The sequence below is a fragment of the Falco biarmicus genome, chromosome 7, assembly GCF_023638135.1.
Source record: "Falco biarmicus isolate bFalBia1 chromosome 7, bFalBia1.pri, whole genome shotgun sequence".
Lineage (NCBI taxonomy): Eukaryota > Metazoa > Chordata > Aves > Falconiformes > Falconidae > Falco > Falco biarmicus.
In genome coordinates, this window is record NC_079294.1 from 63,005,766 (window position 1) to 63,149,944 (window position 144,179).

A 144,179-nucleotide genomic window follows, 5' to 3' on the forward strand; every position below is an offset into this window, starting at 1 on the left:
GATGGCTGGTATTTCCAGCTTATCTAAACATGTAAAGACCGTCTCCCTTTCATATCCTTGCGTTAAATACCTGCCCAGATTTTTCCTATTGATGTTCATGAACCTGCCAAAAGGAAAAAGAAGTACAAAAGGGACGCCTTGCTCGGAAAGGCGAACAGGGAGCATGTGTGTTTTACAGAGATCCAGGTGCAGCTTGAGAACGCACATCTCGGACCATGGGCTTCAGGCATATTCACAGAACCTATGGGCTGAATATGAGCTGCTTTAAAAACTGCTCTGAATTTCCATCATCAGCCACCCACCAGCTGTGTTGCCAACACCTGTGTGTTACAACATGTACCTGCAGCAGACTGTGGTAGTTGGCTTCATATCTTGAGAACGGAGTAGACTCCCTTTATTGAGATTTTCAGTGCTAGAAAGCCAGCAAGTTCCTCTTCTCGTGTCATGAAGCCCCATTTTCTCATACACAAGTCCTGTAGCTGATGCCAGTCAGCTCAGCTCCACAAGGTGATGTACACCCACCAGATGGTCCTAGTACTTCTGCACCAGAATTGCTGGTGGGCACAGGGGTCAGCAAAAACGCTCCGTGCTTTTCCTCAGCTTAACACACTTCCGAACTACAAAAAAGTACAAAAGGCCATTGAACATTTCTGCTCAGCAGCATGAACAGTTGGCCTGTTAACAAGTGCAGATCTCTTGTGGCAGTGGATTAATATAACTTCAGTTCTCCAGAGGGGAAAAAGAAAGCTGCTTCACCATGCCCCGCAAACCAATGTCCTGTGGGTCCTAGGAAACCACAGATACGTTGCCACGAATCCTAGTGCCAGGAGGGACAGTGGGGACTTGGACATTCGCTGGGTGCTGTGCACGCATGCAGTGATGAAGTATACGATCCAGCATAGCAAGCGTAATGTCGTGACACATGAGGTACCACTGGTCATCGACTTCTATTATCACACTGCTTCCCTCTGCCCTTCCTCTGAAAAGTTAGTTCTGAATATATAAGAACAACACATGGCTTCGGTGGGGTGGTTGCCCCCACTGCCAAAGGACGTTCTTGAGGAGAGGCCAGGCTCACGGACTCCCTTCGCTCCACATTCCCCAGACCAGGAGAGCCACTCTAACAGCATCACTTCTCCCATCCCCTTTGGCTGCATTAGCTCTGGCTGCCAGGGGCAGCCTGGGCTCAGCTGGCTATTTGCAGCAGCAGGGATGTGGGACATGCTGTGAGATGGACACCCCGCCGGGCTGCCACTCTGGCTTGTCAGGGTCTCCTCTCGCTCCTGTAACGCTAGTCTGCTTCTCAGCCATTTCTTAGCAGCCTGGGCTAGGAAGTCCATTACATCGACTGTGTCAAGAATGGAATACGGCATCTCTGGCATCCTAGGCTGGGTAAGTTGTGTTTTGCAACACACACTGATGTGCTTTTGTGTGGAAGGGATCTATTTCACATCCAGCAGCCGTCATACAGTATTTTTGATCACCACCTGTAAGCAAATCCAAGCAAAGCTCATTCCAAGGTCAGCTGGGTATTTCTGCAGACTTATCTCCAGCCTTGCAGGCTGCAGAGCAGCCCATCGCACTGGCCATTTAAACCTCTGATAGATCAAACAGAGACAGAACTGACCGGACTGGCAAGAAAGAGATTAGAATCAAACAGCCCCCTCCGTCCCTGCAGCTCTGTGTGGACAGGTGTCCAGGATGTCATTACAGTTGGCAGATGACTTCAACTAATGAGGTCTTTGTCTTCATAACTTTTTTATTTTTTTGCCAACACAGAGCAGTTAGACCATCCTTAGACACACTTGAGCTTGCTCTCAGTGAAGCTGGTTCAGTACATTATTGCGTACCTGCCCCGTAGCGAGGCGGGCAGGGGCTGTGGCAGCAGCTCTCTTGGGTAACCTGAGAGCCCAGAGAATTTGTTTGTGACTGATTAAATAGCCGTGTCATCTGAGAACTTCAGCTAAATCTGTATTTCCTTTTTTATTAACTTCTCCCTCCTCCCACTGTCTGCATGGGTTAGCCGAGAGCAGAGTAACTTATGTGCTTACAGTAACAGACTGGAAAGTTGAGAGGCACCTCATCCAGCAAGATCACTTGACAGAACAGGAGATTAAATGCCTTACATAATAAAAGTCTCAAATATAAAAATCCCCTTGATGTTACACAGATGGACGCAGGATTTGGTGGTGTTTCTCTTCCATGACTATGCCCTTCAGAATCCTTTGCTTTGATTTTCATTCTCTCTCTTTTGCGGTGTGTTTCCAAATGTTGGCATCCATTTTGTCATGTTTGTCAGAAGCCAAGAGCGTTGGTGCATGTATATGTTCAACCCTAAACCACAGCCAAGGGTTTAGTGTTACACGGTGAGAGAATCAAGTTGACATCCCTGAAACTGTCCCCCATTTATTCCCACCAAGTTGGGAATAAAGGTGCCTGCAGCAAACTTTGTCCTGCAAAGCATTAGGCACCTTGGGATGGTGTTAACATTGCTGTTTCTCATTGAAGATAGTGAAATTACACTCTTTACAAACTGGGAACTGTTTATTTGATTGGCTCATGAAATGCTGTTGAAAGCCTGCATGTACACAAACAGACAGGTCTCTCCCTCTATCATGAGTCTGATTTACACACTAATCCAAATATCAATAAAACTATTTGTAGCTCCTTTACGTCTGTGTAATTACTAAAACCACAGACACTCCTGCCACACTATGTATCTGATTCTGAAAGTCAAACCAGGAGGCTCATCCCTCTGTGCCATTGTACGGCCACATCAGGTTACTCCTGTAATCACATTCAATTCCTTTTTCAAGCATCTTTAAAATGAAAAGAGGAACTGAGATATTCTCTCAGCTGCTGTGGCAATCAGAAGAATAAAGCGGACATTGCAGCTTATGCTGAAGCCCCTGGGTAAAGAAATAGTTTTGGGTCAGGAGTTTACAGCTGTGCCTGAAGACATCTTGCTGCGCATATGTAAGGCTACTTTGAAATAATCTGTACTTTAAGAACAGTTTTATAGCTGAGAATTCATGGGCAGAATTTGCCTGCTCATTTACTTTGACTCTATACGCCACCTGATAATTACTTCTGCAAATAATTGTTTAGATATTGAGCCGTTTATCCTTACACAGAATTTAATTGTACAAGATGTGACTGCTAATGATGGAAGAGCAATCCCTTCTAAATATCTGGGCCTCAGCTGATATCTACAGTCTCTGCATGGCAGCAATTTTTTTCATCTCTCATTACCTTCAGATGAATCACGGCAGTCCCCTCTTCTCCGCTACGGCCACAGCATCCTCTCAGCTACCCCCCGCAACCTGCACCGACTGCGTGTCTGGAGAAGAGCCCATGGTGCTCCATGCGCCTCAGACCTCTCAGCACGCTGCTTTCAACACCCATCTCTTCTAGCGCAGGCAGCAAGAACCTGGAAATCCAATGCCCTAAAAGCCTCTGAGAATTTTTCCTAGCAAACATCTAACTACCCACCCTGATGTAATTTATCCTAAGTCTAAAGGAGAGGACAGGAGACAGCTCCAGAAACTTAAAGGACTATGGAGGGTTTAGATGTTTGTGCAATACTGCTTTGCTGTCCATTGGAACAAAGCACTGTGATGATTATTATAAAAGTGAGAATGAAGGTTAGACTAATCACTTTCCCTCATCTATAAAGGGTGTTGGTTGTTTTCAACATTTTATCGTTGAGTATGGCTTGTGTAATACGGCAGGCTGGAGTTTGTGCTGAAAGACTGAATGAAGAAGGGACCTGGTTATGTTTGGCAGGGAAAATACACATGATGTGTCTCGTTACTATGGCTTTGTAGGATCACAGAAGTTAACATCTATTAGGTCATGTATACGGCTTCCCCACACCCTCACACTACTTCTGCTAGTTCAGTTAGTTTCCTGAAATCCATTTGTAGTGTTTTATCAGTTGAACTTTCAGTATCTCAAGCAATGAAATAGCCATCTTTTTTTGCTTGTTTGTTTGGTTTTTTTCCCTCAGAGATTTCTGTGATCTAACACCTCACAGATCTGTGTCTGACTCTCCTGCCTGAAACCCTTTTCTCTAAAAGCCGTGTAGCCATTTGCATGTGATCCACACTCACTAGATGGAGAACAGCACCACTTTATTTGCTTTGCAACCCTTGTTCAGCTCTTGCTTGGCTCTGAGCCCCTCAGGGCTGGTCACGGTAAAGCCATTACCTCTGTGCACGTGCACACCACATGCCTTCCCTGTGCAAATTCTGCCGCAACTCAGCATCAGCTGCTTAGCTCAATGCTTGAAACAAGTACAATGAATTAAAAAATAGGGTAGCAGGAAGTATTATTAGTCCCCAGGGAATTTGCTACCTCCTAAAGCACTGCTTCCTAAAGCTTTTAGAGCAGATCTTGCTGCTGTTGATTTCTTTTGCTCCCGCTCTTGTAAGGAGTCCAGTGTCTTTCCTATCAATTACTTCTTGACCCTGGACTCCCATCCAACCAGCCACCGTCTCGCCTTGCCTTGCTACTTGTTCTAGACAGTCTCTAAACCAGGCTTGCACCTTACATTTGTGCTGCGCTTTCAGCAGAGCTGTTCACAGGTATCCTCAGGGAAAAAAACCTGTTATGAGAAGGTACACCCTCCGGCTGAGGCTGCAGGGGCAGAATGACTGTCACCTCTGGTGCTCCACTGCAAAAGGAGCAACAGCCAGACACATATTAAGATCAGTTTTATGGGTTAGAAGTAACATTTTTAAATTGCGTAAATTATCCGGGTGCCAGCACTGATGGTGTAGCATCAGTTGATTAACATTAGTTCTTCACCCAGTACACCCATGCTGCTCCCTGGTTCAAGCTGGAAAAGGAGTGACTGCAAACCTACAAGTATTCCCAAGGAATAAAAGCATCGATAGTCCCCTCTGGGCTGAATTTTCTGTGGTAGGGGACTGAAGGACCCGACTTTTTATTTGCAGCACAACAGGCTGTCGATAAGCGAGCTACTGATCTCTTGCAGAAATGAGCTGCTTATGTGAAACAACTGAGAAGAAAATACTCACGCTGCTGCACGTGTTCTTTCTATTTAGGGATGGAAAGGAAAGTGATAACCGGGGGCAATTAGCTTCTGGGCTTGGCACCACCTTGCCAGTGGGCTGTGAAGTCATGCTTTCAGTTCTTGAACTGGGCATGAGATTATGCAGGGACGTAGATGGGAAATGAACAGTGACCCACCCATATATTAATAATAGCGATTAATTAACGCTTACATTCAGAACTGCTAGAATAGCTAATCAAAGAAGCCAGCATTGCGGAACAGATGGGTAAACTGAGACAGAAAGTAGTAAACCTCAGCCTCATGTCTGTTCTGGCCCTAAGTGTCCTGCAAGGTTGATGGCAAAATTGAGAACACTCTGATCTGGACTGAATTTTCATCCACATCTAGCAGCTCCTTCATTAGGCAATACTGCTGATTCGGTGCCTGAATCCCAGAGGGCCCGTGGGGAAGGCATCTTCCCCGCACATACACACCCTCTGATGACTGCATTTCCACTTGGAGAGCAGGAAGAGGTGTAACAGCAGCTGGAACAAGCCGAATGCCTTCAGCCAACTTTCATTATGACCGAGACAGACTGGGGCACACCATCTCCATCCCAGTTCACTGTAAGCACTCTGTTCCCCCTGGTACTGGGAGTAATAAGATGATAAAACACAGGCCAAAGAGCAAGTTTGTCTTCATAAATCTAAAAGGCAGATATTGAAAAAATGCCATATTGCTGAAAAATTAACACCCTCTTTCATTTTCTAATGAAAAAGGCCCTCTGTCTCTTAAAAAAAACCAACACATTTTGAGCTATTCTAAAATACATTGAAAGCTTTTTAAAGAAATTCAGTTATTTTAAAAAGAATACTGATGGTGCCCTACTTATTTTTCCACATTGGTGCCTTTTTTAAGAGTAGCAACCGGCATTCATAGTCACCTCTCTGTTTATTTCACTAAAGGCACAGCTCGGCTTCGTTTTCACAGATCCAAGCCATTTAAAACATCAGAGGCACCTCACATATTGCTCCATCACTGGATGCATATGAACGGACCTGAGCTGTGAAACTGCAGCAGGGAAGCGATATTTTTATGTATTTCAATGCCCAGTCCACTTCGTATCTTTTTTATATCATCTTAGTAAACACACAGAAGGTTAAAAGCTTTGACAAGGGTCAGCTCAAAGCAACATTATCCCAGCTGGAAGGGCAGGTGCTGCAGGGAGGGCAGCGTGTTTGGGGCAGGAGAGCAGACCATGCCCTGGTGCAAGGTAGCCACATTTTTGAGGTTACGGTGTCTGAGAGACTCCAGACTTCATTTTGCTTGCCTTCTTATAAAAACTCTTTATATCACATAGTCTTAAAGATATCTGGGTTGGAGTGCAGTAGCCCCTTGGGGCCTGCGTTTACCAGCACGGCTTACTGACGGCTGGTCTGGTGACGATGGTGAGTTTGGAGGCGAGGAAGGGAGGGACGCAGCCGCTTGCATCCCCCCTTTGCAGAGCGCAGAAAGCGTGGCTCTGACCCAACGCTTTGCAACACGCCTGGGGATCCTGGAGCCAAGACATGAGAAGAACCACGGAGAAGAGAGAAAAACATGCTGGAGAGAGGAGCATGCTCCGGAGCGAAGACCACACCAGAGACCTTAGCCCTGGAGTTATTTTTAAAGCATACAGCAGTGGCCTCTACCGGCTCTGATCAGGATGTCAGGTTTGCTTCTTTTTGCCGTTTTTCTCCCTGCCCTGATGGGGCTGCCTGCAGCAATGGCCAGGCTTTGCAGGGCACAGGTGCCTCTTTCCCAAGGGAAAAGCAAGAGCTGGAAAAGGAAGAAGTGATTTTGCAGGATGCGTGACAGCACTCATTGGAACCCCGAAACTGACAGGGCTGGTTTGGCACATCCAAACTGCGTCTGAGGAGGGGTTTGACGAAGCTTGGTCCAAGTTCCTGAATAGTTATCTGAAGTAAACCTGTGATGTGATGCCTTATGAGGCTGAGCAGTCGGGTCTTTTTCTGTGCAGCTTTCCTGATGTCTGTGCCCAGTCTGAGCTCTCCTCCCAGCCTTGCGGCCAGCCTAGGATCAGGCACCACACTGCAAGGCAGGACTACAGGTGGCAGCCCAGCTTCTTCCCTAACGCTCCCCCTCCCCATCCTTGCCAAGGGGGGAGACCCAAGTGGAGCGGAGTACAAGGGCTGCCCTCCTTCCACCAGCACACCTCTGAGTGATGGGGCTCTCGGGAGCTGCCTTTCCCCTTGAAGGACCTCCCAGCCTCACGCCATGTTTCTGCCGGTGCTGCCTGCGGGCAGGAGTGACAGGCCCACACAGGGACTCACAGAGCAGTGGCGTGTGCTTTCCCATACACATCTTCAGTTTCAAGATCCATTTCCACCCAGAATCATAACTCTGAATCACGAGTCCTTCAGCCACTGAATTTCAGATAGCTTCAAGAGCGCTGCTGCTGACCTTCCTGGCTTCTTCCTGCCATCCCCACCGGGAACATCCCACACCGCTCCGTGTTTCAATGAGAGGCACGGGCAGACGAGCGCCATGGTCAGCATCACCCAGCCTGGGTGGGGATGGGGACAGCCCCCAGAGCTCCCAGCTCCCCTTTTAGTGCCTCGGCTGCTCGTTCCACCACCCACCATCGCTGCTGGGACCCTCTCAAGAGCACAGACCAGGCACCTTCCAACAGCAGCTACTCCTTTAAGTCCACGTTACGTTTATATTTATGTGTTTATGATCAACAGCCCAGAGCAGCTGATAAACCTTAATTGCTAGGGCTATAGGCAGACGTGTGGAAGGCTGCCTGCATCTGCTCCCCAGCTGCTCGCTCCTCCCGGCCATCCGAGAGGATATTGGGAACGTGGCTAAAGGCTTGTGGGAGAGCTGCAGCAAGCTGCCCCCCATATTAAGCAGCCTTTAATTTGGCCCTGGCTGGGAGGAAGTGACAAGGACAATGCAGAGATCAGACACTCGAAATTTTTGTGCTCAGTGTGAATATTTTACATGCTTGTCAAGCTGTGCAGTAAACGATGAAGGGCTGTAGCCAGCTGTAATTCAACACAGTGGGATCAATCCAATATGAAGAGCAACAGACTGTATCTTTCCTCCATATGGGCATCTAAACAAACGTTTTATTGATTTAAACATTTCTCATCATTCATGGGAACAATTTATCACCAGGGTCTTCTAAAGCATCCCATCTTGTACTTTAAAGCTGTAGATGGGTTCAAGGATCATACAAGCTTTTTCAACTTAAAATTATTAAAAATTGCAGCAGAACAGGGGATGGCCCCACTCTGAGGACATCTGCATAATTATTGCTCTTAATTACTTGCTTTGCACTGAAGTTGCTTTTAGCACTCGATAGGACAAAAAATTGAAGCAGCTCCAGATCCAAAGAAGTTGCAATTGAAATGAGAGAGCCAGAGCAGAGAATGCATAGGGGTCTGGGGGCTGCGAGCACTGGCGACATCTCTCCACCCCTCTGACTGCTTTGTAAGACTCCAACACGAAGCTTCTTACAGCAAGCATTGCAAAATGGCAGGTGTTTTACATGCAGATCCTGCAACTCCTTATTCTGGAGCACTGATGCATCAATACCATCCACATGGTCTAACCTTGGGACAAAGGCAGGGTTACTTACTGAGCTTAATTCTCTTTTTAGGGAGTCTCAGTCTTCACATTTTTAATTTTAAGGTTATCTCTTGACCCAAAATGTGCTTTACCTTAACTACTGAACCCAGATGTTCTGCTTTGCTGGTCTTTCTGTCAACATAAAGCAATGAAAACCCAGGCTACTTAGAAGTCTATATTCCTTCTGCAGCATCTTCTTAGCTGAGACTATTTTTTTACCCCTTTAAGGGTCTCCTTCAGCTGCTAACAAGTTCTGTTTTCCAAAACATTCAAAACTCTTTCTCCAAATAAAATTGACTTAAAAATTACCGTATTTGAAGTAGATACACTGGTTCATTTTCTTTGTAGATTTGAACCTGTCCCACTCACAAGCTTTTCTTCTTAACAGTGAGGAGTAGAAACTGCTGTTAAAATCAGAAGCTGAGTTGCCTGCTTAATCCCATGATTCCAGAGGTTGGGACTGTAAGAAAGGAAAGCAAATGCTATGAGGCTTGTGATAACATTGCAGGAGTTGGCAACAGCGCTGGCATTTAACCATGGGCGTTGCTGTGAATACTGGCTGCCATTCGGTTTCACGTCTCGGCAGGGGATGGAAAATCCGGCAAAGCGGCAAAGCTTTTTTTTATTTTATTTTATTTTTTTTCTGCCTCGGTTTGTTGTTGCAGGAACAGAAGCGTAAATCACAAGTCCTTGGCACCGGGTGCGATTTTGCACTCCACTAGGTCCTGTGCTAAATTACATTCCATCAGATCGGTTGCTCCCTTGTTCATCAGCCAGCCAGAAACATGAGGCTGTGAAGGGTGTCTGCATGTAGGAGTGTGTGTCTGTGCGTGACTGTGTGTTTGTCTTTGGTCCCACACCCAGCATGGTCAGGGCCAAAACGTACTAGTGAAGTGTTTTAGAAACAGTATGGTAACTTAGATCACTCTACCTCCACTACAATGACAGCAACATGGGGTGATGCAGTAGTGGCCGGCTCGTCCAACCAAGAGTTATAACAGGACGCTGTGTGGTGATGAAAATTGGAGATAGGCAAGTCTGGCCAGACCTGGGACTCTCAGTGCTTTGTAGCTGTGCTGAACCTCATCCGGCCCCAACATAGATGTCCAAAGAGTGACTGCAGTCTAGCTGCTCTCTGGTCCAATCTTAAAAAAAATCACACAATCTTAAAAAGTCACACTGTAAAGGGTCTTAAGGTCTTCCCTGCTATAGTTTGCCACCCCCAGGCAGGGCAAGGTCCCCTTGCCACCACCTGGCAGCATCCATGTGTCATTTCTGTGGCCAGCATCCCCCCAGTCAGGGGCTGGCAGCCCTGGACCTGCAGCTCAGCTCTGTGCAGTGACCAAGCCATTGCTCTGACCCAGCCCCACTTCAATTCTGTTATTCACTGAACCCATTTTGCTACAGTTGTGTCTGAGCTGCGCTTTGGTACCTATTAACATCCAGCCATCAGCCAGAAAAGATGAAGTCTAAAAAGATGCTCTGAGTGTTCTACAGAAGCTAACCCCAAACTAGAAGTCACAGGGGTCCCTGTGCCTGAATCAACTCCATGCAAGGTTTTGAAATAGCCACATTTGTAAGTCAAATGCTGCTAAAGACCTGAAGGCTGAGGAAGGAGCTGAGTGCCCTGCCACCGGAGCTGTGCTGCTTTACCCTCTCAGGACTGGCCCCAAGCAGAGCGGCAGAGGCAGGGTGAGCGGGTGCACAGCAGCGATGCTGGCCTGGAGAGAGCAGCCCCAGCTGCAGACGCTGGCCAAGATGAGCCAGATAACACTGATTAGCCAGCCACTGACGGCTGTTGTTATTATTTTGCTGTTTCTTCAGCTCTGAGAGGCTGATCTCACAGCCCAGCTGTGCCAGGCACTGCACGTACCATGGAGGAGAAGAGGCGTTGCCTGCCCAGGAGCACACGCAGTCACAGCAGAGAGCAGAGCAGGAGCTTTCCCATGGGCAGGAGAGGGGCAGGCACAGGGACACCCAGGTGAGCAGCGAGCAGACCCCTGCACCCACATCCCCACTCCCCCAATTCTCTTTGGGGCAATTTTCAAACAAGAAAGACTTGCCTAGTGCCATCTGAGAGGTTAGGGATGAAGCCCACATGTTCAACATCTCTGGTTGTCCCTGTACTCCTTCAGACACCAGCGGCAGCAATTTTCGGCGGCTTTGGAGTTTAGGTAGTGCAGACACAGCCTGACAGGAGCTCATTCCAAAGTGACATCATTTAGCAACAATTCCTAAGAAATAGGTCCCAACTAGCAGCAAGGAGTTGTGCCTCCAGGCAAACAGATGCTGGTTCAAGGCTGTTATCAGGTAAAGAGTGTGGGTGAAAAACCTTCTCCACAGCTTGTCTGTTGCCATGAGAAGCAGCAAACAAAGCAGGGACAAGGCTGGACTCCAAACAAATGAGGCTGCTGACTGGCTGGCACCAAGTCCCTGCTAGAGACAGTGATGAGATGCTTCCTTCTCATGAGGGCTGGGGCTCTGCAGTATCAAAGAAGCGTCTCAGCTCTTGGCAGGCAGCAGCTCCAGCAAGAACAAGCATCTCCAGATCCAGGGACCCAGCAATCCCAGGAACGTAACTGGTGCTTAGATGCTTACAGAGGGAAAAAAGGTGAAAAGAAGTTGAGTTTACATTTGTTTCACTTCTCTCTTCTCCCCTGCTATACACATGCAGCAGCAGTGGGTCCCCTGGGCACTGCCCATGGCGGGAAGCATCAGCCATCTCTTCTTGTGTCCCCTGTTCCCTTCTGTGGCATGATTTCCACCTCTTGGATCATCCACGCACTGAGTTGCTGCTGGAGTGATCCTGCTGAAGACTGCAGGTCATCCCAGAGGCGTGTGTGTGCCTGAGCAAGCAGATGGATCCTGTTTAGTATTGCCATCTTGGCTGGCTCCAGCTCCGTGCTTGCCTTGGGCTGAAGGGTTGTTAAAAGGCACCAGAGACCTATCTGTGACCTAGTGTGTTGGTCCAACCAAAGGTCATGTTTTCAGAACTCCTTTCCCACCCCTCCACCCCCCCTTAAACAAAAAAGAGAGCAATGAAACCATGTCCAGCATTTGCCCAGAATTGGCTTCTCCAGCTTTTTTGCAGCACCCTCAGGCATCCAAGAATGGGGGGAGGAAAGAACCCAGGAAGATGTTTTACATGTGGATATGACATAGTGCAAGGATTGCTAGCGAACTACAAGGCAGTGATTTCAGGCAGCAGGAGTGGAGCCCCTCTCCTCTTTGCGTAAGGAAGTGCTGTGCTAACAGAGAAACGTCATAGCTGATCGTTTGCAGAGCTAAGAAATTGCGTGCATTGGAAGTAAAACCTTTAGACAGCAAGTACACATCTGGGCAGATGTACACATATGGTGGAGGGAGATGATTAAGGCAGTGGGGGGTAAAAGGGGTGGGTTTGGCACACGATCTGCTTCTCAGACTGTTAGAGAGATGGGGCAGAGACGAGGCTGCAAGCAAGTGCTGGAAAGGAGGCCATGAACTGAATCTGCAGTGCCCCAGCAATCCCACCACACTCATTTTCCTCATTTAGTCTCCAAAACCTTAGGAAAATCCATCTGCTGACATGTCTGGCAGGACACCGAAGGCTCTGCTAGGGTCAGGAGCTCACATCCTTCCGGCTCACTTGCATGCATCCACATGAAAAGTGTGTTGCTTTAAATGTCTCTTGGATCTCTAGTGAAGAAAACTCCCTTCATGGAAGGAAGGGCCGGGTGAGCTTACCTGCATGAGAAGACTGGAAGCCCTGTTTCACTAGGAGGTGATGAGTCCACAGAGTGGGCAGCATAATACCGTCATCAGGGAGGTCGTTAGGGACCCTGGTGCCTCCAGATGAAATGTATTTACATCACATGTGCCAGGTCACACCATGGAGAGCTTCAAGCTGAGTGCGCTGGATTTATGCTGTGCTGTAGCTTCTGGAAGAGCTTGCTTCTGGTCCATACACAGGAGGAAGGAAAGGTTTGAGCTGGGGATCAGATAAGGGCTCACCAAAAGAAGCTCAAAGTCTCCGATTCCTTGGAAGATCTTGTGTTTTACCTACTGATAGAAGATACTGAGTCTCTCTAGTTCAACTGGTACTCGGGTGTCTATCAGCTACCATGTTTAGGTTTCTGCATATTGCTTAACAGTTCAAGCTCTGTGTTTTGCACTAAGCACAAGTGCCTGGTTGTTGTTCTACAGTGGTGCTGCACAGCTATTTTTAGAGAAGCCATCTACATGACGTGGAGCCCTGGTCACCCCGAGTGCTCTCCCAGTGACATTTGACAGTGGACTGTCAGCTTGGGCCAGGAGCCAAAAACCAATGGATGACCCAGAAGCTCAGAGCCAGACAGGGCACTATCTCTAATGTCATTTCAGGCTAACGAGTTGCTGTACATGGCTCAATCTCCAAGAGGACACCCGTGACAAATGGAGACCAGTGAAAAGTGGCATTCCTCAAGGGTTGGTATGGGGACCAGCACCGTTCAACATCTTTCTCAGTGACATGAACACTGGGATTGTGTACACCCTCACCAAGTCTGCCAACACCACCAGGCTGTGTAGCGCAGTCAACACGCTGGAGGGAAGGGATGCCATAGAGGGACTTTGACAGGCTTGAGAAATGGGCCCGTGCAAACCTCAGGAAGTTCAACAAGGCCAAGTGCAAGGTCCTGGGCATGGATTGGGACAATCCCAAGCACAAATACAGGCTGGGTGGACCATGGATTGAGAGCAGTCCTGAGAAGAAACACTTGGGCTGTTGGTTGACAAAATGTCCTGTCCCAGCACTCTCCAAACTAGCCAGCTGCAACAAGGTTTATTTTACCATCTCATACCAACAGACTCTTCATGCCAGTCCCTCTGCTGCCTTCTCCTAGTCTCTCCTCATCCATGGTGCAGTCATGTTCTCACACTCTGTCTTCTCTCTGCTTCTTTCTCCTCTCTCTTCCTCGGCTGTTCCCTCTTCCTTGGCTGCCCAACCCCTTAACAGAACCAGCCACACTTGCACTTTATCTACATCAGCCACCCCCCTGCCCCTGAAGCCAGCCCACAGCTGTATATTATCAATGTTAATTAACCCAGCTTCATTCCTCTACAAAGCCCAACATGACCCAACAACACATGCTTGCAGCCCAGGAAGCCTACCATACCCTAGGCCGCATCAGGAGAAGCGTGGCCAGCAGGGTGAGGGAGGCCATTCTCCCCCTCTGCTTCACTCTTGTGGGACTCCACCTGGAGACCTGCCTTCAGCTCTGGGGTCCTCAACATAGAAAGGACATGGACTTGTTGAAGTAAGTCTAGAGGAGGGCCATGAAGATGAACAGAAGGCTGGAATATGTCTCCTCTGAAGACAGGCTGAGAGAGTTGGGGTTGTGCAGCCTGGAGAAGAGAAGGCTCTAAGGAGACTTTCCAGCACCTAAAGGGGCCGGCAAGAGAGCTGGAGAGGGGCTTCTTACAAAGGCATGTGTGACAGGACAAGGGGGGTGGCGCTGAGCTGAAAGAGGGCAGGTTTAGGTTAAATATTAGGAGGAAATTCTTTTCTGTTATGGTGGTGAGAGCAGCTGTGGGTGCCCCGTCCCTGACAGTGCTCAGTGCCAGGCTGGATGGGGCTGGGAGCAGCCTGGGCCAGCGGGAGGTGTCCCTGCCATGGTGGTGGGTGGAACGAGATGGTCTTTAAGGTTCCTTCTGACCCAAACCATGCTGTGATTCTATGATTTTGTGATATGAAAAACATGGTCTGGAAATCACATGAGAGCCAGCTTTCTCATGGGGTATCCAAGCAGTCCTGTTTCCAGCTGGATAAGACAAAAGCGTCTTTATCACCGTTGAGCAAGCCTGTGTGCCCATCCATACTGAGAAGATCAAACCCTGTGTGTCTTGGCAGTGGTGTTTGTGGTCATATGCTGACCTGTCACACTGTCTGATGAGAGCTTCTGACACTGGTTTTACACGGAGCTGGGGGGGTATAAGCATGAGTCACATAGCCCCCAAACTGTGTGTTTTCTTCATTAGCTCTAATAAAGAGCCATCACGCATTTTACAAAACCAAAAGCTTGTGGATTTCCTTTTTGTTTTACCCTGGGGGCTGGGTGAAAGGAGGAGTCTATCTAATCCCTGCTAATGACATTCCTGTTGCAAGGCGCACATGGACATGCAACTGGCATCCAGCTGGATCCTGAGGAGAGAGGGAACACAGTTTGGGGAATGGTCAGTTAATCATGGGGCTTTGGAGAGCAACAAATGAAGTGTTGCACCTGAGCAGTTCTCTGAAGGACGTGCAGCTAACAGGAATGGCATTTGTGGATATGGATGGTTCCTCATGTTTATTTATATGTAACATTAATAGTAAATGACATTAATATTATACCAAAGGCAGGCTAAAAGTAGGGAAGCAAGTCTCCTCCCTTTTCTTCTTGAAAGTAGCTTATGTGCTGGCCCAGGATTGCAACCGAATACTTGCGTCCCCACCTGCACCAATGAGTCTGGTCCAAACAGGAACGTTGCATTCGAAATACGAGCCAAGCTGAGGCAGGGGCTGACCTCAGCACACACTATACCCCAGAGCTCACCTAGAGGCCTTTGTGAAGGAAAACACAGCTTCTCAGGGGACTGCGATACCTGGATGCTAGGACAGAGCTAATGCAATAGCTATAAAATAAAAAAAAATAAATGTAATGCTTCCAGCACATCACCTAGCTGCTATCTCGGTTTTTTATGCTAAGTGATCTGTCGATTTTGTGGTTTCATTTTATTTTTTTTTCTTTTTACCTTTTTTTCTGGTGGACAGAAGTTATCAGGAGACCTGAATTCCCCGTGCCGTACCACGGATGCCCTGGGCACACAGCAGCATCCTTTGCATCCACATCCATCCCGGCTCACTTGCTGCCACCTGCTAAGGGCAGGTGCCCGCTGTAGCCGCCTGGGCCAGCACCCGCTACTCCTCACTCCAGCCTTGTGGCTTCATATTGATGCTTTTCTCTGCTTTCCTCCACCTCTTCTTCACTTCTGCTCAGGGAAATTTCCCCCTTTCTCTCCCTTTTTATATCTAGTCTCTGTCCAAGTGCAGGCACAACCGGTTCGTGACAAGCCTCGATGGTGTTAGATAATTTCACGAAGTTATAAGCCAGCGGTGCAAATATGTGAAACATTTCTAGGATCATCAGTCATTCCATTTTCATGCACTTTTCAGCTGAATCCTGTGCAAATATCTCCCCATCCCTTTCCCCCTCCAGTTGCATTACTGGAAAGCAGGCTGGCTGTGGTGCTTTCTGCCCAGTGAGGCTTCTGGCTGCTGGGATGCCCAGGATGCAGATGAAGCCCAGTGGCACATTAAAATCATTAAAGTCCTTTCTGATACCGCTTAGAGCAACCTTCTGTTTCGGGTGTGAGTCAAAGACATGATTAAATGGCTAACGTGATTTTTGTTTGAAAATCTCAATGTTCCTTTTTTCCCTTGAAACAGAGAGGCCCCTCTGCTTCCCTCAAGGAAATTGCCCAGAAAGCATAGCTTCAAGAAAAAAGGCTTTTCCAGATGAGTAAGAAGAAATGAAACCTGAACTCCACCTTCCTCTGTCTCTTCGCATCTGGAATTACAGGGTTGTATTTGATTTCTCAGTAATGTAAAATAGCACATTTTCTTACACCCTTAGATGTCCACATCTAACAGAGAGTTCCTGAAAATTGCTCAGGTGAAATAAGTGCTGTAGACAATTTCACGTAGTTACAGAGTAATCATGGAAATATGGAAAGGCTTTTCAAATATAGCATTTATGGGCAATTTACGTTGAAAAATAGCCATAGCGCTGATACCTGGAAAGCCCACTGACAATGCTGATACCTGTTCTGTACAGGGGAGCAGGATGGAACCGTCTATGAAAGCTGTATCACGATGGGTACATAGGAAGGACAGATTTAAGATTAATATTTCTTTAATGTAACATACAGAATAAATATGTTTGTGTGTACATATACACATAGAAGAAGAAATATTAATGATTTAGGATTCACATTCTCAATGTACTTAGTTGTCTAACTCACAGGAAATCTGAATAAAAGATGTGAGTCTGAAGTGACTGTGCTGTACAATGCCTGCTCCTCAGGGGCTGCTGTTTCTCTGAGTTTTCTATGTCCTACTGTTACAGGAATAATCATGACTTTGCAGGGGATGTACGCTGGTTTTAGTCTGTTAGATTTTCCCTTTCATTTCTCATACAATTAATACCTATGTATGCACACAGGGCGAGAGATAGCAGGCAATAACATTAAAGAAATCATGTGGTGAAAAAAGCCACAGAGCGCCATTGCAGTAATTTCTTGCATGTATTATACACTACACATAAATGCACAGTTTCTTGACAATTGAGTTACCACACATAAAAACAATGTCTTTTCTGCTCTCTGCTTTCCACTCAGAGAACTCCCACAAATAATGCTTATTCAATTCCCAGCAGCTTCTGATCTCCTGACTCAGCCCTCCCTGAATAAGTCAGGCATGCACATAACAAAGGACGTTAAATATTAATGCCGAGAATTTTGTCACTGATTGTGCTCTTAACATGTAGGGAACCATTCATCCTTTCCACACAAATAAATTCTGCCTAATGCCTTAGAGCTCTGCAAACTCAAGAGTTAACCTGACAATATATTCCTCTGTTTCAAAAGATGAAAACAGGGAAGCAAGAGATGTGTGAACTGCTCTTTAATGGTTCACTGCACTTGCACTTGGGATTTTAAACCTAGACCAACAGAACCATTAGAAAAAGAGAAAAAAAAATGTTGAAGGTGATCCTGGAGGATGCAGCTGTTAGGTGGGGCTTTGCCTTCAGCAGAGATTTGCATGAGACAGCAACATGCTACGCTTGAGCAGGTGCCGCGCTGTCAGCACAGGTCCTGCCGCCCTCATTAGCCTGGCCTTTGCACCAGGACCTGCCGACGTACCTGCGCTTTTCTGCTTAGGCCTGTCTTACGGAATGGTTTCTGCTGGATTGGAGAAATTTAAGCACTCTCATCCCTTTACGTTCAACCATTTACAGGCAGTGATGCTGCTGATGGATGTCATCTGACATCACAACTCCTGGCCTGTCACAGCACGCAGCAGCAGTACCTTTTAAGAGCAGTGGCTCTTTGGAAAACTGAAGCTTCTGTGCCACAAATAGTTTTCAGATAAGTGCTTACTATAATGCTCATTTTCTGTTTTATTAGTGTGGTACAGCCTCTCCAGCTCACATTTCCAGTTCAAGTAAATTGATATTTCCTCAGCAACTGTAATTTTGCCCTGAAATCTCAGTGTCAGTGGCGTCGTGTGGGTTTTAGGTGGTTTTAGGTGGTTCGGGAGCCCCTTTGGTTCAGAGGACACAAATGTAGGTGGTGTTTTGCAGCCCGTACTCTGCGGAATCGCCTCGCTGAGGCGGCCACGGGGCTGGTGCCCCGGAGCACAGGTTGTGCTGGGATTCCCCGGTCCTCCTCGAGCTGCCGACTGTGCAGCTGTTTGGGTTGCTGCAATAATCAGGAGCTTGTGTCAAGCAGAAAGTGACAGGTTAATTTTAGTAAAAAAAGTATTATTTTGCTTTCATTAAACAGAGCCTTAGTCAGACAAGCTCAGAATTTCAGTGGAAAATATAAAATGCGCTGGGATTTTTTTCCCCCCCATTTCTCCAAGTTTCAGTAACTCATCTCTCCTTTTAACATTTCTGTGCAGCACGTTAGCGATGTGGGTGGCAAGTCGCATGCTGCAAGTATTACAGCATCTTTTTCTGCTCCTGACCAGCCCTGCGTAACGTGCCCCATCCAGCAGGTATGTGTGTGTGTGTACATATCCGCATACCCCAACTGAACCATGGGCATGGAAAGCTTTCACAGATCCAGACCGTGCCTCCAGCATGATTTCACGCTGCAGTGTGTCGAGTGTAAAAGCCTGGCTGCCCCGGTTTGAGCTGGGCACCTCCCCAAAGCAGGCAGCCGCTCGGTCCCCCGATGCAGTGCAGCCCGGCTTCACTCCTTGCTGGATGCTGTGTCCTCCTGATTTGTTTGTCGGTCTTGGCAACGTAATCCCTTTGCAGCAAGACCTGCAGCTCAGAGGACTGACAGCTATTTTATTGATATCCAGATTTTTTCCATATGCTTTTTACCTACGTCTGCCAGCAAACAAGCAGCAATACCAATAATTAGACTTCACTTTTGTACAGCTTTTTTACGTTGTATTCATTATCCGTATTACTAATGCCACTTACTGGGTATAACAGTAAATGCAATCAAACATTGCCTGGGACTCTCCCTTCTATTAATGACGGATTCTGGCTTTCCTAAGTAAAGTTACATTAGCAGAAGTGGTGGAGGGAGGGGGAGGTGAGGGCTGTTTCTAGATTGATGACTGTCACCAGTGGAGAGCAGCAGACACCAGCCTGCTGGCACCGCACGCCTCAGAGAGGTAGCAATGTGCAGCTCCTGTGGCACCACACTGCAGCCCCCAGCCTCAAGCCCTGTCAGCTCAAGGATTTGCTGTGACACCCCTCAGAGTTGTTCAACACCTGCTGGACATTGAAACTGGCTTCTCCTGGCTCCTGTTTGGACAAGGACATCTCTGGGGCCAGGGTGCGGGAGCACGTGCTGTCACACTCCTGTGCATGGGGGCCCGTGTCGCTGCTCGGCTGGGGCTCCCTGTGCAGATCGTGAAAGAGGGCTCAGGGCTGGAGAGGGACATGTGAGAGTGCGTGTGAGTGTCTGTACCCACACACACGTATGAATGCCCATGTGGGGAGGGAACCCTGAAAACCATGCCAGAAAGCCCTGCCCTGAGCATCTGCCCATCTCTCAGCACCCTGTGATGCAGAGTACCTTTGAGGGCAAGCGCCCTGGCGTGTAAGTGATTGCTCTGGCAGAGCCATGAAATATGCATTGTGTGTTTTCAGAGTCATACTTTTCTTCTAATTATCTTCCTCTCATTTGAGAGCCTGCAAGCCATCAGAGCTCCAGCCCCACTTAACTTCTTGCTTTGCTTCAGTTTCCCTTGTGCGCCTTCCCAACAGCGCCTGAGCACTGCTGAAGGAGGGTACTCGGGGCTGCCTGGCTCTGCACCAGCGTGCAAGGGTTCCTGGTGTCCTGTTTGTGCAAGTCCTGATGCTGCAGGCGGGATAAAAGAGGAGAATGGAGTGATTATGGCTGTGGGGCTCTGCTGCACTCACACAGCTGGGCCAGATCTCCCATCCCACCCCCCTGCCCAGGAGGTCTGGGGCTGCTCTGTGAGCTATATATAGGGCTACATCAACCCCCCTTTGCCTGTCTGTGTAACCATGTTCATATGTATACTTGTGCGATTAACCCTTACACAGACACCTATTTCCTTGCAGTAGGAGAGTTTGTATCATTTTCTCCATCTCTTCGCCAGGTCCTTGTTCTTTGCAGCTCAGCTTTGTCTGCCATTTACTTCTTGCAACTCTGAAACAGTTGGATTGCTGCAGATTTCATCAACGTGCTTTTTAAAATAGAAAGATATTAGGCCTCCCTGCCCTGCTGCCTTCAATGTCAGGCAGCCTGTGAGGATCAGGTTCCCTGCTGGCACCATATGGCACTGTGGAAAATGGTTCTTCTTTCTCTGAGGTACCTGGATACAGCCAGCAGTGATTAACAGAGTTTCACAGTTGTGCCTAGGGTGCAGAGGTAATTAAAAATGCTGATAATCACAACGCAATGGTAAAGGACATCTCCCAGATTTATTGCCTCCCTCCCTGTTGATCCTACAGTGAGATTTAAATCAAATTTACTCAAGCTAGACCTATCCTGCATAGAAAACAGTAAGCAAAGTGGATGCAGGGAGTTTTCTGGGAATTGAGAAAAGCCCAGCAGGGACGTTGGGGTGCTCGTTTGGCTAGTCTGCCACATCTTCCCTCGCTTGCAATCCCATATGCAATGAAAGATGACATGGGGCAGAGCAACCTTCTTCCGATAGCAGCGGCAATGGAGCTTGGAGAACATCTCCAGGACTGCCCCAAAGCCCTCTCTGGGGAAACGCAATTATGAACCGTGCTGCGCTTTCTGAGCGTGACCCATGCAAGGTGCAGTAGATCTGACACATGCAAATAGAGTTACTGTGATCTGAAGAATTTGAAGTATTAATGAGCTGGAGAGCTCAGAGGAAGAGTGACAGACAAGCAAAGTGGTACTCAGTGGCACGGTGACAGACTGGCTTGCTTTTTAGTTTTGCCAAAGCCTTGATACTTGCCCTATAGATGACAGGAGTACTGATAACAATTTGACTTCTAAAGTGTTCCCACATCAAAGCAATCAGTGCGCTGTACCAAAACCAAAATGCAATTAAACTAATGTATCACACTAGGAGGGATAAAGCTGAACTTCAAATCTGAGTTCCAATTTTTAAATGAGTGGATGTGAAAAAATTTAAATTAATTAGCTACCACATTTTTGCTGTGGAAGTGGTGCCACCATGCAGTCACAGGAACTGTACCAGCAAAGAATTAGATAAAGAGAGACTTTCCAGGCCCAATTTTCAATGCTGTCAACAATTACGAACACACCTGAGCTGGAGATTCAAATCAGGTGAGCTGAGGGGAGCAGGTTATAAAATACAGGACAGAGAGGTAAAGGCAGAGTGTGTGTCTGGAGGGGCCTTGGAGACAAGTAAAGAAGTTATATTTCCTAGTGCTTATATAGCCTGGAGAGACCAGTAGCACTAGCACCGCTTTACAGGTGAGGAAACTGGGGCACAGAGTGTGAAAGTAGCTTTCTAGATGTTAGTGGCTGACGGAGCCAGGATGAGTGGCTGGATTTTTGGTTTCACTACTTTGTTCTATCCCTTTAACAAGTGCAAGGAGTTAATGCTGAAAATTAATCTCTGTTTCCCTTTTGAGAAGCCTGTGTCTCCATATTCCTATTTGGTTATAGGTTATTAGAAGCAGCAATGGAAAGCTGCTAGTGCAAATCTTTATTGCTGCCATTATCTGGGTAGTTTGGGTATTTCTCTGCATGGAGAGATGTTGCAGGGTGTGGACATCCTCACCGTGTCCGCTGGCAATGCTTTCTTAATAGTTAGGAGCTGAGTGCTTTGTTCCTCAGTAAGACACCTCCTTGTGTTATCTGGTTATCTCTTCTAATAATACAAAATGATCGTGGATGGATTTCCATGGCAGACTACATTCCCCACTGTTGTGTCCACATGGTCTCTTGTAAGTATAAAATTGTATGGACAGTAGGGTTTTTCTTGCTGCTACTTCTCTCCTGGCAGTGGACTCCCAAATTATAAACGCAAGGGGATTTTTAAATAGAACAGACTTATCCCACAGTAGGATTATCCCTGAAACATGGCATTTTCCCTAGCCTTGCCCTTTAGCCACAACAGGGAGAGGGGTCTCAAACGTAGCAATGGTCTAATATATAAAGTGGAGAGATGAAGGATGCCAGCATAATAACCAGTCATGCTGGGATTCCCTTCTGCTTACAGCTAGAAACATTTAAAAAAAAAAAAAAAAAAGCCCTAACAGAATAAAATCCTCCTTCGTTGCATGGAGAACTCTACTAGAGAGCTGCAATGTTTAGCACTAGGCTGGATTTTATTACTGTGATGAAATTACACAAGCTTTGCCTCTCTCTCTCTTTGCCTGCTGTGCAGCTTCTCGCGTTCTCCCCTTCTCTCTGGCTGCCTCCGCACACTCCCTCCCCGCACGCTTTGCGGCCAGGGTGGGGGAGGCAGGGATGCAGGTAAGACAGGCAGCACTGGGCTCCCTCCCAGCCCTGGGCTCCCTCGGCTGGGATCCCCAGGGCTGCATCATTGGCATGCTGCGCCTGGCAGGACTGCATCACTGCTAGAGAGATGCCAGCGCGGAGCATCGCTGCACCGCACGCCACGCTGCGCCGCGCAGGCAGCACCGCCGGCAACTTGGGGAGCCCCAGGTAAGAGACAGTCGCTCCCTCTGCTTCTTTGGAAAAGGGGGAGAAGCAGTTGCTGGAGGGCTGGCAGCATGTGGGGTCTCGGTGCCGAGCGCTGGGCAGGTGCTGAGGCAGCTCTAGGGGCACGGGAAAGCTCCCTGTAAAAAACTAAAACAAAAGATGCCGTGGAAAAGGGGATGCTCAAGGGTGTGGAGTCGGTGTCTGAGTTGGGATGAATCGGTGGGGACTGTCAGGGACTCTGCTCGCTTGTTGAGGTTGGAGAGGTCAGAGCAGGGGCGAGCGGAGCAGCGATTTAAACTGGCCCTGCTGCGCTGCCTGGCTGCCCTGGCTCTCTGCAGAGGAGCTGCTGTGCCTAAGAGTTGTAACTCGGGCTGAAGCAATTCTTAAAAGCGTGCTCCTGGTGCGTGTCCAGCTTGCAGTGGGCTGGGGGGAAGAAGGGAGAGGGGCAGCCGTGTCCGCATGGGAGCTGTGCATGCCTGTGTAGGTGGTGGCACCCCAGGGCTGGGGGGGTGTGCTGGTACCTGCACGCACCCCGGCCCCGTCTCCCCCGCTGGTTACCACACTGTCAGCACCCATTTTGATTGTCCTCCCTTCGTTATCCTCCCCAGTCTCCAGGAGAGCTTAAATGCAGCTAAAGCTGCAGTTAGTCACCTGTGTTAGGCAGCGTTAAATGAAGGCACAGAGAGAAAGTGATGATTTTAGGGGCTGGCGGGGCTGGGTCTCTGAGCGGTGGCTGTAGCAGGACCTGGTTTCTCTGGTGAGAAGTTTCCGTGCGTGTGTGCATGCCTATAGCACATCCTGTAACACATCCAGGCGTCCGTCTCTGCAGGGACTATTTTTCTTTTAGAGGACAGGTGTTGTTCAAAGGAAATTTTCATTACATGTGTCAAACTGCAGTAATATGATCTATAACACCAAAACCCCATTAAGAATGGTGGGTGGGAATGGGGTTCATAAGGATATTACTGGTCAGGGATGACCTTTTCTCAGGAAAAGAAGAGAGTAACAACCTGATGGTTATAATGTGTAGGTGAGGAGCAGTGTGGTGCCCCGTGTGCACCGCAGGGAACACTCGCTGGGTTTAGGTCAGGCACTCGTAAACACGTATTAGAGCTTAAAAGGGGTCTCCTGCCACGAAGAGCCACAGCAGGAATTTCAGGTAGGGTGAGAGTAAAAATCATGTGTCTGACATGGCATGAAAACTGCTGTTTCATGACTCCTCTGGCTCTCTAGTGTTATTATTTGGGGGAAGAGAGAGGAAAAGGGTTAATTCTCTGGCTTTCTTAGCTAGATATTGAGTGTACAATAATGCTGCAGTGATCATGCCTGGCTGAAAGGACTGAGCCAGATGTCTCCTCCTCATTTGGAAATACATCTTAGTGCCCCTGCCCTAAATGACGTGTGGCCCTAACGCTTCACTATGCCCATGGTCAGATTGCCCTGTCCTACATGAAAACCTGGAGAAAGGAGTGGGAACACCGTCCAGGGCTGCTTCTGATTCTGCTTCCCAATGGAAAAGCCTTCTTCCACCCCCCAGCAGAAAGAGGGGGACACGGGAATACCTCCCTCCCCTGCAAGAGAGCTGCCACAGGCAGCAGTCACCTACACAGGGGCCCCGGGTCTCGAGCTCCCCGAGGTCCTAGTTAGCTCCTGATGCATCCCCTCTTCAGGGCATGTCCACTGATATTAGCTGAACTCAGGTGGGGATCAGATCTGCAATGACACCTTTGCTTTCCTGACACGATTTTGCAAATGTGTCATGCGAGTGCTGAGGGAACCCTCCCAGAGCATCAAAGCAAGACCCAGAAAGCAGCCGACGGGAGACAGCCTGCCTGTCCAGTTTGCCCAGTCATGAGAGGTCTGCCCCATGAAGCAGCTGTGCTATTTGCGCCCATTTATGTTCCAGAACATCTTTGAATGAAACTCACTGGTACCTGACAACAAGGGGGCTGAGCCAGGGGTGGAAGCCCAGTTTTTATACCTCTTTGTGCCAGGTTCTGATACAGCCCCCAACCTGCACGTGCACAGCTGGATGCTCCCCAGAAGTCAGCCTTGCACATACAGATGATCTCTGCAAATCTGGCTGCTTGTCTGTAGGCAGCGTGTGGGCACCAGCTTCTGAAAGTGTAGTCAAAGCAAATGTGAAAAATCCCATGAGAATAAGAGTACATGAGCTGGTGTTTGGTACATGGGGTGCATGTGTTTAACTTCAAAACAGGAACTGATCCAGCCTGTACCTGCAGGGAAAAGGCAGGATGCTGAAAATATACCCCTTTCTTGCTTGTAATAACCTCTGAGCTGGGAGCATTGCTTTGGGTGAAATGAAGTAGGAGAGATGAAAAAAACCCAGGAAAATACCTCATGATCTGTGGTGAAGCTGTGCCACCCATACAGCACGCTGCTGGGCAAAACTTGGTGAGGCAGGTCTGGTTTTTGAGGCATAGCCTGCACTTGGTGCAGCATGAGCCCAACTCTTTCCTTGCCTGCTCTGGGTGCCACCCTCCTCTGCTCAAAGCTGTTGTGGGTGGCCTTCTCCTGGCCTCGCCACAAAGTCCCAGGGCTGCTGACAGCCCTGCTGGGGAAGCCAAAAGCCAGCCTTGAAAATCCTCTTCCTGCCTTGTCAAGTCGGCAAATTGATTTTCCAGATCATGAGCTGAACCTCCGAAATTGTTCTCTTCTGAAAAGATTATGGAATTACTCCTGTGCTAATGAACGCTTTAATGTTACGGTGACTAAAAGTCCCATAAGGACTTTAACAGCAAAAAAAAAAAAAAAAAGAGATGTTGTAGGAAAGAGGAGCCTGTGGTGGCTGTGTCAGACCTTACTTCACCATCTGGGCCAGGGGGGAGGAGGAAGATGACAGATTGGAAAATGAGAGGAGGGTGAGGAGAGAAGCGTGGTCTGCTGAGAAGCTGCTGAATCCATCAGGGATATCTTCTGCAGCTCCCAACTTTATCCCTCGTTCCGCGAGGGCAAGCTGGGAAGGTAACGTGTTACTTATTGCTTTTCCTTTTCAGCAGAGCCAGGTCGCCATGCCCAGCTCCCCAGGGCGGGCTGCTGCAACCTGCCGTGGGATTATCTGAGTTTAGCACTTACCCTTCGGCCCTCCTGATGCGCTGCTGTCAGGCTCTGTAGTTCAGGACCGTGACACTGGTTTTCAAACATACAGTAATACAGTATGTGCCCTGACCCCACCAAAGGAGCTTGGCACTTATTAGGGAGAAAATATGCTTCTGCGAATGTCTGCCACAATCCTGCTGGCTTTCACAGAGCTACAGTCTTGCCTCTGCTTTACTAACCCTGATTTTATTGCACCATAACTCTATGGGTTAAAACCGGGTTGTCCCAGGTTTGGGGGAGAGCAGGGTTAACCCCCCAAGGTGGGACAGAGCAGCAGTGCAGGGAAAATGTCTCCTGCGATGCAAGGGGAAGGCTGGTCTATATTTAAGTAAGGGCTCTGCACAGAATGGGTAATCCTCTTTCTGTGAATTATCCAGCCTGGGGATTAGACTGCTTTAAACCCCCCCCAGGCCAGCCCTGCTGCCGGTGGGCTGGGGGGGAGCCAGGGGGGGCAATGGCCAGAGGGAGGGAGGTGCGGGCAGGTTGCTGATGACTCATTTGGCTGCTGCCAGCCTTGCCAAGCGCTCGCTCCAAGAGGTCACTGCGGGCCCAGACGCAGAGTGACACACGAGTGACGTGCAAGGCAAAAGGGAACATTATGGCATCCCGATTAGGAAAGAACACAGAGCTTTATAAATAATTGTGGAGGTGAGGGAGTGCGGCAGCAGGTAGGAGGAGGGACTAGAGACCCAAAGCAGCAGTTTTCCAAAGTGTAATATCCTTGCCAGACTTTTTCAAGCTGTTTCTCTAACCAGAAAAAGGGATGCTTTTTGAGCTGCAGCCGATACATCTGAGAAGGTGCTCCAGACCCACCTGCTTGGGCTGGCTCTGCAGATGCAATTCTGGCCATGCAAGTCAGGTTCATCTATTTGGAGTGCGACTGGATCACTGTCGATAATCCATTAAAATGTTGAATGGAGGCCAATGACACAACTCAGGGACAGTGAGGGTTGCGGGGAGGTGGGTGGGGTGTGAGGGGGGAAGCAGGCTGAATTGCACCAAAACCTGGATATTTCACAGTTATGGAGCAAGTGCCCTGTGCATAAAGAGGACAGATTTCTGTCCTTCACCTAGTCCACAGCTGCTGGAAAAAAGGAGCCCTGTCACTAATCTCACCCTGGGGACTCACACATGCCATAGAGGAAACGTTCTTGTCACCCTTGCAAGTGGGTCTTGGGACCAAGCTTTGGTGGGGAGAAGAATGAGAAAGGCTCGGCTGTGCCATGCCAGGCTGTGGCTGTGGCTACCACCCAGCTCTGCAGGGATGCTAAAGGCACTCTTCCTCTTGGTACTGAAGGCAACAGAAAAAGCGTGTGTGGGATCTGCTTGTGAAGCAGGAACAGCGTCCTTGTCTGGGAGACCGAGATAGCTGGCACTGCTGATTTTCTGTGTCTGGGTTTGTGGTGGGGCCACTCTTTTTCCTCCCCTAATCTCTAGAAGCTGGGCTCTCTCTCCAAGTTGGTATAGTTTGTCTTCCTTCACTTAGCTTTCCAGGCTTTAACTAAGAAATCGGTGCAGGATTACGATTTCTTTAATTCCCTTCACATTTTACTGCTGCCTGGACACCCTGTCACCTTGTCGTGGAGCTGTATCCCCCTGGATGCTAACCCTAAAAGCACAGCTGCCACCCCTCAGACTCACCCTGGCCACCCTTGTCTGAACTGCTGAAAAGTCAGGTTTGCTCATGGGGAAGTTAAGAGCACCAAGGCACTTTATTTTTCTTGCCTTTAAATCAATTTATTCTACTCTGTGCTGCTTATCCTACATAACTTAAATCGGGATTTAAAACCTATTGTATTTTCCCCTGCCCAGACCTGGGACAAATTGAAAGCCTTGTCATGCTGTTCAACGTTCCCACTTTTACTCACATCATCTAGAGGATGCCATTTAAATAACTTCAGGGGAGACTGAGTTGAAGGGGGAATAAATGACTGGTCTCCCAACTCACTGCTCGGATGGGAAATACCTTGCCTGGCCCTGCAGCTCCTGCCTTGCCCAGACACACAGGCAGAGTCAGTGCAACCCAGGCTTGTTTCTGTGTGTGAGGTTAGAGCTAAAAATCACCAGAGACAGCCTGGATGGGAGTGGAAGAGGGAAAGCAATGAAGGGAAAGACCAGGGAAAGTCTTCTCCTTTAACATGAGCTAGTGTCTTTCCTCCCCGTGTCGCACATCCTCAATTTCCTGTTCAACTTAAAGTCAACACATCTGTCACGTTAGCATCTCCGCTGCCTGGTTCCCCAGCCACCCCCCTCCCATCTGCTCTCCCTCCAGCCTCCCTCCACTCCCATTGCTTTGTGGCTGGAGTGTGTGTGTGTGTGCGTGCGCCTGTGTTTTCTGCTGGCTGATGGACTTTTCCATTGATTGTGCTTCAGTACCTGGATGCAGGCGCAGTGGGATGATCGGCTTGGCTTGCAGAGCATTTACTTCTAATCTCCGGCTTGTGACATCCTAGCAGAAAGGGGTGACCCTTTCAGAAGCAGCTCCAGGGGCTAGAAAGAGGGGAAATGGCTGGTGAACGGCTGTGGTGAAATATTTCCTAGTTCTGGTAAGCGATGCTTTTCTCTTTGGTCCCTCTCTGGGCAATCAGTCCGGATGCAAAAGCAGTAAGGCTTAAGGGGGTAAAAAGCAAAAGGAGGGGAGCTGAAAAAGAGACAGAAAAAAACAATGAAGCCCATTCAGTTTGTACTGAAGCTTTTCCAGGGGTCAGTGCTCATCAAAGCAATTTAATTACTATTAGCGAGAGGTTGGGAGCCGATCAGATCAGACAATGTGTGTGTGTGTCTGGGCAGTTGGAGCTGCTTTCACTCACATGCAGCTTCATCGCCCACTCTGTATCTTTTTTTCCTACATGATTTCCAGCTTGGTCTGGGGCACATTTGAAGCTCATGACCAAGCATCAGTGATACTCTCCGTGGGGTAGTCCTAGGTGAGCTGCTACCCGAATGCTGCTTTTTCTGCCCTATGCTCTTTACTGCAGGAGCTTTGGAAGGTCATTCATGAATTCTTGCCCCTCAATTTGCATAAAGCCCCTCAGCTTTTCTAGCTGATAAACTATAATATCCATCATGAAGGCTAACTGCATTTTACCCTGAAACTGGTCCCCTAAGTTCTGTGAATAGCTGATATTGAGATGCATATAAAGATGCTTGGAAGGACGAGGGTATAGCTGGACTACAGTGTTGGGACTGTGAGCTATCTGATGTCCTGGACATTGGCTTTTACCCTAAATGTGAGGTTTGTGGGTTGGTTTATCTCACAGGGCTCTCAAAATGGGTGTCCTGCTTCTAAGTGGAGTGATTGCAAAGCTCTTACACTGGGGATGAATTTAGGGCCCTTCTTCAAAGAGGATCAGGAAATAATAAACCCAAGAGCAGCCTTTGCAATCTGTCTGTATCGAGTCTGCAAAGGTCTGTACATAACATACCTCTGATGACAAAAAATCAAAGGAAAAATACAGTGGTAAAGCTCTGGCAATTTGCTGGCAGGTACAAAGCTATGACCCTCTTGACAGACCTGTGTTCCACCCAAAAACTGCTGCAAAATTTGGTTTGGGAATACCAAAACAAATTATTTCTGGATTCATTTATGACAGGCTGCGTTAAAAATTACTCCTGAAGAACATTTCAGAGATGATTTGTTTATAAAAATATTCCTCTCATGATGTATTCATACAGAAACCTCCACTTGCTAAAAATTCATACATTTCCTACTCTTTGATGTTAGATACTGTGCCACTTCGAGTGGGACACTCTGGTTATTGCACTAATTCTAGAGCAACCCTGAAGTCTCAAGCACCAGTTACTGTAAATCTAAAGAAAAACATCCTCCTCTCCTAAGCAGTGAGTTTTGGCTTGGATTTTTGTTTCATGTGTGTTTCAGCATGACAATCTTTTGTACCAAATCTGCATCTGACAATCAGTGGGTGAAGTGAACACAGGAAAGTGGAAGGGGCTTTGCGTGACTAGATCCCAGCACCATACGAGAAAGCGAGACTGTGGGAATTGCCATGTTTGTTGTCTTGGGGGGGGGGCGCTGATGATTGTATCTGTGATGAAATCTTCTTGGAGAAGACAGCTTTTGCTTCCTTTAACCAAAATATCTTGGTTTCTTTCAAAAACTCAGAAATCCTTCATTCCATGTTTCCTAGAAAAACACTTCTGAGCGATAGAAGCTTCTATACATTGTTTTTCTAGTTAAATTATCTTCTAAAGCTTGCAGGAATGTTGATGTCAGAGTACTTTTGCTGTCAGCTTTGTGCTGGTGTGCACTTGACTTTTCTCCCACATTCAGTCTGAGGTACTGGCCAGTGGTGACTCTGCTTTCCTGGTCCCTGCTGTAGTGCTGCCTCCAGCACTAGGTTAATTTCCCCTGTTTAATTAATGGCTCTGTAATATTTATAAAGAGAAAATCCTCATACCCATCTGTGGTAATTTCGGTATGTCTGCCAAGACAAAATTCTAGGGCCAAATGAATATTGCAATATGCTAGATATACAGATTTTTATAGCATCCCAAAGATATTTCCTGAGAGACACTGATTTGATGCTGGGGAAGTGAAGGACAGATCCTAAAGTCTTTGACTCTGGATGGAAAGAGAATTGAATGTACTACAGAATTAATGAATGTTATGACTTCCAGTTGAAGTTTAGTCTTCTCATGGACGTTTGGGATATGAAAGATGGATTTCTCTTGTGAAAAAAAAAAACCAAAACATTTGGTAAGGGCAGGGAGTCATATGAGATCCTAAGTGAAAAATACTGCAGATCATTCCTATGAAGACACTTGGCATCAGTGTCATTATGTCTTCAGGACAAGGTAATCCAGGAGATGGAAGATGAAACTTTCCTTGCCAGGGAAACTTGGAATTGGAATCCAGTCACCTCTTGCTTGTCTCTCTAGATTTTTCTTACCACATCTGCTAAATTACCACCAGCTATTTGCGTTTTAAATGAGGGCTTCCTCCCGCACAACCCATCTGCTCAGCCTGTTTGTTCTTCCCGTGCAGTCACGACTTTGTGATCACGTTTATGTCAGTAGAAACACACTGGTGTTGGAGAGAGAAGGAAGAGGGGAACAAGATGACCTTGCAAATTCCCTGGGCTGGATTGAATTCAAAAGAGGACTTGGGTTAAAAGAGGGGGAAGAACTCTTACGAAAGAGAATTAAGCCAGGGCAAGGGAGCCAGGAACTTCAGGCTACTTTGAGGATAAATCTTCTCTTTTTTTGGTACTGTCCTAGGCAATCTTATGATTAGACATTGTAGACTCTCCCGCATCTAAGGTGACATAGCTCACCTCATCTGGGCATGTTTTTGACTGCCTTAATGCCAGGGAGGAAGAAGAAAGTAAGGCTTTTCTTGCTTGGAGGTGGCTGGAATGTGAGAGTACTTTGTGGTATTTTAATCTGCCTCATTGAAGTGGAGGGCCTGCAGGTTTTCAGAGATGTTTTCTGCAGATATGATTATAGATACAGAGGGACATGATAGAGTTCTACAAATTTGTGACATGGAGACAGTGAGTAGGGCTGTTGACTATCTCTTCAAGGCCAAGACCCAGGCAACAGAAGAACTAGCCAATAGAAGCCAGGTACAGACCAAGATGCCTCTACCCACCCATCCAAATGGGAACTAGTCCTGGCCCATAATCTAAATTACCATTTCCAAATAATAAGCACTCCTATGGCCAGCATGCCTTCCAGACCAGAACTACGCTATGGCTAACCAGCTTGGATCTATCTGTACCCTTATATAGATAAGATATAGATATTGATTGTGCTTTATAAGATGCCGCCCACCTCCCACAAAAAAAAAAAAAAAAGCTGGATGTGCTGAGATGTACTCAGCTGTGTTTTCTTCTCCCAACATTTAAGAGTGGGCATCAGCAGGATAGCTCCCACAGCCGTGACAGCCGTGTAGACTGTGTTCCAGATATTTGGGGTGTCATGACCTGGCTTAGCTCAGCTTATATGACAGTCACTCATGCCTGGTGTGCATTTTCTATAATGAGAAGGTTCTATAATCAGGGGGATTGCCCACCCATGGCAGAAAGCAGCTGTCCTTTAGGTAGCACGTAGCAGCCAAGAGAGCAGAATATGTTATATTCAACAGTAGAGATTCTGGGAAAGAATGGAAAGCAGTATGTGAGCCCCAAAGTGATCCTTTTGACTGAAAAAACTGCTCATGATGGGCCATGCATGAGCACAACCATGTAAGAGATGCCCTCTCCTAGCTCCTGCTTCACAGTCATCGTTGTCCTGCCTAGGAGAGAGCCCAGCGCTCTCGTGCGAGGGCTGTGGCCAGCTGATGCTGGGCTGGCTCCTACAGGAGATGCTGCAGGACTGTGCAGCAGCTGGTTCTGGATGATTCAGTGTTTCCAGTTAAACCTGGTGTTTTGCTGTGATTCATGGCAGCTCTTGTGGGAGATGGCTTTGCAGGAAGCTGGAATTCATCTGCTCCCAACTGGGTGATGGATGGATTTGTTCGAGTTCTGGCTCCCACCGTGCTGCCAGCACAGCTGTCTCCCTGGCCTCCCATCCTCCCAAACTGACAGAGGGTGAGAAGAGTGGTGTCCTCAGGACAAGGCAGCTCTGGTATTTCTACCCAGCAGGGCCCTGGGCACCACTGCGAGGTGGACAGTTTCCCATTCTTTGCTTGGAGATGATCCCTGCTGTTTTTTTTTTTTTAAATGTGGGAGGGTGAGTAAAATCCCTGCGGGAGATTCTTGACCATGGAGAAAGTGCTATGGGAGCCAATCTGCTCCTGCGTGTGACATGTATGTTTTACACCCCTCCTACTCTCGAGGGCTGAGCTCTGACACTGCAGTGGTGGGCTGATGGCTGGTCCTCTGCTGAGGTCACAGCCACGTCTGAGGGACTGCTCCCACCACATCCCTCCAGGCAGCAGGGAAACACCTGCCTCCTCCATGGGACATTTCTCTTGCCCTTTATGGCAGGTGGTCAGGTTGCTGCAGCTTTGCTGGCTTTAACTGCTCTAATTATGGCAGTTTACAGGTTCCTGACTCCCTGAGCTCATACCCATGCCCTCCTTGGGCATTTGCGATGCTCCTGGTGTCTCCTCTCTGCTTTGGCACTCGGAGAAAACCTCCACAGAGGTGGTGGTGGTGGTGGCTTCTTTGAGGAACTTCATTTATGTAGCAGTCCTACAAGTAGCGGTGGTCCTCAAAGAAGCCTGATGACATCTAGGTTGGCAGCTACCATCCTCCTCTGAGGCACATTCCCAGGGGGATTAGCACAGCCAGAACATGAGGCAGATTGAATTGGCTGCCTCCACGAGGGTGATTGAGGGATTAGCGAGGCTTGGGGGACAAGAATGGAAGTATGCAAAAATACTTCTCCAGCTGCACTTGGCACAGAAGATCTATTGCACTGGACGCTCACACTGATGGATAAAAGCTCTTTTAGATTTACAAGCTATCATGGATGGGTGGATCCTGATTTTAGTCTCAGGGCTGTAAATCCAGTAAAATAAGCAAAATTCCTCTGGATTTATACCAGAATAAAAGATACATGGGCTACTATGAGGGATATGGCACCTCTAATGTAATAAACACAAAAAGTGACCATTCTGCTCTCTGTACAGGTGGGGCCAGGGTTCTGTCTGCCTCAGAAGACGTGGGAGGGAAGAGAGAGTGATTTGGGCTCATGGCTGCTTAGGGCCAAAAGAGGTGGGGGCTTTTTACAAAGCTCTGCAACAACCAGGATCTGGTTTTCAAATGCTTTCAGCCAACTGCAAGGGAGAAAACCTGACCCAAATTCCTGTCGCCTACTTCCACTGAAGCTCAGAGTGGACACTAGTGAGATCAGCCACTTCTTGAATCCTGGGGTCAGCACTGGGCCCTCACTGCAGGGGGGACACTGAGGGGCTGCAGCGTGTCCAGAGCCGGGCAGGGGCTGGGGAAGGGGCTGGGGCACAAGAACCATGGGGAGCGGCTGGGGGGGCTGGGGGGGGTCAGCCTGGAGAGGAGGGGGCTCAGGGGGGACCTTATCGCTCCCCACAGCTGCTGCAAGGGGCTGCAGCGAGGGGGGTCGGTCTCTTCTCCCAGGTCACAAGTGATAAGACAAGAAGAAATGGCCTCAGGTTGTGCCGGGGGAGGTTTAGATTGGGGATTAGGAAAAATCTCTTCACTGAGAGGGTGCTCAAGCACTGGGACAGGCTGCCCAGAGAAGTGGTGGAATCCCCACCCCTGGAGGTGTTTAAAAAAAACATGTTTAAAAAAGATGAAGTGCTCAGGGACATGGTTTAGTTGGTGGCCTTGGAAGTGCTGGGTTAATGGCTGGACTTGACAATCTCAAGTCTTTTCCAAACTAAACGATTCTATGATTCTATTCTTGGGGGGATACATTTGTCCTCGTCCTTCTGCAGCCCCCCATGCCACATGCACTCACAGCCCAAATTCACAGGTGTTTTAGCAGGGCTGTCTCATGGCAGGGATGTACTGTGCATCGGTTATGAGCATGCGTAGATGAGATGTTAAATGATTTATACACAGGTCCCAACTGAGAAATCCCAGTGGTTTCTTCTGATGTGTAGCTGCTGTTGGTGATTAACCGAACTTTCCTGGCATTCAGGACCTGAGGAGCCTTTTCACTTGTGATATAGACCCAGCGTTGCCAGGCTTGGTGGAGGCTGAGCCTCCCTGGTGAGCCAAGGCTAGCTGTGACCAGCATGAAATGAGCGTGGAGCCCATTTCCAGTGGGGCTGGCACATGTGTCCTGCCATCATCGCTGCCATTCATTAGCCCTCTGGGGACTGCGGCGATGCTCTGATGTCTGGCCACCCCTGGGAACATGGGGAATCCCTTTTGCATTCTCAGAGCCAGAGAACTGGAATTCAGAGCAGAGTATTTTTAATTAATCTTGTATTTATTATTTATCACAAATTGAATATGCTTTTGGCTCTTTTTTTCTTCTTTTAGGTAAGGGTATTTAGGGTTGGTTATTAGTATCTATTTTATAATGTTAGCAAGACAGGGTTTTTTGTTCTTAAGAACTCAGACACTGCAAATCATCAGAGAAGCTGCCTTTGCTGTGGTCGTGGCGGGCACGGTGCCCATGGGTGTAGGGCAACATGGGCACCTTCAGGGCAGGGTGTCCAGCAGCAGGGGATGGAGAAGGCAGAAGCCAGAGCCTCGCTGGGCTGCTGGGGGGCTGCAACGGGATGGGGAGGGGCAGAACTCAAGGGCTCTTGTCAGAAATGCTCATGGACCGTTTCTGAGCAGAAGGCATTTGGTATTTTGACACATTTTTGAAAAGCCAGGTATAGCCACTGGCTAAAGCAGGTCACTTTGGGGCTCCTGCTAAAGGCTTTATTTTAAAGCAACCCTCCTTCAGCCCAGTGGCTAAAAGAGTCTGTGCTGAATGCTGCGGAGCCAGCCCACTGGAGGATGATGTCCTTTCAACCTCTCTGATCCTCCTGACAAACATAGGACAGGCACTAAGGGAATGAGGAAAAATTAGGAAAAAACTGAATTTGCCACCCTGTGCTCCCCCCCGCCCCATGCAAGTTCTGCAGAGCCTTGTCTGTAGCTGAGATTTACAGCTTGCCTGCTTTAAAACCAGAAAGGAGTGGGAGAGTGCTCCAGTCCTGCTGACTTACAATTACGGGGTGCTGAGCACAGCAGTTTCCCAGCCATCAGTAGGAAAGCAAGTAAGATTTACACCTGGAAGTCAGCTGAGAAGTTGGAAGAGAGGAATGAAAAGTAAGATGCTTCGAAGCCATGCTCTTTGAAGGCTGCTGGGGCTAAAGCAGCAGGCTGAAATGGGGCTTCTGTTTGGCTTTCTACTGCAGCAAGTTTGTGAAGGAGGCAAATGCTCAGGATGGAGAGAGGCTCGGTGAGGATGGGAGCACTCACCCCCCCGCAAGCTCTGTGCCAGGCAGCTGCTGCCAGTCCTCACTGTTTCAGGCCATGCAGCTGATTAAATATTGAAAGGGTTTGGTTGCTGTTGCTTGAAAGCTTCTGTCTGGATGAAAATGAAGTTACACGAGGACAAGTTTGTGCTGGTGCAATTAGTCTCGGTTTAAATACAGTTGACCGTAAACAGACCAAAAATAGCTTTGTGGGTTTTAACGTAAAAGCACCGTTAGGATGTGGGTTTGGGTTACTCCTTTTGGGGGCCAAGGTGTGGGAGAGCTCAGGGAGGGGGGATATTGCAGATGGGGTCAGGCTGAGTTCTCAGAGAGACCCTGTGGCATTCAGAGACTGTTGCGGGGGCTCAAAGGCTGGTTGTGATGGGAGCTAACACCTGAGGCTTGCATGTTCACACAGCAGCCTTGCTGCAGGCTCACCTCCCACACACCCCTGGCACCCTGGGAGAGACAGTGATGGATGGAGAGGCAGGCAGAGAGGGGAGGGAGAAGGCCTTTGCGGTGGGTTATAGGGTTAGGCAGAGGCAGGAGGAGAGCTGGGATTACGGCTAGGGGCCAAAAGTGGGTGGAGGAAGAGATGAAAAGGGTTGATGTTTCTGGGAAGCTGCTTATAGACAACAGGAGAGCTCTATGAAAAATCAGGCACCAGAGACCTTGAGGTACCTAAGCAGCAGCAGAAGGAAGCCAAGGGTGGAGGAAGAAGGTCCTTCACTGACTAGTGGCACAGCCAAATCTCAAATACTGATAAGAAGAGTTGCTTTCCTGTGAAAGTAGAAAAACTGACCGTTTTTCTGCTCTCCAGCCAGGCCCACGGCTGCACTTTCATCTTCTGTGAGGATGTGGAAGGCATTTTCCAGCTTGTTAGCTGCACACAGTCAGGAGCATCCTGAACTTTAATGGCTCGGTGCCTTCCTGACAGACCACCAAATGGGCAAGCCTTCAGGGTCCCCATCCGTGAGTCCTACAGATTTCCAGTCACCCCCTGAGCTTTTGGATAACCAGGGTGTTGGATTCACCCATGGAAGTCCCAAAATCACTAGTAACGCTTGTTTGTGCTTTCATGGGTTTGTACAAAATTGCTTCTTTCCTGCATCTGGCCCCAGTGAGGATGCAGAGATCTGGGTGTCTCTGTGGGCTGTGTGCTGCAGGGAATGTCACCGCAGGCAGGGCAGAAGGGCTTGGCCCCAGGCATTTAGTCACTTGGAGCACTCAGACCTTTGAGCCGGAAAAGAAAGTTCCCTTCATTATCTGAGTGTTCAGACTGGAAAGTCAAATCTTCTGTCCTGTGACCAAGGGGAAATTTTGCAAAATCTCTCTCCTCTGGTTAAGTATAAATATATCCAGAGAATAGTTATCCATTTGATTTCAATGTTGCACAGATGCTGGATAGTCTGCCATCCAAGTGCAAGCCACCCAGCAGGCAGAGTGGCCATCCAGCCTGGGGAAAAGGGCAAGCTGGGTGCATGGTGCTGGTCCCACTGGTTCACGCAGAGTTTGGGGCACAGAAAGTGTTTCCACCCTTCCCGCAGGAGGAATTTAGTCCTTTCATTGGACTGTATTTGTTTTAATATATAATCATCACTTAAAATGGGTTTCTGGTCATTTTCATCTACAATTTCAGTCAAATCTGCCATAATTTTACTAAATATTTCTAGGTTTTGATGGTAACATCCTATAGCAGAGGAGACCTGTAGAAACTCCTGTGAGTAAATGTCCAAGCAAAGTAAGCTTTGCTTACTTGCAGCCTTAGTGAACTGGACAGGATTTGCTAAACCAAACAAGGAATTTAGCAGCTCTTTTTTTCCAATGGTCAGGGAAAAGGGATCATATTTATCTTTCTTGTTCAGACTAAGGTGGTGTGTCTGCAGCAGAATTTACTGTTCACATTTTCATTATTCTTTAGAGCTAATTGAAACTTGATTTAAAAAATTACACTAATCAGTTCAGCTTGCAGTAGCCATTGATCACTTTGTAAGTGCTTTTTAATGGTGTTATGTGACAATCGTTAATTGTACTTGATTAGAAGAACATGATTACAACAGGGCTGCGGGATGGATGGATTGTCAGCTCAGCAAATCTGGATTAATCTACAGTCCTGAGGTTCTGATGCATAACATATTTGAAATCAAAAATACGGGCTAGTGTTATTAGAATGGGATGTGTGTTCATGGTGAAAGTAATTTGATATAATTTTTGCATATTTTTTGTTCTTTCAGAACATCTAATGTAGCTGTTCAGTTTCAATTATTGTTTCCCAATTGTTATAAAAAAGTTGTCTTTGCACTGGGAAGTATTCCATCTGGAAGACTTCCAAAACAAAATATTTCCTTTGACATTTAAAAATCAAATTCTGGAACAGATTTTTATTCCTACTAGATTTAGATGTGACATTTGATTAAAAAGCATCCAGAATTTCCATGTCCATGTCCAAACAGTGTACAGTAAAATGCATACTGATAGTAATTCTTTAATTAACCATTGTTGGGTTTTGCTTCCTCATACCTGCTATGAAACAATACCACGGTTTTGGCAGGCTTACAACATCTGAGACCACGTGGCTCAGCAGAAGCGTGTGGCATGTAAGGAAGAAAACACGATCTGTTACATCTATGTCCCACACCAAGTGGGAAATAACACCAATCCCAAAAAGTTGCAATAAGGCTTCCCAGGCAATCCGTTCAGCTCAGAACAGATGTTTCCCAGGGGTCTTGATCTCCTGTGCATCCTCCTGGCCCAGGACTGGCTGACTAAGAGTATTTTCCCCTTCTGATGCTTTGTGAGGGCAGCAGCTGGGGCAGAAGCTGAGCCCTGCTGTGCACAACCTGCTGCTCTCACCAAAACGAGCTCTTTAACTCCCTCAGAGGCTGTGGCACCTGAATGACAAGAGACAACTTTTGTCTCCTTCCAATTAGCAAGTCTAGCTGGTGTTCAGTTTCTTCCTTGCTTTCTTTCCTCCTTTCTTTCAGTTCAAAGTGCATGGGAGGCCCTCACCGTGGAGGGTTCTCTTTTGGATGGGAAAGGCTATCGCAGGGGGACGACTGCAGGAGGGACAGTGCTGGGCTCGGGGACATCCACCTCCCTGCCGGGGAGCTTCAGTGGCCTTTCAACGGCAGCAAAACAAGCAGCTCCTCACCCTGTCTTTACAGTGGGCTGGTGGTGGCAGCTGGTCGATCCCTACCCTGTGGGAGTACAGGAGATAATGGAGCTGCTTCCTTGATTAACTCTGGCAGCGGCTGCTGAGTTAATTAGTGGCCGAATATAGGATGCTGGCAAAACAGCATTGCTAATTTGACCACAAATGCAGCTTGGAGCTGAGTGGGATTGGGGTGAATTTCATTCCCCCCTGTTAGCAGAAATATTTTTCAAGATCCATTTCAAAATGAGTGAGCAGGAGATGCTATGGCTATTTCCACTGTGAGGTTCCATCATGAGATTCAACCTATGTGAAATTTCAGTGCGGAGTCTTCCTACATGGCTTCATTTTTGCATCCATCTGGCCCTGCTTGCTCATGTCTGGATCGTCTTTGCCTTGCCAGAGGTGGTCATTCAGGTTTCATCTTCCCACTAGGAAGGGGAATCTTGCTTGCTTCAAGCGAGGGAGATCTAGTTAAGCACGAGAGGCTCCTGAGAGGTGTCTAGAAATAATTCCTTTCCTGTGGTTGCAAAAGCAGATGCTTGCTCTGACCAGCCATGCACGGTTAAAGCACATACATAAAGGCAGAGATCTCTCAGGATCCAGCTCACGTGCAAAGGACAGATAGGATCCATGAAGCCTTTAGTAATTTCACAGGGAGACGACCATTCAGGTTTGCGTGCACTCAGCATCCCAGTGAGAGTGCCTGCCCTTGCAGCTGGAAAAGAGCTGTTAACAAATGTTCCTTACAATAGTAACCATTTAGCCGTTGGCTTGTCTCCATGCCAGGATCTGTGCATCAGCAACTCTTCGTTTCCGGCTGGTTCCAGGTAGACAGATGTTTTCTTTGGGGGTGCTATGGAGACTGTAAATGGTTTGGATCAGGATATTGCGCCTGTGCTGTGTCTGCTTTCATCAGATGCGCTTTCTAAAGGGCATTGGAGATAACATCTTCTGAGTGGGTGATGGAAGAAAGGTGGAGTGAAATGGGAGAAAGGGTGAAAAACGGAGTTGCTTGTTCAGTTACTGCTCAGTTACTGAACACAGAGGAGAGTTTTTGTTTTTTTCTCCTCAGTAATTGCTGAGTCAAACGTGCATATCAAAGTTTACTGAACAAGCCCTTTCTGCATCCAACCTTATGCAAAACATTTCTTGCCTGAAGACAGAGCCAATTACCATGCATGTGTTTACCCAGCTCCAGGAGCCTGCCTAGCTCCTATCTATATTTCATGAGTCCCGACACTCCCCGAGGCTTGCTGCACTCTGCTCTGCCTGCAGTGAATGGCTCCTCAACTGCAAAAGCCGCAATGACTCAAGAAAAAACACACAAACAGAGGAAGCTCCCTGGATTTACCTCCCCTGGCAGCCTTGGCCTTATCCCCTTAATGCTGGGTGGCATTTGGATGCTCTTTCAGAGCCTGCCAGCAGTCAGGCACATGCAGGAGCCACCAGCTGGTTCTCAATCTACCTGCCATTGGGCCGATGTAGAAAACAAGCTGCTCCTCAAACCCTACACGAGGTGGTAGCCCATAACTACCAACTTACCAGCCATGCTCTGCTGTCTTTTCCATTTTTAATTCATGGAAGGGTTAAAGCAAGGTCTCTTACATCTGGATCAGCCGTACGGTCAGCGCGGGGCTCGTGCTCACAGGATACTTCCCAGCAGTTTGTCTTTGATTTTTTCAGGAACCCCAGTGATGAGGTTTCTGTCTTTCCCTTTGAGGTCCTGTCCTTCAGCCACAGAAATATTGCTGTTGGGAAGCTTTGCCTAAACTTTGACATCAATTTGCATTTCAGGCTTTCACATCTGCTGCAAATGCCCCAGCACCTGGCCAAGCTGAGCTCTCATCTGGTGTGACTGGGAATAGATCAGTAGCAATGCAGCTTTCCAGCTTGCTCCCCTGGTATATTCCCCATGCAAACGTAGCCAGCTCTGTTTGGGAAGTAGACAGGGTGGGGTTTTATGACTCCTTGATTGCTTAGAAACTTTCTTTTTATGCCCAGTTGAAATGTCTTCCCAGCCAGTTGACATTCTCCTTGTTCTTGCACTGATGTTGAATTTGGAGCGTTTTTTCCATCCCTTTTCTCTTCCCCTGCTCTTAGCACAGCTGGGTCCAGCTGAACAGTATGGATGGTCTATTTACACTGTCCAAGGAAGCCAATGGATTAGTGTAAAAGAGAAGCTTCTCATCTCTCTTCAGAGACCATGCTCCTTCCCTCTGGTCAAAGAACGTTCATCCAAACATTCTATTCTCAAAAGAAAAAGATCAGTTCTGGACGAATCAGAAATGCTCGGGAAGCAAATGTTTCCTTTTGTCTTTTTTCACTGAAAATGATCGAACCTACTGCAGAATTCTGAATCCTTGGGGAAAACCTAGTGAATTTTGAAAAAAATATATTGACTAATATGAAGGAAAAGTTTATTAGCATCTCTTTTTTTCATATAAAATGAGACCATTTTTTGACCCTTTCTCCCTGCTTTATCTGCCTAGATGAAACAGACAAGCAAGGAGCAGAAAATGCTTCAGACTGATTTTTTTTTTTTTAATATTCAAGGTTTTTCCACTTGTTTCTAGTAGATTCCCCATTTGCTGGGCTCTCTTAGTCAGAATCATGTGGAAGAAACAATGCCTGTTCCAATCAGCAGAGCTGTATTTTTAGAAGGGATGCAGAAAATAGAGGTAAGTTTGTGTGTCTTCAAGTAAGATGTGGGCTTTCCGATGGTGCTTTTTTTTTTTCTTATTTTAAATTTACTTTACAACTGAAACACTGTGGGTCTTGGCTGGTATTTGAATCCAACTCTGTGATTTCTTTATGTTGCTTTTATTGTGGAAAGAACAAATGACACACATCAGAAATCTTCAGTCATTGACAGTGCAGCTTGCTGTTCTTCCAGTTGGTATCAAGCCAAAGGAATAATGTTTATCTATGCAGTACATATCTCTGAAATCTGCAGTTCACATTGCGATCTTAACCCAGGTGATTTTATGACTGCTAATAACCACTGTAATTAGGAACCTAATTAAATATCCTCTGATCTTACCCTTCTGAGTCGATCAGCTCAGGGGGCTGCTTTGGATTCTCCATATTCTCTCCACACAGCCTCATACAGCAGGTAAAGCACAGATGATTTTTAGAATCCTTTGAACTATTAGATACTGCTCAGCAGCATCCCAGAGCTCAGGGATGCATAGACCAGCAGCACGAGCCGATGTGGCTAGCAAGTCCCTCCAAAGTATATTGAATGTGCTAAAAAAAATAAATCACCCAGAATGACAGAGCCAGGAAGGGCAGGAAAGGTTCGCCACTTCCCAGCAGAGAAAGTCAGTCGTGCCTCAACCATCTGTAGCAGCACAGCAAATGATTTGTCAGGTTGGCGTTAAAACAGCTCTAAGAAGGATCTAATCTGTGGCTGGGGGCAGGTGCTGGGGGTGCTGTACAGAAGGATCAGCAGTTTTGCCTTCACTTGGCAGCCAGGGTTACTCTACCAGAAGAAATCAGAGCTGTCCATGAGCCAAGGGAGCTCTCTGCATGATGTCATGCTGCAGGGGAACCCCTTGCTGCAGAGACCACAGGCAACACTTCCCTTCTGCAAAGCACACAAGGTGGGAGAAGCAGAAAGAAAAGTCAGGCAAAAATTCTCTGCCCGGGCTGGGGGCTGTGGGACCTTGGGCTGGCTCTCTGGGAGGGGTGGGTACCCTGAATGAGCTGGGCAGAAGTGGCTGTTGGTCTGTAGGAACCGCACTGAGGCACCCTTGGGATCATGTTGGGTCAAATATCTGGGATGAATTTGGGTTCACCAAGCCCTGCTATGTTTTGCAGTCACTGTGCTGAGGAGCACATTTGTGCTGGCCACCCACGTCCGACCACAGGGGAGTTCCCCCAGACTTTGTACCAGTCAGACTCAGAGCAGCAGATCGGGGACCCCCTGGAGAGAAACATTTGCTCAGCTTCTAACGAGTGAGGAGACTAATTTGTAAGAGATCAGGTGGAGTTACTTCCCAGAGAAAATCCTGCTCATCTCACAGTAAAAGTTCCAGGCACATCGCTTGCAAACAGGAAATGTCTGCAATCTTCTCTACTTTGCATCAAGCTCTGGTACCCCAAATTCAGGCACTGTGCAGCTGGTGTTGAACAGAGACCTCCTGCAGAGCCTGGATCTCCACCAGCCTTGGAAAGAGAATCCTCATGAGGACAGCTGGGCGGGTGACACTCAGGAAGCAGGGAAAGGTGTCACCTGCACTCCGTAGAGGACGGACACTGCTTTTAGACACCAACTTTTACAAAAGTTATGGTCTTACTAAAACCAAAAAAACCATGATGGGCCAAATGCCTTACCTGGAGGATGTGTATCTGGCTGGGGTTAGTTTGGAGGTGTACTGTGGGTCGGCTTCTTTTTAGCTCTCTGGCCCTGTGGAAAAAATATTGTACCTGGATCCTGCGTGGTGGTGAACAGACTTGTACAGCAGTGCACGACAATGGAAAGCAGTGAGCTGTGAGCATCCACGTGTCATGTTGAGGCAGTCATGGCCCACGAGTGCCTCCACTGGAGGAAGTTCTGTGCTGTGGTTTAACCCCAGCTGGGCACTAAGCACCAGCAGCCACCGGGTCACCCCCACTCACCCCCAGAGTGACGGGGAGGAGATTCAGGGGAAAAGGTAAAACTCATGGGTTGAGATAAGAACAATTCAGTAATTAAAATAAAATATTATTACAATAATAACAACAACAATTGTAATAAGGAGAGAGAGGGAGAAAGGAATAAAATCCAAAAGGCTAAAAACACCCCAGTGATGCATAGCACAATGGCTCATTGCCTGCCGACTGATGCCCAGATGGACGTCGAGCAACGATCGGCTGATCCCTGCCAACTCCCCCCGATTTATACACCCAGCATGATATTCTATGGTATGGAATATCCCTTTGGCTAGTTGGGTCAGCTGTCCTGGCTATGTCCTCTCCTGATTTCTTGTGCCCCTCCAGCCTGCTCGCTTGCACGGCCTGAGAAATGAAAAAGTCCTTGACTTAGTATAAACATTACTTAGTAACAACTAAAACCAGTGTGCTATCAACATTATTCTCATATAAAATCCAAAACACAGAACAGTACCAGCTACTGAGAAGAAAATTAACTCTGTCACAGTCAAAACCGAGACAGTCTGGCGCCAGCGCTGCAAAGCGAGGAGGTCTGGGCAGGATGCAGCCCCAGCCATAGTTCATCAGTAACTGTGGAAGCCTCCACTGCCCAGGGCATGTCCGATCCTCTGCTTCTCTACAGGGAAGTGAGAAATGTATTCTATTCGGAAATAAAAGATCCTTCCACAGACCAGTTTTAAACCCCATCTCATCCCAATTGCAGCAGCAAACCCATTTACCGTTGAGCAGAAGCTTGGCCCTCTTCCAGCACCGAGCGTAAAACACAACAGGCACGTCAATGCCTTTTGCTCACAGCTCTGCACCCATCAGTAGATCCGTTTGTGGTTCTCACGCACGCAGGAACTGTAGAGACTCAGAGCTGTCCTCATTCCATATTCATTACCTGGATTCCTCATATCTGCGCCTTGCAGGAGAAAGTTAACGAGTGAATTTAGTGCTCAGGCGAAGCACCAGCTCTACAGCCCTGAAAACCCACCTCCTCTACAGCACAAGAGTACCGGTTTTCCCAAGCAACAGCCTTTTGGCTGCCCTCGTCCAGCTGAGATACAGCATTGCCTGCTTCTGTCCCTAGGTATCCCACAGCATACCTGGGAGGCAGACAGCACTCTATCCCACTCCCAAAACGGGAAATAGAGGCAGAGAGAGCAGTCACACAGAGCCCTACAAAAATTTCTGTTGCAGAGAGAGCGCTTTCTATATAAAATGTCCAAACCTGATGTGTTAATCATAGGTCCCTAGTTGTCTTCCTGCTGTCACTGCCCTCCAGGGATCTCAGGCAAGCAAGGGATCAACTGGTCAGCTCTTGCTCCTGATTAGCTTGCAGTGACAGGATCTGTTACTGCAGGCTTGGCACTGTGGGCTTCGGTGCTCTCGCTGCTTATTCCTGGGTAACCACAAAGATTTTTCAACCACCAGCAAATTTTGCATTCGTCTTTCTCCCTAGCCCATCTGGGTAAGATGAAAGCCTTGATATCCACCCGCCACCTGCGGGCCATTCCCCGGCTACCCATCAAGTAAGTCTGATGTTACGCTTTGATAAATAACTTTTAACATCACCTCCTTCTTGCTACTTTCTTCACCTGGGATATTCTACCCTCTTTCCCCTGAAGAGGCACCAGCATGATCTGCCTTGAAGTATTTGGTATCCCCTTGAAATGTGCCAGCTAATCCCCCCAGGCTCATCACCTGGAGGACACTTGCTCTCACACTCCATTTCTTGCCTGCCTTCTCCCGTATATTATCCAGGATTCCTGCTCCTAGCAAAAGTCTTGAATTTATTTTATCTTGGATTTATTCAGGGTGTGATAGACCGTACTTCTGTCTTCCCCCTCGGGAGCAGAAGCCATTTGCTGTGATAACACTATCTTCTGGTGTCATTTCTGTGTAAACAGTCCCAATGTAGCCGGTCAAGGGAAAGCCACTTCACAGCCGCCTTGTTACTGCTTCCCAGGATCGACCACCCAGGGAACCCTCTAGCCTCGGATCCCCTCTCTCACAGTGGGCACCAGTAAATACATGTAAGAAGCTCCTCAGTGGATAGTTACAGAATAGCCTACACCAGCGTAAAGTTCTCTTGATGTTTACCTGATGTCTTGCAGATGTCTTGCAGAGGAAAAACTTATTTCTCCCAGTAGAAAAGAAGGTTGTAGAAACTCAAATGGAACTCATGTTTTCCTTTCCCTTACATACATCTAGTCTCTGCTTTCAGTGCTGCCAAGACCTTGCCTTTTATTCCCAGGAGCCCCACAGGTGACTGTGTAGGTAGGGCTTTCCTTGTGCAGGATTTCAGCCTCTTGCCTTTCAAATTCCCTGAATGTCCCTTTGTCTCCTATTATGAGACTGCAAGTCCCTCTCATTTACATTTTTAGGACAAAGAGACTGATTTTTTTTCCTTTTCTTCCCTGTTGCAAGAAATATTTTTCACGTCCCAGAGCATTGCTTGAAAACCGAGCTCACACAAGGCGTAAGGCAGGCAGATACTGCCAGGACACCCCTCACCAACCTGCTCTTCCCTTCCACCCAACGGAGGGCTCAGGTGCCTGCTGATCTGGAAGCCACTTAGGCCACCAGTGCCATCCACCAGTGGGTGACTTCACCCGGTCCCGAGAAGGCGTCTCACAGGAGCGTTGCCAACTGACTTGGGGTTGAAGGGAGGAACGACAACAGAGCTCTGCGCAGCAGTGCAGGACGTGATCTCTGAAGCGAGGTGGGGATAAACAGTACCAGCAGTAGGAGTAAGTGCGATCAACACATTTCAGGCTGCACCGGGCTGCAGACTCTGCCAAATTCAGGAGTTCCCCTATGAGTACTGGGGAAAGCAGGAGCTAGAGGAAAGCCCGTGCTCTCTGATCCCACTCATCTGCTCACCAGAAGCCAGGTGGAGGGATGCTGCTGTGGGGACAGTTTGCAACAGGTGTACTTGAAGCCCAAATCCTGGCAGGCAGTCCCTAGCATGCTTTTCAAGAGCAACTTTACATGCTCTTTAAGGCCTGTTGTGCCTGACTCTGCAGCACAGAGAGCACGGCCAGCTCTCCTAAATCTCAAGACTATCAAACTGACAGTCAAAAGGACGGGCAGTCAAAGTGGCCCTGAGGAGCCTGGCAAGGATTGGTCTCAGCGTGTCAGGACGTGGACTGGAAGCTGGATAATAACATGCTGACAGATGAAATCCTCAGATGGGGCCAAGTGCAGCTGCCCACCGCAATCCCACAATACGCCTGCTGACATAAAGAGCCATGCTCCAGCTGAGGTTTAGAGAGGCATGAAGGATAGAAGGCGTCCCGGTGCCAAATAACGTTTTTGCGAGCAAGCTAAGGAGAAGTGGAGGCCAGCCAACTGTGTGGGAGCAGACAGCTGCTGAAGAGGCATAGCCTTGAGTCCTGTCTGTTGGTGACATGCACAAGGGCACATGGTGACAGTAGCAGTGGGATACACTCTGTCCCCAGCTCCCAGCAGGGAGGAAGATGCTGAGTTTCTCAGTATGTGAATCTTGCTAAAAGTCAAATTCCTCCATTAAACTCATTTCCAGCAAGATTGCAGCTGGAATTTCTGCTATACAGCCCCTTGGCAGGCTGGGTCAAAGAGGCTGGGCTTTGGGAGAGGGTGGGGGGATTCCCTTCATTTCAGCATCTGCAGGAAGGAGCATGCTTAGACCAGGGACAATGAGGAGCAGTCCCTGGGTCACAGGGTACCTGCCCTTCCCCTGGGAATGCCAGAGCAGCTTCCCTGCATGAGGATGCCAGAGTTTCAGGATCCCTTTCCATTGCCTTTCCGTTTTTAAGAGTGTCTGATGACTATTAGTGTCTTTAGCATGTCTCTTTGGGTAGAGCTGAAATAAGAAGAGTGGGAGGACCACTATGGAACAGGCTGGAAGTATTCTTGATTTTGGTTAGACACAGCACATTGGAGGTCATTCATAGGAGACTCTGTCCTTGTGAGGATAATTTCAAGGTCACAGTTTTGGCAAGGACAATCTGAAGTCCAGAAAGCTGAACATTTAAGCTCTCCATTAGTGGTTACAAGATTCACTTTTCAGTTATATATGTGTCTTCCCTGCACAGTCTGTGATAGGTAAATAAAGTAACTTATTACAGCTATTTTGCAGACAAGGAACTAAACCTAAGAGTAACTAAATGTCATCTCTAAGGTTAATTGAGCCATTTGTGGCAATACAAATCCGTACAGAGTTCTTGATGCTGCCCAAGACATTAAGCCATCTTTTCTCTAACCAAACCTGTCTGAGTCCTGACAAATAGCTGCACAAGCATGCATTTTTCAAACCGTTTTCTTACCCTTTTCGTATTTTACAGAAAAATTACAGGTAAAACATAACCAGAAGTAGCCTGAATTCAACTCTCCTGGCATAAATTACCCTGATGGCAATTTGACTGTAACTCCCATCTGTACTGTCGCACCCCTACCCACAAGCATGAGTCACACAAAGCAATAAATAATAACTAAATCCATCTTCTGCCTCGACAGGTGATTTTGAGGATTTTTTCTCTGTGTACACATGAGCTATGATGCTATACCTTGATGATGTATTGTGGCTATTAATTTGGGGAGATGATGCTTTTTCATCATTAATGTCCAACCTGAACACAGGAATTTATTAGGCTGTTTGGGAGGCAAAGACACAGCCTTCTCACCGCTGTGAAGTGGAATGCCTAATTTCCTTCCCCACCTCCCCTTTTACTGTCTCAAGGCAACATTACTTTCCAAGGCTGGGGACTCCAGCTACTGTTATGCCTTCTCCTCTCCTTTCCTTGCTGACCTCCACCCTCCCACCCCGTGCCTTGTCCTACCTCCTTTGCTGTATCTCACGCTCTGTGGTTGCTATTGCTCATTCTTTGGCTCCTGCAGCATCTGCGCCTTGTTTCAGTGGTTTCCTCCTCCCCTATTGATCAGGGGCACGAACCTCATTTCAGCAGGCTGTGAGACAGTAGGTGACCCATGGCACAGCTGAGAACCACATGACTTTGCACTGTCAAGATACTGCCCAAGCTTAAGGCTCTGCATAAATGAGCTGCTGTGGCAAATATCCATGCTAAAGACTCCTGCAGGGACAAGAAAAGAGTATGGGATGCTTGGGAAAAACCACTGCCCAGCAACCCACCTTCCCATAATGTTAGGGGCCCCACCACGTGTGCTTGAATTAGCCACACTCCTCTTCTGCTGTACAGCACAAAAAACCTGCCAGGGGCTCTTTTGAGTTGCATGTCTCCATATGGGTATAAAATATGAGTATAAATGTAGTGTTGGTATATGTGAGGTCTTATGTTACTGTTAAGACAGTGCCAACATATTCCAGGCCCTATGATAATTTTAGTTTATGCATCTAGTCAATAAAAAAAAAAATATCTATTTTTGTGCTTTTCTGTAAGATGCTTGTTTCAAAAGCAGGTTCTTCAAAGATCTGGGAATCTGAGATATTCAAGATACAGTCTCCCAGCTAAGACAGGCTTTGCAAATTGCCTTCATCCAGAAGAAAACATCACTTTGTGGGTATGTTTTGTTTGTGCTGCAGTGATACATGTGATGCACTAGTGAATTTGACAATCAAATAATGGAATCTGTTGAATTATCATAAATGTTACAAACTTCAGCTCTCCTCAGTAGTGTTTCATATTCAAAAAATGGTCAAACTAATCAAAATGCTATGAAAATGGATGAAGCAAAAGCAACAGCTCCAGTGTTTTCCCTGCTACATAACCTTGAAAGGAACCTCAGAGTCAACATCTCTTTAAATCTGCTGCTGCTTGCACTTTTATTTCTCCACAGGCAAGGTGCATAATGAACAGTGTATTTGCAATTTTGAAAGCTCTTGTGGTCTCAAAACAATTGTAATGGAGCGTTCACGCAAAAAAGAAAGAGGATGAGTTTAGTTTGAGAACCACCCTTCCTGTTTGATTCCACTCTTAGCATCATAGTAGCTGCGCTCCTCAGACTTGATTTTTGAACAGCTCCAAAGGGAAACATAAGTTTCAAACCTGTTAAGGAGCATGGAGGAAACATAAGGTTGGCTGTGACAGGCTGCAGCACAGGGGATTTCTTGGAATGAGCCTGAATTCTGGCATGGCCAGTACCTTGGTACATTTCCCTGGAGCTGGCAAGCGGGGACTGATGCCTGAGCATCCTGAGCTGGGAAAAAGCTGTTCCCAATAGCAGGAATGGTTCCGAGCAGGGAGATCTCTCAGCCTCTGGAAAAGTTTCTGCTACAGCCCTTTCTTAACAGACTCTGATACTATGGTGGAAAACAGGTGACAATAACCCTGCAAGGGCTGCTGTGAAGCGCAGTAAATGGTTTGTCTGTCTCCAGTTTGTGGGCAGGTTTGTTGGTCCCCCCAGCAATGGGAAGGTGGTCACGGACAATAACGGACAATGCTTTTCAGTCCCTCAGACACTGCAGTCATTGCCCATTTGAGACACGAGATGATGAGACACTGCATCCTGGCCGCAGCAGCACGTTAACTCTGGGAAAAGAGGGGTTTTGTGGCACAACACACTAAAGACACCTTGACTGCATGGAGCCAAAGGAGAGGGGGAGCTTCAGGCTTCAGCAAGGCAGAAAGTAGGGAAGGACAAAAGCAGGGAGTGCTGGGGATGATGAACACACGCAGCAGACCTCAACACTGCACTATTAGCCAGACGCAGAAGAAAGAATGAGGTATTTAGTAAAGATACTTGCTCAAATAAAATCCTTTCTGGAAGAAAGCAGTATTTAGAAATCACTCTGGGTTGTGTCTACTTTCATGACCGTCACTGGAGGAAATCTATTCATCACAGGCATGCATTAATGAATTAGTTAATTAAGTGGCTTGTTATTTAATAACACAGGTTGCAAGTGTGATGAAATAAAAGTCCCCTTTGTAGCTAGAGGCACATCCTTGCCAATAAGCTAAGCGGTTCATAGTTAATCAGGCATGTTTGCTGTCTGACACAGGCACAGTTTGCTGAATTGCAGGCAGTTTATTTCCAAGGTTATTGCTTACACTTATCTCTCAGAGCTTGTCAGGGCCTCCAAGCCTGGTAAGGTTAGACCTAATAAGCTGTCCAAGGGCAAATACACATAGAAATGCTCAAACTTATTAAAGGGCACCAGGGCACCGTTGTTTCTGAATCAACACTAAATTACCTATTGGTTTATACTGCCAGGTGCAAAGCTGTTAGAGAGGATGGTTTATTAATAAGCAGTAAAGCCTCTAAGACTCTAGCTCTCTATGATATTGAAAAGACAAGGACATAGCAGAAACATGTGCTGGATGTTTGGCACTGATACGGCTTCCCTCAGTGATCTTGGGAAAGCTTCTTGATTTACATCTACATTGGCACATCTCTGAGTATTCCTTGGTATCTGGGTCAGGGTTTGTGCCTCTGCTCCACATTAGGAAAAGATTTGCGGGGCAGCAACGCTCGCTTTTATCTTAGTCACCATGACAAAGATAGCTGGGTGTGAAGACTGGAAGGAGGCCGTAGCTTACTGGTCTGCAGCTGCCACAGGGGTATGGGACACAGTGCTCAGCACTTCCATTTCAGTGCTCAGATGAAGTTTCAGACCATCTTGGGTCAGGATGTGTGAAACAAACCTAAGAACTTTTCCCAGCTTTTCACGGAAACAGTGAGCACTGCAGGCTGCTTAGGTGCTGTGATAGTCAGAGAGGAGGAGAAGAGGGAATAGAAACCCAGGAAAAAGTTTAGAGACCCTTGGTATTTTCTCAGCTAAAAGACTGTTAATCTCAATAAGATGGCCAAATTCCAGTTCAGGGATATGCACTTCTAAGTTTTCTTTGGGTAAATTATCATCTCCAGCAAACTGTCACTTGAAACCAGACAATCCTCTCCCACCAGTCCTCCTGCTGTGATTCTCCTCCATCCTCCATGGTTTTGTTCTTTTCCCCTTCACCACCTCCCTTCTGAGTAAGCTCTCAGCTGTGATTTCTCCCTGCTTTTGCTCCTTGAAGCAAGTCTGTTCATTATTTATTAGCTACCATACTCTTATACCATCTGTCTCAACTCATTATCCATATTCAGCTTGTCAAATTGACCTTTTATGGCCTTTCTCTGGGATCCGAATGTGAAGTCTGTCCCTCCTTATATAGCTTTGTGCTGCTAAGCCATTGCTTTCCAGCTCCTACTGTTAAACATTCCCCTTTATATCTCACGAACACCCAGCTTGCTAGCCTGCATCCTTAACTTCAGAAAAGCTGTTTATTCTGCTTGACTGATGCTTGTTCCTTGTTTCATCCACTACACGCTCACTGTGCCAGCTTGTGGCAGCACATAGTGCCTTAGATATGACCTTTAAAGCATCTGCACCGATAGAGTATCAGGGTTTAAGATATAACCTCCCTTTAACAGTCTGGGGGACTTTCTGTCCCTTAGTTCATAGCATAATGTGGTGGATTGCACATTAAATTCAGCCCACAACCTCTTTGCTGTGAAAGTCACCACCACATAAGGCAATGGCATTTTAGTGCTGGGAACGAGAAATCTCCCCCAGCGTGCTCAGGATGGGCTAGTATGAAAAAGCGTAATGGCATTAGGGCAGGACACCCAGATGCTTACTCAACAGAAATCAGGACAGCTCCATCAAACACATCGGAACCGTTCATGCTCATACCACGGCCAGCTCCGCCTGCAGATTGGTGAGCTATTGCACATGCCTCATCTCCAAACATTAGAGCTTCTCTTCACAGAGCAATGTGCTGCTGTAGCAAAGTAATGCAGGACTCCAGGACCAGATTACACAGTAGGTGTTTTGTTGTGGTGGAAGAAAACATACACAGTCTGCACCTACACAGAAATGCGTAAAACCCACCACAGATCAATGGAAATTATCCAGAAACTGTAAAACGATTTAAGTTCAGTAGACTCTGTAGCAGAGGGGTTTGAACTAAAATGTTTTCTCTGTTAAATAATTAATCTGATCTGCTGGTAACGCACTAAATTGCTTCAGCTTTCTTTTCCCTTCATATCTCAATATATCCGGACTGCATCAGCACCAATTTTCTTCCGATCTGCCGCATGAGAAAGGTGAATAAATGAGTCCTGTCCCAGAGACCTCGGCAGCATTTTAGAGCAAATCGATGATTTTTACACTGAACTTTTGCCCTACGTGTCCTGCCTGTGCTGCAGGGCAGCGATCATTAGGTGCCATCCCTGTACTGCTGAAAGTCAGTTCTTTCAACCAGACGATTTCAAGTCAATGACTTTCAAATATCTTGCTCTTCATTTCACTCGCAGCTACCAATACAGAACCAGTGGCACAGATAGCTTGCTTAATAAGCTCCATGGAGAGTTTTTGAACATGTGTTACATACCTATCAAATAACTTCTTAATAATAAAAAAAAGAGTCTCAGGAGAAACTTGTTTTTATCCTTAGTTTTCACTTAACGCAGCGCTCCTCTCTGAAGTCACAACGAAAGACACCTCTTCATCCAGAGTTCAAAGCAAACTCTTGTTAAGGTAGGCTCTGCTACAGACTTGGATTTTTAAATCTCATGTTGTCCAGACCCAGATAGCCTCCTGGTAGTCTCTGCAGCCACAGTTGATTATTGTAGCCATTAACACATAACTTTACACTTTAAAACCATATATTGGCATGCTCACCACATAATCGTGGTGTCTTTGCTGACAAAGAAGCTTCTTTTTGCTTCCAGCTACCACGTCACTGATTAAGAAAATTAGAAAACTCACATATGTGCCTTGATTTTTCTGAACAAGTGCAGAAAAAAGAACTAAGAAATTACATCTGGAGCTGACGTTCCTCCAGGTGCAAGGGGTTTGCAGCCTGGGACTGTGATATACTCCTCCCTCAAGAATGACTGATGACCATAGTTTCTTTTGGACATTAATCGCAAGGGCAAATATTACTTCCAGTCTTGTGAGACTGGAGAAGGAATGGGAGGAATCAGGTTTGGGTTTTTTTTTTCCTAGTGTGTATATAGTGCTCCCTTACCTGTCTGCAATCATACATAAACTCGCATCCCAAGGACTGATCTATATTTCAAAAAGAGACCAGGTCTTCAGCTGATTAAATCACACTGATTTACTGGCCAGTGTTCAGACCTGAGAACATCCTACTGGAAATTCCCCAGGGACTCATTTTGCATCAACACCAACTGATTAGGATATTTGATGGAAAGGCAAAGTAAGGAAAGTGACTGCTGAAGACCTGCAAGAGATGTGACCTATTTTGATACAATCACACTGTTAAATAGCAGTCCTTTTTTTTTTTTTTTTTTTTTTTTTTTGACTGAGTGATGATCCCCACAGCTAACTTCTTCCAAAAGTGTTTCAGAATCCTATGCTCTGAGACTTTTGTCCCTGTCTGTTTATTACTTTGGCAGCGAAACAGAATTGCAAAAAGTCAAGCAAGAATCAGTAAGGATTAGGGCTGAGCTCTAACAGAGATGGCCTGAGATAGGTTTATAATCCTTAGATATGAAGGCGAGAGCTGCTATTATTAAGCAGTAGGTATCACTTTTTTTTCCCTGCAGTTTGTGGATCAATATGTCAGGGCTTCCATCCTTCCCTGGCTATTTCCCCTTTTATCCTGAGCACAGTTTGGACCATTAATCCCCGTTCTGGCTCTTTGACTTCCTATTTCACTTGGTTTCTACCTCTCTGCAGCAGAAGCCCCCTCATTTCCCTTTTCTACCTTCGCTCACACATATATTCTCTCCAAATCCTGCTGCTTTTCCCTCTGCAGGATCCTTGCCAAGAACCCAGCCTTGCCATCTGTCCAGGAAAATGATGGTACTGCTCATCTCTCTTCTGGATGTTGAATTGTGTGGCTGCAGCAGCAAGGTTAATGGTAGCAAAAGAAGAATAACCAGAGCCCTTTTCTGCCTCATGGCACAGAAGTCAGATACTTTTAGTCATACGCATATAACTAGCGAGATTGCTTTTCCTATATTATATTTGTTTATATTGCCTTCTTAAACATGCACCCTAGACATCATACCCACAGTAAAATTGGAGAGTTTCTGATGCAATTTTTGTTGATAAGAAAATGCCAGTTTTTGAAAACCTGAATTTTTTAGATGAAAAAAATACAGTATCAACAAACGTTTCTAATAAAAAATGGATCAAGCAACTGACACACTGGCATTTCCTAAATTAAATGTTTGTTGTTCAGTTAGAAAGAGCTCTCCATGCACCTGCCTTTTTTTTGTGCCAATGAAAAGGGCAACCTTTTACCATAAAAGATGAAACATTTTAAACTGACTTGATGTGAAAGTATTATTTTTGTGACTTATGGAGTTGTAAATTAATTATTTTTTTTTAATTTTAAAAATTATTATTATTATTTATACTGGTTGGAAAGACAGGAAGTTTCAAAACTCTCCTGAGGGAAAATAGCAGTTTTCTTGGTTTAAAAAAAAGGCTCAGCTGTGAAGCAGGGAGCACAGGGGCCTCTTTTCTCCAATTTCTGGTTTATTTAGGCTTTTGAGGATATAAATTGCCATCTATTCATATAGCTACAGCTGCAAGGGGGTTGAGTGATTGATCTGCAATTCACCCCAGAGGAAGCCAAAAAGCCAAGGGATGGACCCGGGGATGCAGCACAGAGCTGTGTCTCAGGCACTGCAGCACTGTACCTCCATCTAGCAACACGGTGAGCAGACACTGCTACAGTACTCAGTCTGTCTAATAATATTTATGCAATTGCTGGCTGCCTGAAATCCAGGATACGGCTCCCCTGGGAGCAGTGAGTTGTTAAGCATCTAAAAAATCTGGTCCTTCGCGTGTACAGATGCATTCATTAATTGCATCCTCACTAAAAGTCTGGGGTTGGAAACTCACAAAAACTATCCACACCTTTCCTTTCTTCTTTCAGTGGGGAAAATTTCCTCTCAGGATTTTTTTTAGAGTCAGCTATGTGACTGCAGAGTGTCCTTATGGTCACTGTAGGATCTGGGCATCTTCCCGTTACTGCCAGCAGAAAGCAGCTCTGGGAGTGAGGATGTTTTGCTAGAGGACTTGTCCTTCAGGCATAATATTAAACCTCTTTGCCATCTGTTTTACATGGATTATTCTGTGAATGCTAAAGATCACTTGAAAGCATTCTTATAGTGTCCCTGTACTGCTCCTTATCCTTAGCATTCACATAACCTCTCCCTTCAGCTGTTGTCTTTGAGTGTTTTCCCTTTACTGAGCATGCAAAGTCAAAGAGAAGGATCTGGAAGTCAGCTCATCGCCTTGCCCCTCTCCCTACTGCATATACACATGCACCCACAGCTCCCTTCAGCTCTGGCTCCTGCAGAGCAACAACCTTACTCTCTTTACTTTTCCAGAAACTCCATCAAGCCCCAAGGTTCAAAACATTTCATCAGAAATCACCTCTCCATAACTGCCCTGCTTACTAATTTGCCATAAGGTCTGTTCTCTGCAGGAGCTGAGCTCTCCAGCAAACCCTGGGCTCTCCATGTAGTGCAAGGCACTCACCCCTCTGTGCATCCCCTCCAAGCTCTGCCGCCCTTCAGCTGACCGTTCATCACCTGAGCCTGCCGGGCACCTCCCTTATATGCCCTTTCACAGGGGCAAAAGCAGGTGTTAAGCTCTCTACTTAAAGGTTCCTTTTCCTAGAGTAGATACCATCTCTATTACGAGTATATCCCAGACTTTAGGTTACTATTTTAAGTTTCAGAGCTCAAAAGGCTGAATTGCTGGCTAAGTATGCAACGTCTGAGCTGAGTAAAGAGCTAAAGAGTGCTAGAAAACTGCAGGGTGAATAGTGTGTATTAAAGAGTTGCTATTAGATAAATATATAAATAAAACAAATGTGCAAGACACAGGACTAAGTGAAGGATGCTTGCTAGCATCAAGGTAACTGATGAGCTAGACTGGTGAGGAAAGACGTTTAAGCAGAATATAGAGGAAAAGCTGTAGTGCAAAAATTACTCAGAGGGGGGAAAAAGCAAGATAATGTATTGAGGAATAAGTACTGTGCTATGGAGAATTACAAGAAGCAGAAAGAAACTGTATTCCCAGGTATAAGATGTTTCTGTGCCCAAAGCTCAGTTTAATGGGCTACTTTGGGGCGGCCCAGGATGAGGCTTCCCCGGCTCTGCCGCTCCCTCCCCTGCAGACTCCTGCCTTATGGAGCCTTAAACCTGCTGCACGTTTGTCTTGCTTGCATGTCTCAGCAAGGTAGCTGCCAGTTTAAAAGGGCCCAAAGCTGTAATAGAATTATAAAACCATTTATGTTGGAAAAGATCTTTGAGATCATTGAGTCCAACCATTAACCCTGCCAAGGCCACCACTAAACCATGTCCCTAAGCACCGCATCTACAACCTTTTAAACACCTCCAGGGATGGTGACTCCACCACCTCCCTGGGCAGCCTGTCCCAGTGCTTGACTATCCTTTGAGTGAAGAAATTTTTCCTGACACCCAATCCAAATGTTCCCGGGGACAACATGAGGCTGTTTCCTCTTGTCCTGTTGCTTCTTACTTGGGAGAAGAGACCGGCCCCCACCTCGCTAGAATAGGCTCGGTGTGATGTGTATATTTGTCTCAAGCTCTCATGCATCACTGTGAAGGGTAATTATAGCGATCCAAGTCTGCAATCTTTATGAGAAGTCATGATTTCACATCTAAATGCTAAATGGGGCTGCTAATATGAGTGACTGCAGCTCAGCTTGAGTGAAAGGGTGTTAAAGAATCAGGTCTAGAGTGAATCAGCCTGTGCATATGTGGCAACGAAAGGAAATGCGTAGTATGAAGTGTCAAAGTAATGTATTCAAGAGTCCTAAGTTACAGCCTGCTTCTGAGCACTGCCCCTTCTAGGGTGATCCCAGAAAATATCCATCCTACAAACTGGATGGGAACCCAGTGGCTATTATTTGCCATGACCTTTTTTTTTTTTTCTGAATTACACCCTCTTCCTGACACAGGTGGCTCTCACTGGTCTATGACACTTGTCAGCTCATGCCATTGTTTCCCACGCGGCCCAAGAAGTAAGTGAACCCATACAGTAAATAAAAACATGTGTACCAGCAAAAGAACAATCAGGGATGCTTCAATAGGTATTTTCTAAGTTTGTGATCTTCTTTGTTCCTGTTATTGTGGGAGACAAAGAGCCCAGCTTCCATCCTTGGCAGCTTTTTAACAGAGAACGAAAAGATTTCCAGCACTTGCTCTTCAAGAGCATACTTTTACCTTTTGGAAAAGTAGGTGTCAGGCTAGGGGTAGGGTCTGCGGAGACCCTCAATCTGATCGGTTAACTGTTATTGATCATCAATTTTATTATTATTTCATTTCCTGAGATGAGTTTTCAATGCACTTCTGTAGCAACCAGGGAGGGACAAACACGGAGAGGTCACTATGTCCTGCTCCAACCTTTCTGGTCGCTTTGAAACATGACCTGCCAACACGTGATATTTAAAGACTTCCAAAGCAAGGCCTAATGTTCCTTAGCACATATTATTCTTTCTTTTTCTTCTTCTTTTTTTTTTTTTTGTTTTTTCTTTTTAAAGAAAGGCTCTTTCCCTAGCTTGTTCAAAAGAAAATATGTCTGTGGAACTACATTTTTACTGCCTTGGAGAACATGATGTGCAGTCATGACACAAGTCTTTGTGTAATCAGGAAAGTTGCTTCAAGACTGGGAGGTTCTGAGACTCCAAAGTACTCTTGGATTTTTTAACCATCATCAGTGACACTCCAGCACTGAAACAAGAGCTGTAGAACCCACTCAGGTACTTCTGATGGCTCCCCTGCACAGTAACACCTCTACTGGGGATGCAAATACTTCTCTCTACTGGTGCCTGCACTGTATCTCCTGATCTTTCTAACCTGATCAGAGTGTCTTTAGGATATTTATTTTTTTTTTACTTTATTGATCGCTCTCTCTCAGCTCTGGAAGAATGCCCTGCTGCCTTTCTAACTTCATGCCAAATGTATTGTGTGATTCAGCATAAAGAAAGAGAAGCGGAAACACGTTGAATGCAGTGACAAATGGCAAGAGGGATCAGAGAAAAGGAGGATGCTCTGGCAGGGCCTGCGGAGGCTGTGTCATAATTATGTGCCATAAATATACAGGTAGCTAAATCAATATGCAGGAGAAGCTTTTATGAAGCTTCTTGGGGCAGTTCCCATGAGCAGCATAGGCAAGGCACGGCCATGACTCCAGGCAAAGAAGTCCAGCCTCTGCTCTTCCCTTATCCTGGCAGCTGGGCTGCCACAAAAGCATTTGCAGGAGTGATGCCCTTCTGAGCATTTTGTAAGAGTGCTTCTACTGAATTTCTCCTCTAAAGTAATTTTATCTGCATGTTGTTTAAAGCCATACTGTCTGCCAAATAAGATGCTGAAGTGCAGAGGTAGCACCGGTATTTACAGTGTGTGCATTTGTGTACACTTCCATAGGTCCACTGACTGTGTGACGCCCACATACACACAGACATGTGCCTGCCCATGTCATTTCATAGCTCATTTACACTTTATTTAGGCAAGTAACTCAAAGCTTGAAGCTAAGTCCACATTTTGTGCATGCCTACGCTGTGCTGGCTCCTTCAGCGTGACTGCTCAGTTTCCCACGTGAGTCTCTTTTCAAACTCCTTGTCTACAGCTGCATGCAGCAACAAATGCAGAGGAACACTGGAGAGCCAGCTGGCTGAAAACCACTTGAAAAATAATGGAAACCAGGTGTCCAAAATGAGAATACGTTTAGATGTGACTTGGATTCCCTTGGTTTTCCCTGCAGAGAGCAGTGATTCTATATTAGCTTTGTTTTTTGCTCTCTGTGAAAATCATCCTTCGTTGATGGTTAGATATGGGAAGAACAGAGCTTGGTGTGACTTTCAGTGACTTTATCTTGGCAGACACTGCGTGCTAGTTGTACATCTGTCATACAGACGGAGAGACACTAGGGAAAAAAAGAAGCTGTTAAATAAAATTAAGTTTGAGATCTGGATGAAAAAGAAAACCAAGCTCATAGTTTGTGTCATGATGATGTTAGCCAGCTGTAGGTACCAGGGATAAGTGTGTTCTGGGTAGATGGACAGAAACACATTTAACAACCTGACAATTCCCGCAACCCAGCCCAGTACAGTTCTGCCCCCTGTAGAAACCAGGACCACATGTGGGAGGCAGGACTTTGGGAATGACAGAAATTGGGACCACACATTACATTCTGCTTTAGGTTCCTGCTTGGTAAGTTTTAATGCTTTTGAGTTTTGATGATGCAAAAACATTCCTCAAACACTTTGTTGCCATTTTTTTTGCAACGGAAAAGCATGTATTCAAAACATAGGGCGTTATATCTCAATGCATGTGTGCTCGCAAACTTATTGCTTTCTCATTGCTATTGTTTCCTCCTTCTCAGGACGTGACCTTCACCGCCACAATGAATCAGAAAAAACCTGTCAAATCCTTCTAGCTGCCTGGCTGTGCAATTTGCTGTTCCCTTGCTATTCACCAGACTGCAGCTCTTCCTACCCAAAGCACAGAAGAAGCCAGCAAGTCACAAATGACAGCTGAAAAGTGAAGCATTATCAAAAACTGTGTGAGACTGTCAACGAGAAACTTTATATAGTAATTCTCCTTCTGAGCCTGGGAAACTGTGTATCCCATCAGTTGCAAAGAACATAGAGAAGATATGTTCAAGTAACCAATACCAGAAATTGCACAAATCAATATAGATATTATAGTATCTACACGCAGTGATCTAGAGCATTCAGAAATCTCCATTCAGAATGGAGGATGGATATAAAAACACAAACCTCTATCAAGGGGGCAGGGAGGCAAACCAAGTCTCAGATGACTACAGGTACCAGGATGGTAACTATGAAGGGTATGCGCCCAATGATGGCTACTACCGTGGCGGGGATGAGCCCGCTCAGGAAGAAGATGCTCAGAGTGACGTTACAGAAGGTCATGATGAAGATGATGAGGTCTATGAGGGAGAGTACCAAGGGATCCCACACCCAGATGACATTAAAGAAAAGCAGAAGAAGCGAGCTCCTGCTGTGGCTGATGAGTACAGAGACCGTGCTGATCTTATGGCAGAGAGGATGGAGGACGAGGAGCAACTTGCTCACCAGTATGAGAACATCATTGAGGAGTGTGGCCACGGACGCTTCCAGTGGACCCTCTTCTTTGTTTTAGGGTTGGCACTGATGGCAGATGGGGTGGAAGTGTTTGTGGTTGGATTTGTTCTTCCCAGTGCTGAGAAGGATATGTGCTTATCCAGTTCAAACAAAGGGATGCTAGGTAAGTGCCACTTGTGAACAGCTATTCTAATGCAGTAGACAGTTGCTAGAGCATCTTTTTCTAGTGGCCAACTGATTTCAGGATCCTCCGATGACTCTTTTGTGTTGTATGCCATGCAGAGTCATGACTGGGTGGATCTGACTCAAGAGCAGTTTGCATGCTGCTGAGAAGGCAGCTATTCAAAAGCAGCAAAATTGCACCACATCTAAGCCCATATTATGAATGTGCTGAGGCCCCAGTACTGGTCACTGCAGGCTAGATCTGAACAAGGCAGCTCACAGTCAGCAGGTCCACGAGGCAAAACTCATAGGGATGTTCAAGTACAAATAAGTGAAAGGTCAAAGGTGGCTTTTCCTACCTGAGGATCTAGTGACTCAGATTTGACTGCTTTTAGAGACTACATCATAGTGAGAAGTCCAGACAGCAGGTACCAGCCAAGCATGAGAGTTAAAGAAGACAGGGGTCTGTTTGCTCTGGATCACTTGGGTGTTACGTTGTGGTTCCTGATGCTGTCCTGCTCTCCAGTTTTCTGCTTTGCCCAGGTTACCCTTTTCTTCAGCTCAAAGTCCCAACTGGTAAATCAGCTGCACAGTTGGTTCCTTCTGCTTATTAACTTCTCGGTCAGAGCAGTTTGCTCATACATACTGCATCAGACGCAGCTAGTGGAGGTTCCTCCTTAGGTTTGAGGAATGCAATTAATGTGCTGCATGGGGATTAAAGGCCAAGGCTACAGACAACATCCCTTTTGCATCACCGTTGACATCTCTCTGAGGTCAAAATAGAAAGGCTTATTTATTGGGAGTGATACTGGGTGGAAAGGTTTGGGTGACGAATTTTTTCCCTTGCACTTTATAAGCCAAAGACAGCAAAACCTCCCAGATCTCAAGAATCAGGAAAGTATCCAGCATGGACCATAGCGAGAGCCAGCCATGCAACAGTACAGTGTGTCTGGAAGGAAAATAAAGTAGCTCTTGGAAGAACTGCTTTAGGAGGGGGAGAGTGTGTTTCGATGGAGATGGACCAGGGTTGTAGGGGAATCATCAGGGCCTGAAGTTCATACATGCTGGCCCAGAAGCCTTGCTTGATGCAAGGTAAATGAAGATTTTGGATTAGACCCCAGCCCTTGACTCCATTCTATCTGCATTATTTTCATGAGACAAAGGCAATAGATAATTATCTTTCTATAGACCTCTCATCTTGTTTTACTGAGGTCCTAGACACTTTTCCATTTCTTCCTTTTTCTTTGAACTTGAGGATCAGGATGTTTATTTCTGTAGTTAGCTAGGTTTGTACTTAGACTTGTGCCTTTAAAGAGTTTACTAATTTCTTTTACTTCACAAGCCGCTTAAAAATTCTAGCTTAAAATATCTCAGGTCAGGTATCTAAAAGCAAATTGTTCGCAATTGAATCCTGATTTCAAAGGGACTTCTGAATTCACCAGCTCCCTATGGGACACCAGCCTGGGTGCCTTTTCAGTGGTAAGAACATTTTTGAAAAGCAGGTCATTTATTTTAGTGACTACATGAAAGCTGAGATTTTCTGAAACTCTGACCCCATAAATACCTATCTCTGTAGAGCTCAAGCTCTGGCAGGCACCCGAGTCAGAAAACTTCAAATGTCACAAGAAAATCTATCTTTGAAGTATTTCTGGCCCAACCACAGGTAAAAATGAACAAGAAATCTCCCCAGAGAGCTCGTTCTGCTTTCCCCAGCTCAGTATTGCAAGGCTGAAAGTTCAGGATGTTCTGATAAGCTCTGAATAAGCAAGGAGACATTTAGGTGCAGATCCAATCCCAGCTCCAGCCTCCCGTGCATTAACCGAGCTAATCTGGAATTGCTAATTAGGGGAAGAGCACTCTTTTAGCCGTCTTTCCTGCCTACTTCTAAAGACAACTTTTGAGAACCTGGTTTTGCAGAACAATTTCTTCTATCCTTAACTTGTTTGCTAATGGATCTGCTGTCAAAGGTTGTATCCATATTATTTTGTGGCTTAAATATGAAGGGGAAAAAAAAAGAATTTTCCTGAAGACAATAAAAGTTGATTCATCTTAATTTGAGGCAGAGAAGAAAGTAGATATTTATGGTAGCACTCAGCTGTTACTGATCGGTATTGTCCATGAGGCAGCTCTCTGATTCACTCCATCTCACTTGTTAAACGTACTTCCTGTCTGCTGGACATTTCTCTGCTGCAGGTTTCCTCTTGGATCTGAGGTTTGTGAGATGATCCTTTGTGAAAATGAATTAGGCATGGCTAAGAAAGTCTTAGATTGCTGAGTGATGCACTGATAGGAGCAATGAATACCCAAGGGCATCAAGAAGTGAGGGTGTGAGGAGGCTGGAGTGGGTACAGGGCTGCTGGACGGTGTAAGAGGGGAAGAGTGCAGATCTCTGGGTCTGGAGAGGGGGAGGAGGAGGAAAGCTTTCTGACAAACTAAGGGCGGCATCAGGGAGTGGAAGGTGATGGAGGTTTGGCAGGCAGCAGGGCAGTGCAGGGACACCAGGTTTCGGTGCAGACCTGCCTCCAGCGCAGCCCGGTGTCCCAAGCACTGCCCCTGCAAGAGGGTTTCATCCCTTTTCTGAGCAGCTGTGGGTACACGGCATGATAAGGGCGGACGGATATCAGCTACTGAAGGGAAAGGCTGGGGGAATGTTATTAATGGAGACAAGAACATAATCTTCCTCAACAACCTTTCCTAGATTAGCTTCAGCATCCATCTACCTGCAACTAGAAAAAAAGACCTAACAAAGCTCAGAGCCTCCAACACATACCCATTTCCCTTGGTGTTTCCATCCCCCAGCGGTCTATGGGTTGTGCTGTTGCACACTTAACTTGCTGATACTCAGGGTTCAATGACATAGACTGACTTGGTGGCAATCAAAGAGCTCTTCACCTCGGTTTCTGCCTCATGTGCAGTGATGATCTTGCAAAAGTGTGTCAGCACAGAATGGAGGGGTGATTAGAGAAGGCACAGCTTTCCCTCAGATTATCATGAGGTTTTATGGGAGCGGGGTTATTATCCACACGAGTTACTACCCCTTTCCTTATCCCTGTGTACCCATAGTTGTCTACAGATAAACTCATGTTTATTCCCAAACGACCATTAATCTCAACACATTTTTGCTAAGGAAACATAATCAGGTCATCCCAGGTGGAGTTAAGGTTGCTCCTAGGCAGCTGCTAACATTTAAACACATGAGAAGGTCTCAGCCATAACAAGAGAGGCCAGGAGGGAAAAAATGGGAAAAAAGTCAGGTAAGTAATCAAACTCTTGCAGAAATAAGAAGGGACGAATAAGAGACCTAAAGTAGATGCCCCCTAAAGACCAATTCCGTGAAGCTCAGCATCTGCCAAAAGGACATTTTGCATCAAATACTCTGTATATTGCGTATTTTTCCTCCCTTGGAGAGCAAGCATGGGAAAATATCGAGTAAATTATGGCCAAATTATGCAAAAATTACAAATAAACAGATGCCCACAGTGTTTCATGAAATGTGTGAAATGAATATGACACATCTTAGAAAACGTTTACATTTTGTTCTGAAAATAAACATCTCGTCATCAGATGCAAATTAACAGCTATTTTAGCCCTAAATATCCCTAGTGGGACAAAACACATATTCGGAGGTTTTCTGTTATGTGAAATGCTATTTTAAAGATGATTAAAGTGGTATTACAAAAAAAAAAAAAAAAAAAAACAAACGAAACCAACCAACTGTATATATTTTAGCGGTTTGATTTCATCAATTTTTATCGCTAGTTGTTAAGAATAAATTTGGTAGCTTGTAACATTGTTTTTGCATATTCATTTGATAGATCTCCTTTACTAAGCTTTCACCAGCAGTAGTCTAATAATAATTAATTCCTTAAATTTACTGAAACAGAATATTCCTTTTCAGTATAATATATCCTGTCAGAAACAGATTTTTTTTTACTTGCTAAGCATAATCATAAGAAAAATCATAAAATTTGTATTTACTTATTTGCTGAAAGGCACACAGTATCATTATTTGGAGAAATACCATATAAATGTATATCTTCAAGTGCTTTTAATCACCTCTTAGAGAGCTAAATATCATATTTGCAAGCATAGAGCAGTGAGTGGACAGCAAGTATAAAAGATGGTGACATAGTAATGTTTTAAACTTTTTCGCATCCTGCATATGAAAAACTCCAGGCACTGTTAAAGCATCAGACTTCCCAGACCCCCAGAGCTGCAGTTGTGTTATCATCATTTCACAGTTCAGTAAACTGAGACAAGAAAATTTTTAAGGGCTTTGCCCGTAACTGCAAAACAGCCACACCGGTGCTGAGAATAAAATCACTTTTTCAGGAACACAGCTCCCTTTCCATTTTATGATTTCATAATAATATTTTAAGGAGAATATCATTTTACAGACTCTTAACCTTGCAATGTTAGATATAAAGAAATAGAAAAAAGATCCTATTAGTAGTTATGGAGTCAGGTAGCAATTCAAGCTTGGCTGTGTGAGTCAGGTTGAATAGGACCTGTAACAATATCCCTGCTTTTAGTTGTATGAAGACAGTGTGTATTTTATTATCGGCTGAGATAAAATCTGGCCTCAGTTTCTCATTGACCTGAATTCACCTGATATGACAGTAAATCCTAATCCCCTCGACAGAGCTCACTGGATTTTCTCCACTTTTTTTTTTTTTTTTTTTTTTTTTTTTTTTTTTTTTTTTTTATGGATAAGTGCAGACGAGCCCAGCCATGGCTCCCTTCTTGCTCTGCCATGGCTTGGGGGTGCCGGCTTTGCACCTCCTTGCCTGCGGAGCCCCAGCACAGCAGCCAGCTATACCCTGGCGAGAACTGCCCGTGTCCACGTGCCGAGCATCAGGCACGAATCCCTGGCTGCAGATTTGCTCCTGGGCACAAACACTCCCGCAGCCCAAGGAGCATCATCACCTCGAGCAGTAGGGACATGTTAGGGGAAAAAAGGTGGGTTTGCACTTCGGGAACACCCCACACCTTGTGCAGGACCAATATGGGGATGGCTGCATCCCCGTTTATACACACTGCAGGAATTTCATCTGATGAGAGCCAGCATGAACAGGTTTTCATTTCACAGCAAAGGATTTGTTTGGCTTCCTCTGTTGAAAACTTTGCTTTAGCAGAGGGGTTGGGTGGGGAGAACCAGATGGTGCCCATGAATATTGTAGTGATGGACAAGTCCCGTGGGGGGACTGTGAAGCCGGCTGCATGTAAACAGGCACCCACGTCCTGCTGGCAGCGCCCGCGGAAGGGCTCGGTGCGCGCTGCCTCGCCAGTGCTGCGTCAGAGCGCTCGTGGATTCGTGCAGCCACCTTTGGCTGTAATGTGCAGAATCCCCTCGATCTCAGCAGCCAGATTCACCCCATAACCACCCCCAGATCCCTGAAAACAGAAAGCTGCCTTTCGCATGGGTGACCCGATTCTCAGTGGCAGTCATTAGCTCTAGTTGAAGTCTCTCTTCTTGTCAGCAAGGCCAGTGCAATGAGACTGCCCCTTGATTTGATTTGCATTTACAAAGGCAAGGAGATTCACGGGGAAAGCACTAACAATCCTACCAGGAAAAGCAGATTAGAAATTTCAGGAAGAAAGGGAAAAAGGCCACTCAGTCCTCAGCTCATCCTCTGCCGAGACTGTCCCCGGTTCTGGGACATGCCAGTCATCACTAAGGCACAAGACAGTCAGGACTGCCACTGCCTTATTCTTATTTAAATTACTTACACACACTCTGCCTTGCTTTATCCATCTCCCAAATCGTCTAGACCTGACTCACAAACTTTTCTTTGTGTCCATGAAGCACACCCGTGTATAACAGACTCTACACCATTAAAAGCGTTGGGATTTCATTTATATTACAATTTGAATTGCACGATATGTAAGGCCCTAATTCTTTTCTGCTGTCCAGATGCTCCCCTTCTCCTTCTTACGCCGTAGGGCTGTACCCGTAGTGGCCTGGGCTTTGAAGGCAGGTAGGAGCATCCATGTTCCTGTGGTTACCAGATCCTTGCAGACCTGTTAGCAGAGGTGAGACAACTCTGTGCCGGGACCCAGGCAGGCTCCTCACCTTCCTGACAACCCCAAGGGCTCTGGGACTAATTCTTCCCATTGAGCTGGGATTTTTCTGCTCAAATTTTCCATTTATTCCATGAGTCCTTGTCCTGACATGAAAGGGATTATTTTCAGATGTGCCTCGTTTTTAACAACTTTAATCCTTTTAACTGCCAATGACAGAAATTCATGCCTGTGATGGAGATTTAGGTAAACGTTGAATTTTTTGTTTTCTTTCTGAGGCTTTTATGAGTCTACTTTTGATTATATGGAAATAGTAAAAATACGGTTTAGGGCACACATAGCTGTACACTGTATCCGCCTTTCCTTATTCCTAGAACTTCAGCTTTTCAGCCCAAAATCCCTGCCTAACATGGAGCACACAACTTCAATAAAGGCTAATAAATTTTTTAACACGAAAATGCTGTATATGTTACCTCTTTTCCAATGGGAATAAGCCCAGTCAGTGGTCACATATTTTCCTTATAACTTCAGGATTGGGTGAGTCATGACCCCAAATTTATTCTTAGAATTTCTGCTCTTTGGTTTTCCACTGATTTTATGGGAGGCTGTTGCAGACTTTCCCCACAGGCATTCATTATACTCCATGACTCGTGGAATAGTCTGCAAGTAATGGTTTATTCAGCCCTTAACATTTCACCTAGGCAAGCACGTGTTCATCTGGAAGCTGAGCCCTGCTAGCACAGCCTAGGTCTGCCTGATCCAAAACCAAGGTTTGAAGTCAAGTTTCTGGTAGAGACCATTGTAATGCTGTGCCGTAGAATATTTGATGGACAGAAGTAACACAGCGAAAGAAATACCATTTAATGGTCACTTTTCTTGGTCTAACTCTCCTTAAAATTTCAGTTTCCTTGGTATGAGCTGGATCTCTTTCAGAGGTAATAACCATGACTGTGTTCTCCAGAAGACTCTCTCTCCTGCATGGAGACTAACTATTCTACTCCTCCCTGGGTCCCTGCACCTCATTGTTAATTCAGGGCACAGCAATCTGCAAAGCCTGACGTTGTTCTGCACCTTGGGTCCCAAAATCCATTAGCTGACAGTGTTTTACAGCAGCTGCCCCAAAAGTTTTAATGATATTGTCCAGAACGTGCAGTCTTCCCAGAAGACACCTCTCCATCATAATACAGTGTTCTGCTGATTTTGCTTCAGCCCTGAAGTACACATTTCCATAACTGGGATCTTTCCCCTCAGAAACTGGCTAAGCGGACAGTCTCTGATCATCTGTGAGGTTTCCTTTACTACAGATTTTAATTCTTTTAAATTTCTGGGGGACAATGGATCCAGTGGTTTATCACATACAATAACCAATTAGGGCCACATCCTCTGAGTTCGTGACACTAACAGCTCTGCTGTGTTTTATGTTGCTCATTCTTTGATGGATGGTGTGTTGCAGAGCTATAATCCTCCCTTCCATCACAGGTTTGAGGTCCTCAGTCAGAATCTGCAGGGGTTTGTCCACAAAAGCTGCTCCACTCCACTGCTTGGTGCTTGGTTTCAAACACTGCCACATCTCATGCTAAGCCCCCTCTTGCCCTGGCCGGAGAGCTGGCTGCCCTGCCACCAGCCAGGGCACACCAGCTAGAGGACAATAACAACCTCCTCCACCTCCTCCTGGCCTGGGACATTTTCTTTTACCAAGGGGATTTGGATGAACATCTGCCATCCAGGGAATTTTTTCCGGGGAAAAAGAAATAGTTAATTCTGGCAGATAACTTTTTCTTCCTCATTGGGGTCTGGAAGCGTGGGCTGAGCTGTGCTGTGAGCCACTCGCACGGTGCTGGCAGGGCTCCCAGGGTGGCTGCGATGCACCAGTGAGTGGACACAGGGTGCACCATCACTTCTGGCTGAGATCAGAGCTGCTCCATTAAATGTAGCTCAGAGGCCAGGATAAAAGCATTAAGCCTTACAGCACTGCATTAAGATTCTTCCTTCAGAAAGATTTTGAACTGAAAGTTTTTTTCCTCAGCTCTCCCTTGTCATTTGCACTTCTGTGAACAAGCTGGAGGCCAAAGGTAGTAGAGAAAGAGATCCCAGATTCTCAGGTGTGTCCATACCTCCTCTGGCTGCTGCAGATCAGTGTCTGAAACTTTAACACACCTTCAGATCACCTCACCAGGACAGCTCGGGTCAAGAGGGTAGGGCAAGGAGTCAATACTGCAGAGCCACAGGCTTGGTGGAGGTACAACGGTGGTGGCAACTTCCTATGCCACGGTTCTGCTACAAAGGCTGTTAAAAGGCAAGAACAGATTTTTTTGCCTTTGACACACAAAATCCTGATTGCCCGGTAGACATTACATGGATAGAAAAAAAAGCATTCACAGAGCGGTGACCCCACCACCCTGCTGTGGAGCAGGGGAGATTTCAGAAGTCTGAACTTTCCCACTTCTGATCAACATGAGACAAGCATCCTTCAGATGCTGTAATGGATCTCTGCTGCATAGCTTTTAATTTAGTAATGCATTTCAAATCTAGTGTAGGTATTTGCAATCAAAAGACAGAAACAGCTGCCAAATAACTCTGTGCATTAGTCCTTGGCTTTGCTGGATGGCACAGAACAGCCTTCAGCCATCAGACTGATCATCTTGTTTAAACATTAACAGACTTCAAAAAAAATTCATCATCACCTTGTTTCCCAGGTGATGTATTTTTGACAGAACAGGTCCTGGGGAAGATGTTGGCTCTCAAGAGAAGTAAACGTTTGGTTCAAGGTGAGGAATGACCCTCCAAAGGGATGTTCTTCAGCCGTGCCTGAAAAGTGTTCCTTTTAGCTGCATTTCTTCGGTCAGTGAAAAGGAATGTTTCCTATCAAGGCAGCGTATTTACTTGCTCAGCATCTGTTGGTTTCACTAGGATCCGGGGCTGCAGGGAACTCTGCTGCTTGAGTTATGGCATTTCCTTCAACCCCTGCTCAGCTGGGTTTTGAACCTAACATGACCGCATTCTACAAACATCTCCAAGCATCATTTTTTCCTTCAAGAACTACTTGCACTGCAAGTTCTGCTTTCCAGCAAGCAGATATTCCTCCATCCTGACATAATTCTGCTCCTCTGGATCGTATCCAGCCATGATCAGGCTGTGTCAGGTTCTCTACAGCATGACTGTGCAGCCTATAGGCATAGATTGCCTATGGTGTGTGAGATGACACAGGAGGTGTTCTGGGAACAGCTTCTTGCACCTCTGTGCTCCCCAGGAAGCACAGCAGTTGCCACCACTTTCTTCTGAAATGTGGTGATGGTGATGCTGCTCCTACTCTGCAGACCACTAGCTTGCAGTAAGCAGCTCTGAGACATGTGCGGCTCAGTAGCCATGGAGCTGCCAATGCAGCAACAGATGTGCTGCCCCAAGCCCTTCCACGCCAGCAGCTGGCAGAGCCATAAGAGCATGCAGTAAAGTCACCTGGTCACCAAGCGTTTTGGTCCTGCTATGCTAAGGCGGAGGCAGCCGCAGGCACGCACAGCAAGTGAAAGCATCAAGGGCTTTGTCTTCTGCACTGTGAAACTCAGAATAACTTCAGTAGCATGGACCCATTTGCTGATAACCTGTCTCCTTGTGGTCTTGCCTCATCTGGGCTTTTTCAGAGGAGCCTTCGAGACATAGGCTCCTGCCTGATCCCTTTCACCCTTATATCTTTCCTGGCTCAAAAGAATGAACAGAACTTCTTCACAGGGAAGCCTAAAACAAAAATCTGAAGCCCACACACCAATACAGCCTTCCAAGACCAGCTTCATGCTCTGCTAGCTGCTGGACTGATCAATTATCAATTCCCAGGTGTTACTACTTAACAGCAGTGCAGATCATTTCACTCTAGCCGAACAATGTTTCCAACTCCCTAGCACTGATTTCTATTAGATTTTAAATGCTTAATATCTGATCCTGCTTTCCTTTCACATCATAACACCTGCAGGCTTCAACAGGAATTTTGCCAGCAAAAGGACCATAGCTTGTGGTCCTTCCTAGAGCTATTGCTCACCAAAGTCGCTGCATCTGGAAAGCAGACAAAATAAATAAATAAAAATATTCCTGGACCTTTGATCGTTACTGATTAGTGCTATTTACACTGGTACCTGCATAAAGGAGAAGGTAATATAATAGATGGCCCTTCTGGTGGCGGTGTCGGAAGAGCCAAGGACAACTGCTGTGTCTGTAGACCACAGTTGCAAGCACAGTGAGCTGGGTACAGGGACTTGGTTTGGAGAAGAAAACCATTCTCTCCTGTTCAGCCTGGCACTAAATGTAGTCACTGAAACTGCCTTTTGAGGATCCCCTAGAGAAGATCTAATGAAACCGAGTTAAAAAGAAGAAACCATTTTTCTTAACGATGTCAGAGTGATAACTCTGTAGAGCAAACTGTCAAGACAAGCAGTAGGTTCACCCTTCTCCTGAAATTGTCATAACAAGACTGCACTCTTTTCTGTATGTTGTCTTTTAGTTAGAAGCCAGAACTTGGCTCAGTAGCGAAGGAGGTAGCTGTGCTACACAAGGTGAGTCTCAGTAACAGACTGCTCCTTTCAAGTAAAGCTAGGAAAAGTAGAGGATGAAAGAGATGATCTACTGTGAGGGAAGCACGGGTAGGACAGGTAACCTGCAGAGATCTAGCCATGCTTTAGCAGTCTCTCTGCTCCCACAGCTTTCCGAGCACAAACAGCAGCCAGAGGCAGCCTCCTCCCTATGACCCCCTTGTGCTCAGGGGGGTTAGCAGAGTTAAGACATCAGATTTCTGTTGTATTGTTGGTGGCACATAGCTGGGACACGTGCATCCTAAGCTGCTTATGCCTGGCCATTGCTTACGTGCGGGGGATGTGTAAGCCGTAAGGTTGGGAAAGAAAGATGGGGGTCTAGTGAGACGGGGGTATGTCTGTATTGCATGATGCAGTGCAGTAGGGAGTGATGCGAGCTAACGGGCACAAGGTGGGGAAATTAAGTTCCAGAGATGGAAAGAGCTGGCACCTGAGACAGCTAATCTGAGGGGGGTGGGGTATCTACTTTAGTACATAGTATGCTGGGTTGACATCAGCTGCCATACAGGAGCTTTAAAATCTGCTTCTACATTGCGTACTGTTTCCACTTGGTTACCAAACTCAGTCTCTCTCTCTTTCTCTCTCTCTCTCTCACTTCTAGGCTTGATAGTCTACTTAGGAATGATGGCAGGGGCTGTCGTGCTGGGAGGCCTTGCTGATAAACTGGGAAGAAAGAAATGCCTCACCATATCACTTGCCATCAATGCTGCCTTCGCGTTCCTCTCCTCCTTCGTCCAAGGATACGGATTCTTTCTCTTCTGCCGCCTTATCTCGGGCCTCGGGTGGGTAACTGGTGAATCCACCCCATGTCCTGGAGGAGTCCCATCACAGCTGAGCGGTCTGGGTGTGTGGGGTAGGAGAAGGAAGGCTGCCCGGGAGATGCATCTCGGGTACCAAGCTGGGATGGCACTACTGTTCAGCACGTGTGGTTGCATTACCTCACTCTTGACCCTTAAAGCGTTAGTGGTAGGAAAGTTTAGTCATTGACATTCTTCTGGTGCTGCCCAAATTGTGCAGAAAGGTGAACGAGACTGAGAAATGCCCACCTGGGTTTGCAGCCCTGACTGCCAGGGCCTCCAATGAGACACTCAGCAGTTCCCATCGCCTGCCTGTATTTTGCCTCCCTAAAATGAGGGATCACAAGATAACAACAGAGAAGATGTCGAGGTGAAGAGCAGGGGATTACACTGGCTTTATATAAACTGTAGAGGAAATTCAGTTTTCAGAGCATGAGAAGCATCTTGTTTATCTTTGATGTCTAATACCAGTCCAGCCACAGAGATTTGCATTGCTCCTACAAGTCTCACTTTTGTGTAGTGTGTCTGTGAGTGTGACCTTCCCTCTTTATATGTGCAATCCTCACTACAAAGACATCATAGAAGACTCTTATTCTTCCCCTGTGCTGTTTTTTCTCCTCAGTATTGGGGGTACCCTCCCCATCGTGTTTGCCTATTTCTCTGAATTCCTATCTCGTGAGAAGAGGGGGGAACACCTGAGCTGGCTTTGCATGTTCTGGATGATTGGTGGCATTTTTGCTTCAGCAATGGCCTGGAGCATCATCCCACATTACGGTAATTGGTTTGTGCTATTGACTTTTGACAACACCACGTTCCTGCATCACTGCACTACTCCAAACCCCTGCACAGGTAGTGTTAGTCGGTCCTTACACATCACAGCATAAACACTGAAAATAAAAGACACCTGAAGTGCACACAAAAGGTCTGATAAATTGACTGCACGAATGATTGATTGATACTAAGGCTGTAAATAGGACTGGCGAGGGCTGCTTTGCATCAAAAGCTTCAAATATACCCCTTGAATTATACTGCTAGAGCCTGCGCTCTTAATCTAAATGTCAGTGCATTCAGGGAAAACTGGACCGAGATTATATTGCAAAAATTGATCCAGTTATCAAAAATAACTTTAATCAGGGAATTACTTGGTACAATGAATGACATCAGTGAGAACAGCACATGCTCTTTTCCTTAGCCAAATGCCAGCGTGTATCTGGCAACACATCTCCCCAGCATGTGACAGGCTGGAGTCACATCTGACTTCACCTGAATAGGTTCAGGAGTGGAATGGGTTCCCTGCCCATGAGCTGGAAGTGGGAGAGGAAATAGTAGAAGGATGTACTCCGAAACAGATTCATAATCTGAGGAGCAAAAGTCTGCATGTCACGTGGTATCCTTGTAACTCCTGTATATCCTAGGCAAACATCAGAAGCAAATATCTAGTGGAAAAGATTAATTCCCTCAGTATTCAGTGACACCAGCTGTTTGCAAAATCCTGTTTGAGGAAAGTAGGACAGGCCACAAAGACCATGAAGAAAAACACTAACATTTAGCTACCTATCAATTCATTTTTACCGTGTTTAAAGTGCACTCAGTATAAAGAAATGTTCATGCTTTTGATTGATATGACAGACCATTGGAACAAATAGGCAAACTTACTGCGTAGTGGTTGAAATAATTCTATTATATGCAACTACATTTGTTTTAAAAAGTCCTGATGTACTTACATTACATTTATTTTTCAGATTATTTCTTGATGTGGTCTTATAGCTTCTCTTTTTGGTGTCCCGTGTTCCACCTACTATTTTGGAACTTTGTGAAATGAGTAGAGCACCATGGCTGACTCAGATGAGACCTCTGCAGAAACCATTGCTTGATGACTTCCTTATTATGCGAATGAAAATGTTTATAGAAAAACACTGAATTAAAAAATACTTCTCAGATTTGATCTTAGGGAATGTAAATGGAACAATGTAAGAATGATGCTGTACTTTCTAGTTCTTAGCAGGGGAATACTTGACCTGGTCAGACATCAGGAAAAAAGCAGGAGAGGGGGAATCTGAAATGTGGGATTAGGTTCCTGATTCTTCTAACTTGGAATCCCAGCTCAGGTTTTGCAGGTCTGGAAAAAAATAAACTTGCTTTCCTAGCTCACTTCCATAAAATGTGAAATACCCGTGTGACGTATGAGATGGAAAGGAGCTGTCTTTAACATGCCTCTCAGATCAGAGAAGATTTAACCTTTGTAAACTTTTTGTAACATCACTGAGCAGCAATAAATTATGGCCCTCATTCCTCTGCCCTTTCCCAGCCGTACTTGCCTACAGCTGTGTGGAGCTATTCTTATCACTGGATGATTTCTAAACTCAAAGATAAAAGAAGCTTTTTAAAAGGCAGAGCCTGTGCAAGTGTGTACCATTTTCCGTAATGAACATGAAGTTCATTGCTCCTATCTACTTGCTGTTATCCACTGAGCACGCTTTCGAGCCTCTGAGAGCCATCGTTACTCAGACTAGCAAACTTTCAACCTGTCTCCACGTCATACAGGGCTGTAAATTTCAGAGCTGGTTTAGGAAAGAAAAACCTCAGAATTCTTGGTCAGTTTTTAAAATTTTTTGGCTCTTTCTGTTTCCAGGCTGGGGGTTCAGTATGGGAACCCAGTACCACTTCCACAGCTGGAGAGTCTTTGTGCTTGTCTGCTCCCTGCCCTGCGTCGCCTCCCTGGTGGCACTGAAATTCATGCCTGAAAGCCCGCGGTTTTTGCTGGAGGTAATGTGATTAATCTGAACGTTGCAGTCTGATATTAGCAGAGAATAGCTGGTCCCTAAGGTGCCATTGTCTGTCTGTCTTTCTCCCCTCGCACATGCACAGCATAAGCTCAGAGGCAAAACCACTCCTACATGTCTACACTAGCTCCACAAATTGCTTGAACCCCAAAGACTATAGACTGCAGGGTCAATCAACGATGGTTAGTGCCTCACTCCCAAATGTGGTACAGAAAGAAGGTGATGAGGACTGGGAATTTTATAAGTCCAACCAAGTCATTTTGAAAACATCTCACGGAGTTTGGGTATGTAACTACTGAATCCTGGTGGAAGAGCAAAGGACAGAGTACAATTTACTGAGTAAAATACACAAACCTCAGAAATCTTAAGCAAGTATTCTTTACTCCCCTGTCACAGATGGTGAAGGGGCTGCAGCGTAAGTCTTACAAGGAGTGGCTGAGAGCACTGGGGGTGCTCAGCCTGGAGAGGAGGGGGCTCAGGGGGGACCTTATCGCTCCCCACAGCTGCTGCAAGGGACTGCAGCGAGGGGGGTCGGCCTCTTCTCCCAGGTCACAAGTGATAGCACAAGAAGAAATGGCCTCAGGTTGTGCCAGGGGAGGTTTAGATTGGGGATTAGGAAAAATTTCTTCACCAGAAGGGTTGTCAAGCACAGGAACAGGCTGCCCAGGGAAGTGATTGAGTCACCACCCCTGGAGGTATTTAAAAGACATGTAGATGTGGTGCTTAGGGACATGGTTTAGTGGTGGCCTTGGCAGTGCTGGATTTATGGTTAAACTCGATGATCCTAAAGGTCTTTTCCAACTTAAACAATTCTGTGATGATATGATTCTAAGTTAACCCTGCAAGTTTTAGCAGAGGTGGGATTAGAGCTCAGGTCTCCTCATCCATCTCCTCTTCTTCTGGTTCTAAAACTCTGTTCCTGACTCCTCTTCTGCCTCAGAACAGTTTTAGGGCAACTCCTTTCTTCAGCACAGAGATGCTGCGCTCCGTGAATACAAACTGTGATTTCAGCTATTTGCATTTAATGCAGCCAGTGCTGTATGTGTGCTTCTTCTCCACTGTATTGGACCTCTAGAGTTGGTTTCTCTCTATGCTTTGATAAATTACAGAGCTGGCAACTCCAACATTTGTTTTCCTTTTCTTTGGTGTTTTCAGATAGGTAAACATGATGAAGCCTGGATGATCCTCAAGCAAGTTCATGACACCAACATGCGGGCCAAGGGTGAGCCAGAGAGGGTGTTTACGGTGAGTTTAGCAAAGCCATCAGCATGTAAAAAGAAAAGCTGGACATACCTTCCTTGGCGCAGCACAGCACCAATTTATTCCTCCTTGGGACTCTCTCCAGACTCTCCCAGACATCAGAAAAAGGGCTCTGAGATAGGTTTTTTGCATTTAAAATTAGATGCCAATCTGTTTTTTCAAGAATTAGTCAATCCTGTGAATTGCAGTGAGTACTCTTAATTTCTGGTGTTACTCTACAGTGCATAGACCAGTGATTTTCCAATTACACACATGCTTATTTATTCTGCTCTAAGAGAGTAAGACCAAACAAGAACAGTATTAGTCATGTGGGAGATCTGAGTCACTCCTTTCTCCATTCTGGCTTCTAATCAAACTCTGATTAAACTTCACGTACCTTCTAATGAGCTTCCCAAACTCCACCTGCCTCATAGCCGATCTCTAATCTCTCCAAGGGAAAGTGGGATGAGTGGCTATTACTCATTAGTCTGCTGCTTGTTGTGAAAAAGGTCACACCAGTGGACTTCATTAATATTAAAATCAGGTAAAAGGTGCATGCTGGGGTTAGTTGCAAATTACCATAATTTAGCTGTAAACTCCTAGGGAGCCAGCCAGGGAATAGCTCTTGATTTATGCTTTTAAAGATGAGACTACATGTGCTTTTAAAGGATGGAGAAAAGGATATACAGTTGTTTGTAAAGTATGTCTTTTGGAACAAGGAGAGCAAGGCTCCATGTTCAGAAGGGTTGTCATGAAACAGGGCCCCTCAGAAGTGATCCTGCAAGAAAATTAAAGTTTAATATCTGTGCATGAGAGTTGTGTGCAGGTTCAGATAGGAACTTAATGAGCAGATGTTATTTTTAGGCTACCAACCGTCTGACAAACGTGAACCCTCATAGCAAAGGCGAAGGAGACCTGCATGGCAGCAGGAAAAGAGGAATCAAACTTAAATATATGTGTGTGTGTGTGTGTGTATCTATGTTAAAGTAGGGCACTGTGAGAGTCTGAGCTGAGTAAGAGAACGAAGGAGCAGCTGCACAGCATTCATTAGTGCTCATTACTCCATCCAACAGTGTCATGACTGCCACAGCATGAGCTGATCTCAGTATCACACCTCACGATATGGCGCACTGGCTGAATCAAGATTTACTGACATCCCTTGGCATGGGCGGACAATCAGTGTGGCTGGTGTAGCACAAACTGTCAGATTTTCTGTTTTTCTGATAGGCCAGAAGTTGCCAGTTTATGGTGAGTCAGCTGGTACCGGGACAGTTCCAGATCTGACATTTAAACAGTGCCAGCAAGAGAACACGGAGACTCCGCAGCTGAGCCAAGGCTCCCATTCATACTCAGAAATTTATTCAGTAAATTTTCACCTCCTTGTTGTGTTTACAAACAGATCTGCTTTCCTTGACTATGTCCTTTATTTAAAGTTACTGAGCAAATATTTTCTGGGATCCATTTTTAAGGGGTTTTTTATGCCATCCAGGTGTTCAGTGTTGAAAATTCAGACTGTTTTGGTGATGTACACTGATTGTGAGGTGTGGGCTCACTTGATGACAGGATGCATTTTCAGATGCAAAGATTCCCATCTACACGTTCATTTGTCATAGAAGTTCTGCCAGTGGTACTTAAAAAGGTGCTGAATGAGAAATATTCCTGCCAGTTGTCTTTGAAGAAAGAGATTCTGTGGGTGCTGTTTGATGCAGATACAAGTGGCTGATCTTGGAGATAATTTTTACTGTAATAACCTATTCCCAGTTTCTAGTGGGAGCCTAAGGGATAGAGAAGTAAGGCACATTAGCCAATAAATGAAAGATTAAAGTGGATGTGATACACTTAAAACATTCTATGGATGGAGAGAGGGAGAGAGAAAGGGTGGAGGGGTGGATAAAAGGAAGGAAGGAGAATAGGCTTCTTTCCGTAATAAAATTTCTTGCTGTAATTAGATCAGTTAGCTCAATTGTTAGTGATAACATTCAAGAAAGAGGTAGTAAGTGGTATCAGGTGGAAACATTTCCCAGAAGAGAGTGGAATTTAAAATCTACCCACAATCGATTCTAGAAACTTCAGTCTGATTTTTTTTTCTCCTTTTTATTTTCTTTTTTCCAGGTTTCCTATATCAAAACTCCAAAGCAAGTAGATGAATTTATTGAAATCCAGAGCTCAACAGGGACCTGGTACCAGCGGTGGCTGGTCAGAATCACGACTACTTTCAAACAGGTAAAGAGAGGGAAAAACATCCCACAAGGGCTTCTGAGCTTCAGGCTCCAGCGCCTCGCTGCTTTGGGTCACTGTGCCTTGAAACCCTGACTCTCACTCAAAAACATCTGCTGGTGTTTGCGGAGGGCTGTAATCTCATTGCACTTTCTGTGCAGATGTGTGCAGCTGCAAACTCCCACACTGCCAGCCAGGCCCCGAGATGCCCCGTGAGCCTCACGGTAGTGCCGCTGTGCAGAGCTTCCAGGACAAGCCACAGCTCCAAGCACTTGACTCTCCTGATTGATTCCCTCTCCCCCAAGCCCAAGTGATTTTACCACCCACAGTGGATTCAGAAGAGTGATTGCTCCTTGGTCCTGCTGAGACTGAGTGTCTAACAGTGGTATATTGTCTCTTTGGCTAATTTGGCCTTTCACACACACTATGCTTGCTTACCTATGTCCATGCAGAACTTTGTGGAAAATCTTGCTAGATCTTCTAGTGTAGAAGGATGAGCTTAAAGTAAATGAGACTCTTTCTTAATTAATAACAGTTCAGGTGCTATACTACTACTATATTTATGTAGCAGGTGAAGAGCATGAGGAGTTATGTCCCCTCATGTTCCTGGCAGTGTTTTCTGCAGGGTCAAGAGGAACATATCTCGGTCTGCCTCCTGCTCTGCTTGGCTTCATCCCTACCTGTGTTCATCTTACCCCTCCTAAAGTGCCAGCAGTTTGGGGTTTTCCTCTTCAGCGAGCTTTAGCTCAGTTTGAAAGCGCCCCTGAGACCATACATATATTTAAAAAGACAAAATCATCAGAGGCTCCGAGAACAGGCTCATATCCACATTTACTGATATAACCTGAGACACCGCATCAGCCCAGCCCTAGTCATGCCCCCCAGCTCATTACAGACGTTTCAGGTCAAGTACCCTGGCACAAAGCTAAGTGATCTTTTTGTAAGTCATTTATCTCAATAAATATGGTTTTTAACAAACACTGAATATAAGCCACACATCTGAGCTTCCTCCAATGAGCCCTTTTTACTGACATTAGATTTACGATGCACTCAGAAATTAATCAGCCAAGTGTCTGCTTGGGCGTCCTGGCAGCTCATTCCTTCTCATGGATTTGTAGGTCTGGGACAACGTGCTATATTGTTTAACAGCCCAGTACAGGATGAACACACTGATGCTGGCTGTGGTTTGGTTTACAATGGCCTTAAGGTAAGGTACTTCTTTAACTTCTTCAAGAAACTAGAGGGCCCTCAGAGTTTGAATAATTATTTACACATTTAAATAAACTATTAAAAATTAATCCTGGTCTTATTTTAAAGAGTCTTTGTGTACCAAGCCTTGCTCTCTTATGAACCATTGATCACTCTAATTGCTTATAAGAGTACAAGGTGCTTTGAACAGACCAGGACTTGAGAGGTGGGCAGTAGGGTGGTAGTATATTGACTTTCTCACCCCTAGATCTTCCATTTGATCTTGTCCACACAAAAAAGATACAACCCTACCCGATTCTCAGCTGTTCCTTAGTCTAGGTCAAAACTGTTCAGGTGAGCCTGAACCTAAACTACAAGTAAACTTAGTCCAACTCTCACTTAAACACCACACTTAAAGAAGTTTCCAAACTTCCTACTGCTCTGCTAGTCTCTTGGGCAGCAAGGATAGCACATTGCTCTATTTCCCAGCCAAGGAATCAAACTTAAATGAATTGTTCTGCTTGAAGTGCATGAAAATGGATCAACATGCTTCTGAGATGAGCTGAGTGTGTCCAGCAGGGAGACACTTTGCTTAGTCCTGTGTCAGGGCTGAGCACGAATTTGTATCAGAAATGGATTTGCATTAGGAGTTTAACAAGTTTACAAGTTACGAAGTAGATCATTGGAAAATCACCACAATATTTGCAGTGTCAGTATCTTGTACCCGTAATGTACGTCTCCTATCCTGCTACAGTTACTATGGCCTTATCGTCTGGTTCCCTGATATGATCCGGTATCTCCAAGAAGAGGCATATGAATCCCGAGTGAAGATATTTGATGAGGAGGAAGTCTCACACTTCACCTTTAACTTCACCCTGGAAAACCAGATCCATAGAAATGGGGAATACAGAAATGATAAGTAAGTGAACAGAACTTGGTTCAATGCATTCGGAATGAAATACGTTTCTAGAAAACTTTTTTTTTTCCCCCCATCAACTTGAAAAACTCTGTTGTTCTTTTGGATGCTCAGTTTCTATCTCTCAGATCCCAAAGGCAGTTTTCCACAGACCAATAGACTTTTTATCCTGTTTTTCACACACTCTGCCCCCGCCACTGGCATCTCCAGAGCCAAGGGGATGCCTGTGAGGAGCCCTGCTTCCAGCAGCCCCTCGCTGGGAGGGGGGCGGTGGGCACCCACCTGGCTGGGCAGCCCTGGGTGCAGGGGTGACTTCCCTGAGCACACACTGACATCTACTGGTCTTGGGCAGCAGAGCCCATCGCTTGTGAGACTGCTCTGCTGCCTCATTTCCAAAAGGAAAAGCAATTTTCTCTCGAAGTCCTCAGTGTGACCTGCCCTGCCTTCATCCTGCAGCCCATCAGTGCGTGCTGTGTCCCGGCCAGCTGTGCTTCTGGCACACCGCTCGGCATCTCCCCCCAGAAGGAGTGCGTCACCTTCTCTTCTAGTGTTTTGAAGTCAGGGAGGTCACTGTAGCAGAACATCACTGCTTTCCTCCCTTTCTTCTCCTGTTTGGGGTGGGCCTGGTGGTTTTTTCTTCCGCATCCACACCCCAATCACTCTATGTTCCACAACGATATAAATCCTCGTGATTTCTAGCAGGCCACTATCACTTTTCTAAAACCCAATAAAATGTGTGGGAAAAATACTGCCATGTAAACCCACTTGCGATCCAGTTGCCCCAGATAGGCTAGGCAGAGTGTTGCTCCAGCTGCCTTGCTCTGTGTGGGGAGGTCCCGCTCGGTGTTCTTTACTACACGAAGCACTCATTGTTTTAATCTTCACGGGTGAAACCATGCCTCACTGCCCAGCCAGGTTGTTCCTCTCTCCTCAGAAAATATTTGTCTCCGTTTCCTTGGTATATATCTGATAGACATCGGTGGGGAACCTCAGCATGTGTCCCCATGTCCTTTCAGAGACCTTCCCTGCAGCAACGAGCTGTGCTTGACAGTATAAACCTAGCCCCATAATTCTTATTCCCCTGCCTATCGAGTAGCCAAACAAAGTCTGATGAGATGTGGATGGTGGTCACATTTTGGGATTAGGGAACCTTATCTCATACCCAGATGAGATACTCAGTTCTCACTAAGTCCATTGAGAATTAAGGATGCTGAGCACCCTTGCAGTATGAAGGCATAAAGATATGATGTACCTCACTATTCTCCTGCCTTGGTGTTCTCCAATTCACAAACTTAAAACCTGATCAAGCCCATTCCAGTAATGCCCAGAGCATATCTCAATATGATTTATAGCTGCGTTTTCCCTCCAGCCCTTGGAGTTAATGAGTTAAAACTCCATTGAACACCAGGCCGTTGCTATGTGGCTCTTTTAAAGATGGATATTAAGAAAGCAGACTGCAAGAGAGGGACTTCTAACAGTCTTTGGGAGTAAATACATCACAGACCATTACTGAGCAAATGCAGAACAGCTTAAGTTTTGTTGTAACCTATGAGACCTTCTACACAGAGCAAAAGACTTGAATAGTCTTCTTGTGGTACTTTGTGCATTAATAATATCTGTTAGTAGCTTCAGTTAAGAAACCCTGCAGTGCTCATTTAGTGATGTAAACAGCCATCATGCTACATGGTGTTGTAAAGTGCTCGATTCAATTAAGTTTCTCAGAGTATGTTAGAAGGTTTTTTATTCAGTGACAGTCGTGGCCTCCTTAACTAGAGCAATAATGCTTGCTCTTAATAGCTCCTTACATCTTCCAAACATGCCTGTGCATTAACTAATACATCTTCTCACTGTGCCTGCAAAATTTCACAGGTGAATCAATATTGTGTCATCCTTCAGACAGGCAGGTCAGACATGTCAAGCTTCCCATCAGAGAAGAAATCAATCACCTGACACAGTTGATTATTTTTAGCGTAATCTGTTTTCGTTACAGGATAAGCAATAGTCCCCAAACAGAGATGGTTACAAGCAGAACGCAGATAATCTCCCCGCACTCTAGAAACCCTGCTGCATTTTTGCTTAAAGAATCAGTTTGACTTTAAACAACTCTCAGAAGCCTTTCACCAAATGTTTCAATGGGCTCCTGATAATGTCTGGTTTTATTTATGCTGGAGGAAGGGGCGGAATAAAGAAGGCAGCTAGGTCAGCTCACAAATAAAATGCCATGCGGTGAGTGATATTATGTCTTCTGCAGATGGACTAGTAGTGAATGTGAGAGGACTTGTGTACACTCAGCCTTAGAAGCACGTTTTCTTAGATGGGACTAGTTTGAGGAATAGAAAAACTGCCAGAAATCCTGAAAGGCCTATTTCTCTTTAAAAAAAATCCTTCTTCAAACCCTTCTGTCCTACTAAAATACAAAATAAGTAAGCATGGAGTTGGAAGGACAGTTATACATTCAAGCAATGCCTTTTCTGTAAACGACCCTAGAAACTGCCTTTGGTGCTGTGACTCCTGAAACAGCCCTTACTTGCTATACAGTGTAGGAAATAATGTAAGGCACGGGTTCAAGTTCTGTTTCCTACCCCACAGATTTATTGGCATGAAATTCAAGGAAGTAAGATTTGAGGATTCATTATTTGAGGAATGCTACTTCGAAGATGTGACATCCAGCGAGACCTTCTTCGAAAACTGCACCATCATCTCTACTGTCTTTTATAATACTGGTAATGGGATTCCTGCTAGGGTCTCATCTGTGTAATCAGGAAGTCTTTTATCAGATACTGGGAGAAAGGATGATAAGCATCTGTGCATTTGTGTATGTGCTCTGTGTAATGAGAGTCATAGTAGAAAAAAGAGGGGGATGCATTTGGAAGGAGTCTTCAGGTTGCTCCATCAGTGTTTTTAATCACATGGCTTCTGGTGTCATGGGCATCTGCATGGGAAATGCAAAAAGTCTGCACTCAGACCTTGGCAGGTTAAAGTAATGACAAAATGCTGAGCACTTTTAACAGCTTGATTCAACAAATGTGGCTTAAACTATAATTTTAACCAACCTGTGGTTGATGATTGTAAGCAGTAAAATATTCATTAATCCATTCTGAAAAAGCTTTTTGCTTCTACTCAGAGAACAAACCATAATGCCATCAAAGCAAAAGCCTGCATTGCCCTGTCCTTGTGGCTTGGGGATACTGGTCCAGGTGACTCCACAAATAAACGGAGTGGATGAGCTCACACCCACCAGGTGCCAAGCATACAGCTAGAGTTTGCCACTAAAATAAAAACTCCCTGGCCATTTCCATTTGATGAGGTGCTCCTCTCAGATCTTTGATTTGTTTTTGATCCTGACTTCTGTTGCTGCTGTACGAAAGGGGATCAAGACTTTGCCTCTTTCCCTCACAGATCTCTACGAACACAAATTCATCAACTGTAGGCTCATAAACAGCACGTTTCTGAAGGAGAAGGAAGGCTGCCATCTCGACTTTGAGGAGGACAATGATTTCCTGATCTACCTGGTCAGCTTCCTGGGCAGCCTGTCTGTGCTGCCGGGCAACATCATCTCTGCGCTGCTCATGGACAAAATCGGGAGAATAAAGATGATCGGTGAGTGGGGACGATGGGTGCATGGCGCAGGTCGTGGATGGGAGCATGGCTCTGCAAAGAGCCAGGGTCAGTGAGAAGGTCTCGCTGCATCTGCACACACCAATACGAGGGGAGGTGGCTCAGGTGGGGCTAAGTTATTCCCATATCAAAAGGGTAAAAAGATGAGGCAGTGTTGTATTCTGTGGCACTGGGCAAGTTACCTGCTCCCACCTCCTCACCCTGCTTTTCTGTGTATCTGTGACATCCTCCGTTTTTATTTTGGCTTTTATGTCAAAGCCTGCGTGTTTATCCAGTGCTCAGCACAACAGGGTCAGAGCTGAAGCAGGACCTCTCGGTGCTCTTGAGTTGATGCTGATGTCCATAGCACTCTGTATAAAGAAATAAATGCTTTGCTTGTAGCAATACATATTCACAAATATTATTTGATGTGGCCGCTTAACAGCCCAGGAGTTCCCTCTTCCAGTTTCTGATTTTCAAATGATTTTGCAAAGAGCTTCAGAGAGCATACAGTAAATTAAGTGGCCATGTCACAGCCAAGCAAGATGCCACCCTTTAGCGATATGGTAATAAGTTATCACCTTATCAGCTCTATGATTACTTTGGAAACTTCTGGTGTTTCTTCCTCCAGGGTTCAGACCTTGCTCTCCAGGTACTATGGGAATCATGCCTTGAGGGACAGCCAAGTGAGTTAATAAAATCAGTGCTGTGGCTCAAGGATGAGGGATGAATCACTCTCCCAAGCTCTCCTCTCTCTTTCTCCTCTGAGAACAGAGGGATGTTCAGTTAGCTTAGCCTCACTGTCAGACAGGTTAAGGTAAGCCAAATGACCCCAGCAGTGTGTCAGGAATATACGCTAGGGGCGAAATGACCATTCACGTAGTGAATTTGGAAAAGACCCAAACAAACCAGTGGGTCTGTGGGGAGTAAATTAAAGAAAGCTGAACGAGAATCAGATTGTCCACCCTGCAAACATGTCAACACGTCAGCATTTTTGTCTAGAATTGTGATGACAGCTGGAATCCTAAATGCTTATTTCTTCTGCAGAATGAAAAGTACAGAACAAAAATTAGTAACGACGCATTGAAACGTTTCACTACAGAATTTTCAGTTGAAACAGCCTTCTGGCATCCCATCCATATCACTCTGTTGAACATATTATTTCTGGTCAGCTTAGCATGAAAACGGAATTTCACTTCTGTGCTATGTGCCTCGCTGGGACTTCAGTTCAGGGCCGTCATGTTCCCCTAAACCCTCTCCTGTGCCCATCAGCAGATCTCCTGGTGCCCGCGTGGTGACCCTAACGCTGCATTGTACCTCTTCAGCAGGGGGAATGTCCACACCACACGGTGGGGGACCTAGTTTGGCCAGGTACCCATGGAGGAGAAGTGAATATGGAGTCCTGCACAACAACTTTTCATAAACAGGGCACCACAGCGGCGAGATGCAACCTAGTGTCCAAAATAAAGCATTTCAGTTGCAGTTCAGCATGCAAATTATTTTGGATGGTATCAAATTGATTAAAAAAAAAAACCTCAAACAAACAAACAAAATGGATTTCTGGTAGTAAATGGAGATATTTCAGCAACAACAGAACTTTGCAGTGAAAGATACTTTGATTTTGTGAAAATTGCATCTTTCAGGTGGAAATTCCCAGTGGGGAACAAGGAGTGATGTAGCCATTAGTATTTCTGAATCTGAACTGTGCCTAACTGAGCATGAACGTTCTCACTTTCTCCCTCGGTGATGTTCATAAAATTATGGCTCCTGTGCAAATGTGCCATGAAATCTAATGATGTTCTTATAATTAAGAGAGACCTCAAATGCTTCATACAATTGACTGTAAATTATCCTAATTGGGACTAGAAATGTGTCAAGTGATTTCAATATGATATGAAATGCACCAGCTCTTCACTCAAAATTCAAGCTGAAAAACCTTCACAATGATTCCTCCTCATTGACTTTCATGTTTACTTGCCTCTGCTCTTTCTGGGTCCATCTGGAAGTCTGAGATGCTGGAAACCTGCCTGGAAAAGCCTGTCTTCAGAGTCTTCATAGGGCAGGATTATCAGCAAGATCAGATGGTCACTGAGAACATTTTCAGGCTGGTTTCCAGCATCGGCAAAATACAGACAGGCAACATCAAGGTATTTTTGGATTCCTGCAGATTTAATTTGTTTTGGGGTGAAACACCGTCGCTTGAAAGCCATCTTTGTCAACAAATGTGTTTGCTCAACTGTGGACAGGGGAAACTCGTGCCAACATTTTTCTCTTGGTTTCCCCTTGTAGGTGGCTCGATGTTGATCTCAGCAGTGTGCTGCTTCTTCCTTTTTTTCGGCAACAGCGAGTCGGCAATGATTGGCTGGCAGTGCCTCTTCTGCGGGGCCAGCATCGCTGCCTGGAACGCCCTGGACGTGATCACTGTGGAGCTATATCCCACTGACAAAAGGTGCTCAGAATATGTCTCCTTTTAGTCTCCACCCTTTGACTTTGTCGTCTTGGTTCCTGAAAAAAAAAAAAAAAAAAAAAAAAAGTCACTCTAGATACATGTAGATGGGGGATGTGTATTTTTTATTATTTTCACCAGTCCTTAACCACTGGGTAGTCCTGCAGCTGTACTGGATCAGCATAGACAATTTGCAAACCTAATTCCGCATGGTGGCTTGTATGCAGGGAGTCACGTGCGAATATGGAAATTCTGGACAAATAAAATATGGAGTCTGTCATCTCCATGAACGTGCATGGAGGTCTGGTCTTTCAGACCGTCCCCCAGCCTCTTGTCATAGCTCATCACTGTGACAGCTTTCCCTTCCACAACCTGGAGACAACCACTTGCACAGAATGGTTTGGGAGATGGGGCAGCACAGGAAACTTTGGGAGAATGTGCTGCTGATGAAATCTTTCCTTACAACATCATTATCAGCCTTTTTTGCCTTTTTCAGGCTGTTGGAGGAAGCCAGGAGGTAAGGAGAAGGACTGTGCTTTGAAGGCAGTGTGCTTTTAGCTGCCAGGTGAAGCGGGATTTGGAGGAGAGCTGTGGTTGTTTCTCTGGTGACAAGCCACTCCAGCCAGCGCTTGGAAGGGATTTGCCAAGTTCTAGAGCAGGTTGAGGCCAGCTGTCCTGGGGAAGGGCAAAGGCTGACACAGTGGGCCACTCTGGGGCTAGGCAGAAGCCAAGATGAAAAGGAGAAACGAGTACACACAGACATTTTCCTTATTCACACAGACATGCAAAACAGAGACTTCTGTTTATCTATTTATTTATTCTGCCTGGCCTTCCTTGCTAGAAGCATAGCCTGGGCAACATAAGAGCATCCACAAAATTACCCATCCAGATCTTCTGTAGTTATGCCAAGAACCTCCCACCTAACCACTGCTTTCTGCTGTTCTTCCCCACAGGGCAACGGCCTTTGGCATCCTCAATGGGCTTTGCAAGTTTGGTGCCATCCTGGGGAACTCAATCTTTGCCTCTTTCGTAGGGATAACTAAGGTGGTTCCCATCCTTCTGGCTTCCTCTGCTCTGGTTGGAGGTGGCCTGCTCGCCTTGCGCCTGCCAGAGACTCGAGAACAGGTCCTGATGTGAGCAACTGAGGCCAGGGGGGCCGGGGGGGCAGGCGTAGAAGAAGAACAAAAAAGAGCCATGTTTGGAACAATCAAAATGTCCATCGCTGTCCTGTTTTGTTGATACCTCAAAGAGAGATGGCAGAGGGAAAGAAGAGCCCAAAGGGATAACCCCCCCCCCCGTAGTTTCTGACCCTTTTACAGCCACGACTGGTGCATGCAGCTGCCCCGCACCCCTTGCAGAGCTCGGGTTAACCTTGCCTCGGCGGGGAGCCTGCCCCTGCCCTCTCCATCCCAGTGTAACCTCACAAGACGCCAACAGCGGCTTCGTGCATGTGTGCGCCCGCGTGGGTGCGAGCGTGTCCGACGGGAGAACAGATGCTGCCCCCCTCATGCCTTTGCCGAGCTGTGAGATGCCGCCTGCCTTGCCCAGCACCCCTTGGCAATTCATAGCAGCTGTGCTCAGACAGGAGGGCATCCAAAGGGGAGGCAGGTAACAACCCTACTGCAGGCGAGCTACAGCCATAGGGACAAGAGCTACAGATATGGCTAGTGACACTAGCTGTCTTGAGTTTGGAGTTACCACCCAAACTGTCTGGAAGAGTGAGAGTCCTGATTTCTGGAGGATATGAGGATGGGTGATCGGCGCACTCAGAAGAATCAGGGTTTCAAAGCCCTTTACTGTCTTTACTTGGGCATAGAGAATCACTAGGCACCTTCTTGGTCTGGGAGAGGAATATATACAGAATTATATACATATATATATGTATTTGCACATACTTTCAAACATACATACACACATCAAAATGATAAGCTATCAAAATTTATAATTTTTGATTTCTGCACCCTTAAGAAGATCTTCAGAGAGACGCTAAAAAATAATCCAAATAATTTGAGATTATCTGGAGTAATGACCAATTTAGTAACACTTCATTCTTTATATCCAGACACCAAATATTGAAATGTGTTGATGGCTGGGAATATATATTTCTATGATGATTAAGAGGTTTTTTCCTACAGCTTTCACAGGAGAAATTGATATGATGTTGGAGCATTCTGCAAACCAAATGTGTACATATTATCCAGTGTAAATAGGGGATTTTTGGTCTAATACCTAGAGTATGGTAACTGTGAATATACCAGCATTTTAGCCATATTATTTAAAGAATATGATGCTTGATTTTCTTATCTACTTGGGTCTCATTGAAACACTGTAAGCACAGTTACTTAAAGCCATTTAACTTGTTACACAGGGAATGCATGCAGCAAGCTTTCACTGTACAGAACATTAAATTCCCCATTAAGTGGCACGGTTAACTTTGATAACCTGTAAAGACCATTTTTGAAATTCATATGCCCTTTTTATCAGATGACTTAAGTCCTGTTGCACCTCAAAGCAAAGCGAGTTGTCTATTTTTGGATATTTTTTCTTAGGAAGCAAGAATGAAATTCATACTGTAAAATAACACACCAATGCTCACAACTGGCTAGATAATGTTAAGTAGACCTTTCAACAAACTCAGCAATGGACCAGAATTTATCAGAAATTGTCACATAACACAGGGAATTTGTCTCACCAGGAAATTTTGTGACATAAAAAGTTCTTTTGTACTTTTGCTAATGACCTTCCTACTTAACTTTCTTTGGATCCCTCTTTTTTTTTTTTTTTTTTTTTTTTTTTTAAAACATTCAAAACTAGGCTGAAATCCAGCAGGACTGAAGTATAACACCTCTGCCTTCAGGTGCACAGAGACTGTCAAATACACTAACAGCTGACACCAGGGGCAGCCCCACGCAGCCGTGGGAGCCAGTGCTGGTGCAGCTGAAGGACACAGAGCATGGTTAGATCACAGGAAGCAATGAGATCTGATGATGAGGCAAAACCCTCTAATGAGCATCACTTCTATCATTGCATCAATCAGGGATAAATAGTTACGGAGCAGCTAGGCTACAATGGGCTATTTGGGATTTTTGAGATTTATTCTGAGGTTTATGAAATTGATAAAATCACAAGCTGCTGTAATAACTGAGCTTATTATGCCTCATTTCTTCATTTTATGGGTAGCTTAGGGCCTTTTTTGATTTGTCTTCAAAACAGCAAGGTTCCTTCTCTAAGGTAGGAGTGAATGTAATTATGTCCTTTGGCAGCGGTTCACAGCTTCTGTTGAGAATCATAGCCCAGAATGTGTTTTGGGTTCTTGTTTGTTGTTTTTTTTCTTTAAGAATGTCTGGTCCTTTTGTATGGGAGAAGCAGCTAAATATGTATTTCAACACACAAGATCACCATGGTCTTTATGTTTCATCAATTTTGTTGGGCTGTGCATGCCAATTACCACATTACAAATAGGGTGAAAAAATTATTTCATTTTCTAGACTACTCTGTTTTGCTCCTCCGTGGAGCCAGAATTTGTCTCTATTTATTTTATGAAGCGCTCTCATTTACGTATCATCCAATGCTCTGACAGCAAACCTGTCTGGTTTTGTTGTCCATTGACATTTTACAGTGACACTAATGACATAATTTCTTTTGCAAAACTTCTTTGTTAATTTTTGGAGAAGGAAGAATTTGAGGTCTTGAGGGGATAGAAATGGTAAGGTAATATCAGGAAATATTATCCAATCTTAGAAACCTTTCTTCTTTAGAGAATGGCTGTTTCACAGGCTGCTAAACCTCGCCTGCAAGAGATTAGCTGAGACAAGGTAAAGAGCAATAGGATCTTGTTGTCAGTGTCACCTGGGCTACATGTAGAAACTCTCTGCACCCCTAAAATGCATGGGTCAGTCACTTGAGGTGTAGAGGATGATGCACATGTGTTGGGACACGGCTCCTCTCCCTGATGGACCAGGGAGTTCATGATCTAATAGGAAAGGGCAAACAGGCACTGCAGCTGGTACACAGGAGCCTGGGAAAGGACAACAGTGAGCAGGGAAGGAAGAAAGGAAAAGCTAAGGAGAAACCGCATTGCCTAGCCTTAGATACCTACGAGTTAGATATCTAGATCTGAACTCATCACCCTGGGTTCCCGTTATTCTCAGTCGAAAGGCACAGGCAATTTCTCAGGCACCGTGCCGAGAAGATGGCTCGCCCTGGAGAGCCTGGCTCCTCTCCTTCCCTAAGGGAGAACTCCAGGGCAACAGCTCCAACTCATTTGCCTTTGTGACACCCAGACTGACGTTTCCCATCCAACTTCAGTGTGAACAAGGCTTAGTCAATACTCCTGGTGTGTTTGCTTATTGTCCTTGTCGTGGTGTAAATCAGCGTAGGCTTCGCACTACTGCTCTCCAGAGCAAAACGGTTGATGGTGCAGTCCCCTCAACATCGGCTGCATTTTGATTTGGGTCTCAGTTTCAAGCCCAGGACTACCTGCTGGGCTGAGCCTGAGCCACAGAGCCCTGGAGGTCCGTAGAGGGGGAGATTTCTCATCAGGCACCTCCTCTGACAGCTCGGCTTTATTTCGACTGTAAAATCAGCAAAAAAACCACCTGCAGCGCAAGGGCCAGCATGCCTCCTCCAACGGTCCCCCCTGCCTACGTCTGCCACAGTGAAAAATCTCCTTGTCTTGGATACACTGGATCACCCACAGAGAAAACTGCTGACCACAGGTCCACTACTGATCCCTGCAGAGCACTATTTCCTCGGATTCATGAACTTTACTAGTAGCAGCAGGGGCACAGAGGACCAAGACAGGGGACTTGCCTTAAATCCCAAAGACCTCTTCTAGAGGACAGCTGGACCCCTGCCTGCATGCGTGGCACACACCAGTACAGGGACTTTGTGGCGCGGGAAGGGTGGGTGTAGGGCACCCGAAGTGGCCTGCTGTCACTCGGTGTCTTTAGCTGTACAGCAGGGCAGCGGGGGTCGCGGGAGGGGTTCGTCACCGAGTTTCTGAGCATGCAGAAACAGACATTTGAGGAACACAAAGCACTGTTGCTACTGTTATAAAAGACCTGTGGCATTAAGGTAAGAGTTCTGCCTCCTTATATTCCCTGTTGATTTAAGTGGTTGTTTCGTACCTATTCCTTTACTTCCGTTGTTCAGGACAGATTCTGCCTCTGCCTTTGGCTCTGCTACATCCTACTGGTGGTGGCTGCCAGTTGTGCTGGGTGGGGTGATCCCCTCCTCACCCGTATGAGCCTCAGCCCCTTGAAATGCTACGTGACTCATAAACGGTGGTGCACAAGATCTTTTGGACCAAGAAAAGGATCACACTTGGAAAACCCATATGCAGAGCCAGATGTTCTGCACGCTGGGGAAGGGTCAGGCAGCCCGATGTCCTGTGGTGGTACTGGAGAGATGCACTAAGGGATATTCCCCGAGCCTGGGAGTGGTCCAGCCCCCAAGGCTGCGTTCACATGGGGGCACAGAGCAAGGCTGCATGGGGCTGAGCTTTCTGCAGATGTGCAGGTCTCTTCCAGGTCCTGCTTTGAGACCTCCGACAACAGAGTATACTCTGATACTGCTAAGGAGGCCCTAGGTCCATTTATGTTCCCTGCTTATGTCCTTTGACTTTCCAAAGGACACACAAAACCTGAGAGTACGTTTTTAGGTTTATGTAGATTTGCCGCCCTATACGTTATATTTCCATCAAATTTCTTCCTCCATTTCTCACCCTTGTATTAGCAAATGCTGTTTTTAGGAAGAATCAATCCTGGGAACCGCAAAGGAAACAAAACGAAAGAAATTTCTTTGATGTACGTGATGCTAGTGCTGTATAAATGTACACACACTGCAAGTTCCACTGTAAATAGCACCCAGTGTTGTGCATTTAATGAAATGTTTCATTTAGATGTTCTGTCAACTCTGTGTGTGAAATAGCCAATTCCAGTCCCTTGGTTCCTTTTCTTCTTTGGAAACCTTTCTGCTTTTTTTTTATTATTATTTTATTTGATCTCTGTCTGGTTGTCACTGGAAATTGCAGCTGTTCCAATGGACTTTGTTTTTGTTCTCTCTGTCACATTAAAAAGCTGGAAGAAGAAGAATGACTCTTGTAGTGTTTGTGTTTAATGTGCATTTTCAGTCCTTTTACAAGGGCTGCTGCGGGTGACTTTGTACCCTGGCAATGCGGGAACTTCCTCTGATGTCTGCTACTTGTATGTCCTTGCTCTCTAACAATCCCAACTCAATTAAGTCTGTCTTCTATCACAACTTTTTCACCCTGTATACTTCCTAACACACTATATGAAAAAAATCTTTATCCTGAAAATTCTTCTGGTGGAGGCAACATGAAATATTTTTAAGTGCCATGCAAAACCAGAAAGCTAAACCCTGCTTTGTAACAAGAATATGTCAAAAAAAAAACCAAAACAAAACACTGCTTGTAGCTTGGCATGCCATTTGGCTATAGCATACACTCTTATGGATGTATTTCTAAGGATGTGTGCTCTTTTTTTATTTGCAGCTCTTTGTATAAATCTAACTATCCACCCCATGCTTTCAGAGCAGGATGATAGAGACCTGCACAACATAAGCTGAGTGAGAAAAGCGCTCACGGTGTAAGTAGTGAAGGCTGGTTGGCAGACTATGGGGTTTATGCATGAATTTCAGCTTTATGTAGTCCATAAAATGCAGCAATATCTCTTCCCCCAGACCCACCGAAGGTCAGCAGGGTTCTGATTCTGCATCAACTCTGGTTTCTTGGTAAGACATTTAGCTGCTGAAAGGTTGTCAGGTCAATCAGTGTTTAGTCCTCTCTTTACATACACTGCATATACGACATGCTAAAGCTAGTATTCAAGTGAGAGATAAAGAGCTAGAAGATAATGGAAATGCAATAAAGGAACCATGAAGGTGCCTCTGTTATCAAGACACTAAATCAAGTATTTTTCCTCAGCTCAGGTTCAGCCGGGTCCCATAGGACCCATCTGAGCTGGGGTCCCACTGGGTGAACCAAAGCCAGCAGCAGTCTGGGGGAGCTGGTAAGGTCTGGTCTCAGCTGCGACCTGGTAAGGACTGCTCGGGGGTGGGAGCTGGTAGGGTCTGGTCTCAGGTGGGAGCTGGTAAGGTCTGGTCTCAGGTGGGAGCTGCCAGCTGTGAATTCTGTAATGTTCATGTCCAACTGCCGAGTACAGAGCCACAGAGTCAACAGTCTGTAAGCCCCTTCTGCGTGTTCTGCCTCTATGTAGGAAACTGTGTGTTAGCAAACACAGTCAAAAAGCATTTTCTACAAATTGGGCTTTCAAATAAAGGTCAGAAATTTGCACTGAAAGCCTTGGAGGTGATTTCGAGTGGTCCCTACTCCAGGCAAGTTGACATTCTGCGTAAGGCTGAAATCTCAGTAAGCAGGAAAATCCCCTATTTGAACGTTCAGACAAGGCTGCTGCTAAAAACTGTGCATAAAAAGGCCCTGACTAATTTTACAGTAGGGCACAGGAAATTTAAGAGCAGGGCATGTGATAATGGCCACCTGAGACAGCATAGGATGGACCGGCTGACAAGAAAACCTTTGCAAATCTGTGTTCCTATTTTTCCATATCGATGATTTTACCTTGACCGTCTCATGTCTCACACTATGTGGAGTTTCTGGCACAGATTCTCGTAGCTACTAATAAATGACCCAGATTCCCTGAATGTGCAGGCTTACCCAGGCTGTCCCAGCAGGTTACCTGGTACGGGAAGAAGGCTGGAAATGACAGCATTCCCAGCAGCCACTAAATCCAGCAAAAGGTCTGAGTTATGCTTCTGAATTCTGAAATTGGAATATTAATTGCATCAGATGACAGTAAGATGACCCATCATTTTAGCAGGTACCAAAACTCAGGTCCTGGTTTTGGGACTCTTAAAGTAGAGATCAAACTTGGCAACTTGCATTCACGTTGGCTGAAAAGTCAGGGGAAGAGCAACAACGTGGTCAGGCGCTTGGTGCTGGGAAATGGAGCCCGGTTTTTCCAGCTTGTGGCAGAAATTGCCAGATGCTGAGCACCCTGCCAATGCACAAACACTGATATGACTTTGTGGCTGACATTGAATCTTTAATTCTCAGACCAGTTTCTTGTAAGCAGATGTGTATAAAACAGAAAGAACTAGCCAAAGAAGTTCCCACAGATTTTTATCTTTTTTATTTTTTTTTTTTTTTATTGCTCTCAGTGGCCAAGGAGAATTAACTGAAAATCTACAGCTCCTTGGCCCATGATAATGCATACAGTTAGGGCTTATATATAATTTTTGACATTTTAATTGTATACAGTTATTACTGCATGTACCCATAAAGAACTACTTGAAAAAAATTGCAAGTGAGATATAAATTTATTATTCAACATTTGTTTCACCTATTAAAATATGTGTGTATCTATAGCTACACATATATATGCACACATGTATTTATATGTAAAACTAAATTACTACACCTAACCGTACTGATCCTGCCTCTACTTTTTCTGGCCAGAATTTAGACCGTCTCCATAAGACCAGAAGATGGCAGCGGCTGCACACACCATGGACTGCTGGTCCCTGCTCACCGCTCTGCAGCACCTCTGAGCCAGGGACAAGGTGTCCTGGCCAGGACCCACATCATGCACAGGCAGGGTGCTGCAGCAGTGCCATCAGGTACAGGTCACAGGGGTCTGACCCCCGAGAAAGTCAGGGGAAAGGGGGTAAGAAAGCAGCGATTAGAAAGCTTAGAGGAAAAAAAGAGTCCTGTTGCGTGCCAAAGCTTTCGAAATAGGAGTTGTGCAAAACTAAAGCAAAGCAAATGTAATTATGAGGGCGAAAACAGGCGCATTTCTGCTTCAGTAGACTAGTGCAATGGATTTCAAGCTTTCTTAGCCTGAAGCTTCTAAGTGTTTTCCAGGGGAGATGTAAATCCCTTGTAAAAATGTGTTGAGACTCCAATTAGAGGAGAAAAGCTCCCGGCTCGCCAGCGCCTTACCCTCAGATGCAGGAACAGGTCAGCACAAGCCGGGACTCCTGGGGCAGCCTGCTGAGATGCTGCAGTGAATGGGTTTTGTAAACAAGGTCTCCAGCCCAGCTGATGGCAAGATGTTATCAGTATTGCCTCACCAGTTCCTCCTTCTCCAGCCTCAAGCACAGGCAGAACCTCCTGCAGTTACAATCTGAGCTGTTAAAATGAGAAGTTTCTCCCCAGAGTGGCTTTGTGAATCCCTCCTGCATCCCATGCATCAAGACAAGGGACAACACGTACATTTCTTAGTGCTTCGTTTATCACCTCAAAACAGACTGAGGCCACAAATCATCAATGCCTTCCCTGTATGGGTGGTAGGTGATTCATATCAGAGTACTGCGCCTGCCCAAAATTAACGACCACCATCACCAAAAATTGCAGTTGTCTTTCTTACAGCTTGCAGGAACCATGGAGCCTAACCTGAAATTTGTGATCTACTTAAGCGGGGCTTTAGCCCAGCCTTATGAGTTTGCTCCCACCACAGCTGGATGCAGCTGCGGTCGAGAATGGATTTTCTATTGATGGTTTCTCTCTAAGAACCAAGATCTTAGGGTTCCTTGGAAAGATTCTCCACAGAAAATAAACAAAAGAGCTATCCAGTAAATATGAACAGACCTAATTTTTGCAAGGAGACCAAAACCAGATGTCAAGTGGCTTCATTCCTCTCTTTTGTAACCCTGGCAAAGCAAAGAGACTTACTCCGGGGGTAGCATCTTCCCAGGGTCGCAGACCATTCCGTGGTGGGGTGCCACAGGCAGGACGGGAGCTGGAGCAGGCTCCACGCTCGCTGTGGGGTTTCAGAAGCTGGTAATATTTCTCCAGAGGGAGCCCTTTCTTAGCCTTGAAATCTTCTCCTTCAGACTGGGAAGAGAATATTGTATTCAGCCTCGTGAAATACATCTTTGAACGATAAATCCAGCACTTTTACGCTTTCTTATTCAGGACAAGGGTAAGAGCTTTGAAAACTTCCCAGCAGCCCTGTTCCTTCCCTTAGACCCCTGAACAACACACTGCTCTGCAGAAACCAGCTACGTACCGAGCCCTTAGGCCTATAAATATTTCAGAACAACTTTTTTGCAGCCCTCATTGACCCTACCCAGAGAGACCATAAAGAGTTCGCAGCCCTGGCTCGCCCCAGCTGCAGGACCCTGCAAAGTCACTTTGTCCCCTCTCACATCCCACCTGGAAGAGGACAGGAACAGTGTCACCTTTGTGTTGGTCTCTTGCTCTATGTGTGGTCACCCCTGCCCTAGGGGCCCGAGAGACCTTCTTTGGCAGATTTTCAGAGGTTTGGGGTTTGATGTGCCGGTTACCATTCAATGTCCCGAAGCTCTGCTACTTTGTTGGTGTTTATCTCTGGTGCTGCAGCATGTCCCTCCTCCAGGTCAGTTAAAACAGCTTTTTCTTTTAAATGTGTAAATGTAACCCCAAGTAACCAGTTTCCCTATCTCCTCAGGTCAAGGTTCAGTATACAACTTGTGTGGGAGAAATTCTGGTTAAGGAGAAAAAAGAAGTAACTGGGTGAATGCCGCACCCACCACAGGGCAGCTCAAGACTGAAGATAAGCGTATCCCTTAATCATGGCAATGATTATTGCAACCTTCTGATGCCCACTGGGAATGAAACACTGCCTTAGATGGGCGTTCGAGATAGGATTTCACAAAGAAGAGGAAGCCCAAATGGCAAAACGATGCAGGGAAGTGCTAAAACAAACAAACCAACCCCACAAATTAAAACCCAAACCCTTCCCTGACCATTATCTGGTTTTAAACCCAGAGTTTTAGCAATTGCAGCTTTTCATGGTCACTCCAATTTTGGCTCTGGGAGAAATTCTTGTCTGGAAATTTTGACATCCCAGCCTGCTCCTTGGCAATGCACAGACAGCCTAAACAACATGGTGATACTTGTCTCAGGCTGCTCAGTCAACAGCAGTGAGAAGACAAACCTCTTATACCCTCCGAGAGAGACGAGACCAAAGCCCATCTCCATTGTTGTAGGGGTAAATGGTGTCACAGACAAGCCAAAAGACTCTCCCAGCTCACGCCCTGTGCTTGTAGGTGAGAATTCATGGCCTTTTGCTGGACATCTTGTTCACATGGGGATGGTGTTTTGGAGAAAATAATTGATGAGAGGAGCAGCTTCAAGACCGGCTCCACTCAAGCCCGAGCTGAGAGGAAACTCAGAGTACAAGCTACTTGGGATGTCTCAACCACCTTCAGCTCACTGCCTTTCCTTTTCTAGGACTGGCTTTAGACTTTGAGGCAGGCTTGCATAGGAATTTTTACATTATATAGTCTGGACTTTATCAGACAAATAGAACATTTTATCATCCAGGTTATCTTTCTGGTAGCACTTGCCAGCAAAGGATGCTGAGCCCTTGCAAAGAAACCAACAGTCTCAAATAATTTCCAAGAACCACAGGCAACACAGACAAAAAGCTTGTCTGCATGAGAGAGCTGCTTCTGATGGATGGGCACGTGATCTTAAGCAGGGTAGCTATCCTTGAAAAGTCTTCACCCCGATGGTCTTCTGTTGAAGGATGCACTAAAACATGAGAAATCACCAAGCTAATCAGGAGACAGTAATCCTCTTCTGACTGCTGGTATCTGTTCGGTGTGAGGCATTGCAACGGGCCTGTCCAACGGCTTCTGCCAGTACAACACTGGTCAAGGTGCAAAGCAAAAGCCTCAGCCCAAACCCCTCCCGCACCTGCAAGCCCCACGCTGGCAGAGGTGTGGGTGGCAGGTTCGCTGCATGAAGATTAAGGTGGTGGTGTGGCTCGCTGGAAAGCTGACAGTTCTTTCTTGCTTCGTTAGAAAGACTTTCTGAACTAGATCTCTGAGGTGACTCACAGCACAGCAAAATGTGGGAAAATCACCTTCTGTCTCCTTTTCTTTCTCTGTGTTTTATGTCTTCAGCTTCAGGTATGACTTCCCCAAGCATCCACCTTCGTTTGATGCAGTTGGAATCTGGTGACATGACTCAAATGCAATGTTGATTTTTAAGCAAGATTATGTAAATCCAGTATGTTCAGTCACTGTAGTCCTGGGAATTCCCTTATCAGCAATATAATCATTGAGAATTAATTCCTCCAGTCTGTGAGACAGTGTCAGGGAAGGAATAAGGGCTGGGCTAATCACCAGACATATCCCAGCCAGGAATTCCTCGTGCATGACAAGGAATCAGCAGGTGAAGTGTTTGTACCACAGAGATTTCCACTGCAATGACCCTGCTTCTCAAAGGGTGCACCAGGCATTGCACAAAGCATTAAAGCCAATGTGAAGGAAAATCTAGTTTCTTCTGTTGCCACGTAGGGATCCTAGTCTAGTTTGGTGTCTGCCCTTGAGCTGATTTAGAGATAAAGCATCACAATTTTCTGTCAAAGAGCTGCTCTGTGGTCGTAGCCCTGACTATTAGTTCTTGTGTTTCCCTTTTGCTCTGTAACAAGAACTTGTTGCCTGGCATTACACTTAGGAGTAAAGTCCTTGGATGGTGGCCTGACTAATTTGGTTTCAAAATGAGACATGGGGGAATGATGCTTCCAGTACCTGTATTATGTCCTTGCATCTTTCTTACTAATTATCTTCACAATCACAACTCACAAGTGACTACTTAGTTTTCCTTTGGATATAATTTAGCTTTATTTATTGTTTTTGTTGGTATTATTATTCATAAAATGAATTATCAAGGTAACCTGGCTGATGGCATTTGGTAATGACTTCTGCAAATCACAAAGAAAAATCTACCTTCCAAACTGAGGCAGAAGCAAAAGCAGGGCAAGGTGATGATGAACTTTAAAGAATAGGTGTCCTTTCAAGTCAAAGATTCATTCCAGATTGAGATTATAAGGCAGTAAATAATGCAGCTGAGCCTTTGACAACAAGAAGCAAATTTACCCTGTTGCAAATGTACTAATCACTAGCCTAGTGACTTGCATTATTAGCTGAGAACAATTATTTTCTCCAGGAAAAGTACAGACTTTCAAAGGAGATAACATCTTAAATCACAGCAAATTTTAATTTAAATTCTAAGTACAGGAATGCACATAATACCCTGTCTCTCTGTTATCTGGCTGGGATGGTGTCATTATAGTGCTGTAAAGACAGCCCCAATCATTGAACTAAATACCTGCAGCCTAACACTTTGCAATTTCATTTTCTCCTTGTCAGACTGTGTAATTGATATTTGTACTGGAGGTAACAAAACAGAAAATGTGAAGGTGTTGATAACTGTGCCATTACTGTCTTTTAAAGTGCCTGAGAGGTGGTGAGGACCAGACGACAGTGAGGAACCGGTACCGTTATACCAGAATATAAACCCATCCACATGGCCTAAGCCTGTAGTCAGTGCCTGCTTGGACTGGGATAGCCTTGACCCGATACTGCCTTGCCACAACGTTTCACACGATCACTTCTGCTAGCAGAAAGCCCAGTCCTGCAAAGAGCCAAGTCCACTGACTTCTGCAAGGTATCAGCTTGCTGCAGGACGCGACTGGGGATCTGGAGTTTCAGTCACTGGCAAGTGGCAAGAAACTGGGCTTTCCATGCAAACATCCCAGTTTAAGATGCTTCTGCAGGGACAGATGGAGGAAGATGAAATGTTTGCCATTGACTTGCTGTCTATCCTCTGCGATTCTTGGTGTCTCAAGGACTGACGGCTCCCATCTACAGTCATATCTGGGGAAGCAACTGATTCTGTTCCCCTCGCCCCCAGCTCAAGGACAGGGTAATGGGATCTGTTTCATGGGCTTTTTTGCTGAGCATGAAGCCACCAGGTGAATAAGAGTGATTTTTCTGCCTCTGTGGGAGTTTGTTTCCTATACCAAATGCCTTGGGTTCAGTAAAAGCACTGCTATAGAAAATTGCTTAAAAGTGTCAAACTGTGGTGAGGGTCAGGTAATTGCAAAACATTTCTCTGAAGAAGATTCCCAGAGGCAGCTCAGGAAGATTTTCACAAACGCACATCTGAAATTACACAAGCTACAAACCGCACTCAAGACACTCAATTAAATTCACATTTTACTCCCAACACTAAACACAAAGATAAATTAGCTAGATGAGCACATTCAGACGATTCCTGAATCTTCGTTGACTCCTCCAAGTGCCCTACCTCATGAACTGAAGTTTATTGTCCATTAATGGTACATGTTGCAATTGGAAGAGAAAAAATATGTCTTAAAGTCAGCACTCTGTGACTAGTCAGACCCCAGGAATTTCCTGTCCAGAGTTTGTGTGTCCGGAGGAACACAGAAAGCTGTCAGAAAGGCAGGCGAGGAAAGACACGGGTTTAGAAGTGATTCCCAACAGACATATGTGCAAGAGGTACCTGGTTCATTGAACACCTGGCTGCAATGGGCTGGAGACACAAGGACAAGATGTAAACACAGATGACAGGTGTCCGGATTAAAAAGGTGACATTCTGGCACCACAGAGTTCAAATTCCTCAAATGTTCATATGATAGAACTGAATCTAATTTTCTTGAGTTTGTCTGTGTTTCTGCAGTTTGCAGCAGAAAACCCTCAGGGCTCAGGTCTTCAAGACACTGCACTGACGCAACTCCAGAAAACTTGGGTCAATTCAGTGGAGTGCGTTGCGAGATCTGTATTGATTATTCCCATCTTTGCTCTTTTACCACCCTGGTGCTATCGATGTCCATGCCTGGAGAGTGTTGAGCAGATGTCTAAGCAGGTCTTTTCTGAGAAGTCAGCTGTAACATGGACCATTCTCCCACTCGGGAGCTGATGTCAAACCAGAGGCAGTACCTCTCTGCAGACTGCTGCCTTTCCAGGTGCTGCAGCAAGGTTTTCCTTGGCCATCATAGCCCTAAGGCTACGTAAATGCCCAAAGACCTAATCTTCTCCACTGCTTTCTGATCCTTTTCACATTTTGCTTTCAAGTTTGTGCAACAGAAAGTGCAATAGGGCTGATGAGCTGTGGAGATGCAGATGGCCTGCAGAGGTGACCCTAAGTCTGAAGCCTTTGAAAACAAGGACTTTCATGTTGAAATTACTCATCTGGAAACAAAACAAAAGAAAATGCCACCACCACCCCCCCCTTCAAACGTGAATAATTTGTTGAGAGCATCTTCCGGGGTGATAGATAATTGCTACCCATTCCGCCTCCAAAGCAGCTCAAATCAGCCCGGTGACATTTGTCACAAATGGAGGCAGTTATTAATAGGCTGCATACTTTTAAGACTTCTTTACAATGCAAATTGCTTCTTACTGAGCCACCTTTATCCCAGCTTTTGGGCCATTTTATCCATATATCCCTGACACCTTGCTCCTCAGTGGTGTCTGAATATCCTTAGCAGAAAGAGGAGTGAAAGCCCAGCTGACACCGTAGCTTGGAGCAGCACCAGGAGTTCTGGATGTTCCAGCAGGGATGTAGGAGACTGCTCCAGCAAGGATTCAAAGGCCCTGGTGCCTCTTTATTGGTAAAACAATTATCCAGAATAAGTCCCAGAATATGTCCAATATACTTATCATCCAGTGCTCGATAACACTGGAGGAGAACACGAGGCTTGTGCCCATCCGCTTGGAAACAGTGCTTGAATCAGAAGTTTATTTGGATTTCAGAGATGCTTTGGCAAATGTAGGGTGGGGATTGCCTTGCCTTCTTTTCAGCATTACATGAAATGTATATTTTTGGCACTTCAATTCAGAACTGATTTTTCAGGAATTTCCTGGCTTTAAGCCTCTCAGTTTGAAAAATAATCAGTAAAACATTAAGAAAGGCTGAGGGAAGGTAGCAGGGATGGGGACAGCTGTGAGCTGTTGCTGATGTCCCATGTTGATTGCTCAGTGTCAGGAAGAAAAACAGATAGGAGAAAGCAAATACAGTGCAGCCTCCAAACAAAATATGTAAATGCAAATCAGCGTATAATAGTAGCAGTGACCCAGGGGCAAGCACTTGCTGGAGAGCAGCGGCTTTCAGACTCTCAGATGAGATTTGAAATTGAAGACCTGAGCTCGTCTTGTCAATAATGGATTAATGAAATTAATAGACACACTGTGTGTATTATGGGAAGATGTCAGAAAAGTAAGTACTGAAATCCTGGCTGTATTTTTGTGTGCAGCACAGTATACAGAGTTGCTCTAAGAACTGAGCTTTTGTTTCATTGAAAACACACCCACACACTGAAAAATGCCCCTGTATTTATACGCAGATGAAATTAGACTTACTGCAGTATGTATATTATATAAACAGACGCTGGTAGCTCTTGCAGTCAGATGTGATTTAGAAATACAGATTACTGTTATTATTAATAACTACGATCATGACCAGCTGGGGTTTATAACCCAGGACATGCTAGTCCTGGCAGTCTATTACTAATGTATGTGTCCTGATCGTTATCGTATAAACCAGCCAACCAAAGTGCTATACCGCATGTAGGAAATCATCCCCTCCGCGCTGCTAAGTGAACTGAACGCATAGGTACCATTAGTCCTCCATTATGTACTCTTCCAAGTACAATTAAGTGCAGACAGGGTCTAAAACTGGGGCCTGTTGTTTTTCCCAAGTGCGTGATGTAGGTGGAGTTGGCCTATTATGCCCATTTCTGTTCTTGTGGGTTTTTTAAAAAAAAATGCTAAATGGTCTCATTAAAACCTCATAGAGGAAATTTAGTCATCCTACTGAAATATTTTTGGGCTCTTCCAAAACCAGTAATCAGGGTCTGAAGACAGTCATCTGCCTTGCTAATGGACCACAGTTACATGTGTAATTGATTAATTAAGGAAAGAAAATCACTGCTGAGACCAAGGGAGGAATCCACAGCTTCAGCAGGCATTGAAGTGAAATAGCAGCTCCTCCTGGGCAAAGCGGCTGAGTTTGTTTCAGGTATTTTTGTCCTTTTTATACTGCTCCACCTTTTCTAGACAGGTTCTCGTTTGCTATCCCAGTGTTTGCCATGTGGGTAAAGAACAGGGAAAACAAGAAACACTCCAGCCCTCCTTTTCCAGCTGGCAGAAGGAGCAGTTTGCTGGGGTTTAGCATGTGTGTGTTTATTTCCATGTAGTCATTCACCGGCTTTGTGTGCGTGAGCAATTGTGTACATGTAAAGAGGTGACGGGGGAAACTCAAACAAACAAGCTCTTTGGCAGGCTTTGGGCGAGCAGGGTGATGTCTGCTATTCTTTGCAAGCTGTGTTGTCGTGGTTTACCTCCTGTGGAGGTTGTACCTCCTGCCTCGCTGCTTGTTTTACCAGTTCGGAGCATCACAAGCACCTCGCAGCAAAGCTGTCTTACAGGGCCCTGGCGGAGGAGAGATTTCACATGTAGGAAGAGCCAAACGCAAAGATCTCAGCAGATATTTTGAACAGGGGAAGTGGTGCAAAGCAGAGTCATCTCTGGTGAGCCCATGGTGAGCGTACTGCTAGGCAGATGAATTGCGCTCCATGGGAGCTCTTTCAGGGCATAAGATTTCTTCAAGAGTAGAAGGAAGCGGGATGCTGAGGGATGCTGCCTACAAATGTTACGGCAAGTGCTGGGGTCTTGCTGCCCCCACTTAATACCTGACCCAGGAAATTCCTTGCACTTTGAAAGGACTTTCTGGTGTTTTAGTGGTATAGGTACTAGTGGCTGCATCTAAGAGAAAAGACAATTTGGTTTAAATGTTTCCCATCACTAAATCTACTGCTTTTTTTATGGCTCTCATACACCTCTGATTCTGGGTGTGTTAGCTTGACCTTACACAGAGCTCCAGGCAAATCCAAAGATCAGGCAGAGTTTAGAGTGGGTTAGAAAGAGCCACTGAGTGATGAAAATTGATGAAGAGCCCTAAACCTAGCTACAGACAAACATCTTGAGCCCTCTAATAGTCGAGCCATTGGCTGCCCTAACAAAGCCAGTTTTTAATAGTTAGAGACCAAATGGCTCAGCTTGCTGTCATCATCTGCCAATTAGCCACCTCCCATTAGGTGTTGCCACTCCATTTGTGTGCTGGTCAATGAACTTTTGGAGAACAGGTAGTTCTTACAAATGCCACAGACAATTTTTCTTTAGATCAGGAACGGTTTTAGTTATTTTTGTTCTTGAGGATATGTAGACTGCCGGTACAGTTTTGGACTCCTTACTCCCTGTACTCTGGCGTAGACCCTCTCTTAGCCATCCCACTATGCATCCTCCAGGAGGTTATTTCTGCTGTTGCTGATGTGAACTGTTTGTGTTAGCGATGAGTTATCTCAGTTGGTCATGACAGGTCAGGAGACTAACCAAGATACTGAATGGTTTCCACTCAAATCATCTTATTAGATGATGATTTTCAAGTGTTGGAAAGCGTAGGTAAGCAGCTACAAAACAGCATCCCTAGGTTACTGTCAGATTGGGTAACATTTAAATTTAGCTTTTAGGCAGATAAAATGAAATATATGAAGTCATCTGGGTTTTATGCCAGTTGTGAGCAATTGCTATCCTGAAAACTTTAAAAGCAAAAGCAGTATTTTTGTGTGTTTATTCCTTAGATTTAATTTTTTTTTTTTTGAGAGCCAGTTGAACCTTTTCCCTCCCAGCTCCCTTGAACTTTTGCTTGTGAGTAGCAAAGATCTGAAGTCAGGTACATTTCCTTAACTGCACCTTAAGGTATTTGCCCCTAACTGCTAAGAACAACTATAATAAGCAGCTTTTTGGAGGTCGTTTAGCTCTGCATTGCTATCCAACACCATATAAAGGTTTGACAGAGCAGTACTCATTTACGTTGAATTTTAAGCATGACTTTAATTGTGTTTAACTCATCTTGGTATCAGTGGGGCTTGCAATGAGTTTTAAATGTTTCACTGAATAAGGATGGATGCAAGCAGGTGCTTGTTGTTAAGCATGCACAAAAGCACCTGACAGATTGAGGACCTAGGAGGGATAGATGGAGAGAGTTACAGAGCAGCTGGCATCTCTGCCTTCCTATCAGTGTAATTTCCATTCAGTGAGCAGGTCAAAAGGAAAGGGAGTCAGAAAAAAGAAAAACTAGTTTAAATTAAAGAAAGAATGGAGACAAAGGTGTTGGTCAGGTTGTGGGCATGTTCAGAGTGACACATTGAGTCTGTCTGGCAGATCCCCTTGTATGCATGTGTCCTTTCTTTGTGAGGGGCGATCTATCTTAGGGTTATGAATGATGGCCTAATAGAAGGATCATCAGAATAAATGCAGTCTTATTCATAGTCCATAAACTAGCAGAGGAGATGCCCCTGGTCTTCTGATTTATGTCAGCCTTGAGACCAAGCCAGAAAACCTGTTATTATGGTGCAACTTTGTATGCATGTGCACGCACGTATGTGTCTGTGTATGCAAAACCCATCATTGCCAGACACAATAATGGCATTTTATTGGAAAGAAATTAAACTTCCCTTGTCTTTTGGGGTTTTGATTCATCTTGGAGAGGCAAAACTGAGGGTCCTGCTGCCACCTCAACTTCACTGACTTACAATTGAAGCTCATTTTATTGTAGATTTTGTTTTCTTACGCATTCAGATGATAATATGTTTGAGAAGGGAGAGCGTACGAGTGACATCAAGAAATCCTGGATTTTCTTAAGAATTGTGTGGTTTGTCTGTTGTTTGATTTCTCTTAAACAATCTGACCTCCCTCCTGGATTTCCATTTTACATAGAAAATGAGAATAGTGATACTTCTCTACCTACCTAAGAGGCCCCATGGAATCATAGAATGGTTTGGGTTGGAAGGGACATTCGAAGACTATCTAGTCCAAACCTCCTGCCGTGGGTGGGGACATCTGTCACTATATCCCATTGCTCAAAGCCCTGTCCAGCCTGACTTTGAACACTTCCAGTGACAGGGCATCCACAGCTTCTCTGAGCAATTTGTCCCCACGTGAACGTATGTGCAAGTTTGTGGTTTTCCTGTCACTCCAGGATTGTAACAGCAGCTCTGTATTGAACTGTCACTTCCCCCTTCTCTGGATGGGGATTTATTTTGCACACACAAACACATACCACTCAGTTCATGCTCTCATCTGTTGGGAATACTTGGTCTTTACATGATACCCAACCCAACTCAAAGAAATCAATTCATTCAGACTCGTGAAGACAATGATACCGCAGGAGGAAAATAAATGAGTAGCGGATGTTTAGTCTAATGGATGATGAAAAGCTAAAGTGTTTTAAAAACTAATTTATTGCCACTGAGACTAGCAATGGGATTTAGAGGCAGGAAGAACTGAAGCTCCTGAGTTAGATCATTTTCCTGCTGACACCTCCATTTTTCTGGTTGCAAGCCCAAGGTTCGTACCAGTGGGTTGAAGCGGACAGTGCCCATATGGTACAGCAAAGAGCCTGCAGGGTGGCTGCTTAAAAACAGCAGCCTGCGGAGGTCCACGTTCTGCCACTATCCAGAGTCAGAATAAAGGTGGCATGAAAGTTCTTAGGACTGAAGACTAAATGAAGAGAAAACAGAGTGGAGGATAAGAAAACAATGCAGTGATAGCAGTGAGCATGACAGGCAGGGACATCTGCAAAGCAGCCTCCGCAGTCCTGATTTGCAGAGGGTAATTGTGGCAAATTTTTTAGTTCATCCTCATGCAGTTACAATCTTCTATAACAGACGTAATCTATGGTTTCCTTGGAGCTGTTCCAGCCTTCAGAGACCAGCCTGGTAGCATCTCACATGTGTTTGATACAGTGTGGGAATGTCTGTGCCTCAGAAAAAAGAGGGTCAATCCTAGGCTAAATTTTAAAGAGGTGCACTTCGCTAGCACAGAGAGACCTGCTGCACTTTTAGGAGCATTTCTGCTTTCAGATCCTCTGCAGAGGCAATTGCAGAGGCTTTCTGGCATTACTCTGTCTCTGCAGAAGGTTTTAAAAGTGCATTAAGTACTGAACCATTTCAGTGCCTTGACCACCCTGGCTACTTTGACAAAGATTACTGATGCTTTTCTGGCCTTTGTTTAGCTCCTAGAAGAACAGACAACAGTCTCCTTTGTGGTCCTGACACTGTTCGGTGGATCTAGGGCACAGATCCACCCAAAGTCAAGTTCCACGAAGGGATTTGGCAAAAGAAGCAGGGAAACAGGTGACTGAAAGTTGGTGACTCCCATCATAATTTGATTCTTTATCCACTGCTTAAGAAATGATGCAGTTACAAAGTATTTGTATGTTGATGGTAACCATCAAAAGCAGAGATTATATGAGATACTCAAGTTTGTAATTACTTAACTGCAGTAAAATGCAGTTAAAGTGCCCAATTCCCCTCTAAGCACCTCCTCCCTTCATTGTGCCTCCCTCACTGTCCCACAGATCACAGCAAATTAACAGCTGAAAGGGTTAGATCTAATAATGTTCCAGCAAAAAAAACCCCTAACTGAAGCAGTTGGTCACGTTAACGTAGCTACCCAGGCTCAAACATGGCCTGCTGCTTACTGCAGATACAATTTTCAGTTGACCCAAGCAAACTGAAGTGCTAGGCAACATGCTTAGCTTCACTAAATGGATTTAATTGAATGATATAATTTTTTCCCTCTTCCCTTTCACTATGCCCCTCCCAAAGTCAGTATTTATAGGAATGGGTTATTATTTTGCAAGTGGGAACCAGAGAAATAGTTTTTTGAAGACGATGTCTTTTTCAAATTCATTTAACTGAGTTTTGCTTTTGTATAGAGAGGCTTGGGCTAGGAACTGTCAGTGAGCACACACAGAGGAATGTTTTTGTGTGTTCCTCTCTCCTGCGAAATGTGCAGGAGTCATTGCCGAGAGGCACATGGGGAGAGCTGGTCCCACTGAGCTGTACTGCAGGCAGGGGGGCTTTTCCCCTCTGGGCTCGCTGCTGCTCCTTTGAGGTGTGTGGCTTGGTCAAAAACTAGTCCTTAGTGATGGCTCAGAAGTAAAATGCTCACATGTCAAGAAATGCATTATTAAATTTCACTTGTCAGTTTTAAGCCTGATGCTGATGTTCCTGCCTTAAAACACTCTCTTCCTTCATGCCATTGCTTTAATCATCCTACAGTCAATTGATCTGAAACAGCACTCAGACCATTGGGGACCATAATCACTGCTGCAACACCAAAATCAATTACACTTTGCTGATTTGCCCCACTGGAGGCTTGGGTCATCTCTTCCATTTGTCCCAAACCAGGCAAGTCCCTGGGTTTCTATATCCATCCCAAATCAGCAGAGTGTTGCAGACATATGATGTCTGAGGTGTAGTGCACTCAGCGCCTTGCAAACTGAGCCCCTGGAGAAGTACATTCATCTGACAAACATAGTATTTGGTATCTGCTAAGACAGACTCACAGAACAGAACAGCCACTTGGGCAGAGAAAATATAAGAGATTGTATTCAACGTACTGTGTACAGGAGTCCCCTTTTCAGCATATATCCTATTAAATTAACTAAAAATGAGTGTTCATCAGTCTCTAAGGGAAAAAGCTGGAAGCCTTTTCTTTTCTTTTCACATCAGACACTCATCAGGCCTTTGATCTTACTGCTCGTGACTACATTGGCTTACAGAAAACGTCAGAAAACAGCTCTGATAATACAAGTTGGATTTCCAAGGGCCAAATTCTTCAGTTCCTAGGTGGGAAATTTTCAATAAAATAACAGTCAAATTCAGCAGGTCAATCCTATTCTTTTAATTCAGTCAGTGCTGTTGGGGTTGTGTGAAGACTTTAATTTCCCTGTTGCTTCTCTCCAAAAGCAGGATGAATTCAGAATCAGAGTAAAGTTATCTTATTTTTCACGCTCAAAACCTTTGGGTCTTTTTTCTTACTCCAGGCATCTTCTTCAAGAAAGCTCACACTGATGACTGCCCTATATTCTTCCATTTTTTGGCAAAAAGCTAAGGCTTTGCTTTAGGGAAAATGACTGGCCTCAAAAAATCCTTTTGAAGGCTTCTCACTTCTGATGAAGAGTGACTATCTCCTCGGCCTTGATGACAAGGTTAAAGATACAGCTAGAGCCATTTGCTGTGACCGTTTGCTTATAAACGTGAACCTAAGTCCAGGTTTGGCTTTACCAAAGTGTCTCACTTTAGTGCCTCTTGTTATATGATACTATACATAATCTACTTGGAACAAAACAGATGGGTTTTGTCCTAAAATTCTGCTCTGAGATAAGCAAGCTTCACCTGTCTCAGATTCACCAGTGCTCTTTGGTGTTGAGTTGGGTGGCAGAGTCCTTCTGCAGAAAGCACCTACTTTCTTTCTCCAATTTGTATTTCCAAAATAGATTGAAAGCAAACTCCTGAACCCAGACTCTGGAGAGAAGTTTAATGCCTTGCTTGCAATCTGCATGTCCCCAGTTTGGGGAGGAAGAGTCATCACGCGTGCTTTCTGGCAGATGATGCCTCTTGCAGTTATGCCACCATAAAGGGGCCCTTCTTGTGCCTTGTGAAGCTTTTCCAAGTGATAAACAGTGCTTTCCTGTCTCTCCATATCCATCAAAACCTCTTAATGAATTTGATTGCACTCTGAAAGTGCACCCTTGCCATAGGAGTGAGTTAACGTCGAGGGGGAAAGTCAGTTTTCCACCGATTCACATCATTTTTTCATTTGTCACATTATCTCCGCAGCTTTAAAATCCCTAATGCTCTGGGTATAAGCTACTGATCAATGACGTAAACTTTCACCATTCATCTATGCACTTGTATAAAGCATGAAAAATGCACAGCAAAACCAGACCATCTACAGAGCCTCTCTGCCTTACCCTTGAGCTTCCGCGGTGACCTCCACAAGCAGCTGTACTTGGTGGGATGTCACGGGTAAGTTAACAAGTCTGAGAGATTTCAAGTGAAAGTTTATCGCAAAGCTGGGGGAAGAACACTCTACTGTCAACTCCTTCGCTCAAAGTGAGGATGATCTAGCCCAGTTTTCTTTAGGAAGTGCAATCCTGGCGATATAGCACAAGGAGGTTTGTCTCTTGAGCTGAAGGTTTGCTCTAAAGACCCCCAGAGCTTTCAAGGCAACCCTGAAATATTCCAGAGCAAATCCTCTGGCAAATGTGTATTTGCATTAGCTTTTGCAATGGCTTTTCTTCTCACCAACTTCTTGCATGCAGAAATCTATCTAAATATTTGCAGAAATCAAATCTAAGGGAATGCAAGCAACCAAAATGAACGCCTCTTCCTCCAAGGGAAGGGAGCAGCTTTCCCAGACTTCAGCCAGGAGCAATGTGTAAAAGCACACGTAACAGCCTGGGGGTTTTGCCTGCCTCCTCCAGAGTTAATACTGAGAACAATGCCCAGACTCTGAGCTACTGCAGGCCACCTTATTGCTGGGCTGTGCCGGTTTTATGGGAAAAGTAAACTGAAAGGCAGTGATACTTGGTCCTCTTATCGGAAACCTCATCGTTAAACAGCCCTGTCTTGTTTAACTGCTCTAAATTATACTTCTGTTCTGTTGCACTGACTAATGGGCGCTGCGGCCATTATTTTCATTTTAAACTAGAACCAAACTTGGGTCTCCATGGATGAATAAATGAATTAATTTATTTTATTGCAGTACCCAGTCCTCGATAAAATGTCAGAGGTAAAGTGGAATTATTATTTTTTTTTAATGTTCTTGGGTAGGAATATTCTGGGCACGTGCTGTACACATGCTTCCTGGGGAAATTAATTATTGTTATTTTATTATTATTACCATTTAACACTTGTATGGTGTTTTATATCTTCAAAGCATTTTGCAAACATTTAGCTAATTAATTAAAGTGTGTTTCATGCAAATTCATTTCCATCTGGATTTACAGTCGACCCTCCTTTATGGGGAAATTATGTCACATAAACTAAACTAAAAAGCCGGTTGTAGCTAGGAGCAGTAGCTTGGTGAGCAGTGGGAGGTGGGACGTAATGATGCCTCTACAGCTGTCACCCTTGGCTGGGGTCCTGGCGGCTGCGGCACTGCTCGCTGCTCTGGCCAGCCCCTAACAGCGAGGGACCCGCAGCTCATGGCCAGGGGCACACCAGCACAAGGTTTAGAGACAACGCAGCTGCCTGATTTCAGAGGAGAGTTTTGGAAGTGTTGATGGCTGCCTGTTGTCAGAAGTATTGCTCCGTCCTGTTTTCGTCGTGGGATTGACAACAGTTACTCCAGCCTCACCCCAAGTCAGAGCGATGGCAATGACATCCTCTAAACATCTCTGTCCTGGACATGAAGATAACGTTCATCACAAAGACTTTTTCACCCCTGTTGGAGTTCAATGAGGCTTGAAAGACACTGAGAGCAAGTGACTAAATGGGAACGTTGCTATCGACAATGTGGCATTGGGGAACCTGTGGCTTGTTGGTTGGCCTTCTCCGGCAGCACGTGACAGGTCTGCCTCTGCCTGCCAGCCTGTCTGTCTCCCACATCAAGCTCTTAAAGGCAGAACTGTGCTCAGCCATTGGGATGAAGGGAGGAAGGACAGTCCTCGCTGCACTTGGAAATGCCTTTGCTAAGCTCACAGAGGATCAGTCCTGGTTACCTTCAGAAGAGGCTTTGCCAATGACTTTGAAATTCTCTAGAGCATTTACTAAACAACAGCATAATGCCCAGAAGCAGCAGATACAATTTAGTAAATGCAAACATGATCCTAAAATTGAGGAGCTCCTACTGTCTCAAATAGATGGGGCCAGAGCCACCACCCAACAGGCTCAGCTAAGGACACCTTCATTTCACTGGCACCCTGCTTCAGCACCAGCTGCTGGAAATTAAATATATACAATACATATATGCATATTTTATATACAGACATGTTACACGTGGAAAATAAGAGGTCTGGACAAACGTCACATCAAGAACTGTGGAGAATCAATGTGAGAATGAAATGACAGCAGGAAAAAAATCCACAGCTGGCAGAACTCAGGAATATTAAAATACATTATGACCAAAAGAAAGTTTAACAATGTAGATGATGACTAGATTTGAGTGTGGTTCTGGAGAAAACACTAAAAAAGACCCCAAAATGTCAAAACGCCAAAAAAATTAAAACTGAACACAAGATGCAAACATTTAAACAACAAGAGTAATTAAGCAGAAGAATAATTTAATGTCGCAGATGTCCCATCTTCCATGTTCTTTAAAACAAGACTGGATGCTCTAGCCGAAGTTCTGCATTAGCTGAACAGCAGTTTGTACACTCAGTTCAGCTGAACTAGATGGAGTTTAGAGGTGTCTGATGTGAGAAGCTTGATGAGACAATCTAATCCTTTGTCCTTGAGCAAAAAGCGTAGTGCAGGCACCTTTCACATAGAAACTGGTGTAAAAGCTTCCCTAGAAAGACTTTAGCGCTGGTGGGAGGTGTGCTCAGCTGACAGCGTGACAGGGCACCGCTCCAGACCAGCAGCATCTGGGGCTTCACCAGGCTTGTGCTGCATCAGTGGGCTCCAGCTCCTGTGCACAGGGGTTAAACTTGCAGGGGTGAGCATTTCTAGGGAAACAGCATTGGGAAGGGATGCTCTGGAGCAGTCAAGGAAGAGGTGAAAAGGAATATAGCTTGTACCAGTGACCGGGTGAAGATAACCCAGAGGAAGAGGAAAAGACTTCACCAAAGAGGAAAATAAAACACTTCTGGCTGTTTTTTTTTTTTTTTTTTTTTTGTCAGAAAGATTTTATTAATAGTGAGATGCTGACATTCTTACAAAGACATTTTGATTGCTTTTTCCAAATCTGTATTAAGTTGGAATTTTAGCAGTCAACGGTCAGTATTTTCCAGCTGAAAATTTAAATGTTCTCTTTTAGGACTCCAATTATTTTTTTAGGTGCATGCCCAGAATTTGAAGGAAAACATAGATGTCTTTAACATTTTTCCCTCTAGTGAAAATTAATGTTCTCTTAAAAAGATAGGTTTTAATAAAAAAACTTGATTACTGTAACAATCTGTAAAGTCATGGTAACATAAAAAGCATGCTAAATTGTGTCTGTAATACTTTAAAACTATCCTGCTTCTCTCTTTGTGTCAGTGCTGTTGGACAATACGGTCATACCCAGGAAAACTGACTGGTAGTAATTTAACTATTGCCCCAAGTCCATGATTCTTCACTTAAGTGAGAACAGAAACCATTTTTGACCCCTGGTACAATCAAGATAGCTGTGTTTTCCTTTACAACCTGTTAAACATGTATAAGATTTAAGAGGCAAGAACTAGGGCAAATGAGATTTCAAAACAACCAGAAGCTTATGGCTGTGTTTGCTTTTTGAATTCTATCACAGAAATTGCAATGTTATATTCTAATGCACATTTTTCCTGGAAGGGAAGAGGGGTTAGGTGAAAGTTAGCTATGAATAGGCATTTTCTGCATCATGGTTGTGTTCCAAAGGGAAGCCTCCCCCTCCTTATAATGATGCCCTTTAGCACTTTAGGTTTTATCTAAGTTGGTTTTCCACTTTGATGATCATTTCTGAATTGTTGTGTATTATTGTAATATTGGCTCTTTGCAGAATGCTTCAAGCAAGATGTTTCAAAATACAATGCATAAATACTGTTGTAACTACTACCGGTAATCTCTACCATGCCTGCAAGAACTTTCCCAGGCTGGAAAGTGAGGTAATCCCAAAGCTCTGGCAAAGGGAGGAATTCAGAGTTTCTCTTGTCTGAATATTTTTAAGTGCAGAAAAGTCTCTGACCAAACTGTTATGTTTTCACAGGGCAAAGCACAACTCCTCACACAGAGACCTGAACTGGCTCCAAGGACCACACAGAGCCATGCTCTCAGCTCCTGGAGAACCACAGCAGCTCTAAGGTTTGTGGCAGCCCTGGAAGTTAAAGGTGCTCTGTAGAGCTCTCCAGTTTAGCTGGGCTTTCTGCACAGCACATGGGGTGGGAGAGCTATTTATCTTCTATCCATTCCCTCTTCAACCCTGCAGACAACTGAGCATCTACTTCTGGTAGGTGAACACCTCAGTGCCACCAAACACTCATGCACTGACTATTGCCCTCAAGACCGTTTATGGGTGCAGACCATGGTCCTGACTGAGTTTCCTTTACCCCAAGGAGGAAAGAGCTCCCCCTCCTACCAGAACAGCTGGCAGGATTAATCATGAAAGGGGATTTATCAGCATTATAGTTCGTACTTGGCTGCTTGGTGCTGGCGTTTCAAACTCTGGCCCCCATGGATTAGTTTCCTAAGCACAGGAGGGAAAGCTATGCATGGAGTATCTCTGGGCAAACACTGGCTTTAGCTAGAGAAATCAAAGGGGAAGATATTTAGGAAACTATTTTCTTTTCCTTCTGTGCCTTACTGCTTTCTTGCCTTCCTGAGACTCAATTTCTATAGCTGAGCTTCAATTTTCAGCTCTGTGTCACCTCTCTGAGCTATAGATTGAATTTAGTGTGATAGAATCACTGAAGAGAGATTGACCCATCAAGTTCAGGTCTTGCTCTACTTTCATACTTTATCCTGCTTGTGCTTTTTTGGGTAGCTTGATAGTTGAAATGCCTGGTGAATTTTCAGATTGTCAAAGTGTGATCCAAGAGGCTTCCTCCTCCTCCCTCCTCCTTTTCCTGCTTCTTAAGTCAGAGTCCAGCTGAAGTATTTCTTGTTCATGATATTCCACTGGGCAAATGACCCTAATGAAGAGGCCTTTTTTCCCCCAACAACATTATATCTTTCCAAACTGTTGAAATGAGCTTGCTCACCCAGAAGAGGCAACTCCGCAGGCTTGAGGCTGCAGCAGGTTTGGAGGGATGGATCTAGGTAGAGCATCAACATGATCTTCCACGCTGTCCCCATCCCTTTGCTTCACCTGTTTTTTTTGCTTTCTTCTTGACTGCTGGATTAAACAGCGTATGCACCTTGTTCACATTTGACCCCTCTCTAAAGTGATGTCCGAGGCAGTAAATGAAGATTTCAGCGGCCCACACTCTGCTTTTATGTAATGAACAGACACCACACGGGAAGAGTCCTCAGTGGCTGGTGCCATAGCTGGCTGGGATCAGCTTTACAGATGTACCTGTCAAGGTATCCTTTGAAAAAGGGATTTTGTAAATCATTCAGTCATCGCTGTCTTGATAGTGCTCATGCATCCTGACCACAGGGCAGGAGCACTGCAGCTCAGGCTGTGCAGAATGTCTTTATTCAGGGGGTTATTTTCATTTCTTTAAGCTGCCAATATCCTGTAACACTTCAACAGCCAAAGAACTATTTGTTCTTGGGCACCATTTTCTGAAAGGGGAATCTGTCAAGTGCTTTAATTTCAATTGTCAAGTGGTTTAATTTCAGTGACTCCTTGTTTGTTTAAGCCCTGATCTCCTCCAGGTTTTGAAAAGTCAATTTTTCCCTGCATTTGGTAAAGGCTGATTTCTTCCAGCCCTCAAAAAATCTTGATGAAGCTTAAAATGTCCCTTCCTTTTCAATCCAAAACAAACAAAGTTTGTGTCCTTCCATGCTCAGCTGCCTACGACATTCTTGGAAGCAGGTCTGTTGGTTAGCTCACGCGGCTGGACTGGCTGCCTCTCCTCCAGCACATGGTGAGTGCAGGCAGGGTATTTTCAGGGCTAGCACAAACAGGCTTCCTGGCAGGACTTTTTGATGATAGATGAGGTGAAAAAGAACCACGTGAATTTACGAAACTTCTTTCCTGCCGTTTTGTGTCTGGTGTTTGGATTATCCTGGGTTTAATAGTCTGAATTGCAGCTGAACGTGAGCCCCCCATGTGCCCGGGTGGCCAAGGAGGCCAGCAGCGCCTGGCTTGTGTCAGACACAGCGTGGCCAGCGGGCCCGGGGCAGTGACCGTCCCCCTGCGCTGGGCACTGGTGCGGCCGCCCCTGGAATCCTGGGGTCAGCGCTGGGCCCTCACTGCAGGGGGGACACTGAGCGGCTGCAGCGTGTCCAGAGCCGGGCAGGGGCTGGGGAAGGGGCTGGGGCACAAGAACCATGGGGAGCGGCTGGGGGGGCTGGGGGGGTTCAGCCTGGAGAGGAGGGGGCTCAGGGGGGACCTTATCGCTCCCCACAGCTGCTGCAAGGGCTGCAGCGAGGGGGGTCGGTCTCTTCTCCCAGGTCACAAGTGATAGCACAAGAAGAAATGGTCTCAGGTTGTGCCGGGGGAGGCTTAGATTGGGGATTAGGAAAAATTTCTTCGCTAAAAGTGTGGTCGGGCACAGGAACAGGCTGCCCAGGGAGGTGGCTGAGTCACCATCCCTGGAGGTGTTTAAAAGATGTGTAGGTGTGGCACTTGGGGACATGGTTTAGTGGTGGACTTGGCAGCGCTAGATTAACAGTTGGATTCTATGATCTTAAAGGTCTTTTCCAATCTAAACGATTGTGTGATTTTCCCATTGCTGGGATACTAATAATAGCTCTGTCTGATGTTGATTCTCTAGTGTCCAATAAGGAACGTGGGTTCAGCTCTAGTATCAGTCTGAACATAAATACAGATGCTTTTCTGGCCTATTTCATTCTGGGAACTCGACATCTTTCAGAGTATTCACATATCTGGTTCAAACCAGCCCGTGGACATCACGATTTTTAAGGAGCCAGAGACAGACAGCTGCATAGATAGCACGGATCACACAAACCTCGTTTTCTCAGGTACGCTGGCTAGAAACCATCTTCCTTTCTTTGGCTGCAGATCCCGCCAGGCCTGCCAGGGTTCCATGAATCGAGACTTTGTCTTCCCCGTTATATTTGGTGACATCTTCTGTTCTCTTACCTGTAAACTACAATAACCCACCAGTTGCTGCCCTTTTCCACTGCAGCTGTGGTGAGGGAGGGCTGTGGTTAAACCACCTTGTTTCTGTCCAGCTGAATCTGGGTCCTCCAACCCATTGTCTGCTTAAAAAGAAAAGAGTGAGAATCACTGCCTTTCTTTTCCTTTGGTCCGTGTTTCTAATTCATTCTTAAAACAGCAGCGAATCCCACCCTCCTCAGCCCCCCAGGCCCCAGAGGAGCAGAATGCTGTTAATTAATTCTAATGAACATCAGACCGCCAGCTCCTTTCTCTCTGCACTGGGACAGGGGTTACTTTTATCTCCATCATTTTCCTTCCTTGATCTGATTTCTCCCCAGCTAAATTAAATCTCTGTCCTCAGTTTCAATTGATTTTTCCTTTCTTGCTCCCTTTTTAACTGAAATAAGTTTACATAAACGTAAAAGTAACAAGACACGGTCTTGGAACAGACACATCAGCTGTCTAATGTGGCCCAGGCTGTTGTAAATCAATAGTAGTGTAGTTTAATTTATATTTTCATAACTCATTCAGCTTCCCCCTCCCCTCTTCCCCCCTAACCCTGAAAGCTACATTTTTATTTAACTGTCACCAGGTCCTGGGAGACTTGGATGGAGCTGCCTGGCCCATTGGACCATTCGTTTGATGCAAGAACCATGAAAGACTCAGATTTCTGTCACAGAAACAATATTTCTTGCATTAGCTATTTATGGATTTACACATTGCTGCATTTCTCAACAGTAAATAAAATAAGTAACAGGCAGCAAAAGCCTGGCAGCGTGACAGGGGCCTTTATAGGATGCCGAACAAGGACAAAATTAAAAGCAGGGAGAGTAAATAAATCTGCAGACAGGGCTTCTGACACTTGCATGGGTAATTGCTGCACTCTGTGCTTTACAGTCATCATTTTATCTGTGTGGGGGTCAGAAGGAGTAGGTGTCCTCCAGGGAGAATGAGGTTCTTGCTGTAATGTGAGCCCATCCTCCCACTGGAATCTGGCATGGACAACAACCTGGGGATGAGATGGGAAAGAGGCGGAGGACTAATGGCATCTTTGGTTATGAAAGCTGTTTCTTATGTTCACCTAATAAACTTGGAAATACTTGGCCTTATGTAGGCAAACATGATAGCTGCCAACAGCAAGCTGGCTTCAATAACTGAAAAAAGCTTTGGGGGTTGTGGATGAGGAAGGGTAATATTTGTATTTATTTGGAGGAAAACATATAACAAGCCTTTTAGATTTGGAGCAAGATTCAGAAGTATTTAAACACTGTCTGTTGTGTATAACTCCGAGATGGCCAAGGAAAACCCCACTGACTTGTGACTCCTCGAAGGGTGCAGCAAAACTACTGGGCTTTAAGACTGCAGCACTTGGCCCTGTTTGCGTACAGCACCAGCATGTGGGGTGCTGTGATGGAAGGCAACAATTTGTGCCAGTTTACTCTAGATGATCTGACTGCTCCTGGCTTTCTAGCTGCCCTTGAGCTCCCAGATTTACGAAGATAATAAGGTTCCTACCAAAAAGCAAGTTTAAGCATGTGCTTGATGTTCACCGCGTTCAGCTTAACCCCGTGGTCGCTTAAGTATGCGTCCTATTGCTTTGTTGAACGTAGGCCTAAAGCCAGAACAGATGTGTACGCACAAATATGCATGTGTGCATATATACATACATATAAAAAGCATATAACATTTGCTGTCATCATAGCAACAGAATGTCTGTGTGTTGCCGATGCCTTGGTAACAGCATCTGTGTATGTCTGCACATATGTGTATACTGAGTTGCCATGGGATTGGGTGTGGCATGTACTTAAACAGAATAAATTAAAGTGTAGGAATAGAAAAACCTAAGACATCTATCTGCCAAATCATTTTCCCTTTTACACATCTCCTTACAACCTCTGCATGCAGTTCTACCCTCTGTTATAACTATCTACAGAGCATCCTTTTTTTCCTGTGCTTGTCCCCAGTGCCCCACATGTATTAGACAAAAAATGGATAAAATTTAGATTAAAAATAACAGCATTATAACACAATGATATCCAGACAGGAGTGAAAACAGTTTTCTTTGGTGAATCCTTTTCCCCTGAAGAATGAGTACAACGGAACACCAGGGAGAAGGAAAGCACTGTGCAGTCAGATGTATCTGCCTTGGTAAAATCACGGTCTAGTCTAAACGGTAAGAAATACCTGTTACTCTACAGTGACCATTAAAAATTACAGATAATTCTAAATCCCTGATTTTCTAAGAGTCAACAACACAAATGTATTATTCTTACAACAATATTTTAGGTGTCAATGTATCAGGTTGATACCTAAAATATTGTTGTAAGATTAATACATTCGTTGCGTATCCTCTGAACAGAGATAAGTCAGACTGCTCACATCCATAGCCAGAATTCAAGGGAGGCATTGCTACATTGACCCTTTTCCAAAAGCCATCTTGAATCATTAAATGTACCCATCAGCTATTTTGAAATTCAGTAGCTCTACAGACTTCAGAATAAAAATCCCAAATCCTAGACAATGAACATGAAAACATTATAAGGCAGCAATATAGGACAACTGTCACTGTGTGAGGATGATGTGAACACTGTTCATATCAAAAGAAATCAAAGCTATTACTTCCATCCTATGTAATCATGTCCATGAACTCGGGGATCCTTGAAATTCCCCTCCTGCATTTTTCTTGCATTGATTTAACAAATCATTCTCACTGGTTTTATTAAACTGGAAGTGTAAATCCTGGCCTGACCGCCATTGCATCTCAGTCAGTAGGAAATTATATTTAGCAGTGATGAAACCAATGCCTGAAAGGACAAAATAAATAACACAGGAAGAGTGAAAGAAAGACAAAATATCAGGGAAGAAGGAAAAAAAAACCCAAAAACAAAAAACCCCAAACCAACAACAAAACACCAAGAAGGAGAGTTGCATTAGGCTGTGCTTGATTGCAAACACAACTGACAGCAGCACTTTGCATTTTGTTCTTCTAAGTATTCTTGCAATCAAAATGTGGGAAGGCTCCCTTTGGACCAGAGATGGGCTCCTCCACAGGACTGTTGCCTTCAGCCCTTGCTGCATAGGAAATTGATTATTTTTTTTCATATTTCAGAAGGTTTGATTACCACTGCCTGCCTCCACATCTCTGCTCATACCAGTGACAGTGTTTTAGAGGCAGACTCGTTTACTGGTGAACTTGGCCAAAAAGTGCTGCAGACTCACTCCATTACTGTTCAGTGAATACCCCATCCCCAATGTACCATTTCATTTACCATTCCAGTTCTTGTTAAACACCGAATTTCTGTAGAGAACCACATGTGATACCAGCTCCTGGAAGCCTTTTCTAGAAGCTTATACCAGTAATGCACAGGGCTGGAGTTGAACCCAAGTCTGGTAACGAAGGACTGTGTAATGTAATCCACTGAGCCTCGTAAAACCTCATCTCTAACATGAATGTATATTTCAAAGGAATCCAATTTTAAAAGCAATGAACGGTTATATGAGCATGAGGAAATTCTTACAAGAATGGGTGATTTCTGCAAACTTCTTCAGCTCTATTGGAAAAATTCTGTAGAAATCCATAGGAAAAAAATGAATGCCTCCAAAGAAGTTTAGGGTGAGGAGGTTAATAGAAAAATCATATCTCTAGTGTGGAATTTATTTTCATTCGGTGCACCTCAGTATAGCATTCCGTTAGGACAGCTAAGAGAGGGGGAAAAGAAAAATCTATCAGAAAGTAGATTTTCTAATCTAGTTGACTACAGTTCTGCCCTGCAAAGAAATAAAGACTCTCTCATCCCATGAATCTGGCAACTGTGAAAAGCAGATAGGAAATAATTTGTCAATAGAATTGCAGATAGAAAACAGATGAGAGAGGTTAGGGCAGGCACAAACCTCTGCACAGAGCCATAGCTTGTCTGACATTCTCTTTAGCAGCTCAGGGAAAGCAAATAGTTTTCCAGGAACCTGTTCATCAGAGGACAATAAGAAACAGGCCCCCAGCTGCTGCTGCCTTTAATTACTTTGCAGGTGTTCTCAACACTGGCACCTCTTGCCTGATGCATAGACTGAAAGCCAAAGATTACAAGTAAGAGTCCAAGGAAAAAAGAATTCCACTAGTTCAGAAGACTGTTCAATAGGCTTCATGTTGAAAACAGGGTGTACTTTTTCAAAGTTTGCACTTGTAAGGTGCACCTAGTCAGCCCAATAGTAAAATAAGTCAGTGTGGGCACTGAATTCCTTTGGCCTTCTGCAAATCCACTCTGGGATCATTGATCCAAAAACCAAGGGAGAGCAGGAGTTGGTTTGAGCAAAGATCCCCTTTAAGCTACAATACACCAAATTACAGCAGACACTCCATTGATCTCATCTGCCTTGAAAAGAAAAATTCCTAAACACCAGTAAATGCAACAGGCATTAGCTTTCCCTGGCAGTGAGATTTTGTGGGTTTATTTATAGCCTATTAGTGCTTATGAAAGGTAAGGAACAATAATCTAAACCAGAGTCAACAACAGTGTGGTCAGGTAGAAAAATCTGCCACTTCAACCATCCAGCTTGCTCCTGGACCAGAAAGCCCTTGCCTTGTCCTGCTCTCCTGCCCATCCATCACCAAGCACTTCACACCCTTGCGTACCCAGCTGGGCTAAGGGGCTCGGGCGCAGGAAATCTGTGTTGCTGCTGAGCAATTGTAACCAAAACACAGAGAGTACAGGACTATTGAGAAAGTCCAGAAAGTGATTGTTCTCACCCAGAAATACTCTGGTAGAAGTAACACTTCTTCCTTCCTTTTAGATCCAACTTTGCCTTGCAAAACCCTCAATATTTTAGGTGAAAACTATTCTCTTTTCATAAAAAGGTCTAGTCTATGGAAAAAGCCTGGTGAGAGAGAACTGAAAGTGTCTAGAGAGATTCTCAGAAATACTATGAGTATTGTCAGTGTTGTCAAAGCCCCACACGCCAGCCCCCACCTGAACAACTACATTGCTCCACGCAGCAGCCCCCTGCTCCAGCTCTCTGTTCCTCCACTTGCCTGTGAGAGAGAACAGGGAGAAGGGAAGATATAAATGGAGCTGTAACAGGTGGCACCAGCCTTCCTTATGATAGGATGAAAGAAAAGCGCAGTCATTCTTGATTACTACTTGAATAACTGAATTACAGGCTCACCAGAAACCCCAGGCCTGGATGAAATGATGGCCAGGTGATGCTGCCTGCTGGGGAAGAGGAACAAGAAAGAGAGGAGGAGCAGGGAAGAGCTGGGCAGCTTATACGCCTGTTTAAGGCCCAGATAAACGTTTTGCATGTCTTTACTCCTGGTTTTCTAGGGATACTTAAAGCTTTAAATAATACTAAAGATTGTAATGCTCTCTTTCTGTTTCTAATTTTCTAAGTTTCCTGTTTCTAATCTCCGCCTCTCCTACCTTGCACTGGATCTGAATTGCCACCCTTGGCTGGCCCAGACCTGCGTTACACCAAGCTGGTTAGAGCAGCAGCAGAACAAAGAGCAAGGAGATGTGCTCCCCTTCTGCGTGGGCTGGAGTCAAGCTCAACGCCTGCAGCCTGTGTTCATTTTGGCTTAGAAAGGGGCAGAGCAGCTGTACCAAGCAGATTGTGGAGGGATCCCAGTTGCTGTCTGGAGAGGCTGTTGGATGACAGGAGTCTCAAGGACTGTAGAGTAAGTAAAGAGAGGAGCCTGCTGGTGGGAGATGGGCTTTAAGATCTCATCCATGAGTGTGGCAGAAAAGGGTTGACGATAAGGCCACTTCAGTTTAAACAAGAGTAGTCAAAGTGAAGTGCCACATGTAAGATTGAGCTTGTGGAGGAATAATTCTGAAAAGGGCAGCTGGGACCCAGATTCTGGTGATCGGTGTATTATCCGTGTGACCCACAGGAGAAATGGTTTGGCTGCTCTCATTTAAGCAGCAGCGAGCAGCAGAGCATAAGGAGAGGAAGTACAAGGTCTTAAATAAATCCAATTACTCATGCCATTAATTTAGATTTACTTGAGTAGTTGGAGCATGCTAAATAAACAACAATTGATTAGTTAGATCATGTTCCTTTGAAATTTAACCATGAGTAGATATTTATCTTACAGCCTAATTGTAAAGGTTTGCCAATATGTTTCTGTGGTATTTAAAAGGAGGTCAGTCACACTTTGCATCTTGGATTTGCAGTTATTCCCAGGATCACTTTTGTCTGCAAGCCTTTTTCCCTGGCTAAGTGATAGTGCTGTAGTGATGACAGGTGTAGGCGACACTTATTTTGCACATTGCCATTGAACTAGACACATATACAAAAGAGTATGCATGGAACAAAGCCCAAGGTTTGCCTCTAGCTCATGTGAAGATCAGCTGCTGCTCACAGGAGGAGCCAGCTCTTGAGGGAAAACAGCAAAGTATTACTTGAAACTGCATCGTTACAGCAGCCGTAGCAGAGAGAGGTAATACAGTCTTCATGGGCTTTGCAATGAAATCAAGCTAAGCAAGAGCTGGTGGCGTGGAGACGTTCATGCTGAAGCAGCTGAAGAACAGCAATTCATTTCGCATTGACTACATCCCATGTTATTGGGTGGTGGGGAAAAAAAAATGATGTCTTTATTTAGAAACAAGGAAAATTCCTCTTCCTCCCATTTCCTCTTGACAAAAATCAGTGTCTTCCCTGTAACTCAAACACTTCTAGAAGTGGGGTCCTTTCTCTCTCCCCACATACACAGAAAAAAAAAAAAATGCAACTTCATCCAACACTTCCCCATGACATGTTCTACCTCTGCCTGTTCCCTATGTAAAATGCAGGAAGGACTGTCTCCCCTCTGAATTGTTCTAAGTATTCAATCTGTCAATGAAAAGAGTGAGAAATCTTTTCTTCTGGGACTTTTAATCTTAATCTGAACCTGGTTAAAATGATTATAAAGTAATGTGCTTCTTAACCACATTACTATCAGCTAACACTTCCTGTCCATTAATAAGTTTCTGAGGTTGCTGCATGGATGAAAATGGAATTTTAAAAATAATTTATCATTTCCTCCAGTGGCAACAGACTTAGGAAGTAGGTACATGTGAAAACAGAATATTCTCTTACGTTCAGAGGTCTATATAATCTTCCCTCTGGAAAGTACATCTTGATGTTTATCAGACATTTGTGGATCTTTGGGGTTTTTCTCTCCATGGATTCCGTATTCAGTTCCAGTTGGTCTGCTTTCTGTATGCTATTTTTATGATGAAAACACTTTGACAATATTGAGATAAAGCCCAGTTCTCCCAGCCACGGAATATATGTGTAGAGAGAGCAGAATATTAAAATAAGCTCTGCATTGTGTATCGTGGTAGCATTCTGCCCATGGCTTATACAAAAGTAACAAAGGTTTAGATGGCAAAACCAAGCTGTTTCTTGGCAGATTTTATTTGCTTCTTTCATTTGACGGTCTTCACTGTTTTTCAGCCTATTTGTTTTTGCCTTTGTCATGCTTCCGAGTGCCTGAGTCAGTGTTCTTCAAAGAATGCCCTTGTAAATGAAATATTATCTTCTCCAATGCATTTTTAAAGAAATTAAAGTACTCTCAGGTTCCTACTTGGAAAAAAATAATCAGATCTGGCAATTTTGGAATATTTCAGTCGTGTCAGGTTGTATTTCAAGTAGACAGCTCTGTGTGCAGTCTTCTAATTAAAATGAACAGATATTATCAACTTATTAAATTATCCCCCAATCTGGTAATTTCACTTTTTAAAATAAAATCTTTTCTGCTTAGAAAAAATCTGAAACGAACATAACAAGTGCTAAACTGATCTTGAGATTGCCTATGCAAGAAAGCTTTACAAAGGATGAGGGTGACATTGGTGTAGGGAAGAGAGCAATTGATATTCCTCATACAAAGCTGATAGTAGAAGATGAGGACTACTTGGTGGGGAAGGGAGTGATGATGATCCTGAAGGTTTTACTGGCTCCAGATCAGTTTGTACTTTAAGAGTTTTCCCTGAAACTCCCAGCAACCCCCTTCCACCGGCCTGTGAGTCCTGTGCAGAGTCCTTCCCCTATTCTAAATAGCATGAGTAGATTTAGAAAGAGATATATCTTATTTATGTATATCACATATGAGTAATTGATATTCCAAAAAGGAGGGAAAATTCAGCTAAACAGTCAATTTATTTTATGCAAAGCCATCCTCGCATCCCTGAGTTCACCCTTGGTACCATCTATCTCTGGCAGCCGTGGCCATTTGGTAGGTGAGGTGTGGGTTCAGGTTTCCAGACCTGGTGGTATCATCATCATCACGTGTCCCCCGCAGACAGGGATGTCAGAAATGTAGCTTCCTTGCAAGCTGTGACATTATGAGTGCCAGTTCTCAGACTGTGCTCATGCTTCTCCTTGCCAGGGCCAGCAGCAATAACACGTGCTCCAGACCAATCCATGTAATTCTCCTCTGCTTCATCCCACCACTACGGGATGCCAAGAGCCGCTTTGCTGCTGTCTTCAGCTGCCCAGGGACAGGCGCCCACCCTGGAGTGCTGCTCCCAGTGGGGACAGCAAGAGGAATTTCTCAGCTCTTATTCCAGAGCCCCCTGACCTTTTAACTGAAGGATTGTCCAATTTTGAAAAAAGAAATAGAAAGAAACAAATTCCAAGGACACTCTGATGCAGTATAGCTACAGGAGTTTTCACTTATAGAAGCCAAAAATAAGGTTACACTTTGAATGCTTTTTAATTGGATCCATTCTTCTCCATTTTGTTTGTTTGCATCCACAGGAATTTGCGTATATAGCTTAAAAAATATATTTTTTCTTATTTCTTTCTTCCTCTCATCTGGAAAATCACTTCCTAATGCCTTGAAGCCTCCCCAGGACTGGAGGCTTATGAATTAACAAATACTGCTTTGGCAAACCAAGATATTAGAGAAGACCAGCTCTATAGTCACTCAAACGCATTTCCACTGCCAAAACCTACACAGCAGGGGAGGAAGAATGGACAAAATAGGGGTCCACACATCTGAATGTTTTATGAATCAGAGGAATTTTGGGGAAAGTAAAATCTAATAGATAGCATCTGCTGTACCTGGCAGCATTAGCCTAGAATAGATGCAAGTTCTTACAAGCTTATTGCATGACTCGGAGTCTCCCTCCTGAAGATGCAGAGGCTTTAGGGTCTGTGGGAGGAAGGACTGGAACCCAATGCACCAGTTCTGGGCAAGAAGGACTACAGGATGCAGGCCAGGTGACAAGGATAGATCCATCATGGTAACAGTCTCCTTTTCTTGGCTTCCCACTGCTTGGAGTTAGTAAATAAGGAGCAAAATTACAAAAGGAACACCTACGAACAACCATCTGCTGGAAGAGAAAGGAATATAACAGGAAGAATTACTCAGCTGGCTGTGGGAATGGCTTTTGGCCAAAAAGCATCCCAAATGGCCATGTTCTGAGAATGGAGATGCCTCAGCTGAGGCTGGGCAGAAGGACAGAGCATGATGGGCCAGAGTAATCCTACCCTGGCAGCACAGCTAGGACCACTGCATTACTCACTGCAATTACTCACCTGTGTTAAATAGTCAGCAAGGAGCAACAGTACAAGCTGCACCCTGAGTTGTCAACAGATTCGGGAAGATTTCTGGCTACCTCAATCCCCGAGATAACAGCTAAAGCCAATGTAGTTTACACCAGCGATATTTTGACCCATCTTTCCCATGAGGACAATGCACTGAGATTTCTATAGCAGCTTAACTCGGAGTAGTCCTTAACAAATCCTTCCAAGATGTCAGAAGAACTATTGGGCTGTGGTTAAGGGAGGGATGATTTTACTTCAACTTTCTGTTACACTTACAATACACACAACATAAGAAATAAACCTTCTCTTTTTTTCCCCTTCCAGTGAGTGTTTCTATCCAGTTGTAAAGTGGGTGCAGAATCAGAAGAATGTGTCTCTTTCCAGTAATGGTTCTGGGATAAAGAACGCATCAATCCGATATCCAGTTCAGATCCTGGCTTAGTAGTGATGAGGCAGTAACAATACTGTTGGATACCAAAGCAAGAAGGAGAATTTTAGCCTTAAGTTATTGCCTTCAGTTCCCTCCCCAACAACCCTGATTCCCCAGAAATGAGGGAAAAGAAACAAACCAAAACACCAAAGAGGAGCATTTTGTTAGCAGATGAAGCAAGAAATTCAATACAGATGACATTTGCTTTGCAAAGCAATAAAATCAGCTCAATCTGTTTAACCATTAGGTACTTCAAGATAGGATTTAGCACAGAACATTTTCCAAACCCCATAGCAATGTTAAACAATCGGCCCTTAGGACAGATGTGGGGTAGAGATGGGGAAAGAGTGGCAGAGAAATTGAGAGACATACCTCAAACACAAGCCATGGCAAAATTGAAATTAGGGCTCTTGGGCTTTGAGGTTCTAGCCCTAGGAGCAGAATGTCTAATCTTACCTTGCTGGGTGAGGTAACCAGCATGGCAAAGGTTAAGCAGCATTTCAGCAGCAAGCTGGGAACCTTTAATTTGTGTTCCTCAGCACAAGAGGGGTGGGACCTCAGGGTGGTGGTCTTACAAGAGCCATGATGAGTCACACCCACCCAGCTGTTGTGATTTCTTGGGTCCCAGAGCCATGGAGCATCTTGTGCTCCTGTCCCAGTGCTACTGTGTTAACGATGGTGGATGTCTGCAGGCCCAACGAAGAGACTCCTGCACATGACACTGATGTTCCTGTCTCTGCTGCTTGTTCTTCCAAGACACAAACACCAGAAATCTGTTTTAAAAAAGCAGCCCTTTTCTTACACCAAGGGAGCGTGCCTGCATTTAACATGCCGGGGCAAGTCATCCCCACTGAAGTGCACATCCGCTTTCTGCTGAGATAACACAAGATTCCCCAGCTCAGGCCTTTGTCAGGAAATAATTCCATTCTTTGTAATTAGATTCAAAGGGCAACAGCTCCCACTCCTCTGTGTAGGTCAGTGAGGTCCGATGAAGGGCTATCAAGGAACCAGCCAGAGCGATTAGCATGTAAGCACCCAGCCAGTTACTGCAAAATGGCCAGAAATACAAAGCAGGATAAAGCCTTGGCACATGCTATTTCCGACACAAACAAAAGCTTCCAATTAATTTTGGAGCAGTATGCGGAATACCTATCACAGCTTCACAGATATTCAGAAACAACAGCTGGTCTTTTCATGAATGCTTGTGGTTGAGACCTACCACAGGTTAAAGGTTCATTGTTTCCGTTATACTATATGTGTATGTATATATACATAGCGATACATGGGAGGATGGTGAGGGGGGACACATCTATTGGCATTTTCTTCCTAGGAGGGGTGCCTGCCTGTATGTATCTGCATGGTGTAAAGATCTTGTTCATTAGCTCAGGATGCTCATATTATGTATATTCTATTAAGCACATATTGAATATGCATCTCATTTTCATTTCAATTAGGATCTGAGGGCTGATTTCATTCACGACTATTGATTCCTTCCAGGCCATTTGCATTTTATTCTGTTCATTATTATTTATATGCTCCATGCTGTCTAAGTAATTTAAATATCCCTCTCATGATTGCCCCCAAGTGATGGATTATATACCCTCCTTCAAAAATCAACACAACAAGCCCTGTGTTAATCCTCCAGTTTTTCTCTGTGTATTTATGGGGCTTTCTGCACTCGGGCTTTAGTACCTTCTGCTGTGTGAGGAGCTGGTGATGCCTTGCACAGTGAAGGTGATTTACTACTGCATGACAAGCTATCATACCACCTGTAGTTTTCCAGTAGAAAGACATATTTTGTCCCCAGGTCTGGTGGGCAGTATTCCCCTGCCCTGAAAGGGTGCTGGGTCTCCAGGAACCATTGACAACTTGACAGCTGAATCACAGACACCTCCTCCCTTCAGAAAATCACTCCAGAATTTTGTCCCTGACTCATGAACCAGGACAACCAACATTTCACACCCAAATCCTCTCCCTCCCCAAGCACACCCTCTTGCCTGACATTTCATAGCGTCATAGGATTAATTAAATGTTCTCCTCCTGTTTTTATAGGACGGCTGTGTCCTTTCAGGTGAGGTACTGTCGTTTAAGTTTTTTAGGGAGAGGTTTTAGTTCGGTGGCTGGCATACACATACCTGTGTGACTGACTGTGCCTGGTCCCTGAACTCCACGGGGGTGCGTGAAGAGCCAGAGATTCATCCTGACACATGGAGGCTCCCCAATGCCTTTTGATGATTTTACAGGTACAGCCTGAGATCAAATCTACACAATCCTTAGCCTGGAAGTGAAGAGACACGCAACTTCAAAAGAGCTGGATTTGCAGTTTGAATTGCAAAACAAATTGTGTTTTCATTGGAAGAGCTATGCAATAATTAATTGCTCACATAAATGTAGATCTACATCTGAAAAAGCTTTTGGGGGATTTAGGAAGGTCTGCACATTAAATCTGACAGGAACGTGTGCTCCTATATTGTTTTGATCTACCCTAACACAGCTGGAAGTACAAAAAAGTACAAAAAAAAATAAAATACGAACAATGTTTCTAGGTATAGAAAAAAGTTGTTTGCTTGATTAGGTTATGATGCAAATGGATAAAAAGGTGAGACAAAAAAGGCAAAGGAAATTCTTTTTTCTTTCAACAAATTAACCCCTCTGTCCACAGTTCAGCTTTTTCATCCACCCATCAGCTAAAGCAATGGCATCATGCCCCGTGTGCAGTCTCTCTTCAGAAAGGAGAGACTGAAACCCTGGCTGTCACGCCTGCTGCTGCTTTTCTCCACTCCCTTGGGGAACCCCGTGCTGTGATATCAAGGTGTAACAGAAGACAGAAAGTCCCAGGACACTTCTCCAACACACACGTATGAAGCACAGGTTTAAGTGGGATGGAGGTTATCTAGAGATTACGTTTTGGGCTCTCCAGTCACCAAGTTTACTGAGGTGCAATTAGTGTCCTGGCTACTCCTAATGGGAATCAACATGTAAGGAAAGAAGTCACAGTGCAAGTGCAATTTAAGTGCTGAGGATTCCCATACAGATAGCAGCAGTGGGGGTGCTAGCAGCTCCTCAGCCCATCAGGCATGTAGGGTATATGGACGGGAGAGAGAGGTGCAGGACAGATAACAAAGAGAGAATAGCAAAGCTTTCAAAACTGCACTAGGCATCCTTAAATAGAAAAAGGGAGGATGAGCTGTTGGACGAACTTTTAATTTCTTACAGCAAAAGGTGAGGAAATATATATATACTTTCAATTTTCCCATTAAAATTATTTTAAGGAAGCTCAGTAGTACCTTTAGTAACATATGTAAAGCAAAGTAAACCATCTCACAGTTTTTTGTGTGTAACTGGGTGGAGGTTTAGCTATTTATTTTTATCTGTAAAACCTCACCTGCCTTGTGGTTTGGACGTATGACTCATGGATGCCCTTTCTTGCCAGGCTGTTGAAATCAGCAGAGCCCTTTTAGCTGAGTTTTGGTTAGCTCTCTTCCTCAGAAAAGGAAGTTTAAAATCTATCCTGTATTTCATTGGAAAGGTAGCACAATCTGCCCCAACTCATCCTGCTGCGGAGTTATTTGCAAATATTGACCCTACCTCAACTGTACTTCAAAAGATTGATTTGGATACATGAAAACTTGAATTATCCTGGCTGTAAACACCGGCAGAAAAGTGAAGATTTTGTCTTTAACCAACAGATGATAATGCGGACTCAACTGCCAGAGAGAGACGGCCCTGTGAAACTTTTATCTCTTAAGGGGAAATAAGTCAGAAGCTGAAGGACACTTTTCGGTAAAGGTCATATTCAGGACCAAAGACTTGATCCCATGAATGGTTGTGGACAGGCAGGTCTTGCTCTGACAGGGATTCCTGGTGTAAATCAGGTTTGGATTCCAGCCTCTCTTGTGTTCTGAGTCAGAGCTCCATCCCCAACACTTGGCTATAGGGTTGTCTATAAGTTACCAATGACATTGCCAGAGCTGCTTAACTGACTCCCCTACTGCAACAGAAGCAGAGTACATGAAATATACCACATACAAGGGAATAAATCTCACCCTTATATCTCATTGCCTGCTACCTGCATACCTCAAGATAAGGCGCTTTCACATCAGTGCCCTGAGGTACCCAAAAACCTGTCATGAACTCAAAGAACTTCTACTAGGGAAAAGAGAGGGAGCTAGGGCTAGGTAAGATGCCCTCAGAGTTTGCTCTCGCTGTATCAAGCCAAGGAGAATTAGTTTCTAGAATTCTTGTTGCGAGTTATCAGACACAACCCGCTCTGAAACCCAAGCCAGCTTCCAAGTCACACTTGTGAAAAAAATCCATCATCTTCTTTGGATTTTGAAGGCCTTGTAAACTGGGGCAGCCAGACTTAATTACAAACTTCTGTTACAAAAGTTGCTTATTCCCAAAACCACAGGAAGGGAGGATTTATTTCCAGATAAATCATAAACTTTGCCGGTACAGAGCTGCAGCTGAGCAGCTCACCTCTTTTCTGCCAGCTTCTGGGATGTGCCCAATGAATCTGTGGGAAGAGATGTTTCCCTATTTCGTTGTTGTAAAAATAAAAGTCTGTTTAACTCAGTGTACAAAAGGCCCTATTGACACCAGATACTACGCCTGATAGAAGTCAATTATGTTGTACATACCACTTATAAAAAAAAAAAAAAGGCCATGCTTCTTTCGTATGTACATTGGGTATTCCTTAATTTCTCTGGGAATAAATGCAATTAAACTGCCTGTAATGCAGCAGGGCAGATCAAAGGACTCTGGTCCTTTCCTCTGCACAGCAGCTACTGAAGATGCAGTGATGCAGGCTCCCCAAAACCCATGCCGCTCAGTTATTTCACTCCTTGAGCCTAAGTCACCACCACCATCTACAGAGGTGAAACCGTGGGCTGCGCAATGGAGATAAGACCCAGGACTGCTGCAGTCGCAGATGGCAGTCGCTATAGAACAGCACAAAGGATTCTTTAATTAAGTCTTCCCTTCCCCTTATTAAAATTCAGGAAAGATTACCAAGGAATTTGTACTGTATCTGGAAAACAAATCATAACAATTACAGCAGGCTGCCCCAGGCTGGCTAGATTGTAGCTTATTATTCCACAAAGGCTTGATAAATGTGTAAATTTATATAGAAAGCTTCTGCATGTCATCATCGTTGTGCAAAGACTTGCTGCTTTCCATATCCAGTTTTAGAAGGAAGACCAGCTGGCTAGAGTTCCTTGAATTATTTGGTCTTGTTGTTGAATTTTTAAAATACATATAAATTGTGTCTCACATCTACAGTTTATCTACAAGCTGTCAAACTGGGTCTCGTTCATGCTCTTTTTGATGCCTACTGAAAAGCCATCTAACAGCTCGGTTAATCCTCTGGCCCCGCATCCACTAAACATCACAAAAAACAATGGCTTTCAGATCCTAAACATGAAATTTTAAATGCCACAGGCTTCTCTTTAAGTAAAGGAGCAAACTTGAAAGCATTATTGTTTTATACCTATCAGCTTTATTGCCTTATAGGCATAAACCAGGTTGATCTGCATATCTGCACATCTGTAACGTCAGCCCATGTTTCCCCCTGATAGATTAAATGGTGGGTCAATGATGGGGGGCTGGATGAATCCACCATTAGATGTGTTTCCACTGAAAGGGGAGCTTTGAACAAAGATCTGGGTAGATTTTTTCCTCTTCATCATGCCCTTTGCATATGTAATTCCACGGAGAAGTCTGGAGCAATAGTGTGAATTATTGACATGGCTTATGGCTGGTAATGCCAGCAGGAACTGCCGAGATCATCTAAGCCAACTCCCCTGTATAAAACAGACCAGAAAATGGCTCTGAATTAACATCTGGATGAGGATCAGAGGTTTGGAAAACATGTCCACTCTTAATTAAAACATATCCATTGCTGGATAATCCACTAACAACCCTGGGGAAATGTTGCTAGTGGCCACATTGTTTAACAGCCTTTTCTTAGGCAGAGGGCAGGCAGAGCCAGCTTCAGCTCTTGCCCGTTGGATTTTGTTCTCCTCTAGACTGCATCGCTAGAAGAACCCTCACTTCTGAGTTTTCCTTCTGTCTGCAGCTATTAGAGATGGTGACATGTTGCCTCTTAGGCTCATCAGTAATACACTAAACAAATTAGATGCCTTTAACAAGAAAAAACAACAAACAACAAAAAACAATTATCAGGTTGCTAGATCTTCAGATCTTTTCTGCCTCTCTAATTCTCAGCATCCTTCTTAAAGCAAGAACATCGTATTGGGACACAGCACCCACTTGACCCAATGTCCATGCCTCATACAGTCTGTCTACTTTTACTATTCCCCTGATTTTGTATTCCAGACCTCAGGCTACAGTGTTGCACAGGGAGCTCCTTCACCATGCTCCCGCACGTATTACTCTTTTTGCAAGTTTAGAGTCATTTACGTGAAGCTGGTTCAGTGTGCCAGTTACCTTACATTTGCACTGGAAAAGAGGAAAATGCAGATTTTTGAAAGATAGTGCTTACGTGTTCTCTTTCCCAAATACAGCAAAATAAATGTGAGGTCAGCTTTCTGACAGAGATGTTACCAGGCACCTTTGGCCGTTGCTCGGAGGTTTCACTGGAGACGTCTTCATGGAAATAGGGTACCTTAATGTTGCACTTCAGTGATCCTTTCTATTCTACACAAACGTGTACCTGCTAATTCTCTTTTCTTTCTCACAGGCTGTGGTTTTGGCAAGACCTCAGCATGTTTTTCCACTGCCAGGTAGACCACCAAGATCTTTTCTGGGGCCATCAGGTACAATTAGGTGCCTTTATAATGGTGTCAGACTACAGAGATTAGAACTAGATGCCAAGAATTCTTACCCTAGGGTTTCCTAGGGAAAGGGGGAATTTATTTAGGTGGATGATTTGTCACAACAGTAGTAGACAGCTATTTTTCAGCCATGATGTGTAGATGCTGTGTAAAAAAGAGGGTCTTCAGATCCCAGTAAGACTAAGGATGTTTTTGTGAAAGTTACTAAAGGTCACATAAGAGCTATTTGGCTTTGGCACAGCAGTTGGTTGCTAGTCTGCCCCTGCATCCGGTCGTGGTGACTTCTCCTTTTCATGCAGACTTTAAATGTTCAAACACATGCAAACCCCATTCGCAAAGAAAATACCAGGTACTTGCATAGCGCATGAGAGCTCAGAGTACTATGTGAGCACTTTGCAAATATTTTAAATTCTGCTTATTTTACTTCAATAACACCTTAAAACCAGGATTCCAGAGTCTTAACCCACTGGGCTGGTAGATGAGCTTAGGCAGCTAAATCAGAGAACTCCAAGGTAAAGGACTTCACAAGCTGCAAGGTGAGGCACGGGCTGTAATGTGATGTGACCAAGGCCATGATGAGAGACTTGGCAGAGAAAAAGGGAGAGCCCTTCAAACTTCCCACAGGGGGGGAAAGGACATAAGGCCTTCTGGTTTTGTAGTGGCTTGGGGTTTTTTTTTTCCTTTCTGATTTTAAACTACATTTGTCATTGCACCTCCGTGTAAATAATCAAAAGGAGATACTCAGCAACCTTCCCCAGAGCTAGTACTTATTCTTCCTTTTATTCAAAAACACTCTGGCTGGGTTTGTCCAATGAATCAAAGTCTTCAGCTGATCATGAAATTAATAAATAAGGTGACACATTTGCTCTCCACTGCAGATGAGATTTCCCATTTCATGCTTCAGTTGCCTGAAGTAAGAATGCGAGAGAGAGAGATTTTTTCTCCTGGTGGTAAGGAAAGCTGATGAAAGATTACCTTAAAATCCCTCATAAGGGATGCACAAGCAAGACATAATTTTTTTTCCCCCTTAAAAAAGATAAAAGCAAAGAAATAAATAAAATAGAAGGGGCATACTTTATATTGATTTTCTTGGTCTGCCTGCATTAAGGCATCATTCTCCCAGGGACTGCAGGGAGAGACAAGCTCAAATGAAGAGATGAACAGATGCCACCGGCGTGTGGGCTGGCTACCAACACGAAGTGCGGATGCAGTGACGCTCGCCTTGCTGCCCACCTACGCTTTGCAGGGCTTCTGTTTGCAAGTCCTGCCCAGTCAAGTTTCTTCAGTGAGCACACACAACCCTGTCCCTAAAGATGTGTTAATTTAAAAAGAGGGAGTGAAAGGAAAGGCCTCCTGTGTTGAAACAAGAAAAAAAAAAATGTTGCTGATTCGGAGGGTTTTTGCATGCTTTCGCAAAATGTGGAGGGTTAGAAGCACATTTTGTATTTCAGTTGGATAAAGTGGCCTCCGCTTCCTGGCCTAAAACTGTCTTGCAGAGTTGTAGGGTGCCATTAAGAAACTGATGCACTTCAACGGTCAGAGAAAGAAATTCTAGCCCAGGCACACGTTCATGAGTATACACAGACATAACCTAGCCATGCATTCTTTGTAAAAATTATCTCATTGACAAATAGTTAGTAAATTAAATGAAAATATTTTATAAAAAAAAAAAAAAGAAAACATTATCTCAACAAAGTAGCTATGGGTTTTTTTATTTCTTTTAAAAAAAGGACACGAGGATATCTGTGAGTTCTGAAATACATTCTTTGCAGGCATGAAAGCATCTGGGAAAATATGAGAGATCGTTACTATTACTTAGAAGGTGGCTTAATTACATTTTTGACTGAATGTTTGAAGTTGGATGGCATTCTTCAGCAGCTCATAAAAGGTTGCAGTTTCTCCTACAAATCCATGGATTTGGAATGTCTGTCCTATTAGTCCAAGGAGGGAAATAATTTATTATTCTGTAAAGTGTTTTTAAGGCAATGGAGAGCTTCAAAAGAGAATAGATCTCTTTCACCTACAGGGCAAAAAGAATTGAATATGGCCAGTGTTTCCTTGTTCAAAGTATCAAATTATTCCTTGACATACAAACCTGTGTCTCTCTGATATAATTTTTTAAAAAATCTGTTTTATTAAGAAATAGTGTTTTTCTTTCAAGAACAAGTGTGGTGGGAGCAGGGGATCACAGAGGCAAGTGAAGCCATCTTTAAAACAATAGATTCACATTTTCTTTGAAAAATGAGAAGGAAGAGAGATGTGTGGCCACAGGAAGGGTTTTGGTCACTACTGGTCATAACAGCAAGAAATGGCGCTGCTGAGAGGCTGACTCTCTGGGGACTTTATTTCTACCTCCCCCTGTACAAAGCAACAGTTACTTTTGACACACAAAAAGCCTCTTTATTTGTTATTTGTATAAAAGACCTTGAATGTTTGTTAAATGTTAAACGTAAATTTGTTGATTAGAATATGCACTGAGTACAAAACTTTTGGTAAAGTCATTCCTGAGATGGAGACACTTTGACACTGAGGATATGGATAAGGTATCAGTGAAAGTGATTTTTTCTCAATGTGATTTTTCGAAAATATTTGTAGGATAAGAATAAAGAAATTGTGTTACTACAAATGGATTAGCTAACTAGTGGAATAAGGTATCCCAACAGTACTGTGAAATAGCAGTAAATGAATATGTAAATTTGATAACTTGTTTTATAGAAGAAAATTATTTGGAAAGTTTTCCAAAGGCTTTCTTGCTCTGTTCTGTCAGACCAAAGAGACTGTGAGTATGAAATGTTTAACAAAACGTTGGGAAAGCTTTGCTTTGTGCTAGTTCTTCTTCTTAATAGTAATAAAGTGCATCAGCTCCATGTTTTGCTTTCTGCCTACAATGCTTTTGCTTTCCTCATTTTAGTATGGTTCATTATAGCTTGCTTAGAAAAAATAACAAGGGTTAACTTATTTTTCCCATTCTCAGTCTAACCTTAATATCAGGAATAGCGTGGATTTCTAGTCTCTCCGTCACCAGGAGTTGCATCCTACAGCAAAAGGCTCATTATCACTCACTGTGGCAATGAATTCATGCACTGAACAGAAATTTCTCAGCTGTTGAAGAATGTATTAAATGCTCCCAATATACATTCTAGCAAGTTAATTAGTATATATATGCATGTATGTGTATAAAAATGTTAACTTATAAATAAATCTCCCCTCTATGAGTCTTTATGCCACCGTAAATTAACCCCATAAGCCCAGGTTTATATTACTTTATAGAATATAGGGAGTTTATTGTGTTTCTGCCAAAGGAATTACAGGAGGGTTGATGCTACCCTTGAGTCCTGGGCTCAGTGAAATCAGGGATTATTGAGCCTGCAGTTCACGTGAGCTTCTCAGAAGCTGAGTGTAAAAGATAAAACTGAAGTTAACAACGAGCAGCAGGGTAAAAAGAGGCAGGAGTCTGCAGCTGTGCAAAATCCCTGAGCTAGACTTGACCTCCTTTATTTGTAGCCCACCGCTCACATTAATTCAGCTCCTCTGCCTAAGAACACCAGTCTGCTGATGGGACACTCCTGGTTCCCTTGGATGACCAGACCAAACTAACAGCTATAGCAGGATTCTCCCACCTGCAGCCGGGCAGGAGATCAAGAGCTCTCAGCCTTAGATAGAACTGACACCACTCTGTCTATCCATATCTGGCATTTCAGTATCTGCATCATCTTTCTAGTCTACTTATGGAAGAAGAAAGCTACAGCACATTTAGGCTGTGCCTACAGTATGAAATCCAGGAGGGGTCCCCACGTCCTGCTGGTGCTCCTGGGTCCCTCTGAACCCTTGTTTCAGGACCAGGCCATCTCTACAGAGTCGATGCACTCTTAATTCTGATTTCAGCTACCCGGCTTGGGTTGACATCTTAGTAAAAATAAGACAGTCCGTACTTCAGAAGTAAAGCTCATTCTTCTGACTCAGCTCCGTCTTGGAGCTTCTTGTGACTCTCAGACACCTGAAGTCAGCTCCTCCTCTCTAATAATGGGTAAAGTAGAACAGATTTCATAGCTTATTTTTTCCCTTTCCCTGGGTCTATTGAAACCTCAGTTTTTCAGAAAGTGGAGTGTAAATCAGCGAGCCTTTTCCCTATAATTATCACCAATGGCTGTACATTGTGATTTGCAGAGCAGAAAGCAGACTTTATCTTTCCTGTAGTTTGATCCCCTCTCCCTTGCACGCTGCTGCCTGCAGGAGATTCAGAGGGCAGCGAGGCTGTGAAAACTGTGTGGGATGAAACCCTAAACAGGAAAGAATCTGTTGTGCAAAAAGCCTTTTGTCAGCTGAAAATTGCACTTGTAAAAAACCCAGAAACCCCAAAGCTTTTGGTTAAAGAGTAACATCTTTAGCTCTAATTTATACTGACATCACAATAGAGCTATTGCTCAGGCTCTGTCTCCTCTCGCCCCATCACAGCAAGGGTGTTATTAAGTGATAAATCAATTTCTACAAGGCAAACTGGAGATTAAGTCTTTATACAACATTCATTTGCAATTGAAAGCAAATAGAAATACCCTGGGACAAGGGCTTGGTGACCCTTTTCAAGGGCTAAGCTTGAATAAAGGCCCTGCACGGCAGCAATCAGTATTACAAGTCCAGAGTCAGAATCTGGCCCGCTAATGATTGCTTCTTTAAATTAATAAAGCCTCTGAATAAATAATTTGGGGTTAAATGGTCACTGCTGGCAGAAATGTTGTTCAGATCTGATGTCAGGTCTCAGTGCCTAAATAGGCAAACCAGTTCAGACCAGGATCTGTCCTCCCTCAGATCCTGTGCCAGGCGATAACTCACAAGAAGGTGCAGGGAAGCCCAGCAAGGAGTAGATTCATAACTGACCTGCTCACAAGTGACTCCTTCTCCAGGTATGGCACAAGCTCTCCACCACGTGAGGTAAAGAGCATCTCCCTTTATGCTGTCACTGCGGTGTTTTCATCCTCTCCTGCATCCAGGGAAAGCTGGAGTGGAAAACTCACCACAGCCATTTACAGTGCCAGTAACGAAACCCAAATGGAAACAGCCGCCCATCCCAGCTGCTGCTCACCAACTGGCGGCGCTGAACGCCGAATGGTGGCACAGAGAAGCAATGGGAAAACCACAACCTTTTCCTGGCAACAGGTCTTTGAAAGGGCTTCCACAACCAGCCGCTCCGAGGTGGTATCGAGCGCCCAGGCAGCAAACACAGATGGGAACACCTGTGAGCTGGGGGACGGCAGAAAGCATGGCTTAATGGAAACGCAATTACTCAGAAGATCAAGGTGAGCTTTTGAGGAGATGTCTGCTTTCTTCTCCCTGCCAATATCCCTTCAGCAGTGCTGGAGGAAGTGGTGACAGCCTAACATCTCTTTTTTTCGCTTGGCATAAAGCCAGCTGCTCAAAAGATGTGATTACCCATCTCCCTTGGCTCCTGTTTGCTCGAATGAAGAACTTTGGTAGCATTTATCACCTTACCAGTTGTGCTTTCCTCTGGTTTAATGACCTCTGTAGCATCTCACCCAGCTTTCAAATGAAGGATACACATTTTCAACAGTTGCAGTTCAGAGATGACCTTTGGGTCAGCTTTAGCTCTAGGTTTAATATTAGCATCTTCCACTGAGCCAGGTGAGTTTTTCTTTTTGTTTGTTTTGTGTTTTGGTTTTTTTCCAAGGAAGCCCTGGTCTGACTTTGGCTTTGGTAGCTGTATGACAGTACGAAAGCAGGAGAAAGAACTGTCACAGTATAGAAGAATGAAACTGTTTAGTTTCAGAGGGATTAATGGCTTGCAGGTAAAATAATTTCAGAAGCCATCAGAGGAGACAGGAGATCCTGCCTTTCCACCTCTCCTTCGGCATGCCCCTTGCAGAAGTACCAGGCTTTTTGCAATCCCAGTCTGCACACTGGAACACGCCAGGGAGGGCTCCCATGAACTTTTCAGCTGGGAGATGCGAGGGGGTGGCGGTCCCTACATGTTGGTGGAAACTTGTGCAGCTGGCACAGAAGATGCGAGTCAAGGGCCTCCAAAAACTGCGGGTGCTCAGCTCCCTGCAGGCTTTCCCCCGCCGTTAATGGGCTCTGTGTATTTCGGTGGTCTCATTAACAACGTGGCAGCAATACGCAGTGAGAAACACAGTGCCACTGCTGCAAATGGCTCTGCTTCAGACCGTTACTATAGATTGCCGCAGCATTACTCCTCTCGCAGCAAATTTCATTTGAGTTCAACCAGAATCCATCAAATATTCAAATACAGACAGATATGCAGCTGCAGTGGAAGGTTGTTTGCTGGCAGCGAGTCAAGGCTTTCAAAGGTTTTCATGGTTTTTCAATCATTCCCTCCATCCCTGAGGTGTTAGTTTATTGCTAACTACCAGGAGGGAAGGCACATCTTAGCAATGAAAGGGGAAGGAAAAGGAGGCAAACCTCTAAACCACAGCTAAGCAATATGCAATGCATTTTGTCCCCAGAAAACTGGTTTTGGTGTTTCTGCTTTCTTTAAAGCTGGTTATATTGTAATTTGAAGGAAAAAGGATGCCATACCCTAGAGTCCTGTGGCTGGTGCATTTGATCTCCTTTCATCTCACGTCATACAGATTATAGTTTAAAATAAAGTTTTTACTGGCCTTCAGCACTTCATAAAAACACACATACCTTGAGAAAAATCTCTTTCCTTCCTTCAGACCCTTGTTATTTGCCTATCTTCCCACTTACCTCAGAGCGGCTCTTGCTGGGCATATCACCAGCACAGACGAGACTTATTCTCAGGGACAAAAAAGAGTAATAAAGCTCTAAAAGAGACCAAAATGACACGGAATCCCTGTGAAATCCAAGGCACTCTTGCACATTTTCAGGGCACACTGTCAGTACAAATGCCAGGTTACTGCAGACCATCCGATGGACCTTCTGGATAGATGAACACAAAGGAGATGGTGAGAGCCTGGCAGGCGGCAGCAGGGAGGACGTGTGCTGGGACCCAGCTGAGGTTGGGTCCCCCGTGAGGAGCAGGCAGATGGGGCTTCTGCTGCCCGAGGAGCCTACAGCCCCACTGGGCAGCGAGGGCTGGCAGAAAAAGCAGCAGCATCCCCGCTGCTCACCCGGGAACGGCAGCACAGCAAAACTCAGGGCCACATTCAGGCCAGCTCCTGCAATAGTCACACTGCACGCAAGATGTGTCCAACTTAGATGTGTCCAACAGCTTCTTCCCCATGAGAACAGGGGTGGGTAGCCTCAGAAAGTAGGTGACCCGAAACCACCGAGCTCCCACTCCTGGATTCAGGGCACGGTTATTCACACCTCTAATTCAGCAGCAAAACCAGGTTGAGAAGTTGTACCGCGGCTGTTGGTTCCTAATCTCACACCACCATCTACCACCCCCTCCGCTGTGCCATCAGGGCAGAGTGGTGACGTGCCTCTTAAACTGCCTTTCCCTTCAAACCGTATCTCACATAGTCACTAACCCAGGCATCATGCAACAGCAACATTGAAGCCTCAGAAAGGCTGTCCTGGGGCTGTGCAGGCTGCGGCACAAATTGTCTAGCAAGTACCTTGTAGGGCAAACCACCAGCATCATCTCTGCTCATTGCAAAGTCCTTTATCAGAGATCTAGTCTCCCCCATTCATGTAACACAGTAATTTGTTAACCAACAGGTAGAAAATGGTAAATAAAGAGCACGCAAAGAGGGGAAGAGAGATACGGAGAACAAAGGCATCTGAACACAGACCGCTGTTGCTGGAAATAGTAATGCGATAGCATCCTAGCATACAGGAGTTTTAAGTTTTATATCTTTGTGTTGGAAAATTTGTTGCACAAAAGGCAACAAAAAGAATTCAAAGCAGTTTTGTCCCCATTCCCTTCATGATTGGAATCTGTTTCTTTTGCAAATAAACCATGTTTTTCCCAGCTCATCCCTCTCTGAATGAGGGAGCAGGCAGAAACAAATTAATCATGCTTACGCTGCCTATTTGGCGATTGCTCATTGCTCTAAGCTCCTTTGTGATCTCTCTCAAAACGTTTTCATCTACTTGTCTAGGGAGAAACTTTCCTCCAGACAGTAATGCATAATACAGGACATAACAGCAAATTTAGTCTTGTCCAAAAAAAAAAAAAAAAAAAAAGATCCAAGGTGGATTTGGTGTCCTATTTGAATTCCCATTTGCTTACCTAAACAATAATGCTGCTATCCCCACTGTGAAAGGAAAGTCAATACGTTGCACATAATGATGTTTTTCTGTAGTCTGTCTATTCTCTGCATTCTAATTTTCAGTGTTAACTTCCAGGCACATCTAATGTTTCATAAGAGGCAATGATCCATCTCAAATTCCTTGGGACACGTCTCATTTTCTAAAAGATGTGTGTTGTTTACTGCTGTCTGAGGAAAAAAAAAATCTTCTTTCTTGCTGTTGGCCTTTATATCCCAGACTTCATGTCTTTTTAAGTCTTGATGGAGAAAATAGAAAAGGTGTTGACCCTCATTTTATAGAATTTCTACCCGATGTTTTTTTCTCTCACTGATTTCTTAGGGTTGATCCTACAACCTGCAAGTGACGTTTTCAAATTAAGGACAATATTTTCATAATCGTAGCATTCAGATTGATGCTTGGGATCTTGTCTGTGTTTAGTGACTGTGCTTATCTAGTTTGCCATCTTTGTCTCAGTCCTGCAGAAGGGCCCGTGTGCCTGAGAGCTGGCTGTGTTTTTACTGTTCCTCTGTTGTACTGCAACTGGTCTGCTTGGATAATTTAATGAAATGTATCATTTCTGCCTCTGCATCTTCCCTCGCTCCTTTTCTGGGCAACATTTCAGATTCCTGATAATTATACAAGGAATGCCCTTGGGCTTTCTGGGCTCCTTTTTCCAGTTAAAGTCTTGCACTGATATAAAAGCATCCCTTTACCCAGGGATAGATCTTGACCTTCCCCGAAGTAAGTGGAAGTGGAGTTTGCAGATAATATCTTCCCTGTGCTCTGGTGGAAATGAAACCTTGACACCGCCTCATTTGTCCCAGCTGAGCCTGCACAGACTTTTCCCCTTATTCCCAGCCCCTAGGGAATAGATGCTGGTTGTGCCCATCAGTAAAGAATACAACATCACAGAAAAACCTGCCAATATTCCAGGGAACGCTGATGCCAGGAGGGCCTGAGCTCTTCTATTTCGTTTGGCATGGCCATCAGAGCAGTACAAAGGGGCAGACAACAGGACTTTAACCTCATGCTCTGACATGGGGCTTTGTGTCTAACTACTCCCTGATACAAGGCAATGAACACATCCAGAGGAAAATTCTTCCCCTCTGGGAATTATTGATGGAAATATCGCAATGGACTTGTCTTAGAGGATAGGGGGACTAAATGTCAGGGACATTCAGACAGGCAAGGAAGGTTTCAGGAGGTCCCTGAGTCCTAGACAAAGCATACCCATGTGGGATTCCTAGTGTGGTGTGCTGCTCAGAAAGAAAAGAAAGCCACCGCAGCATGCCAGCCTCGCTGCTCCGTGCCATCACACGTTCCAGAGAACAACTCTAGACACCCGCAGTAATGCTCAGGCATCAAAGTCAAATAAGTACCAGCTTTATGGAGGATTTTATGTATTGATTTGTAAATAGACAAACCAATTTCACCTGGCTCCTTTAGGACATTATTGATATTTTCTGCTGTAAAATCTTCCCTTCTATTGTGAATATTTATCAAGGACAAGGCAATGAAATGACAGGATTCGTGTTTTGTAAGGGTAGTTCTGGAATGAACTGTCAAGGCTTTTGTTTCCTATTTCCCTTGATCCAGTTAAGTCTTAAACAGATACTATATAACAATGAGTAGAATTCTTTTACTCATTCTTTATTGATTCAGTTAAATTTGGGATTGATCCAAAGCTTTGATAGTTATTCAGCCTCCTCTATGAGTCTCTTGGATTTACAGATTCTTAATTATTCATGCAGAAGGTGTGACCTCTCTTAAGAAATCTTTGGATCTTTAACCGTGACTTTCAATAACAGATGGACAATCCTCTGGTGTAGGAGACCTGAGATGTAACGATCCAGGGCTCAGCACCACTGCGTGATTCCTCTATGAGCAGGAACCGAAGTTAACTAAATGCAGTAAGACTGATCATTGAGGGTACTCATTTGCTTAAAAAAAAAAAAAAGCAAACAAAAAACTGACAAACACACACACATACCCATGACCTAGAATATGTTAACTGTATAGAAATTTGTTGTGCCTTCCACAGGTACTGATTATTTTGGTCTAAAGGAAAGTAAATCCCGTTGTGGTGCATATGTGCAGATCTATGGACGTATCTAAACAGGCCAAAGCAGTGTCTTGCTGGATATTGAAATACAGCAGGGTGCTTAATTCCCATTGCTGTTGTGTGTGTAGATTAAATCCTAGCCCTTTGTGATCCTGGCACAGAAGATGTTCTAGCTGAGAATGTCCCGAGTGTTTTTACTAATTATCCATTTCCAGAATTTACAATCCCCAAAGCATGAGTCAGGTTCCAAGAAAGCATGAT

General features: G+C 45.0%; 1 protein-coding gene across 3 annotated transcripts; it reads left to right on the forward strand.

The window, feature by feature from the left end:
- The first annotated feature begins 22,211 nt into the window (after window positions 1–22,211).
- On the forward strand, window positions 22,212–89,114 carry SV2B (synaptic vesicle glycoprotein 2B). 3 transcript variants are annotated; one of them, XM_056347656.1, is made up of 14 exons: window positions 22,212–22,540; window positions 28,031–28,203; window positions 59,657–60,543; window positions 71,742–71,922; window positions 72,560–72,711; window positions 74,570–74,703; window positions 75,876–75,965; window positions 78,072–78,182; window positions 79,295–79,383; window positions 80,119–80,283; window positions 82,870–83,003; window positions 83,680–83,880; window positions 86,167–86,326; window positions 87,277–89,114. In XM_056347656.1, exons 3-14 carry the CDS (start codon window positions 60,027–60,029, stop codon window positions 87,458–87,460), a joined length of 2,118 nt encoding a protein of 705 aa, XP_056203631.1. In that variant the 5' UTR covers window positions 22,212–22,540; window positions 28,031–28,203; window positions 59,657–60,026; the 3' UTR covers window positions 87,461–89,114. The 3 variants fall into 3 exon arrangements, with proteins under 3 accessions (XP_056203631.1, XP_056203633.1, XP_056203630.1); XM_056347658.1 differs by lacking the exon at window positions 28,031–28,203; XM_056347655.1 differs by lacking the exon at window positions 22,212–22,540 and having other exon boundaries at window positions 27,928–28,203.
- The last annotated feature ends 55,065 nt before the right edge of the window (window positions 89,115–144,179 follow it).

Coding starts and splice junctions, on each gene's coding strand:
- SV2B (XM_056347656.1), top strand. CDS start 60,027: ATGGAGGATGGATATAAAAACACAAACCTCTATCAAGGGGGCAGGGAG. Junction 71,923..72,559: donor CGCCTTATCTCGGGCCTCGG/GTGGGTAACTGG, acceptor TTTTCTCCTCAG/TATTGGGGGTACCCTCCCCA. Junction 79,384..80,118: donor TGGTTTACAATGGCCTTAAG/GTAAGGTACTTC, acceptor ATCCTGCTACAG/TTACTATGGCCTTATCGTCT.